Here is a 144,179-nt window from a genome sequence, read left to right on the forward strand (position 1 = left end):
ATTAAGATGACTAGGGTTGCAAAAGTCCGGGAACTTTAAACACATGTCCTGGTTTTTCAGAAATCCTGGTTGGATGCATCCGGATTTCCTGCTTTTCCTTCCTGATCCCGAGGAACCTCCAACCGGGATTTCAGGAAAGCCAGGGAATTGATTGAAAGTTCTAGGAATTCTGCAACCGTTACGATGATCAGAAATACTTATTTGATTTTGATAGATTCACAATTTACTATCCTTACACAAGGATAGTAAAACAAACGTGTGTGTTGTGTGTGTGTGTGTGTGTGTGTGTGTGTGTGTGTGTGTGTGTGTGTGTGTGTGTGTGTGTGTGTGTGTGTGTGTGTGTGTGTGTGTAGGTAATCTGTCACAGCTGTGGAATGGGGTGGGTTGTGATGTTGTGCTAGCACTTCCAAGTTCTCAGGAGGCCTTTTCTCCTTCAACAAGCTGTGATTTTATACCTGCCTGCTCACACTTCAGTCGAGCCACACTGCTCACGTCACTACAGCACCTCTCAACACTCCCATCACACATCCAAGACTGGCCGCTATTTTTAACTGACCTGTATTTTTCCGCTCCTCACAAAATTACATATTTCTTGAGTCATTTGATTGACAGTGATATGAAAGGGATTCATTAAGAAAGGTGTTCCTGGAACATTTGGGACCCTGGGGCTTCGGTGTGTGTGTGTGTGTGTGTGTGTGTGTGTGTGTGTGTGTGTGTGTGTGTGTGTGTGTGTGTGTGCGTGTATCGGCCCACAAAATGATACAGTTCATCAACAGTTGCTGACCAGCGATAAATGATGTTACATTTAGGTAAATAATGTTACATTTAGATGAATAATGTTACATTTAGGTAAATAATGTAACATTTAGGTAAATAATGTTACATTTAGATAAATAATGTTACATTTAGGTAAATAATGTTACATTTAGATTAATAATGTTACATTTAGATTAATAATGTTACATTTAGATTAATAATGTTACATTTAGGTAAATAATGTTACATTTAGATAAATAATGTTACATTTAGATAAATAATGTTACATTTAGGTAAACAATGTTACATTTAGATACATAATGTTACATTTAGATAAATAATGTTACATTTAGATAAATCTTGTCATCACCTTGCTCCAAACTTTGGTAGAGAGAAGACTCTTTGGTAGAGAGAAGACTCTTTGGTAGAGAGAAGACTCTTTGGTAGAGAGAAGACTCTTCGGTAGAGAGAAGACTAGTGGTAGAGAGAAGACTCTTTGGTAGAGAGAAGACTCTTTGGTACAGAGAAGACTCTTTGGTAGAGAGAAGATGCGTGAGTCATGCACCGAAACAGGCCACTTCGCCTCAACGTCAGAGACAGGGCCCTGACGGTCACAGATCATGTGAAAAGTATAGTGATGGGGGAGAAACAGATGTAAAGTGGGCATTTAGCTCATGAAATAGGCTACAGTTCTGCATTATTATTGTAGGCCTAATAAGATACTGTATAAGTGTAGTGATGACTACATTCTGTACCTGAACATCGACGCTGTGAAAGAGGAGCCTCGTGGAGTCCAGCAGGGGGAGGTAGTGAGACTGTGGGTACAGTCTATTCCACCAATGACTCTGGGAAATTCTACAACATAATGTACATTAAGGCTATACACATTTGACAAAGGATACCATTGTTGATTTGCTTAGGTTGGGGTAAGTTTACCTGCAATGCCATAAAACGCCTCTGATGGTTTGGAAAGGCAAGTGGCCAGGGAATACGATGAACACATTCAGCAGTTCCTTTAAAGCAAGGTACACCTTGGGGATAGTGTGACAGATGGTGTTCTTGCTAAGGTTTTCTGCATCTCTGATGGAAGTTTCCACTTGCGAAGAAAAACAAAGCAAGGCAAAACATGAAAATTATCAGAAAACGTCAGGATTATTTATATCTCGAAAAACTCTTACAGAATGCAAAGCTCCTCTAACAATGCAAGTGCCGATATCAACAGGGTTATCCAAAAAAGGACATGCCATGTTTGAGATTGCATCTGATTGGTCACAAAGCAGAGCTTATACAGAGCTTATTATATCTAGTTAGACATCCCCGGAGCAGGTTAGAGCTAAAGAAGTCGTTGCCATAGAAATGTACCTGGCTAAAAGGTGAGCCACTGTTGTGTCAACAGTTAACTCGAGTTAAACTCAGAGTTGACCGAAGTTAGCTCGCTAACTCTTCTATCCCGCTTCATAGTATACCCCTCTGGAATAGCGGTATGATGATAGCGGTCTCTGAATGTCTTACTGTAACAATAGGACAAAGTATGTAAGCACATTGTGGCCAAACATCGTAAATTATATCAGCAACATCATTTACAGTACGGACTAGTTCTTTACTATACTACATGATAAATATCATGGATTTTTCTGCAATTGTAATACTTGGGCGGGCCGCCTAAGCGTTTTTTTCGGTCCACATATGTTCAAACAGGGTAAAAAAATGATATTATATATATTTGACCAAGAAGGAGAGTGATGGCGTGCTGCATCAGATGACCTGGCCTCCACAATCACCCGACCTCAACCCAATTGAGATGGTTTGGGATGAGTTGGACCGTAGAGTGAAGGAAAAGCAGCCAACAAGTGCTCAGCATATGTGGGAACTCCTTCAAGACTGTTGGAAAATCATACCAGGTGAAGCCGGGTGAGAGAATGCCAAGAGTGTGCAAAGCTGTCCTCAAGGCAAAGGGTGGCTACGTTGAAGAATCTCAAATCTCAAATATATTTTGATTTGTTTAACACTTTTTTGGTTAATGTATGATTCCATATGTGTTATTTCATAGATTTGATGTCTTCACTATTATTCTACAATGTAGAAAATAGTAAAAATAAAGAATGTGTTCTCAGTCAACTTACTTGGTAAAATAAGGGTAAAATAAATAAATAACAATCACTAAAATATAAACTAGATTTGGAGATTAGAAAATTCCCAAAACAATGAATTTAGCAGTATTGATTTTGTTATTAAGATTGAGCATAAGAACATAGCATTAGTCATGGCAAAATGTTTAGAATTGCAGGACATTTGCTTTAAAACATTTTATCTCAGCTTTTTATTTATTTTATACATTTTGCCTCAGTTTTAAAGCAAATTTCCTGCAATTCTATACATTTTGCTTTGTAGAATCGCATGAAATTAGCTTTTGTCTCGATCGTCAGGGAGAGACCAATGCGCAGCGTGTTGAACGAACATGTTACTTTATTTAATTAAAGTGCACACACGAAACAACAAAACAATAAACGACTCGTGAAGTCCACGGTAACAATGACCGACACGGAACAAAAACCCACAAACCCAAAGGGAAAAACATACAGTTTAAATATGGCTCCCAATCAGAGACAACCAGCCAACAGATGACACTCGTTGCCTCTGATTGGGAGTCACTCAGGCAAAACATAGAAATCAACACAACAGAATACCAACATAGAAATACACACATAGAATGAACACACCCTGGCTCAACATAATGAGTCCCAGAGCCAGGGTGTGACAGTACCCCCTAAAGGCGCGGACTGCGACCGCGCCTCAACTAAACAAAACAGGGGAGGGCTGGGCGGGCATACCTCCTCGGCGGCGGTTCTGGCTCCGGCCTTGACCACCACCCTCCAATACACCCCCCATAGCGCCCCTGGTCCAGTCTGGCCCCGCCCGGGCTGGAGCCGAACTGGACTTAGCAGGAGCGGTTAGCTTCAACTCCATAGTGGAGCAGTTGACCGGTACCTTACCAGGCACCGGTGACCCAGGCACGGGTTGTGCTGGACTGACGACGCGCACCCCTGGCTTGGTGCGTGGAGGAGGAACGGGCCTTACCAGGCTGACGACGCGCACCCCTGGCTTGGTGCGTGGAGGAGGGACGGGCCTTACCAGGCTGACGACTCGCACCCCTGGCTTGGTGCGAGTGGCAGGAACAGGCCGGGCCGGGCTGGCGACGCGCACCGTAGACTTGGTGCGAGTGGCAGGAACAGGCCGGGCCGGGCTGGCGACGCGCACCGTATACTTGGTGCGAGTGGCAGGAACAGGCCGGGCTGGCGACGCGCACCGTATACTTGGTGCGAGTGGCAGGAACAGGCCGGGCCGGGCTGGCGACGCGCACCGTATACTTGGTGCGAGTGGCAGAACAGGCCGGGCCGGGCTGGCGGCACGCACCGTAGACTTGGTGCGAGTGGCAGGAACAGGCCGGGCCGGGCTGGCGACGCGCACCGTATACTTGGTGCGATGGCAGGAACAGGCCGGACCGGGCTGGCGACGCGCACCATAGACTTGGTGCGTGGGAGCAGGGACAGGCCGAACTGGGCTGGTGACGCACACCGTAGGCTTGGTGCGTGGAGCAGGGACAGGCCAGACCGGGCTGGCGCGCACACCGTAGGCTTGGTGCGTGGAGCAGGGACAGGCCGGACCGGGCTGGCGACGCACACCGTAGGCTTGGTGCGTGGAGCAGGCACAGGCCGGGCTGGGCTGTCGACGCACACCGTAGGCTTGGTGCGTGGAGCAGGACTGGCCGGACTGGGCTGGCGACGCACACCGTAGGCTTGGTGCGTGGCGCAGGGACAGGCCGGACCGGGCTGGCGCGCGCACACCGTAGGCTTGGTGCGTGGAGCAGGGACTGGCCGGACTGGGCTGGCGACGCACCACCGTAGGCTTGGTGCGTGGAGCAGGAACAGGCCGAACCGGGCTGTGGAGACGGATAGGAGCCCTGGAGTGAAGAGCGGCCACAACCCGTCCTGGCTGAATGCCTACCCTCACACACTCTGTGTGAGGCATCTGCACAGGACGTACAGGCGGTGTATCCGTAACCTGGTGGCCTCAGAATCCGCCCCTCTTTTGCCTCCGTCAGCCCCGTCGTCCATGCCGTGTGCCCCCTAAAAATTTTCTGGTTGCCTCTCGACCGCCCGACGGCGACCCTGATCACGCCATTGCTCCTCTCTACGGTGCGCCTCCACCGTCTCTTCTCCCGGCGCTTCCTCCCATGTCCAGCCCAAGAGCTGCCCCTGGACACGCTGCTTGGTCGTTGCATGGTGGGTTTTTCTGTCTCGATCGTCAGGGAGAGACCAATGCGCAGCGTGTTGAACGAACATGTTACTTTATTTAATTAAAGTGCACACACGAAACAACAAAACAATAAACGACTCGTGAAGTCCACGGTAACAATGACCGACACGGAACAAAAACCCACAAACCCAAAGGGAAAAACATACAGTTTAAATATGGCTCCCAATCAGAGACAACCAGCCAACAGCTGACACTCGTTGCCTCTGATTGGGAGTCACTCAGGCAAAACATAGAAATCAACACAACAGAATACCAACATAGAAATAAACACATAGAATGAACACACCCTGGCTCAACATACGAGAGTCCCCAGAGCCAGGGCGTGACAGTACCCCCCCCCCAAAGGCGCGGACTCCGGCCGCGCCAACCAAACAAAACAGGGAGGGACCGGGTGGGCACTCCGCCTCGGCGTGGATCCGGCTCCGGCCTTGACTCCCCACTCCTCTCTACACCCCCCAAAGCGCCCCTGATCCGGTCTGGCCCTGCTGGCCGGACCGAACTGAACACTGCTGGAGCGGAAGCTCCAGCTCGAGTGGAGCAGCTGACCGGTGCCGGACCAGGCACCAGTGGAACAGGCACGGGCTATGCCGGACTGACGACGCGCACCACAGGCTTGGTGCGGGGAGCAGGGACGGGCCGGACCGAGCTGGCGACGCGCACCATTGGCTTGGTGCGGGGAGCAGGGACGGGCCGGAACCGGGCCGATGGCGCGCACCACTTGCTTGGTGCGAGGGGCAGGAACAGGCCGGACCGGGCTGACGACCGCACACCATTGACTTGGTGCGGGGGCAGGAACGGGCGCGAACCGGTTGGCCAGAGCGCACCATTGGCTTGGTGCGGGGAGCAGGACGGGCTGAACCGGGCTGATGAAGCGCACCGACTTGCTTGGTGCGGGGCGCAGGAACAGGCCGGACCGGGCTGACGACGCGCACCATTGGCTTGGTGCGGGGAGCAGGGACGGGCCGAACCGGGCCGATGAAGCACACCGCTTGCTTGGTGCGAAGAGCAGGAACAGGCCGGACCGGGCTGACGAAGCGCACCATAGGCTTGGTGCGGAGAGCAGGAACAGGCCGAACCGGGCTGGCGGCGCGCACCACAGGCTTGGCGCGAGGACAGGAACAGGCCGGACCGGGCTGGCGACGCGCACCACAGGCTCGGTCGAGAGGCAGGAACAGGCCGAACCGTACTGGGAACACACGCCACTGGCCCTAAGCGGGGATCAGGAACGGGCCGGACCGGACTGGCAACACACCCCAGTACCTCTCGCCGTGCCTCTACATACTCCTTCCCCCTGGTGTCCAGTAACTCCCGTAACCTGGCGGCCTCCTCTGCCAACCCTCTGAACCCCTCTATCCCGTACTCCTGCTGCCCCGTCGTCCACGGCGTGAGCCCCCCCCTAAACATTTTCTGGGCTTGTCTCTCCCCCGTGGACCAGGCCTCCATGGTTCTCGTCCAATTCTCTCTCCACTTCTCGTAATTCCAACCTTTCTCCTCATCACGCTGCTTGACCCAGTCGTGGTGGTTTCTTCTGTCACGATCGTCTTGAAAAGAAGCGGGCCAAGGCGCAGCGTGAGTTGCGTACATATTTATTTTATTGTACACCACAGCGAACAAAACAACAAACGAAACGTGAAGTCCTTCGATACAAACACAAATCAAAAGGAACAAGAAACCACACCAAACGAATGCCTTACAGCTACCTAAGTATGGCTCCCAATCAGAGACAACGAGCAACAGCCGTGGCTGAGTCAAATAGGAATCCTGACTTAATGAAGTGGTGATTAAAGAGCTCAGCCATGTGCTCCTTGTCAGTAACAACCACATCATCAACATTAAAGGACATGGGAAGCTGTGAGGAGGAGGGTTTATTCTCCAGGTCTTTCACCGTTTTCCAGAACTTCTTGGGGTTAGACCCACAGAGAGAGAACTGCTCCTTAAAGTAACTAACTTTAGCCTTCCGGATAGCCTGAGTGCACTTCTTTTTAATTTGCCTGAATGAGAGCCAGTCAGCCTGAGTATGCATGTGCCAAGCCTTTCGCCAAATATAATTATTGAGGTGGAGTAACTCTGCCAGATCACGGTCGAACCAGGGGCTGAACCTGTTTTTAATTCTAATTTTCTTTATTTTCTCTGGTGGTTTCTCTTTAGTCTGGTGGTGTCTCTTTAGTCTGGTGGTTTCTCTTTAGTCTGGTGGTTTCTCTTTAGTCTGGTGGTTTCTCTTTAGTCTGGTGGTTTCTCTTTAGTCTGGTGGTTTCTCTTTAGTCTAGTGGTTTAGGGCTGAGGTTTGTCTGTATTATTCTTTGACATCAGCATTGCAAAAGGATGTATTATGATTTATGAACACAGAACATAAATTAATTGCATACATTTTGTAAAGATCCAATCTTCAGAGTTGCTCAATTTATAATCAGGAGCACCCACTCCATTGAGCATAGGATTTCCTCACACTGCTAAATACGCTGATGTAACATGGCCTTGTTTGAATGCATGTGCAGCTCGCCCCAAATACTGAAGACGTAGCTGCTGCAATTACCTGTGGTGTCAGTCAGATGAGATCTGTTGTGAAGTTGTTTGGGGGGGGGAGGACTTTTAAAGAATCCCTTGGGAACATAGAGGTAGCATCCCAAATGGCACCATATTCCCTATATAGTGCACTTCTTTTGACCAAAGACGCAGACAGAGAGTGAAGGTGAATGCTTTACTAGTACAGTGGCTTGCGAAAGTATTCACCCCCATTGGCTTTATTAGTAGTGCTGCTACTGCTGCTATCAGGAAGGAACCAAGTTGGCAGGCATGTAGATGATGTTACCCGACGGCCATGAAATATTCATCAGGCCATAAGAGGTTGTAGTGCTTACAAGAGAGGAAGATTAAATGGAGGGGGCACGAGGAATCTGCTGTCCCAGGGCCTGTATGCACCCGGGAAATACTGTCAGTATAGAAATGAAATGGGTAGATCTGATATCACTAGGGTACAATATGGTTACAGTAATCTGTGATTATAAGAGGATTTGGATAAAGGTGCGGGACTAGAGGTGGTGAGGAAAGACTGAGGGAGAAAAGAGGATGCCGACTTCTAGTCTGTACTGCAGTCAGCAGCATAGAAGTGGAATGAATAGAAACAAACATCCTGCCAAATTGGATGGCTTCTTTTTTTTTTTTTTACAGTTATCTGAAATAATGTTCAGTCCTTTGAAGATTTTTCTTTGCTCTGTGCTAATCACAACCAATTACCTTTATCAGTATTCAGTGCAGCTGCAGCACCAATGCATCTTTAGTGGTAAATATGTTGTTATGGGTCTAACGCATTACACTATGTTGTCCATTCTATATATCTATCTGTCTCGGTGGAGCTGACCTGGGACCAGTCTCAGATGCACTTAACCTGTGAGGCGTGTTCTGCTCCAATGACTTGAATGCCGCTTGCATGGGGACCTTTGCGGTCGTCACCTCTGTCACCATGGTAACGGCCCGTCACCCCAGGCGGCAGGCAACACTCCTGGAACTGGCTCTAGATAAAGCCCACAACACAACGGGGCACAGCTGTATTTAGAAACACAGATATGCAGGCGCACACATAGAAACACATGCACCCAAAATGCGAGCACGCACACCTTGTGCATGTAGGCTATAGAGCAAGCATGACACTACCACATTTAGCAGACGCTGCTATCCAGAGCAATTTACAGATTTTCATACTAGTCTCCCATGGGAATAGAACCCACAACCCTGGCGTCGCAAGCACCATGCTCTACCAACTGAGCTATAGGGGAACGCTCATTTGAAATCCATTGTACTCATGATTAAATAAAGATAGGCTATGTTAAAACTGTGGGAGATTAGGCTACTGGACAGTTATTATGGCAAATACAAAAAGAATAAGCACTATTCCATCACCTACAAAAGCCCAATTAAAACCTTTCACGTTTCACTTTAGCTGTCATGCATAAATCCGTCACCGTTCTTTCCCCTCCTCACGCGCTACTTTCAGCACCCCGCAGCTCGTTCCACCCATATTATCCCACCTCTCAAAGACGATTGGCAGCAATAGCAGCCACACGCGTGTCTACGGCTGCGTTCACACAGGCAGCCCAATTCTGATATTTTTCCACTAATTGGTCTTTTGACCAATCACATCAGATCTTTTCACAGCAGATCTTTTTCAGAGCTGATCTGATTGGTCAAAAGACAATTAGTGGTAAGAAATATCAGAATTGGGCTGCCTGTCTAAACGCAGCCTAAGACACTTGTGGTTCCCTAAACCATATTGGGAGGGATAGGATTTTTAAAGCAATTTGCTCCAGCCTCCCCTCTGTTTTCACTCTAATTCTACAGCCTGCTCTAGGAGGATTGAAATTGGCGGCTTGAGTGTTAACTCGCCCATGTAAAGCGACCACGGGAGCTCACCGCTGCAATAACTAAACCTGTCTTGGCAGTAAGAGGATTGGTTGACTGTAAAAACATCTGCCTGACGCTCGGTTGAAGAGCGTGAACGGCGGTTGAGGAAACAAGTAAAGTCCAGCGTCTCACGATCACCGACGAGCATATGAGCAAGTAGCCTACAGCTTTTGATAGTATCGTTTAATGGCACTTTACGGTATTGAATAGGGATGATACTAATTAATCTCCTAGTAGGTGTCCATTTGCCTATCAATTTAGTCATTGCGCGCAAGTGGTTGGTTTCGGTTATGCTCAATGGAGAGCAAACGGATTCTTCACTTTGTCGGTAAAAGCAGTCACGGTATGGCTTTTTTCCTTATTCACCTGCTTTTGCAAATGGGATTCGTTTTCGGATCTAATTATGGGTATGTGGAATGGTCGGATAACGACAAAGAAGCTGAAATACGATCGAAGGACCCCACTATTTACAGCACTCAAAATACTTATTACCCAGGACCCGCAACGGAGCGCACCGTGGTGGCGCACAAAATCGAAGAGGACCTGCCTAGGGTGGTGACAGCTTTCCTGCACACGGGAGACTCATCGGCTCTTGAACAAGTCAACTGTTCTCGGAGGTATGAGTTGAGTAGCCTCCGCGGTGGAACCAATGTGGCCTCATACTATTTTCTCCATAGCGTGCTGGACACTATGGCGCACGCGACCAACTTTCTGAACATGATTTTACAAGCTAACAGGTCGCGAGAGCACAGCCTTCGGAGGGATATTCACTGGTACCACGCTCTGGTTCGGAGTATTCTCGAGGGGGACCCCAAAATTCACAGGGCAGTGGTTGCATTCCATACTGATGCTCCGACGCCGGATCCTCACGTTTTCCTTCAAGCGACAAGAACTGAAGGGGAAGTGGTCCTCCAGGACCTTTCCAACTCCGCTCACCACCATCTCAAGAGCAGGAGCCCGGATTCTGAGTGGTTTAACGAGTTCAGGGACCGAAAGAAAACGTACATGCAGAGAAGGGCGTCGAGCCGAGACCCTGTAGCCACTCAAAATGGCTACATTCTCGACAAAAGTCAAATCAAGTGGTCTGCGCCTTACCTGGAATGCGAGCATGGGAATTTCGTACCACACTGGCTACTCACCTTGTCTGCAGGGTTCTATGGGTTGAAGATAAATTCCGCGCCCGAGTTCAGGTGAGTAGCCTAGACTATGGGGACCTGGCTGTGACTCATGACTGTTTGTTTGAAAGGAACACTATTGGTTTACATTTGCCACGTTTATCGAATCAAACATTTTATTGTAGGCCTAATCTCAGTTGTTCAGATCCAGAAGGGACAGCGTTGCCGTCCTGGCAGTGCACTCCCCGCGCTTTGAAGCAGGCCAGGTGCATGGAAAAGGCCCCAAATAAATCCTCTCGACACAAACAGTAGGATAAAGCTGCTTCCCCAGAGCAAAGTTGTATAGTTTACCGTACTGTATTTTAATCTACATAAGTGACTTTCGACCCATCCTCTATTCGGATGCGTATGGATAGTTTGCACAGACTTAGCTGGCTAAACTCAACTCCATTCTGAAGGAAGTTTCTGATGAGCAGAGACCAGACTTTGTGGAATTTAGCTCCGACTACATCGATTCGCCCAAGGTCAATACTTTATTATGAAATGCTTACCTTGTAGGCTACCTATGTTAGTCCTCTGTAGTTGCGTGCCTTTCTTTTTTTTTTGCTGAAATCCATACTTTTTCAAAAAACGTTAATCAAATAGGTACAACCACCGGCTATTTGCTCATTGACATTGTAGATGTTCTAAGATGGCAACTCAGTGCAAATGCGCATGGAGCCTACCAATTCTCAACAATGGAGGAAACAGTCGATGGTTGTATTTGATTTAACCTTTTATTTAAAAAAAGACTGTCTATGATTAACCAACAATGATGTCCATCAAAAACAGCTCATGTGTATTGTATTCACACTGTAGGCCTCTACACTTCCTTTTTGAGGAATGTGTTTGCTGTAAAAAATAAAATAAAGTTAGACCCCTTTGACTGCATGGTTGCTGTGTTTTTGTGCAGCTGGTGTTTGTGTAAGTAGGTGGGTGTATTAGAAAATACAAAAAAAGATGTCATATTTCAAGGCTCCAGTTCAAGTGTGTATACAAAAAATCTATTTTGTCATGAATGAATTATAAAAGACCACTTTGAATTTCAAGTGCACTTTACTCCCACTTAAATTTGAGTGCTGTGTCTACACAATAATTCCAGCATGTTAGTTTTGTCACCAAGCTTTATTTGTTTAGGCAGGACTACACACTGTAAGATGATCTCGAAGCGGTTGCCTGAGCTGATCGAAAAACAATTCCCAAGCCCATATCATTAAACCAGGGGGGGCTCTGTTATGGAGTGCTGCAGGCACAGCAACGTTTAGTTCTAACCAAGCACCACAACTGACCACTAATTCACCTCACCAACTCAGTGATTGGCTACATTTCCCAGGTATTCCATGTCCAGGGTTGCCCACACCTGCTCTGTGCCCTTATTGAAACCTCTTAACCGATCTGAAAGGTTTTGCTAGGTCTCTACAATGGGGTAAGATCTTCCATGGTGCTTGATCACACCTACCAAGTCAAGTTTAGATCTGCGATGGAAGGGGATCAACAAAGGCCCATCTGTAGGTCATTTGGCATTGGGCAGCAGCAGCCTGAAAATACAAAGACCCCTGCTGTTGCAGACAGCTACTGTACGGTTCCGGCTTAGCAAATAATCACAGCTATCAACCCTTTTTTTTCTACTTGCATTTGGTATTTGATGTGTGTATTTCTGTAATTGCTGTAATTCAGGGCTCATCTGTAAAACAGACCTTGGTCTCTGTATGACACCCTGATAAAATTAAAGGTTCAATCACAAATAATCAAATCCAGGTCATGCATGGAGATAGGCATTATCGACCTTGGAGCTGCTTTTGAAACATTCGGATTTCAAGTCCGATATACTTTATTTTGTAAAGTTCACTTTGCTCTCTGACAGCCATTGTATGAGGACATTGGTATTAAGCCATCAGTGAGATGACCTTTAATTGGCTGCAAAATTAACTGCTTCTACCTTTTTTTTTTAAAGAGCTGGTTCCTGTTCAGAATTTCAGAATGTCCTGAGGGCGCATTAAAACTCATTTGACATTCCCACAAATGGATGTGACATAGTCGTCTAGTGATTAGCAGCAGCATGGCTTTTAGAATAGGCCTGTGGATTCAGGGTCACAACTACAGTCTAAGAGAATCCCTCTGCACAGTCTCTCTCTCTTCCTTTTTTCTGAGAGTTTGTTGGCCAAATCTCTCGATGTACATCCCAAGCAATATATTCACCCCAAGGTTAAAATAAACAAAGACAGACCTTTTTTTTTGTTTTTGTAAACCTAATCAAAATGTAAGTGATTCCAGTGGGCTTTTGTGGAGGATTTGCAGAATGAGAGCATTGGCTTTGAGCTTGACGTAATGGTCCATGTGTCCTCAGGCATCTCCTTTCCTTCTAGCTGGATACAGGTTAATAGAAAAACAGCCATTTTGTGGGATATTTGGTTTGAGGCCATTATCATGAACTGTCTGTTAAGCCTATAACATATTGGTAGAGAGATCATCTAGTATAATGGCTGTTTGGTAATGGATTTGTTTGGATTAGACTGGTTATATTTACATTTTAGTCATTTAGCAGACGCTCTTATCCAGAGCGACTTACAGGAGCAATTAGGGTTAAGTGCCTTGCTCAAGGGCACATCAACAGATTTTTCACCTAGTCGGCTCGGGGAATAGAACCAGCGACCTTTCGGTTACTGGCACAACGCTCTTAACCACTAAGCTACCTGCCGCCCCAATTACAATGGTTAGGCTATATGTTATGGCCGTATTTTTTTGTTTTGAGCTGAGGATTTAGCTTATCAACACTTTGTCTTTCACAGTTACACATTCTTCCTCTCCCCTCTGTTCTCGATAGAGGATTTAGCTTATCAACACTTTCTGTTGTATTCTTGCGCCTGGGGAAAGATGGCATGAGCCTCAGCCTTTTCTCTTCATTGGTGTTTGTTCCAGTTCCCATCAGACACATGGAGCTAATGGGTGTTAGGGTCCTCTCGAGAACCTGCCCTGGGCCTGATATATATATATATATATGTGTGTGTGAGAGAGAGAGAGAGATATGTGGGACGGTGTGAAAGTGGGAGATAGTGTTTGATCGCGTAAGAAAGACTGAAAGGTGTCCAGACACAGAGATCAGGAGGATTCATGGCAAACTGAAAAAAGGTGCAGAAAGAAAGGTGGAGAAAAGGCAATAGAAAGAAACAGACTGAATAAAGACTGACCTGGGGCCTGTGGATAGAGAACACCTGATGTCAGCCAGGGACCTAGGCCTACATACTGATACAACAGTAGACTAGTGATTTCAGCTTTGTTGGCTCATCTAGCATTCAGTTTTACTATCGTTGCATTCCTGGGTCCGTATGCGTGATCTAGGATCCGCCTGTCCCAACTATCCAGCTGTCTGAATGCGAACTGTGGATATGTGAAGGTTCTTTGGATGCAAGCCATCGCAGTAGCCTAATGCAGGGGTTCACAAACGTTTTCCTGCAATTCTACACATTTTGTCATGGGGTGCAATTTTTTTTTTGCAGTTTTAAAGCTCATTTTCTTGCAATTCTATACATTTTGCCATGTCTAATGTGTATACTTGTGATATTTAAGTGACAAAAATTACAACAATATCTATGGGCAAAAAAAATGAAATAAAAAAACATTAGCTGACATGGGCTAGTTGATCTGGACATTTCTGACAAGTTATAAATATATCTCTAAGGTCTGCAATGACTGACATGATGAGGAAAACTGATGATGCTCTACCCAATTTAGAAATTGCACCTTGTGCATTCTACTATTACAACTTTCAACAGTAAGTTGAAAGCCGGACTGAGTTCCTTTTTTTGGGAACCACTGGCCTAATGAATCAATGCATTAGCCTAATGAATCAATGCAGTAGCCTAATGAATCAATGCATTAGCCTAATGAATCAATGCAGTAGCCTAATGAACCAATGCAGTAGACTAATGAACCAATGCAGTAGCCTAATGAACCAATGCAGTAGCCTAATGAATCAATGCAGTAGCCTAATGAATCAATGCAGTAGCCTAATGAACCAATGCAGTAGCCTAATGAATCAATGCAGTAGCCTAATGAACCAATGCAGTAGACTAATGAACCAATGCAGTAGACTAATGAACCAATGCAGTAGCCTAATGAATCAATGCAGTAGCCTAATGAATCAATGCAGTAGCCTAATGAATCAATGCAGTAGCCTAATGAACCAATGCAGTAGCCTAATGAACCAATGCAGTAGCCTAATGAACCAATGCAGTAGCCTAATGAACCAATGCATTAGCCTAATGAACCAATGCAGTAGCCTAATGAACCAATGCAGTAGCCTAATGAACCAATGCAGTAGCCTAATGAACCAATGCATTAGCCTAATGAACCAATGCAGTAGCCTAACGAACCATGTGCCAGTAGAAATGCAGCATGTGTACACTGCAGTATAGTCCCCCAGAGGTAAACAGAATCAAGCAGGCATTGGTCTATTGATTTACTGTCAGCGATAAGCTATTCATGTTATGGTTACAATAAACATGATGTTCAGAGCTGGATTCCACATGGCTCGGCTGCTTCTCTCATCAGGGCATATAAAAAATAAAATGATCATTCAACATAACATGAACACATTAACGTTATACACAGGACATTGTTTTTTTGTTGCAATTGACATGAAATTGGAATAAATACTCTCATTGAGTGGCATTTGATGCTCATACCAGTTTTTGCCTGGAATAGTTTATTTCCCTCAAGAATAGTTCATCTGTAGGCATTCGACCAAAGTCGAGACCCTGTTATGATGAGGTCACAATGGATTGCAACCTCTACCCTTCTATCTTACACTAAAAGAGACGTCTGAGTTTAAGCTAACTGCTCTCTCTAACCTCTCTCCACACCCCCAACCAACCCTCTCTGTCTCTCTGTCTCTCCTATTACAGGGGTGTGGTTCGAGTGGACGTCAACCTACAGGATGTGGACATTGACCAGTGCTCCAGCAGTGGCTGGTTTGCTGGGACTCACCGCTGTAACCTGACCAGCATGGATGTGAGTCGACTTCTCTGATCCTTTTATTCATCCATTCATCCGTCCAACTTTCCATCCCTCCCTTCGTCCATCCATCCCTTCGTCCATCTATTCCTCCATCCCTTCGTCCATCCATTCCTCCATCCCTTCGTTCATCCATCCGTTCCTCCATACATCCATCCGTTCATCCATTCCTCCATCTTTCCATCCAGCAGCCCTTCCACAAATGTTTTGCTGACAAAACAATCATACAGTACATAAAAATGCAGTGCATAAAGCCTTTAGTAAGAATGCAGGACATAAAGCCTTTAAGAATGCAGGGCGTAAAGCCTTTAGTAAGAATGTAATGCATAAAACCTTTAGTAAGAATGCAGTGCATAAAGCCTTTAGTAAGAATGCAGTGCATAAAGCCTTTAGTAAGAATGCAGTGCATAAAGCCTTTAAAAATGCAGTGCATAAAGCCTTTAGTAAGAATGCAGTGCATAAATCCTTTAGTAAGAATGCAGTGCATAAATCCTTTAGTAAGAATGCAGTGCATAAATCCTTTAGTAAGAATGCAGTGCATAAAGCCTTTAGTAAGAATGCAGGACATAAAGCCTTTAAGAATGAAGTGCGTAAAGCCTTTAGTAAGAATGCAGTGCATAAAACCTTTAGTAAGAATGCAGTGCATAAAGCCTTTAGTAAGAATGCAGTGCATAAAGCCTTTAGTAAGAATGCAGTGCATAAAGCCTTTAGTAAGAATGCAGTGCATAAAGCCTTTAGTAAGAATGCAGGACATAAAGCCTTTAGTAAGAATGCAGGACATAAAGCCTTTAAGAATGCAATGCATAAAGCCTTTAGTAAGAATGCAGTGCATAAAGCCTTTAGTAAGAATGCAGGACATAAAGCCTTTAGTAAGAATGCAGTGCATAAAGCCTTTAGTAAGAATGCAGTGCATAAAGCCTTTAGTAAGAATGCAGGACATAAAGCCTTTAGTAAGAATGCAGTGCATAAAGCCTTTAGTAAGAATGCAGTGCATAAAGCCTTTAGTAAGAATGCAGTGCATAAAGCCTTTAGTAAGAATGCAGTGCATAAATCCTTTAGTAAGAATGCAGTGCATAAAGCCTTTAGTAAGAATGCAGTGCATAAAGCCTTTAGTAAGAATGCAGTGCATAAAGCCTTTAGTAAGAATGCAGTGCATAAAGCCTTTAGTAAGAATGCAGTGCATAAAGCCTTTAGTAAGAATGCAGTGCATAAAGCCTTTAGTAAGAATGCAGGGCATAAAGCCTTTAGTAAGAATGCAGTGCATAAAGCCTTTATTGAGAATGCAGTGCATAAAGCCTTTAAGAATGCAGGACATAAAGCCTTTAGTAAGAATGCAGTGCATAAAGCCTTTAAGAATGCAGGACATAAAGCCTTTAGTAAGAATGCAGGACATAAAGCCTTTAGTAAGAATGCAGTGCATAAAGCCTTTAGTAAGAATGCAGGACATAAAGCCTTTAGTAAAAATGCAGTGCATAAAGCCTTTAGTAAGAATGCAGGGCGTAAAGCCTTTAAGAATGCAGTGCATAAAGCCTTTATTGAGAATGCAGTGCATAAAGCCTTTAGTAAGAATGCAGGACATAAAGCCTTTAACAATGCAGTGCATAAAGCCTTTAGTAAGAATGCAGGGTATAGCTTCTTTGCAAGCAATATGTATGTCCCTCTGAATGTAATTGGTAATGCCTATGAAAATGAAGAGTACTTGGCAAGATAACACACATCCAAGATGTGTACTGCTACTGGGAGAATCAATGAAGGCATGAGAACAACAATAATCCTGTTCTTAGTATTGCTGCTCCCCAAACGGAATCTATTGTCTTGGCGTGAAGTTAACGGTTGACATGTTGTTTGTCTCTATGGAGACAGTAAATCACTCTGGGGAGCAGAGTGCGGGTTCGTCTTTGTTCTTATGTAAAGAATAGCAAGATTAACAGAATTCTGTAGCAATATTTGCATTGAATATGGGATGCTGTATATAATAGACCTTTTTCTTGTAGCTGCGCATTGTTCACGGCTTAATACGGAGTAACTTACTCAGGAAGTGGAACACAGAGGTTTTAACCAGTGTTTCTAGTGACTGGCACCAGGGGGACATAATGTTTGATCACCCTCAGAGTGCAGGCTATCGACTAAACCACCCGTCTTCTGAGTCGTTGATGATGTTAAGTGTGTGTGTACTGCGTTTGAAGTGTGTGTCAAATGTCTGTGATGTGTAATGTGTTGCAGCTCAATTCAGTGGTGGGGTCAGGCTTGTTGTGCAGGCTTGTTGTTCAGACTTGTTGTTCGGGCTTGCTGTTCAGGTTTGCATGGCACTGGCTATATGATGTATTATAAATGCAGTGTAATGGATTGCAGCAAGAACACTGAATTATTGACCATACTCGTTGTCTGGGTGCTCCCCCTCCTAGGCTTTTCCTCTCTTCTGGGAGTTCTACTGAAGGAACATACCAAGGTTCCATGTATCCCAGTTCTACTGAAGGAACATACCAAGGTTCCATGTATCTCAGTTCTACTGAAGGAACATACCAAGGTTCCATGTATCCCAGTTTTACTGAAGGAACATACCAAGGTTCCATGTATCCCAGTTCTACTGAAGGAACATACCAAGGTTCCATGTATCCCAGTTCTACTGAAGGAACATACCAAGGTTCCATGTATCCCAGTTCTACTGAAGGAACATACCAAGGTTCCGTGTATCTCAGTTCTACTGAAGGAACATACCAAGGTTCCGTGTATCCCAGTTCTACTGAAGGAACATACCAAGGTTCCGTGTATCCCAGTTCTACTGAAGGAACATACCAAGGTTCCGTGTATCCCAGTTCTACTGAAGGAACATACCAAGGTTCCGTGTATCCCAGTTCTACTGAAGGAACATACCAAGGTTCCGTGTATCCCAGTTCTACTGAAGGAACATACCAAGGTTCCATGTATTCCAGTTCTACTGAAGGAACATACCAAGGTTCAGCGTATCCCAGTTCTACTGAAGGAACATACCAAGGTTCCATGTATCCCAGTTCTACTGAAGGAACATACCAAGGTTCCATGTATCCCAGTTCTACTGAAGGAACATACCAAGGTTCCATGTATCCCAGTAACCTGCCAGGATGTGTTCTATTGTTAGATTCTCGCATGTTCTGAGAGTTAAGTTGTGTTTGATGTGTGTGTGCGTGTGCGAGCAATTCTAATCTTGTCATTTCAGATGAGTAGGACAAGAACGTTATGACGGGTTGATATTTTCTAAACAACATTTCAGAGCACATTGGACTTTGTCCTCCATTGACTTTGGATGGGCTGTGTTTTGGCTTAACAGCAGCCAGTTAGTGGATGTCATCTCCTATCAGTCTGTTCTCTGTCCCAACAGAGATGTTAACAATGTTAACTGACAGAGGCTGCACATTAGAGGCTGCTGCTGCCTATTGAAATCACTGGCCACTTTAAGAAATGGAACACTAGTCACTGTAATCATGTTTACATATCTTGCACTACTCATCTCATATGTATATACTGCATTCTATTCTATAATATTCTACTGTATCTTAGTCCATGCCGCTCTGTCATTGCTTGTCCGTATATGTATATATTCTTAAATTCCATTCCTTACTAGATTTGTGTGTATTGGGTATATGTTGTGAAATTGTTAGATATTACTTGTTAGATATTACTGCACTGTCGGAGCTAGAAGCACAAGCATTTCGCTACACCCGCAGTAACATCTGCTAAACACGTGTATGTGACAAATAAAATTTGATTTGATTTAGAAGCTTGCATAAGGGTAGGGGACTGGGGGTCCAAGCATTGAGAAGCCTAATGAGTAGCTCCAGTGATTAGCCTCATTGAGAAGCCTAATGAGTAACTCCAGTGATTAGCCTCATTGAGAAGCCTAATGAGTAACTCCAGTGATTAGCCTCATTGAGAAGCCTAATGAGTAACTCCAGTGATTAGCCTCATTGAGAAGCTTAATGAGTAACTCCAGTGATTAGCCTCATTGAGAAGCTTAATGAGTAACTCCAGTGATTAGCCTCATTGAGAAGCTTAATGAGTAACTCCAGTGATTAGCCTCATTGAGAAGCCTAATGAGTAACTCCAGTGATTAGCCTCATTGAGAAGCCTAATGAGTAACTCCAGTGATTAGCCTCATTGAGAAGCTTAATGAGTAACTCCAGTGATTAGCCTCATTGAGAAGCTTAATGAGTAACTCCAGTGATTAGCCTCATTGAGAAGCTTAATGAGTAACTCCAGTGATTAGCCTCATTGAGAAGCTTAATGAGTAACTCCAGTGATTAGCCTCATTGAGAAGCCTAATGAGTAACTCCAGTGATTAGCCTCATTGAGAAGCCTAATGAGTAACTCCAGTGATTAGCCTCATTGAGAAGCCTAATGAGTAACTCCAGTGATTAGCCTCATTGAGAAGCCTAATGAGTAACTCCAGTGATTAGCCTCATTGAGAAGCCTAATGAGTAACTCCAGTGATTAGCCTCATTGAGAAGCCTAATGAGTAACTCCAGTGATTAGCCTCATTGAGTTGCCTAATGAGTAACTCCAGTAATTAGCCTCATTGAGAAGCTTAATGAGTAACTCCAGTGATTAGCCTCATTGAGAAGCTTAATGAGTAACTCCAGTGATTAGCCTCATTGGGAAGCTTAATGAGCAACTCCAGTGATTAGCCTCATTGAGAAGCTTAATGAGTAACTCCAGTGATTAGCCTCATTGAGAAGCCTAATGAGTAGCTCCAGTGATTAGCCTCATTGAGTAGCCTAATGAGTAGCTCCAGTGATTAGCCTCATTGAGTAGCCTAATGAGTAGCTCCAGTGATTAGCCTCATTGAGTAGCCTAATGAGTAGCTCCAGTGATTAGCCTCATTGAGTAGCCTACTACTCACCAATAGAATCCAAACAATAACTTAAAGCCCATCAGGAAAGCAGTTGTATTAACATAACTATTCATCAATCGCTGAATGAACAAATTAATACTTAAGTAAATAAATAATTCATGCATCAGTATTTCTAATTATACTTTTTTGGGTTAATGGCATACATTTTAGTTAAATTAATACGATAGTCAAGTTTGGGGGTTGCTTAATGTTGTTAGTTGGGAGTTGAGTCTTACTGGCTCGTCACACTGTAGTGGAGCGCTGATGGATTTGACAAGTCACGCTCTATCATCATCCAACATGAATTTCCTTGCTCTGTATATTTGGATTGAATCGATCAATAAACCAATCAATTCATCAAATGTAGTTAGTATTTTTAATAGATAGCTACACGTCACAAAGAGAACATACGGGGAACCTATAAGCATAGCTACACATCACAGTAAATGGGCACCTGCAAACCATTTCTCAAGCACATATTTCACTCTGTGGAGCGCTGAAAAAGACCCATAGCTATTCCGAATGCTCGGCCTCCTTCTCTTTTGAAGTACATCGATGAGTCACCACAGCGTTTGTCTTCAGTGGGCTGGAATCCATGGTTACGGAGCTCCAGATGATTGTCATCTCACATCGAGTCAAGTCTTAATCATGCCTGGCGATCTCTTATGAGCTCCTTTTTGAAAGAGGGAAAGAGTCATTACAGTAGCGATCGATATGGAGCCGTATGAATCAGTCAGGTACCTGTAATTATAAGTCACATTAGTGTTCCCCTTGGCATTGTTTAGGCAGGGCACCCTACCACAGGGCCTTGGTGTTGGCACCCTACCACAGGGCCTTGGTGTTGGCACCCTACCACAGGGCCTTGGTGTTGGCACCCTACCACAGGGCCTTGGTGTTGGCACCCTACCACAGGGCCTTGGTGTTGGCACCCTACCACAGGGCCTTGGTGTTGGCACCCTACCACAGGGCCTTGGTGTTGGCACCCTACCACAGGGCCTTGGTGTTGGCACCCTACCACAGGGCCTTGGTGTTGGCACCCTACCACAGGGCCTTGGTGTTGGCACCCTACCACAGGGCCTTGGTGTTGGCACCCTACCACAGGGCCTTGGTGTTGGCACCCTTCCACAGGGCCTTGGTGTTGGCACCCTACCACGGGGCCTTGGTGTTGGCACCCTACCACAGGGCCTTGGTGTTGGCACCCTACCACAGGGCCTTGGTGTTGGCACCCTACCACAGGGCCTTGGTGTTGGCACCCTACCACAGGGCCTTGGTGTTGGCACCCTACCACAGGGCCTTGGTGTTGGCACCCTACCACAGGGCCTTGGTGTTGGCACCCTTCCACAGGGCCTTGGTGTTGGCACCCTACCACAGGGCCTTGGTGTTGGCACCCTACCACAGGGCCTTGGTGTTGGCACCCTACCACAGGGCCTTGGTGTTGGCACCCTACCACAGGGCCTTGGTGTTGGCACCCTTCCACAGGGCCTTGGTGTTGGCACCCTACCACGGGGCCTTGGTGTTGGCACCCTACCACAGGGCCTTGGTGTTGGCACCCTACCACAGGGCCTTGGTGTTGGCACCCTACCACAGGGCCTTGGTGTTGGCACCCTACCACAGGGCCTTGGTGTTGGCACCCTACCACGGGGCCTTGGTGTTGGCACCCTACCACAGGGCCTTGGTGTTGGCACCCTTCCACAGGGCCTTGGTGTTGGCACCCTACCACAGGGCCTTGGTGTTGGCACCCTACCACAGGGCCTTGGTGTTGGCACCCTACCACAGGGCCTTGGTGTTGGCACCCTACCACGGGGCCTTGGTGTTGGCACCCTACCACAGGGCCTTGGTGTTGGCACCCTACCACAGGGCCTTGGTGTTGGCACCCTACCACAGGGCCTTGGTGTTGGCACCCTACCACAGGGCCTTGGTGTTGGCACCCTTCCACAGGGCCTTGGTGTTGGCACCCTACCACAGGGCCTTGGTGTTGGCACCCTACCACAGGGCCTTGGTGTTGGCACCCTACCACAAGGCCTTGGTGTTGATTTTGGGGTGTTTTGTGCTTTAGCTGGAAACACAATCACATAGGTGATATCAATAAGCCTATGTCAAGGCCAAAACATGAACTGGTTTAAATGTATCTGTTTTAGCTTCCTCCTTCCCTGTCCGTTTCACTTACTTGTTCTCTCTTCTTCTCTACTTCCTATTCAGCATCTCAAAGTGCCAATCCCTATTAATCTCTACTAATTGGCCCAATCTCCACTCTCTGTTATCCTAGTGGGCAACATGTGCCACATGGTGTAATTATCTGGTTGCAAACTGGCTGTCTGGTTGAGAAGACATCATGTAACCAGATTATGACCAATTGGTCTCTGTTACAACCAAGTAAAGACATATTTGTCATGACAAGATCAAGAAATCATGGGAAAGAAGTAAAACATTTTTTAACAAAACTTACCTATACAGCCAGTATACAGCCTGGCCTCATGACGTTGTTGCAACCAGTTTTGACCAATGTAATATTATTATCACACCAACGTGTTTGTTGAAAAGCTATGAAAAGCTTATGCAGGGCGCATCAAGTCCCCGAAGACTACAAAGACCTCCCCAAGACACCCCCCTTAGGAGACCCCATCAAGCGCTCCCCAAGACACCCCCCTTAGGAGACCCCATCAAGACCTCCCCAAGACACTTCCCTTAGGAGACCCCATCAAGACCTCCCCAAGACACCTCCCTTAGGAGACTCCATCAAGACCTCCCCAAGACATCTCCCTTAGGATACCCCATCAAGACCTCCCCAAGACACCTCCCTTAGGAGACCCCATCAAGACCTCCCCAAGACACCTCCCTTAGGAGACCCCATCGAGACCTCCCCAAGACACCTCCCTTAGAAAAGCAATATGCTGCTCCATCCCTGTCGCAGGGGGAGCTGTCGCACATCATCGTGGCCCGACAAAAACCAAAATCATCCCTGCACACGAGATACAACTTTGTGGCAACTATTTAATGGATAGGCAAAGCGGGCTCAGTAGTTTCATTCCCCCGTTTGCCCTTTCGCTTTTCTTAAAGTCTTGCTTTTAATTCATCTATACATTACCTAGCAAGCAAAACTGGTTGCAATGATGTGTTTATCGGGTTGTAATCTGGTTGTCTGATCACAATATGAAGTCTTTTTCCCGTGACGTGTAGTTTACAACCAGAAAACGATGTCATGACGACATGTGCCAAATGTTCCCCCTAGGGTCGCTCTCATTTGGACGTCTTTCTGTGTTTACTTGTTGTTCCATCCATGCCTCTACTACTGCATGCAGAGGAGCTGGCCTTTTCTCATTGGCCCAGCCAGATACAGGGAGCCTGCATGGGAAGCAAGGGTTGGAACCGGGTCAGGGAACAGAACCGAAAACCCGGAGAATAACAACATTATTTGAGTAACAGAAATTCGAACCGAAAACTAAAGTGATCTATGCTGTTCCGGAACAGAACCGTTATTTTAAAAGCGTGGGAACCGGTTAATAACGTTATTTTACGTTCCAGGCCCACACAAATCACAACAAAGCGCCTATGCAAAGCCCTCACGTTGTCACTCAGAAACTTATTCTAGCGTCTGCCTGCCAGCGGGAAATCTTTGCCAGTGGGTGTGCTTGTGTGTAGGCTACCTGCCCCTCCCCTCTGAAGCATAGGTTACTGTAGCCTACTGACAACGTTACAAGCTTAATTCAGAAATTAGGGAGGGATGTTTAATTAGAGAAAAATGCATAGACTTTTCAATGCTAGTTAAGGATACTATAGTTATCAAGTTTCACATTGGAATTATTAACAACAGTAAGGTAAGACGTGTTGTTAATTCTAGTGCTGCTCTGCACACCCAAGCTTGTTAGCTAGCTAGCTAGCCAGCTAACGTTTGCTCTGGTCCAAAGTTAAACCAATTTGGAAGTTCAAAGACATTGAATGTGCCTCCATAAAAGCCGCTCCTCCGTAGGTATAATTCTGTGGGCCTAATTCAGATAATGCATGTCATAACAAGATGCCCAGCTCTTCAAGGTAAGCTTCCTCCATCTTCTCTCGCGCTCTCCTCGCCCTTAACATGTCCGTTGCATCTTGCGCCTTACACTGTGACTGGCAGCACGGTGTGTGTGTGTTTGTCTTTCATTATGATGAAACCATGCTGTTACGGCAAAATTAAATGTGCTCTTAACGACTTTCCTATAGATTAAATAGCTTACCCGCTCCACAGCAAGCTGCTCTATCCGCACTGATTGGTCAAGTAATTGAATGTTGAGCTAAATGTACAAAAAATTATATACAGCTGTGGAAATAATTAAGAGACCACTGCACATTTTTCTTAAATCAGCATCTCTACATGTATGAAAGCATTCCATTCCAGTGTCTATTGAATTCCAACACAGGCACACCTCATTCTACTGAATTAGGTACTGATTATGTGATTACATGAACCAAATCTTATTTAACAAGGAAAAATATCAAAACCGCTGCTGTGGTCATCACTATCCTCTTGCAATAGGACCAGCTGGATGGCAAAAACAGTGCTAATAGTACCTCAAAAGTAATATTAATCAAAAAATAACTATTGACCATGCCAAAAGAGTTGAAAAGGAAAGTTTTGAGTGAGGAAAAGAAGGGTTCAATTCTGGCTTTACTGGCAGAGGGATACAGTGAGCGTCAGGTTGCTTCCATCCTTAAAAGTTCAAAGACGGCGGTTCATAAGAACAAGGTCAAGCAGCAGACATTGGAGACAACAAAGCTACAGACCGCCAGAGGGCGAAAACAACTCTCTACTGACCGGGATGACCGCCAACTAATTCGAATGTCACTCAACAACCGTAGGATGACATCAAGTGACCTACAAAAAGAATGGCGAACGGCAGCTGGGGTGAAGTGCACGGCGAGGATGGTTCGAAACAGGCTCCTAGGGGCAGGGCTGAAGTCGTGCAAAGCTAGAAAAAAGGCCTTCATCAATGAGAAGCAAAGAAGAACCAGGCTGAGTTTTGCAAAAGGCCATAAGGATTGGACCGTAGAGGACTGGAGTAAGGTCATCTTCTCTGATGAGTCCAGTTTTCATCTTTGCCCAACACCTGGTCGTCTAATGGTTAGACGGAGACCTGGAGAGGCCTACAAGCCACAGTGTCTCGCACCCACTGTGAAATTTGGTGGAGGATCGGTGATGATCTGGGGGTGCTTCAGCAAGGCTGGAATCGGGCAGATTTGTCTTTGTGAAGGACACATGAATCAAGCTACGTACAAGGTTGTCCTGGAAGAAAACTTGCTTCCTTTTGCTCTGACATTGTTCCCCAAATCTGAGGATCGGTTTTTCCAGCAGGACAATGTGCCATGCCACACAGCCAGGTCAATCAAGGTGTGGATGGAGGACCACCAGATCAAGACCCTGTCATGGCCAGCCCAATCTCCAGACCTGAACCCCATTGAAAACTTCTGGAATGTGATCAAGAGGAATATGGATGGTCACAAGCCATCAAACAAAGCCGAGCTGCTTGAATTTTTGCACCAGGAGTGGCATAAAGTCACCCAACATCAATGTGAAAGACTGGTGGAGAGCATGCCAAGACGCATGAAAGCTGTGATTGAAAATGAGGGCTATTCCACCAAATATTGATTTCTGAACTCTTCCTAAGTTAAAACATTAATATTGTGTTGTTTAAAATTGTTTTATTTTTTGTTATTTTGACCAGTTGTCATTTTCTGCAAATAAATACTCAAAATGACAATATTTTTATTTGGAATTTGGGAGAAAAGTTTTCAGTAGTTTATAGAATAAAACAAAAATGTTATTTTTACCCAAACACATACCTATAAATAGTAAAACCAGAGAAACTGATAATTTTGCAGTGGTCTCTTAATTTTTTTCCGCAGCTGTATATTTCAGAGGTTTAAAAAGGCACAGAAAGGAATGATAAAAACCGGTAATTTTTTTGGTTCGAACCGGTTCACAACTTTATTTTGCTCGTCGGAACAGTGGAACAGAACAAAAAAAAGAATGGTTCTGTTCAGAACTAAACGATTAGAAAATAGTTTAGGTTCCAACCGCTAATAGGAAGTGCCTGTGTTGAAATCACCATGAATCAAACGCAACCCTTCATGCATTATGGATCCTCCGTTGTAGGGTAAGTATGTTACATAAGGACTGTAGCTTATGGAATTAGGGGGAGTTGAGAATGTTGTGAGTCTGTATTAGGTGTGTGTGTGTGTGTGTGCATGTGTGTGTTGTAATTTCCCTGCATATCCTCTGAAACGTGGCAATGGAGAGAAACAGCTTCAAAGGGTGTGCTTTGCTAATGAGTGTTAGCTGCTGTGACAACCAAGGAGGTTTGTCCTCCCTCGACTCTCCTCCGTTCCTTCCTCCCTCCATTCATCTGCGTTTCCCTCTCTCCCTCTCTCCCTCTCTCCATCTTCACGGAGGCACTGTACACTTCAGAGAAGCCCAGCGACGGAATCTTCAAATCATTTCCACATCCGTCAATACCTCTCTCACTTCTTCTCTCAATCTCCCGAGAGTCTCCCTCCATTTAAAAATGCAAGCTGCAGACAAGCGCATAAAGTGGTCACGTTAGTTGCCATGCCCATGATCACGTATAGCACTGTGCATGAACTCAATACATCTCTATTTTCCTCCACTGTTTTCCTCTGAACTCAAGTACATTTTGTTTACTCAATTTACTATGTAACTTTGAGTACTGCATGCCATCTTTTAGATACACGTGGTATACCTATGGTATGCCTCATCTTATGAGCAGCTTTTTAAGTTTATTTGGGCATCACTCAAACACACTCTTATCTCTGTAAGTACATGTATCTGCATACAGTGCTATATAATTAACGATACACGGTGCATATGGCATATCTTTTGCATAAAGCAAAACATACACGACAATATTCGCACAATGTAGAGGCCTGCCTGCATACTGAGCTGTGTTATGTGGTATCAGTTATTTTAGGCTTGAGGCCAATAGTGTGGCAGTGGCACATGCCCAGTAATGAGCAGGCTGGTCCCTCCCATCTGGAAAAATGTATCACTAAGACTCATCCGGATCAGTCCTGCAAAAAAATGCCTTGCATTCTCAACCTCGTCTTAACCTCGTCTCAACCACGGGCTCAACCTCGTCTCAGCACCACGAGAGGAGAAGGCGCAACGTAAATATTTTATGTTTTAAAACCTCGCTTCCTCCTTCACTTCCCTTATCATCCCTCGCTCAGGATGAGAGGACAGTAAAGGCTTTCGGTTGGTTATCAACAGATATTGAAAAAAAAACGACTGTGGCAAAGATATAAACAGACCTTTTTAGTGCTGTGACGTACGTGCCTCTAGTGCAGGGATCATCAACTAGAGTCAGCCGCGGGCCAATTTCTTTATTTTATTTTTTCTTGAGCGGATGGTCAGGGGACCGGATCATAATTACAAATGATTTGTAGACTGCAGATTGATTGCAAGAAGCCTAAACAGATATAATATTTGACTAAAACATAATTATTTCAAATCTTGCTTACATTTTATATATGATCACGTACTGTATATCTCTCTATTATGCGTGGGAATACTTTGGAACAGATTTCTAAAATAAAAATCACTTGGAGCTAAGTTGCTAGTGGGTTTTTTTTCCAGTATTTTATGTCCAAAAAATAAATATAAGTAAAATAAATATGTATATATAAAATCAACCGCAGGCCAAATTCGGCTTGCGGGCCGATAGTGTATCATCACTAACAAACCCATGTTTGTCATTGACATGAGAACTTCTTCATTTCCACCTCAATCAAAAGTAGTAGCTGACGCTGTCTGTTTTATTTTAGCAACTCACCGTCTTCAATTCTGTCAAATTGAAATGCCAGATTCTAGTGATCATCCTATTATACTCTATTATTGACAATAAAATAAGAATCGGCTGCCTTGCTCTTTTCCAAGTGAATATTCACAAAGCGTAGGCTAGATGTTGCATTATTCTGTCAGAGTTGTCATAAGGATTACTTCCGAGTTATCTGAATTCACTATGTTCTCACTCAGAATTCAAAACATATATTCTATAAAGCACAAAGGCTGTACTCTATAGAGTTGGGCCTTTTTGAGTCTGACAACCACAAGGGTTGTGTTTTATTTATCACCACAGCAGAACGGCCCAGTGAAGGCAGTTCTGAAGCTGAAAATCTCTGGAGGTGTGTGCTCCGGCTGGCTCCAACAGTGTAGCACAGTTCCATCCATCCCCAATTTATCTCCCAATAGATTTTAAAAACTGGCAAGCGGAGGAATAAGCAAAGAGAGGAAAAATAGTTCTGTCAGAGCCCCCGGCTAGTATCTCATCTCTCCCGAGTTTCAAACTATAAAGAACGTTATTTGTCCTCCGCTTTGGTACGACAAACCGTCATTTGGGAATGAAGCTATTTGTCCCGCTGAAATGTTAAAGTAAACAAAACAAAAAAAGACCTCCATATATTCTGGTTGATAGCCTCTGGTCTCAAGCTTTCCTGTCCATCAACCGTAGTGAAGATGGTACATTCACAGGCGCTCATTATGAAATGGCAAATTGCATTTTCCAGTCGACTGTGAGTCTGTGACAGAATATAACAGCTCGACGGTGGGAAAGACCCAGCCACAGCCCGTGGCTATAAGAACCCTTATGAAACACGTGGAGCTACCCTAAGAGAGCATTGCATTGACGGGACTCGGAGAGTGAATTGAGGGCATTTTAAATCCATGGGGGGAGGCACAACTAGTATTGCTTTAGAGCCCTAGTAAAACAAGGTAGATTGGTAGTACTGCTGTTCAAATGTACAGAAATGTATCTGAAATGTAGCCGTACAACCACCGTTATTTTATAGAATAACACAAGAAAGATATGCGCCCCACTACGACATACAAGTGTATCTGAAAGGCAGCCGTAGCTACCGTAGGTCTACACATAATTTGCGCCTACCAACACACACAGATCAGCTGGACAGGATGAGCACCAGTAGGCTATCTGTAGACAGCTATCTGTAGACAGTGAGCAGCGTAACCTACAGTACGCCAAGCTGCCACTTCTCCAGGTGCGCAATATTATTTTCTGTGGGAGAGTTTCAGAAAAGCAAACTATATCAAACTAAGTGCTTGTTCTATATTCATAGCTGATGTGAAATATCCTACATGACAGTAGCCATTTTGAATCTGCTGCGAATAAGAGCAAATGCCTATTCAGAGAGCAACAAGCACACACAAGAGCAGGGAGGGGGCGAAAAAAGTAGGCTGTGTGTCACTTTTACAGTAGCCTATCACACAAATCAAATCAAATCACGTTTTATTTGTCATTTTATATGTGTTTAGCAGATGTTACTGCGGGTGTAGCGAAATGCTTGTGCTTCTAGCTCCGACAGTGCAGTAATATCTAACAATTTCACAACATATACCCAATACACACAAAACTACTAAGGAATGGCATTTAAGAATATATACATATATGGACAAGCAATGACAGAGCGGCATGGACTAAGATACAGTAGAATATTATAGAATAGAATGCAGTATATACATATGAGATGAGTAGTGCAAGATATGTAAACATTATTAAAGTGACTAGTGTTCCATTTCTTAAAGTGGCCAGTGATTTCAATAGGCAGCAGCAGCCTCTAATGTGCTAATGATGGCTATTTAACAGTCTGATGGCCTTGAGATAGAAGCTGTTTTTAATTCTCTCGGTCCCAGCTTTGATGCACCTGTACTGACCTCGCTTTCTGGATGATAGCGGGGTGAACAGGCAGTGGCTCGGGTGGTTGATGTCCTTGATGATCTTTTTGGCCTTCCTGTGATATCGGGTGTTGTATGTGTCTTGGAGGGCGGGTAGTTTGCCCCCGGTAATGAGTTCGGCAGACCGCACCACCCTCAGGAGAGCCCTGCGGTTGTGGGCGGTGCAGTTGCCGTACCAGGCGGTGATACAGCCCGACAGGATGCTCTCAATTGTGTATCTGTAAAAGTTTGTGAGGGTTAGGTGCTGAGCCAAATTTCTTCAGCCTCCTGAGGTTGAAGGCTCTGTTGCGCCTTCTTCACCACACTGTCTGCGTGTGTGGATGGACCATTTCAGTTTGTCGGTGATGTGTACGCAAAGGAACTTGAAGCTTTCCACCTTTTCCACTGCGGTCCCATCAATGTGGATAGGGGGGTGCACCCTCTGCTGTTTCCTGAAGTCCACGATCATCTCCTTTGTTTTGTTGATGTTGAGTGAGAGGTTATTTTCCTGGCACCACACTCCCAGAGCCCTCACCTCCTCCCTGTAGGCGGTCTCGTCATTGTTGGTAATCAAGCCAACTACTGTTGTGCCGTCTGTAAACTTGATGATTGAGTTGGAGGCGTGCTTGGCCACGCAGTCATGGGTGAACAGGGAGTACAGGAGGGGGCTGAGCACACACCCTTGTGGGGCCCCAGTGTTGAGGATCAGCGAAGTGGAGATGTTGTTTCCTACCTTCACCACCAGGGGGCGGCCCTTAAGGAAGTGCAGGGTTCAGACCCAGGGCCTCAAGCTTAATGATGAGCTTGGAGGGTAGTATGGTGTTGAACGCTGAGCTATAGTCAATTAACATCATTCTTACATAGGTATTCCTCTTGTCCAGATGGGATAGGGCAGTGTGCAGTGTGATGGCGATTGCATCGTCTGTGGATCTAATGGGGCGGTAAGCAAATTGAAGTGGGTCTAGGGTGTCAGGTAAGGTAGAGGTGATATGACTAGTGGATGACAGAGGTGAGTGCTACAGGGCGATAGTCATTTAGTTCAGTTACCTTTGCTTTCTTGGGTACAGGAACAATGGTGGCCATCTTGAAGCATGTGGGAACAGCAGACTGGGAAAGGGAGAGATTGAATATGTCCATAAACACACCAGCCAGCTGGTCTGCGCATGCTCTGAGGACGCGGCTAGGGATGCCGTCTGGGCCGGCAGCCTTGCGGGGGTTAACATGCTTAAACGTCTTAATCACGTCAGCCATGGAGAAGGAGAGGCCACAGTCCTTGGTAGTGGGTCTCGTCAGTGGCACTGTGTTATCCTCAAAGCGGGCGAAGAAGGTGTTTAGCTTGTCTGGAAGCGAGACGTCGGTGTCGGCGACGTGGCTGGTTTTCCTTTTGTAGTCCGTGATTGTCTGTAGACCCTGCCACATACGTCTCGTGTCTGAGCCGTTGAATTGCGACTCCACTTTGTCTCTTTACTGATGTTTTGCCAGTTTAATTGCCTTGTGGAGTGAGTAGCTACACTGTTTGTATTCTGCCATATTCCCAGTCACCTTGCCGTGGTTGAATGCGGTGGTTCGCGCTTTCAGATTTGCGCGAATGCTGCCGTCTATCCACGGTTTCTGGTTAGGGTAGGTTTTAATAGTCACAGTGGGCACAACATCACCTATACACTTACTGATAAACTCAGTCACCATTTCAGTGTATACATCTAAATTATTTTTGGAACCTACCCGGATCATATTCCAGTCCGTGTGATCAAAACAATCTTGAAGCGTGGATTCCGATTGGTCAGACCAGCGTTGAATAGTCCTTAGCATGGGTACTTCCTGTTTGAGTTTCTGCCTATAGGAAGGGAGAAGCAAAATGGAGTCGTGGTCAGATTTGCCGAAAGGAGGGCGGGGGAGGGCCTTATAACCATCCCGGAAGTTCGAATAGCGATTGGGACAAATCATTCAATAAACCCTAAATCTCAACTAAATGTATCATGTGGAAATTTAGCAAGTTGAGGAGACTAAACTGCTTGGAGAATCCCTGGATTGTGAACTATCATGGTCAAAACACATTGATGCAACAGTAGCTAAGATGGGTAGAGTACTGTCTATAATAAAGCGCTGCTCTACCTTCTTAACAACGCTATCAACAAGGCAGGTCCAACAGGCCCAAGTTTTGTCGCACCTGGACTATTGTCCAGTCGTGTGGTCAGGTGCCACAAAGAGGGACTTAGGAAAATTACAATTGGCCCAGAACAGGAGGGCAGCATGGCTGGCCCTTAAAAGTACACGGAGAGCTAACATTAAAAATATGTAAATCTCTCCTGGCTCAAAGTAGAAGAGAGATTGACTTCATCACTACTTGTATTTGCGAGAGGTATTGACATGTTGAATACCGAGCTGTCTGTTTAAACTACTAGCACACAGCTCGGAAAATTTTTCCCATGCATACCCCACAAGACATGCCACCAGAGGTCTCTTCACAGTCCCCAAGTCCAGAACAGACTATGGGAGGCGCACAGTACTGTCACGCCCTGGCCTATAGAACTCTAGTTAGTTTGGTCAGGGTGTGAATATCATGTGTGTGTTGATTCTATGTTTTGTATTTCTATGTTTGGCCGGGTGTGGTTCCCAATCAGAGGCAGCTGTCGCTCGTTGTCTCTGATTGGGGATCATACTTAGGCAGCCAGTTTTCCTGCCTGTGTTGTGGAATCTTGTTTTGTGCTCGTGTGTGTGTGTGTGTGTGTGTGTGTGTGTGTGTGTGTGTGTGTGTGTGTGTGTGTGTGTGTGTGTGTGTGTGTGTGTGTGTGTGTGTGTGTGTGTGTGTGTGTGTGTGTGTGTGTGTGTGTGTGTGTGTGTGTGTGTGTGTGTGTGTGTGTGTGTGTGTGTGTGTGTGTGTGTGTGTGTGTGTGTATATATAGCCTTCCGACGTCACGTTTCGTTGCCTGTTGTTGTTTTCTATGTTTATTCGGTTTAATAAACATGGATGCATTTCACGCTGCACCTTGGTCTGACCAGTCCTTCAACGTCCGTGACAAGTACTACATAGAGCCATGACTACATGGAACTCTATTCCACATCAAGTAACTCATGCAAGCAGTAAAATTTGATTTAAAAAAACAGATAAAAATAGACTTTATGGATGAGCAGGATTGGATTAAATAGTTTTTTCCCCTCATCAAGCTACACACAATACCCCATAATGAGAAAGCAAAAACAGGTTTTTAGAAATTTGTGCAAATATACAGTGGGGGAAAAAAGTATTTAGTCAGCCACCAAATGTGCAAGTTCTCCCACTTAAAAAGATGAGAGGCCTGTAAATTTCATCATAGGTACACGTCAACTATGACAGACAAAATGAGAATTTTTTTCTCCAGAAAATCACATTGTAGGATTTTTTATGAATTTATTTGCAAATTATGGTGGAAAATAAGTATTTGGTCAATAACAAAAGTTTCTCAATACTTTGTTATATACCCTTTGTTGGCAATGACACAGGTCAAACGTTTTCTGTAAGTCTTCACAAGGTTTTCACACACTGTTGCTGGTATTTTGGCCCATTCCTCCATGCAGATCTCCTCTAGAGCAGTGATGTTTTGGGGCTGTCGCTGGGCAACACGGACTTTCAACTCCCTCCAAAGATTTTCTATGGGGTTGAGATCTGGAGACTGCCTAGGCCACTCCAGGACCTTGAAATGCTTCTTACGAAGCCACTCCTTCGTTGCCCGGGCAGTGTGTTTGGGATCATTGTCATGCTGAAAGACCCAGCCACGTTTCATCTTCAATGCCCTTGCTGATGGAAGGAGGTTTTCACTCAAAATCTCACGATACATGGCCCCATTCATTCTTTCCTTTACACGGATCAGTCGTCCTGGTCCCTTTGCAGAAAAACAGCCCCAAAGCATGATGTCTCCACCCCCATGCTTCACAGTAGGTATGGTGTTCTTTGGATGCAACTCAGCATTCTTTGTCCTCCAAACACGACGAGTTGAGTTTTTACCAAAAAGTTCAATTTTGGTTTCATCTGACCATATGACATTCTCCCAATCCTCTTCTGGATCATCCAAATGCACTCTAGCAAACTTCAGACGGGCCTGGACATGTACGTGCTTAAGCAGGGGGACACGTCTGGCACTGCAGGATTTGAGTCCCTGGCGGCGTAGTGTGTTACTGATGGTAGGCTTTGTTACTTTGGTCCCAGCTCTCTGCAGGTCATTCACTAGGTCCCCCCGTGTGGTTCTGGGATTTTTGCTCACCGTTCTTGTGATCATTTTGACCCCACTGGGTGAGATCTTGCGTGGAGCCCCAGATCGAGGGAGATTATCAGTGGTCTTGTATGTCTTCCATTTCCTAATAATTGCTCCCACAGTTGATTTCTTCAAACCAAGCTGCTTACCTATTGCAGATTCAGTCTTCCCAGCCTGGTGCAGGTCTACAATTTTGTTTCTGGTGTCCTTTGACAGCTCTTTGGTCTTGGCCATAGTGGAGTTTGGAGTGTGACTGTTTGAGGTTGTGGACAGGTGTCTTTTATACTGATAACAAGTTCAAACAGGTGCCATTAATACAGGTAACGAGTGGAGGACAGAGGAGCCTCTTAAAGAAGAAGTTACAGGTCTGTGAGAGCCAGAAATCTTGCTTGTTTGTAGGTGACCAAATACTTATTTTCCACCATAATTTGCAAATAATTTCATTAAAAATCCTACAATGTGATTTTCTGGAATTTTTTTTCTCAATTTGTCTGTCATAGTTGACGTGTACCTATGATGAAAATTACAGGCCTCTCTCATCTTTTTAAGTGGGAGAACTTGCACAATTGGTGGCTGACTAAATACTTTTTTTCCCCACTGTATAAAAATAAATAAACAGAAATATTACATTTACATACAGTACCAGTCAAAGGTTTGGACACACCTACTCATTTAAGGGTTTTTCTTTATTTTTTTACTATTTTCTACATTGTAGAATAATAGTGAAGACATCAAAACTATGAAATAACACATATGGAATCATGTAGTAAGCGAAAAAAGTGTTAAACAAATCAAATATATTTTATATTTGAGATTCTTAAAATAGCCACCCTTTGCCTTGATGACAGCTTTGCACCCTCTTGGCATTCAGACGACACCACAACCAAATGCAGAACCAGGAAATAGGGTGTGGCAATTGAATGTAAGCTTCACCCCCCCCAAAAAAATGTAATTGTTAAAACATTTCTAGCCTGTCTACAGTATCTATGGGTAACAGGGTTGACGTGTTATGCTCGACCCGCTCAGTTTTCCACCACAAAACACCAGAAAATTGCCAAAAAGAGTAGAATCAGCTCACCTGCTTTTACACTATTAGATGTTCAATGTTTATTTTGAAAACAATATTTAAAAAGGAATAGTTTCACAATATTAAAATGAGAGTTCAGTTCACATAACAAGGTTGACCTTAAAATGAGGGTGAATCACTAATCACATGAAATAAATAATAATATTCAGGAAATCAACACAATAATTAGGGCTTTACAATGATGGTGAAAACTTGGAGAAATGTTGGTGTTAAGTGGGTTAAAATCTTCCAGAAGTCATAGAGAGTGCAAGGAGGAACATGTCAAAATGCTGAATGTTTTTACTTTAGCAAGTCTTAATTCAATAAATCAGATTTTTAATATGAATAATCTATTATCTATATTAGAGGGCACATCATTTAATATAACAGGCTTTTCAATTTAAATATTGGTGCACAATTTCTACTTAAAATATCAAAGGGACGCAAAAGTCACACTATTCGTGGAATGACCCAGCTATTGAACCTAGGTTACAGACTTTGTGTTATTGATGTTTCTGGCATTTACACAGAAAGAAACGGGCTGATTCAGAACTGCTTTCTGGCAGCACTGGGATAATGTTTTAATTGGGCCCTTTGGCGTTCAGCCAGTCTCCTCCTCTGACAATGGGCTTTTCAGAGATAATAAAATGGCTCAGAAATGCAGGCAACTCCCAGTTACTTAACCTGAGATGACAAGCCACTATTGATCTGCATTGAAATGAGTGTTACCACTGTGCAGCCTGAATAAAGATCAGTTGTCAGCAGGAAAAACTGAGCAATTGTATAAAAGACTTGATGTTAGCTAGAAAGGTCAAAAGCTTATTGCGGTGTAATTTATGTTTATAAAAAAAAAAGTGTTTTACAACAGCAGTCATCACGCACTATTTCTTTATAACCTATTTTGTCATTTCCGCATTCGGTTCTTCTACAATCCTATTATGCCATATTGTAAAAGCAAATGTGTTCTCAATTACCTACTTGGTTGAATAGTTAGTGAAAATTAATAAAAAAATAACATAATGGCAGAATGGTCGGGAAAGGTCTGTAATCATTAGATACAGATTGCCTCTCTCCACTTTTCCTTTTCCTTTGGCAGTCCTCCCCTGAGCTGGCAGGACGAGACGGATTCAGCCTCACAGAAACGTAATTTACTCCTAATCTAGCGTCTGCAGCTCGGCGGCTGCCACAGCAATATTAAAGAGGCTGTCAACAGAACACCAGATTATCCTTATTGTCTTGGGCCTCCTGGACCTGACTGTGTGGGGCTCAGTGACCCACGGCGGATAACAGAGGTTCGTCTTCCTTATGAAACACTAATGTCAACGTCTCTTTTCCTCTCTGTACTTTATGTCCTCTTCCGTTTATAAGCGATTTGCATGTAATGGTCCCTTTTCCAGATGTACTGTACTCTCAGTGCTTGACGAGTTTATCATGGCATGTATAGCTAAAACACAACCGAGACTCTTAATTAAGCATTTATACTGAACAAAAATATAAACGCAACACGTAACAATTTGCTGAGTTCATATAAGGAAATCTGTCAATTTAAATAAATTCATTAGGTCCTAATCTATGGATTTCACATGACTGGGCAAGAGTGCAGCCATGGGTGGGCCTGGGAGGGCATAGACACACCCACTTGGGAGCCAGGTCCACCCACTGGGGAGCCAAGCCCAGCCAATCAGAATGAGTTTTTCCCCACAAAAGGGCTTTATTACAGACAGAAATACTCCTCATTCTGTTTAATCAGCTTCTTGATATGCCACACCTGTCAGGTGGATGGATTATCTTTAGCCCCCCCGGCTACTACGTCCCTGTGTGTCACATCATTCCCACATGGTTTTTGGTCCAATTAGGGTTCAACACAAAGATAATTTGGAGGTATGGTTCTGGTGCATTCTGGGGACATTCTGAGGCCCATCCAAATTATACATGCGCTCATGACGAGAGATAAGAATATTGTATCCTCTGCCGCAAAATGTTATAAACGTATAGCTGAAGCTGAAACGAGCGCACTGAGAGACTTTCACCCTATTAAAGATGCAGTCCGGGATCTTAACCCAATGAGTCCCACCATATCGCCTGCGCGTCTTGGACTTCTAACCCCTTTTAAACATTGTGTTTGAGCTACAGACTTTTAGGTTGTACCATTTGATTATTTATTCTGTATCCGTAGATACCAACCATGAGTCTGTGTGATTAACGGGGGGCTGAGCTAGAGTGGTGTTTGTGAGGCAAGGGCAGATTGCGAAGGGACCCGGGACCAGGTCTTTCATACAAAAACGTCTGTAGAGTCCGAATGGTTTGAGGTTTCAAATATTAAAAGCTATGACTCTCACAGGCTACACAAGAGTGGTTAGAAGGTAAGGGGTTATTCTACAGAGAAGATCATAGGAAATCCCAGAACATAGTGTCTAGGATACTGAGTCATTAGAAGGTAAGGGGTTCTTCTACAGAGAAGATCAGAGGAAATCCTAGAACATAGTGTCTAGGATACTGAGTCGTTAGAAGGTAAGGGGTTCTTCTACAGAGAAGATCAGAGGAAATCCTAGAACATAGTGTCTAGGATACTGAGTCGTTAGAAGGTAAGGGGTTCTTCTACAGAGAAGATCAGAGGAAATCCTAGAACATAGTGTCTAGGATACTGAGTCGTTAGAAGGTAAGGGGTTCTTCTACAGAGAAAATCAGAGGAAATCCTAGAACATAGTGTCTCAGGATACTGAGTCGTTAGAAGGTAAGGGGTTCTTCTACAGAGAAGATCAGAGGAAATCCTAGAACATAGTGTCTAGGATACTGAGTGGTTAGAAGGTAAGGGGTTCTTCTACAGAGAAGATCAGAGGAAATCCTAGAACATAGTGTCTAGGATACTGAGTGGTTAGAAGGTAAGGGGTTCTTCTACAGAGAAGATCAGAGGAAATCCTAGAACATAGTGTCTAGGATACTGAGTGGTTAGAAGGTAAGGGGGTTCTTCTACAGAGAAAATCAGAGGAAATCCTAGAACATAGTGTCTAGGATACTGAGTGGTTAGAAGGTAAGGGTTCTTCTACAGAGAAGATCAGAGGAAATCCTAGAACATAGTGTCTAGGATACTGAGTCGTTAGAAGGTAAGGGGTTCTTCTACAGAGAAGATCAGAGGAAATCCTAGAACATAGTGTCTAGGATTCTGAGTGGTTAGAAGGTAAGGGGTTCTTCTACAGAGAAGATCAGAGGAAATCCTAGAACATAGTGTCTAGGATACTGAGTGGTTAGAAGGTAAGGGGTTCTTCTACAGAGAAGATCAGAGGAAATCCTAGAACATAGTGTCTAGGATACTGAGTGGTTAGAAGGTAAGGGGTTCTTCTACAGAGAAGATCAGAGGAAATCCTAGAACATAGTGTCTGGGATACTGAGTGGTTAGAAGGTAAGGGGTTCTTCTACAGAGAAGATCAGAGGAAATCCTAGAACATAGTGTCTAGGATACTGAGTGGTTAGAAGGTAAGGGGTTCTTCTACAGAGAAGATCAGAGGAAATCCTAGAACATAGTGTCTGGGATACTGAGTCGTTAGAAGGTAAGGGGTTCTTCTACAGAGAAGATCAGAGGAAATCCTAGAACATAGTGTCTAGGATACTGAGTGGTTAGAAGGTAAGGGGTTCTTCTACAGAGAAGATCAGAGGAAATCCTAGAACATAGTGTCTAGGATACTGAGTCGTTAGAAGGTAAGGGGTTCTTCTACAGAGAAGATCAGAGGAAATCCTAGAACATAGTGTCTAGGATACTGAGTGGTTAGAAGGTAAGGGGTTCTTCTACAGAGAAGATCAGAGGAAATCCTAGAAAATAGTGTCTAGGATACTGAGTGGTTAGAAGGTAAGGGGTTCTTCTACAGAGAAGATCAGAGGAAATCCTAGAACATAGTGTCTAGGATACTGAGTCGTTAGAAGGTAAGGGGTTCTTCTACAGAGAAGATCAGAGGAAATCCTAGAACATAGTGTCTAGGATACTGAGTGGTTAGAAGGTAAGGGGTTCTTCTACAGAGAAGATCAGAGGAAATCCTAGTACATAGTGTCTAGGATACTGAGTGGTTAGAAGGTAAGGGGTTCTTCTACAGAGAAGATCAGAGGAAATCCTAGAACATAGTGTCTAGGATACTGAGTGGTTAGAAGGTAAGGGGTTCTTCTACAGAGAAGATCAGAGGAAATCCCAGAACATAGTGTCTAGGATACTGAGTGGTTAGAAGGTAAGGGGTTCTTCTACAGAGAAGATCAGAGGAAATCCTAGAACATAGTGTCTGGGATACTGAGTGGTTAGAAGGTAAGGGTTCTTCTACAGAGAAGATCAGAGGAAATCCTAGAACATAGTGTCTGGGATACTGAGTGGTTAGAAGGTAAGGGGTTCTTCTACAGAGAAGATCAGAGGAAATCCTAGAACATAGTGTCTAGGATACTGAGTGGTTAGAAGGTAAGGGGTTCTTCTACAGAGAAGATCAGAGGAAATCCTAGAACATAGTGTCTGGGATACTGAGTCGTTAGAAGGTAAGGGGTTCTTCTACAGAGAAGATCAGAGGAAATCCTAGAACATAGTGTCTAGGATACTGAGTGGTTAGAAGGTAAGGGGTTCTTCTACAGAGAAGATCAGAGGAAATCCTAGAACATAGTGTCTAGGATACTGAGTCGTTAGAAGGTAAGGGGTTCTTCTACAGAGAAGATCAGAGGAAATCCTAGAACATAGTGTCTAGGATACTGAGTGGTTAGAAGGTAAAGGGTTCTTCTACAGAGAAGATCAGAGGAAATCCTAGAACATAGTGTCTAGGATACTGAGTGGTTAGAAGGTAAGGGGTTCTTCTACAGAGAAGATCAGAGGAAATCCTAGAACATAGTGTCTAGGATACTGAGTCGTTAGAAGGTAAGGGGTTCTTCTAACATATTCATCATCAGTTTTTTGTAACTCTCCAGGACAGCACGTGACTTCCGTCTCGCTTCCGCATTGTCTCCGTGCTGCTCTGCTGTTTGTTGCTACTTGGCTACCTGCCAAACTATTCACGTTTTACTTTTTAATAAACGTTTAATTAATCTCTGTGTTCAACAAATTTACCAACTTTTTAGTTTTGTCCTCACTCATCTTTTCGTTAAACTTTTTCACCCCGGACGTTTATCCCGAGACAGAAGAGTCACTTTCCTGTGCGTTTTAGCTGCCAACTTTACGTTATTTTCCTTTTTTCCATCGCAACTTTTTTCCCTTATTCAACTTTTTCCTCCGAACGCTTCATCTGGACATGGTTCATCAACATCTTCAACAGCCGAAGCTAAGTAGTAACATTAACATGATGTCTTCTAATTGCAGTCGCTGTACTCATAATATACAGGAGAATTCTCGCCTTACGGCGAATAGCTGTGCTACAAGCCCAGCTTCAGACGCAATCGTTAGGCAAAGAGTAATATCAGTGTAGGAAAGGAAGAAACAGCGTCTGTGCCACCAGCAAGTACAGACAGTAACGTTAGTATAAATCCCCCCGCACAGTCCCCGCGAGCCGGACAACTTTCTCATGGCTTCTGGAGGGAAATACTGTTGGAATGCTCAACCGGTGTCGCTCATTCAGCCGACAGAAACCTTCAACCGGTTTTCCCCATTATGTAGTCGGAGTCTGAGTCTGAGTCTAGTCTCTAGTCTCTACTCCTCCCGTTACGGGGTCTGAGACTCCGAAGGCTCCCACCATTAGCTCTGACAAATTGAAAACCCTAGTCATTGGCGACTCCATTACCCGCAGTATTAGACTTAAAAGCGAATCACCCAGCGATCATACACTGTTTACCAGGGGGCAGGGCTACCGACGTTAAGGCTAATCTAAAGATGGTGCTGGCTAAAGCTAAAACTGGCGAGTGTAGAGAGTATAGAGATATTGTTATCCACGTCGGCACCAACGATGTTAGGATGAAACAGTCAGAGGTCACCAAGTGCAACATAGCTTCAGCGTGTAAATCAGCTAGAAAGATGTGTCGGCATCGAGTAATTGTCTCTGGCCCCCTCCCAGTTAGGGGAAGTGACGAGCTCTACAGCAGAGTCTCAGCACTCAATCGCTGGTTGAAAACTGTTTTCTGCCCCTCCCAAAAGATAACATTTGTGGATAATTGGCCCTCTTTCTGGGACTCACCCCACAAACAGGATCAAGCCTGACCTGCTGAGGAGTGACGGACTCCATCCTAGCTGGAGGGGTGCTCTCCTCTTATCTACCAACATAGATAGGGCTCTAACTCCTCTAGCCCCACAGTGAAATAGGGTGCAGGCCAGGCAGCAGGCTGTTAGCCAACCTGCCAGCTTAGTGGAGTCTGCCAATAGCATAGTCAGTGTAGTCAGCTCAGCCATACCCATTGAGACTGTGTCTGTGCCTCGACCTAGGTTGGGCAAAACTAAACATGGTGGTGTTCACCCTAGCAATCTTATTAGGATAAAGACCTCCTCCATTCCTGCCATTATTGAAAGAGATCGTGATACCTCACATCTCAAAATAGGGTTACTTAATGTTAGATCCCTCACTTCAAAGGCAGTCATAGTCAATGAACTAATCACTGATCATAATCTTGATGTGATTGGCCTGACTGAAACATGGCTTAAGCCTGATGAATTTGCTGTGTTAAATGAGGCCTCACCTCCTGGTTACACTAGTGACCATATTCCCCGTGCATCCCGCAAAGGCGGAGGTGTTGCTAACATTTACGATAGCAAATTTCAATTTACAAAAAAAAAATGAGCGTTTTCATCTTTCGAGCTTCTAGTCATGAAATCTATGCAGCCTACTCAATCACTTTTTATAGCTACTGTTTACAGGCCTCCTGGGCCATATACAGCGTTCCTCTCTGAGTTTCCTGAATTCCTATCAGACCTTGTAGTCATAGCAGATCATATTCTAATTTTTGGTGATTTTAATATTCACATGGAGAAGTCCACAGACCCACTCCAAAAGTCTTTCGGAGCCATTATCGACTCAGTGGGTTTTGTCCAACATGTCTCTGGACCTACTCACTGCCACAGTCATACTCTGGACCTAGTTTTGTCCCATGGAATAAATGTTGTAGATCTTAATGTTTTTCCACAAAATCCTGGACTATCGGACCACCATTTTATTCGTTTGCAACGCAACAAATAATCTGCTCAGACCCCCAACCAAGGAGCATCAAAAGTCGTGCTATAAATTCTCAGACAACACAAAATTCATTGATGCCCTTCCAGACTCCTTCTGCCTACCCAAGGACGTCAGAGGACAAAAATCAGTTAACCACTTAACTGAGGAACTCAATTTAACCTTGCGCAATACCCTAGATGCAGTTGCACCCCTAAAAACGAAAAACATTTGTCATAAGAAACTAGCTCCCTGGTATACAGAAAATACCCGAGCTTTGAAGCAAGCTTCCAGGAAATTGGAACGGAAATGGCGCCACACCAAACTGGAAGTCTTCCGACTAGCTTGGAAAGACAGTACCGTGCAGTACGCGAAGAGCCCTCACTGCTGCTCGATCATCCTACTTTTCCAAATTAATCGAGGAAAATAAGAACAATCCAAAATTTCTTTTTGATACTGTTGCAAAGCTAACTAAAAAGCAGCATTCCCCAAGAGAGGATGGTTTTCACTTCAGCAGTGATAAATTCATGAACTTCTTTGAGGAAAAGATCATGACCATTAGAAAGCAAATTACGGACTCCTCTTTGAATCTGCGTATTCCTCCAGGGGCTTAGCTGTCCTGGATCTGCACAGCTCTGCGAGGGCCTGGGATCGGGAGAGACACTTAAGTGTTTTAGTACTATATCTCTTGACACAATGATGAAAATAATCATGGCCTCCTAAACCTTCAAGCTGCATACTGGATCCTATTCCTACTAAACTGCTGAAGGAGCTGCTTCCTGTGCTTGGCCCTCCTATGTTGAACATAATAAACAGCTCTCTATCCACCGGATGTGTACCAAACTCACTAAAAGTGGCAGTGATAAAGCCTCTCTTGAAAAAGCCAAACCTTGACCCGGAAAATATAAAAAACTATCGGCCTATATCGAATCTTCCATTCCTCTCTCAAAAATTTTAGAAAAAGCTGTTGCGCAGCAACTCACTGCCTTTCTGAAGACAAACAATGTATACGAAATGCTTCAGTCTGGTTTTAGACCCCATCATAGCACTGAGACTGCACTTGTGAAGGTGGTAAATGACCTTTTAATGGCGTCAGACCGAGGCTCTGCATCTGTCCTCGTGCTACTAGACCTTAGTGCTGCCTTTGACACCATCGATCACCACATTCTTTTGGAGAGACTGGAAACCCAAATTGGTCTACACGGACAAGTTCTGGCCTGGTTTAGATCCTACCTGTCGGAAAGATATCAGTTTGTCTCTGTGAATGGTCTGTCCTCCCGACAAATCAACTGTACATTTCGATGTTCCTCAAGGTTCCGTTTTAGGACCACTATTGTTTTCACTATATATTTTACCTCTTGGGGATGTTATTCGAAAACATAATGTTAACTTTCACTGCTATGCGGATGACACACAGCTGTACATTTCAATGAAGCATGGTGAAGCCCCAAAATTGCCCTCGCTAGAAGCCTGTGTTTCAGACATAAGGAAGTGGATGGCTGAAAACTTTTTACTTTTAAACTCGGACAAAACAGAGATGCTTGTTCTAGGTCCCAAGAAACAAAGAGATCTTCTGTTAAATCTGACAATTAATCTTGATGGTTGTAAAGTCGTCTCAAATAAAACTGTGAAGGACCTAGGCGTTACTCTTGACCCTGATCTCTCTTTGACGAACATATCAAGACTGTTTCAAGGACAGCTTTTTTCCATCTACGTAACATTGCAAAAATCAGAAATTTTCTGTCCAAAAATGATGCAGAAAAAATTGATCCATGCATTTGTTACTTCTAGATTGGACTACTGCAATGCTCTATTTTCCGGCTACCCGGATAAAGCACTAAATAAACTTCAGTTAGTGCTAAATACGGCTGCTAGAATCCTGACTAGAACCAAGAAATTTGATCATATTACTCCAGTGCTAGCTTCCCTACACTGGCTTCCTGTTAAGGCAAGGGCTGATTTCAAGGTTTTACTGTTAACCTATAAAGCGTTACATGGGCTTGCTCCTACCTATCTTTCCGAGTTGGTCCTGCCGTACATACCAATACGTACGCTACGGTCACAAGACGCAGGCCTCCTAATTGTCCCTAGAATTTCTAAGCAAACAGCGGGAGGCAGGGCTTTCTCCTATAGATCTCCATTTTTATGGAACAGTCTGCCTACCCATGTGAGAGAGACGCAGACTCGGTCTCAACCTTTAAGTCTTTACTGAAGACTTATCTCTTCAGTAGGTCATATGATTGAGTGTAGTCTGGCCCAGGAGTGTGAAGGTGAACGGAAAGGCTGGAGCAACGAACAGCCCTTGCTGTCTCTGCCAGGCCGGTTCCCCTCTCCACTGGGGTTCTCTGCCTCTAACCCTGTTGCAGGGGCTGAGTCACTGGCTTGCTGGTGCTCTTTCATGCCGTCCCTGGGAGGGGTGCGTCACTTGAGTGGGTTGAGTTACTGACGTGATCTTCCTGTCTGGGTTGGCGCCCCCCTTGGTTTGTGCTGTGGTGGAGACCTCTGTGGGCTATACTCGGCCTTGTCTCAGGATTGTAAGTTGGTGGTTGGGGATATCCCTCTAGTGGTGCGGGGCTGTGCTTTGGCGGAGTGGGTGGGGTTATATCCTTCCTGTTTGGCCCTGTCCGGGGTTTCTTCGGATGGGGCCACAGTGTCTCCGGACCGCTCCTGTCTCAGCCTCCAGTATTTATGCTGCAGTAGTTTATGTGTCGGGGGCTGGGGTTAGTTGGTTATACCTGGAGTACTTCTCCTGTCTTATCCAGTGTCCTGTGTGAATTTAAGTATGCTCTCTCTAATTCTCTCGTTCTCTCTTTCTCTCTGAGAACCTGAGCCCTAGGACCATACGTCAGGACTACCGGGCATGATGACACCTTGCTGTCCCCAGTCCGCCTGGCCTTGCTGCTATTCCAGTTTCAACTGTTCTGCCTGCGGCTACGAAACCCCCTACCTGTCCCAGACCTGCTGTTTTCAACTCTAAATGATCGGCTATGAAAAGCCAACTGAGAGACCTGAGCCCTAGGACCATACGTCGGGACTACCGGCCGTGGTGACTCCTTGCTGTCCCCAGTCCGCCTGGCCTTGCTGCTATTCCAGTTTAAACTGTTCTGCCTGCGGTTATGGAACCCCTACCTGTCCCAGACCTGCTGTTTTAAACTCTAATGATCGGCTATGAAAAGCCAACTGAGATTTATTCCTGATTATTATTTGACCATGCTTGTCACTTATGAACATTTTTGAACATCTTGGCATGGTTCTGTTATAATCTCCACCCGGCACAGCCAGAAGAGGACTGGCCACCCCTCATAGCCTGGTTCCTCTCTAGGTTTCTTCCTAGGTTTTGCCTTTCTAGGGAGTTTTTCCTAGCCACCGTGCTTCTACACCTGCATTACTAGCTGTTTGGGGTTTTAGGCTGGGTTTCTGTACAGCACTTCGAGATATTAGCTGATGTAAGAAGGGCTATATAAAATAAAATTGATTGATTGATGATTCTACAGAGAAGATCAGAGGAAATCCTAGAACATAGTGTCTAGGATACTGAGTGGTTAGAAGGTAAGGGGTTCTTCTACAGAGAAGATCAGAGGAAATCCTAGAACATAGTGTCTAGGATACTGAGTGGTTAGAAGGTAAGGGGTTCTTCTACAGAGAAGATCAGAGGAAATCCTAGAACATAGTGTCTAGGATACTGAGTGGTTAGAAGGTAAGGGGGTTCTTCTACAGAGAAGATCAGAGGAAATCCTAGAACATAGTGTCTAGGATACTGAGTGGTTAGAAGGTAAGGGGTTCTTCTACAGAGAAGATCAGAGGAAATCCTAGAACATAGTGTCTAGGATACTGAGTGGTTAGAAGGTAAGGGGTTCTTCTACAGAGAAGATCAGAGGAAATCCTAGAACATAGTGTCTAGGATACTGAGTGGTTAGAAGGTAAGGGGTTCTTCTACAGAGAAGATCAGAGGAAATCCTAGAACATAGTGTCTAGGATACTGAGTCGTTAGAAGGTAAGGGGTTCTTCTACAGAGAAGATCAGAGGAAATCCTAGAACATAGTGTCTAGGATACTGAGTCGTTAGAAGGTAAGGGGTTCTTCTACAGAGAAGATCAGAGGAAATCCTAGAACATAGTGTCTGGGATACTGAGTGGTTAGAAGGTAAGGGGTTCTTCTACAGAGAAGATCAGAGGAAATCCTAGAACATAGTGTCTAGGATACTGAGTCTTAGAAGGTAAGGGGTTCTTCTACAGAGAAGATCAGAGGAAATCCTAGAACATAGTGTCTAGGATACTGAGTGGTTAGAAGGTAAGGGGTTCTTCTACAGAGAAGATCAGAGGAAATCCTAGAACATAGTGTCTAGGATACTGAGTCGTTAGAAGGTAAGGGTTCTTCTACAGAGAAAATCAGAGAAAATCCTAGAACATAGTGTCTAGGATACTGAGTGGTTAGAAGGTAAGGGGTTCTTCTACAGAGAAGATCAGAGGAAATCCTAGAACATAGTGTCTAGGATACTGAGTCGTTAGAAGGTAAGGGGTTCTTCTACAGAGAAGATCAGAGGAAATCCTAGAACATAGTGTCTAGGATACTGAGTCGTTAGAAGGTAAGGGGTTCTTCTACAGAGAAGATCAGAGGAAATCCTAGAACATAGTGTCTAGGATACTGAGTCGTTAGAAGGTAAGGGGTTCTTCTACAGAGAAGATCAGAGGAAATTCTAGAACATAGTGTCTAGGATACTGAGTCGTTAGAAGGTAAGGGGTTCTTCTACAGAGAAGATCAGAGGAAATCCTAGAACATAGTGTCTAGGATACTGAGTCGTTAGAAGGTAAGGGGTTCTTCTACAGAGAAGATCAGAGGAAATCCCAGAACATAGTGTCTGGGATACTGAGTCGTTAGAAGGTAAGGGGTTCTTCTACAGAGAAGATCAGAGGAAATCCTAGAACATAGTGTCTAGGATACTGAGTCGTTAGAAGGTAAGGGGTTCTTCTACAGAGAAGATCAGAGGAAATCCTAGAACATAGTGTCTAGGATACTGAGTGGTTAGAAGGTAAGGGGTTCTTCTACAGAGAAGATCAGAGGAAATCCTAGAACATAGTGTCTAGGATACTGAGTGGTTAGAAGGTAAGGGGTTCTTCTACAGAGAAGATCAGAGGAAATCCTAGAACATAGTGTCTAGGATACTGAGTGGTTAGAAGGTAAGGGGTTCTTCTACAGAGAAGATCAGAGGAAATCCTAGAACATAGTGTCTAGGATACTGAGTGGTTAGAAGGTAAGGGGTTCTTCTACAGAGAAGATCAGAGGAAATCCTAGAACATAGTGTCTGGGATACTGAGTGGTTAGAAGGTAAGGGGTTCTTCTACAGAGAAGATCAGAGGAAATCCTAGAACATAGTGTCTGGGATACTGAGTGGTTAGAAGGTAAGGGGTTCTTCTACAGAGAAGATCAGAGGAAATCCCAGAACATAGTGTCTAGGATACTGAGTGGTTAGAAGGTAAGGGGTTCTTCTACAGAGAAGATCAGAGGAAATCCTAGAACATAGTGTCTGGGATACTGAGTGGTTAGAAGGTAAGGGGTTCTTCTACAGAGAAAATCAGAGGAAATCCTAGAACATAGTGTCTAGGATACTGAGTGGTTAGAAGGTAAGGGGTTCTTCTACAGAGAAAATCAGAGGAAATCCTAGAACATAGTGTCTGGGATACTGAGTGGTTAGAAGGTAAGGGGTTCTTCTACAGAGAAGATCAGAGGAAATCCTAGAACATAGTGTCTAGGATACTGAGTGGTTAGAAGGTAAGGGGTTCTTCTACAGAGAAGATCAGAGGAAATCCTAGAACATAGTGTCTAGGATACTGAGTGGTTAGAAGGTAAGGGGTTCTTCTACAGAGAAGATCAGAGGAAATCCTAGAACATAGTGTCTGGGATACTGAGTCGTTAGAAGGTAAGGGGTTCTTCTACAGAGAAGATCAGAGGAAATCCTAGAACATAGTGTCTGGGATACTGAGTGGTTAGAAGGTAAGGGGTTCTTCTACAGAGAAGATCAGAGGAAATCCTAGAACATAGTGTCTAGGATACTGAGTGGTTAGAAGGTAAGGGGTTCTTCTACAGAGAAGATCAGAGGAAATCCTAGAACATAGTGTCTAGGATACTGAGTGGTTAGAAGGTAAGGGTTCTTCTACAGAGAAGATCAGAGGAAATCCTAGAACATAGTGTCTGGGATACTGAGTGGTTAGAAGGTAAGGGGTTCTTCTACAGAGAAGATCAGAGGAAATCCTAGAACATAGTGTCTGGGATACTGAGTCGTTAGAAGGTAAGGGGTTCTTCTACAGAGAAGATCAGAGGAAATCCTAGAACATAGTGTCTAGGATACTGAGTGGTTAGAAGGTAAGGGGTTCTTCTACAGAGAAGATCAGAGGAAATCCTAGAACATAGTGTCTGGGATACTGAGTGGTTAGAAGGTAAGGGGTTCTTCTACAGAGAAGATCAGAGGAAATCCTAGAACATAGTGTCTGGGATACTGAGTGGTTAGAAGGTAATGGGTTCTTCTACAGAGAAGATCAGAGGAAATCCTAGAACATAGTGTCTGGGATACTGAGTGGTTAGAAGGTAAGGGGTTCTTCTACAGAGAAGATCAGAGGAAATCCTAGAACATAGTGTCTAGGATACTGAGTTGTTAGAAGGTAAGGGGTTCTTCTACAGAGAAGATCAGAGGAAATCCTGGGAACATAGTGTCTAGGATACTGAGTGGTTAGAAGGTAAGGGGTTCTTCTACAGAGAAGATCAGAGGAAATCCTAGAACATAGTGTCTAGGATACTGAGTGGTTAGAAGGTAAGGGGTTCTTCTACAGAGAAGATCAGAGGAAATCCTAGAACATAGTGTCTGGGATACTGAGTGGTTAGAAGGTAAGGGGTTCTTCTACAGAGAAGATCAGAGGAAATCCTAGAACATAGTGTCTAGGATACTGAGTCGTTAGAAGGTAAGGGGTTCTTCTACAGAGAAGATCAGAGGAAATCCTAGAACATAGTGTCTAGGATACTGAGTGGTTAGAAGGTAAGGGGTTCTTCTACAGAGAAGATCAGAGGAAATCCTAGAACATAGTGTCTAGGATACTGAGTGGTTAGAAGGTAAGGGGTTCTTCTACAGAGAAGATCAGGAGGAAATCCTAGAACATAGTGTCTAGGATACTGAGTCGTTAGAAGGTAAGGGGTTCTTCTACAGAGAAGATCAGAGGAAATCCTAGAACATAGTGTCTAGGATACTGAGTGGTTAGAAGGTAAGGGGTTCTTCTACAGAGAAGATCAGAGGGAAATCCTAGAACATAGTGTCTAGGATACTGAGTGGTTAGAAGGTAAGGGTTCTTCTACAGAGAAGATCAGAGGAAATCCTAGAACATAGTGTCTAGGATACTGAGTGGTTAGAAGGTAAGGGGTTCTTCTACAGAGAAGATCAGAGGAAATCCTAGAACATAGTGTCTAGGATACTGTAATAAAATCACATAGCTGCTGTCACAAATTCCAAACTCCACACAGTTGTCACTGACTAGTTGGATATTCATTTCCCAGTGAGCAAACCATTTCTGTACTCACAGCATTCATATCAATTCATTTTCATCCAGTTTTTGTTTTGACTGAACTTGTTTTTCATTGACATTTGTCAATAATACTCATGAATGCAACAGTTTATGTCAAATTGTTTTTTGTGTTCTACTTGTATCTCTGGTTGTCCTGAAAAGAAAATGGTAAAACACTTAATTGTGAGGCTAAATATAAGGGCTGGACATGAAAGACAGATAAATGAAAAGCCGGTTTTTGCTGTGATCTTGGGAACGATAGGGTTAAGCACTTACAAATTCATAACATATTGTATGAATTGGAATTCGTAACATATCAAACAAATTGCAGGACGTAACATATCATACTAAATTTAATGACGTAGGACACAATTGTGCACCATTTTCAGGGACACGTGGACCTGTTTCAAAACCACTGGCTGAAATTATACAAAACCTCTGGATCATTAATTAAAAGGCTGAGGGATGGGCCTGGAGAAATGTAACCACTCTCAAATTCATAGACAGAGCTATGGATGCAAGTACTGACCATCCATTATATAAAAAATATAGTTTTAACCATGTTTTGAGGCTAAATATGGTTTGTTTATATTTGCTGTCAAACAAGCTTATATTTGAAATAAACTCATGAGGCATTAATAAGTTATATTCTCAAAGAATTAATGGGTAAATTTAATACATTCATTAGTCCAAAAATGTATGTAGCAACTGCAGACTGCCCCTTTAACCAAGAGGACGTTTTTAGGACTTTCATGGGATGTTAGTTCATGGTCCCCTGAATGTTCTCGGGACGTTGTGTCATGGTCCATCATGGTCCCCTGAATGTTCTCGGGACGTTGTGTCATGGTCCATCATGGTCCCCTGAATGTTCTCGGGACGTTGTGTCATGGTCCATCATGGTCCCCTGAATGTTCTCGGGACGTTGTGTCATGGTCCATCATGGTCCCCTGAATGTTCTCGGGACGTTGTGTCATGGTCCATCATGGTCCCCTGAATGTTCTCGGGACGTTGTTTCATGGTCCATCATGGTCCCCTGAATGTTCTCGGGACGTTGTGTCATGGTCCATCATGGTCCCCTGAATGTTCTCGGGACGTTGTGTCATGGTCCATCATGGTCCCCTGAATGTTCTCGGGACGTTGTGTCATGGTCCATCATGGTCCCCTGAATGTTCTCGGACGTTGTGTCATGGTCCATCATGGTCCCCCTGAATGTTCTCGGGACGTTGTGTCATGGTCCATCATGGTCCCCTGAATGTTCTCGGGACGTTGTGTCATGGTCCATCATGGTCCCCTGAATGTTCTCGGGACGTTGTCATGGTCCATCATGGTCCCCTGAATGTTCTCGGGACGTTGTGTCATGGTCCATCAAGGCCCTGATTGGTGAACCAATGTACATGATGATGTGCAATAACATTTTAAGATCCTAGTCTGACTCCAACCATTTTGACCACGTGGCGCTTTCACCGAGATTAATGTTAACTTTTCTGTTCTCCCTTAGAAGTATTATCATGGTTGAATTGAGATTTCACGGGTTGAGCTTTTCTTGTCTGTTTCACAATACGTCTGCAAACATGTTCCAGAAGTAGCTTGGGCACCTAATATTACTCTCTCCCTTTGGGTCTTCAGAAAGATGAAGGGGATGTATCAAACTGTGGCATGTCAAAAGGCTAATTCTCACATTTTCATAATTCCAGAAGGAAAAAAAACGGCAGGCCCTGGCACCATTTAACTCCAGCCTGGAGCCGAGTGTAGTCCCTGGCCCCATTTAACTCCAGCCTGGAGCCGAGTGTAGTCCCTGGCACCATTTAACTCCAGCCTGGAGCCGAGTGTAGTCCCTGGCCCCATTTAACTCCAGCCTGGAGCTGAGTGTAGTCCCTGGCACCATTTAACACCAGCCTGGAGCTGAGTGTAGTCCCTGGTACCATTTAACACCAGCCTGGAGCCGAGTGTAGTCCCTGGCCCCATTTAACTCCAGCCTGGAGCCGAGTGTAGTCCCTGGCCCCATTTAACTCCAGCCTGGAGCAGAGTGTAGTCCCTGGTACCATTTAACTCCAGCCTGGAGCCGAGTGTAGTCCCTGGCACCATTTAACTCCAGCCTGGAGCCGAGTGTAGTCCCTGGTACCATTTAACACCAGCCTGGAGCAGAGTGTAGTCCCTGGCACCATTTAACACCAGCCTGGAGCAGAGTGTAGTCCCTGGCACCATTTAACTCCAGCCTGGAGCCGAGTGTAGTCCCTGGCACCATTTAACACCAGCCTGGAGCCGAGTGTAGTCCCTGGCACCATTTAACTCCAGCCTGGAGCCGAGTGTAGTCCCTGGCACCATTTAACTCCAGCCTGGAGCAGAGTGTAGTCCCTGGTACCATTTAACTCCAGCCTGGAGTCGAGTGTGGACCCTGGCACCATTTAACACCAGCCTGGAGGCGAGTGTATGAAAGACATCCCTGATTAGTGATGCATGGAGAGGCACAAGAAAATGCTCCAAGGCGGTTCGCTGCACCAGATGTGCTAGGTTAAGTTATTCACTGTTAAGAGCCTCGATGCACGCTTTTAAAGTCTCATGTATGACACACACGACACAACCAGGACCCACATCAATCATTTGAACACACTGCAGATGGCAAGAGAGATTAATGTGTTGTCCAGATGCACCCTGAAAAAAAACATACGTCAGGTCACTGTGCACATATCAACACAAACAGTTCTTTCAGGTTGATATAAATACAACAATTCTTCCATAGACCTCGATAATCCCACAATAAGCGTCATTTTTCATCCTCCATGCGCTTCATGTTCCTTGGTGGGCGTTATCTTAATGAGTTTCTCCTTCAGAGCTAAAGTAAGCACAAAATAAGTCCACAATAAAGCTGGTGGGTTTATTTACCCACACTCCCCTGCTGGGCGGTAGAGGATATTATCATGTCGTCCTCGTGCGCTCTCTGCAGATGTTGGAAGTTTGTGGAGTATGACTCTCGGAACCTCATGGGAGACCAGTTCTGCCACCTGCTCCAAAAGGACTAGCAGCTTGGCCCTGAACTAGTTTCCCTTAGCTTTCAATACACCTGGAAGATGATCTATGAATTAAGGCACAGTATCAAATCAACCGTTCCTCATTTTCTGACATCAATATGCAGCAAATACAGGTGTGAACTGTTATCCCAGTAAGAAACAAAGTGATGATCAAGTTGTCGGGATATCTAAGACTGCTTCCTCAAAACATTGGTGATTTTCCCCGAAATACAGTAGAGCTTAACGTTTCATCTGTCTGTTTTCACCAGTAGAATAAGCCTAGTGGTGAATGGGGAGTTATCTAGGCTCAAAAACAATGGATCAAAGTAACACGTATAGGTTTGATTTCCCTTCCTTCAAACCATACCCCAGTTCCTCTACATCACCAATGTCTTTTTTTTTTCTTTTTTTTTTTGTCCATTAGCAGACGCTCTTATCCAGAGCAACTTACAGGAGCAATTAGGGTTAAGTGCCTTGCTCAAGGGCACATCGACAGATTTTTCACCTAGTCGGCTCGGGGATTATAACCAGCGACCTTTCGGTTACTGGCACAATGCTCTTAACCACTAAGCTACCTGCCGCCCCTGTCTCAAAGCCTACATAATGCAATCACACAGTATAATCCACTATTCATGAGCATTCATGTCAAATTCACTGCAAATCTATTTGGGACGGAGCTCCAAACTGCACCGTTAAGGAAGTGTTTTCCCCCAGTCGATCCAGATGGTTCATGTTTAAGGAAGTGTTTTCTCCCAGTCGATCCAGATGGTTCATGTTTAAGGAAGTGTTTTCTCCCAGTCGATCCAGATGGTTCATGTTTAAGCAAGCTGGAGTTATGCAGTGAATTTAAATTCTGCAAACAAGGTCTTAACTCTTAATTTAGATATTGATTAGATTCCTGCAACTTGGCAAAGGCGTGTTATTTCCCCTGACGCTGTTCTCAGGATTATTATAGGGGCGTTTGCTCGGGATTCGCAAGTCAGAAGAAAATACTTATTTAAAGTGGCACTCCAGTCTCCTTTTCACCTCATTTATCAGCTGATGTACTGAACCAAAGGCACATCTCAATAGGTGTTCCAGGTATCATCATGACATGGCACAAGGGGGGGGGGGGGCTTTCCTCTTTTGTTCTCTATTGCTCCTCAAGCAATGAGGAGGCTGATGACATCACATCTGACAATCAGACCAACTCCTTGAATGGCTTACTCCTTAAAAAAACACTATTTTGCTCAAAACATATTTTCTTTGCCTTGAATGTGTGTACTTTACTATATTTATACTTGGGATATCGCTTTTCAACAGCAGAAGTAACAAAAATTGCTGGAGGACGTCTTTAACAGTGTTAAGAGGAGTTCATTTAGACAAATCGCTCCCAGTGTCTGAATAATTATATTATGTGCGATGCAGAAATCAAGGGCTATTATTTGCTTATGTGGTCCTCTGTAGCTCAGCTGGTAGAGCACGGCGCTTGTAATGCCAAGGTAGTGGGTTCGATCCCCAGGACCACCCATACACAAAAAAAATGTATGCACGCATGACTGTAAGTCGCTTTGGATAAAAGCGTCTGTTAAACGGCATATTATTATTATTGCTTGGGATAATGGCATACTGGAATATTGTTTACATCGTTTTTGGTAGTACCTCTTTGATATTAAACAAATCTGGCGTTAACCCAGTTAGCAATGAGAACTCAGGAGGCCGGATTCCCTCCAGAGTGGTCGAGTGCCGTGCAACAGATTTGTCAAGCGGCAGCCGTGCTCCTGCCGTTCATGTGCAGTTTTCCTCAAACAGCCCACCCACCCTTCACCCACCCTTCACCACCCTTCACCCACCCTTCACCCACCCTTCACCTGCCCTTCACCCACCCTTCACCTGCCCTTCACCCACCCTTCACCCACCCTTCACCTGCCCTTCACCCACCCTTCACCTGCCCTTCACCCACCCTTCACCCACCCTTCACCCACCCTTCACCCACCCTTCACCTGCCCTTCACCCACCCTTCACCTGCCCTTCACCCACCCTTCACCTGCCCTTCACCCACCCTTCACCTGCTCTTCACCCACCCTTCACCTGCCCTTCACCCACCCTTCACCTGCCCTTCACCCATCCTTCACCTTCCCTTCACCCACCCTTCACCTGCCCTTCACCCATCCTTCACCTGCCCTTCACCCATCCTTCACCTGCTCTTCACCCACCCTTCACCTGCCCTTCACCCACCCTTCACCTGCCCTTCACCCACCCTTCACCTGCCCTTCACCCATCCTTCACCTGCCCTTCACCCATCCTTCACCTGCCCTTCTCCTGACCGGTGACACTACAGCTGCCAGTCGGAGGCAAGACGCTTTTTCCAGCATCAAGCCAGCGGCATGCCTACTCCCTATCGCCACTTATTTTAATATATTCATATATTTTTATTATTTAAGATATATTGGATGCCTGTTGAAAAAGGTTTGTAGAAAAGGACTGTAAATTATTATGTGTGTAATATATCAGATAATGGGGGCCAGTCCTGGTCACCTCGATCCACTGGCGAACACAAATCAAATCCAGTCAAATCCAATGTTATTGTCATGTACTTGAAGGCTTCAAATCAAATCAAATCGTATTTGTCACATGCGCCGAATACAACAGGTGTAGACCTTACAGTGAAATGCTTACTTACAAGCCCTTAACCAACAATGCAGTTTTAAGAAAAATATGTGTTAAGTAAAACATTAAATTAAAATTAAATTAAATAATTAAAGAGAAGAAGTAAATTAACAGTAGTGAGGCTGTATACAGGGGTTACCGGTACAGAGTCAATGTGCAGGGGCACAGGTTAGTTGGTAATTTAGGTAATATGTACATGTAGGTAGAGTTAAAGTGACTATGCATAGATAATAAACAGAGAGTAGCAGCAGCGTAAAAGAGGGGGGCAATGCAAATAGTCCCGGTAGCCATTTTATTAGCTGTTCAGGAGTCTTATGGCTTGGGGGTAGAAGCTGTTAAGAAGTCTTTTGGACCTAGACTTGGCACTCCGGTAACGCTTACCATGCTGTAGCAGAGGGAACAGTCTATGACTAGGGTGGCTGGAGTCTTTGACAATTTTTAGGGCCTTCCTCTGACACCGCCTGGTATAGATGTCCTGGATGGCAGGACGCTTGGCCTCAGTGATGTACTGGGCCATACGCACTACCTTCTGTAGTGCCTTGCGGTCGGAGGCCGAGCAGTGCCATACCAGGCAGTGATGCAACCAGTCAGGATGCTCTCGATGGTGCAGCTGTAGAACTTTTTGAGGATCTGAGGACCCACGCCAAATCTTTTCAGTCTCCTGAGGAGGAATAGGCTTTGTCGTTCCCTCTTCACAACTGTCTTGGTGTGTTTGGACCATGATAGTTTGTTGGTGATGTGGATGGACACCAAGGAACTTGAAGCTCTCAACCTGCTCCACTACAGCCCCGTTGATGAGAATGGGGGCGTGCTCGCTCCTCCTTTTCCTGCAGTCCACAATCATCTCCTTTGTCTTGATCACGTTGAGGGAGAGTTTGTTATCCTGGCACCACACGGCCAGGTCTCTGACCTCCTCCCTATAGGCTGTCTCATCGTTGTTGGTGATCAGGCCTACCACTGTTGTGTCGTCGGCAAACTTAATGATGGTGTTGGAGTCGTGCCTGACCATGCAGTCATGGGTGAACAGGGAGTACGGGACACCCCTGAGGGGCTCCCGTGTTGAGGATCAGCGTGGCAGATGTGTTGTTACCTACCCTTACCACCTGGGGGCGTCCCGTCAGGACGTCCAGGATCCAGTTGCAGAGGGAGGTGTTTAGTCCCAGGGTCCTTAGCTTAGTAATGAGCTTTGAGGGCACTATGGTGTTGAACACTGAGCTGTAGTCAATGAATAGCATTCTCATGTAGGAGAATAGCATTCTCACACAGTGCAATGGCGACAAAAGTGACATAGTAATCAAATAAGTAACATTGGAAAGCAATCAAATAAGTAACTTTGGAAATATATAAAATACTAATAACAAGACTAAATAAACTAAATAGGCATGCAGATAAAATAAAATAAGCCTATTAAATTTTTTTATGGACATTGTTGTCCCATAGTGAGTGGAATAAGGTGCAGTTTGGCTTTAACCGTTTTCTCATAAAAACATTATGCCAGTTCTCTTTAGGGAAAGTGGATTAAACTGTATGCAATTCTACGTCAGATGCAGTGTGTCTTTTGACAGTGTTGTAGAGACATTTTGTCAGGATGCTTTAGAGGCAGACTCAGCAAAATGACGTTGCCACGGGCAGCACCGGAGATATTGAGATGAGAGAGATGCAACACTTCACTCTCACACCGTCACACACAGTATCTGCACATGTGCATGGGTTCGGTTCACGCTGTGTACAGCGTGGTAATAGCGGGATCAAAACAGAGGAGAAGTTGAGCCTCGCGCTTCACCGCTCTTAGTTGTTGTGGAAATAGACCCACTATGCTGTTTACTTTCTGCATCTAGGTCATATCACTGAGTCTACCTTTAAGGTTAACCTGATACTCTGTGTTGTCTTGATTAATGTCTGCATCAGCTATAGTGTTTGTCTTTCATTATGACAAAACAATGTAAACGTTAACGTAAAAATGAAAAAGGTAAATAGGCAAAAAAGGTTGTGTGTTTGAATAACTGAATTCCAGGGCTGTTAGTTACGGCCTGCCAGTTGAGTTGAGATTTGAATAGGATATGAGAGTGCCTTTTCAAAGAGCACAGACCTGAATAGGAGAAAAAAAAAGACTGTTCTGTCGTTACATAACCAACCCAAATATTTCAGTTTTTGACAGAATTTCACATTACAGCGCCACAGGGTATTTCATTTCGTTTTAGAAAAACACATAGCAAATAGAAGGCTGAGTCACCTTCCCTCCATTCTTCCCTCTCTCCTGTTTACATGCCTTTTAGATAAACACTCTCTCTCTCTCTCTCTCTCTCTCTCTCTCTCTCTCTCTCTCTCTCTCTCTCTCTCTCTCTCTCTCTCTCTCTCTCTCTCTCTCTCTCTTTCTCTCTCTCTCTCGTCTCTCCCTAGTGCAAGCCCATTGCCGGCCATGGATTCGTGCTGGACAAGTACAAGTGCCAATGCCGGAGAGGCTTCTACCACCCGAGCAGAGTGGCACTCAACGGCTTTACAAGTAGGTTTGCTGTTTCCCTGCCCAGCAACAGGTGGCATCTTTCACCTCCACTCTGATTTATAATCACTTTTTTAAAATAAATAAAATAAAATAAAAAATAAGAGGTAGATCAGCTTTAATATTGCAGATATATTGTGGCTTCCCATCAATGTAATTGTCTACATCATTTCCAATCCCCCATATATATTTTCTGTAAATATATATACAACATATATATTTTTACACATATCTTCCTTTATTTTTTTCCCCTAACCCTACCACCCCTCCCCTAATTGGAATAAACTAATGGACAACAACACTTCCAGCTTATTCATACTATATACTTTTTTCGGACACTATATTTGACATATAGGCCATATTGGCCATGCCTGTCCTGTGTTTGAGCTGAGCATCAAGGGGCATCTGTTTTCATTGATATTGGTTTGGCATCATGAGCAATGTTTTCATATAGTTTTGATAAGTGCGTATAACATGAAAGGAGTATTTATTTTCAATACCTCTATACAATTACCTTGGATGAATGCACAGCACAGGCTTAGGTCAGAACCAGGGCATGAGGAGGAAGTTATTAGTATGTATACGGTATACTGCACCCCTGGCGATGCCCCACTCTTATTGGAATGCAATAGGAGACTTGAAGGTAGCGTCGGAGAGAGAGAAAGTCATCTTCAAAAGCCCACAACCACATCATTCAAAAAGATTCGAATGCATCTCCTCGGCTTAGATTGGATTGCAGGAGCGATACTCATTTCCACTTTTTGAATTGACCCGCCACTGTCATTCCTCACAACCCAATATCATTTATTGTTGTTTCCTAGCAACAACCAAAGCAAATAAAGATATAAAGCATTAAGTAAAAACAGGTGCCGAGAGGGTCTCATCTTCAGAGTCATGGCAAACTCCATGAAATGAGATGCTGATAAAAAAGTCATCGGATTTCTTTGATTAGTCAGTGATTATTTTCCTCGTGAGATGGTGTCCATCCGTTAATTGGTTCATCGACTCTGACAGAACTCTGTGTGTACATGTGGACGGTCAAATGTCTAGTTTCCCGGACATCACAAAAGGAGTTCCACAAGTCCTCCATTTTAGGGCCTGTTTTGTTCACCATTTTATATAATGACATTGGCAAAGCTATGGAAAACCATATACAGTTCATCATCTATATGTTGTTGATACTGTATTGTAGTTGTAAGTGAGCCTGAACAATGTTTTGGGTTGTGCTTTAGTTGTGTACCTATTCAACGTGACCTACCACCAACACCATGCCGGATATGCTGCGATACAATGTAACCTACCACCAACACCATGCCGGATATGCTGCGATACAATGTAACCTACCACCAACACCATGCCGGATATGCTGCGATACAATGTAACCTACCACCAACACCATGCCGGATATGCTGCGATACAATGTAACCTACCACCAACACCATGCCGGATATGCTGCGACACAATGTAACCTACCACCAACACCATGCCGGATATGCTGCGATACAATGTAGCTTTACCACCAACACCATGCCGGATATGCTGCGATACAATGTAACCTACCACCAACACCATGCCGGATATGCTGCGATACAATGTAACCTACCACCAACACCATGCCGGATATGCTGCGATACAACGTAACCTACCACCAACACCATGCCGGATATGCTGTGATACAATGTAAGACTCAGCTGAAATGAACACTTGTTAAAGCAGTGTTCAACAAGAGGCTGACGGAGAATCAGGTAGTGGCCTATGCATCGTTTTATCCACACACAGAGGTCGGCAGGGTTAACGAGATGTTGCCGTCTCTGTCAGTAATTAGGCTCTTGTTAGCAGGGGGAATTATTTCAGCTGAATGCTCCTTTGTCTCGTTTTATTTTATCTTTAACTGGGGACTGCATTCAGTGGAGGCTGGTGAGGGGAGGACGGCTCATAACAATGGCTGGAACGGAGCAAATGGAATGGCATCAAACACATGGAAACCATGGAAACCATGTTTGATGTATTTGATCTGGAGGTGGAAGAAACACACACCTGTAGAACACCTGTTTAGGAGAGGTGCTGGCTAGCGGAGTAGAACACCTGTTTAGGAGAGGTGCTGGCTAGCAGAGTAGAACACCTGTTTAGGGGAGGTGCTGGCTAGCAGAGTAGAACACCTGTTTAGGAGAGTGCTGGCTAGCAGAGTAGAACACCTGTTTAGGAGAGGGTGCTGGCTAGCGGAGTAGAACACCTGTTTAGGGGAGGTGCTGGCTAGAAGAGTAGAACACCTGTTTAGGAGAGGTGCTGGCTAGCAGAGTAGAACACCTGTTTAGGAGAGGTGCTGGCTAGCGGAGTAGAACACCTGTTTAGGAGAGGTGCTGGCTAGCAGAGTAGAACACCTGTTTAGGAGAGGTGCTGGCTAGCGGAGTAGAACACCTGTTTAGGAGAGGTGCTGGCTAGCAGAGTAGAACACCTGTTTAGGGGAGGTGCTGGCTAGCGGAGTAGAACACCTGTTTAGGAGAGGTGCTGGCTAGCGGAGTAGAACACATTAAAAAGAAAAGGAGAGCCTCACACTCTAGGAGCTCAGATGCAATAATTTAATAACCAACGTTTGGACAGACAAGCTGTCTTCATCAGGGTATAATGATGTATTTGATACCATTCCACTGATTCCGCTCCAGCCATAACCATGAGCCCGTCCTCCCCAATTAAGGTGCCACATTTACATATTTACATTTTAGTCATTTAGCAGACGCTCTTATCCAGAGCGACTTACAGTTAGTGATTACATATTTTTTTTATACTGGCCCCCCGTGGGAATCGAACCCACAACCCTGGCGTTGCAAACGCCATGCTCTATCAACTGAGCTACACTCCCTGCCGGCCATTCCCTCCCTACCCCAGACGACGCTGGGCCACTTGTGCGCCGCCATGAGTCTCCCGGTCGCGGCCGGCTGCGACAGAGCCTGGATTACGAACCAGGATCTCTAGTGGCACAGTTAGCACTGCGATGCAGTGCCTTAGACCACTGCGCCACTCAGGAGAGCGCTCAGGAGAGAGCTCAGGACCACTGCGCCACTCAGGAGCTCAGGAGAGAGCTCAGGACCACTGCGCCACTCAGGAGCTGGAGCTCAGGAGCTGGAGCTCAGGACCACTGCGCCACTCAGGAGCTCAGGAGAGAGCTCAGGACCACTGCGCCACTCAGGAGCTCAGGAGAGAGCTCAGGACCACTGCGCCACTCAGGAGCTCAGGAGAGAGCTCAGGACCACTGGGCCACTCAGGAGCTCAGGAGAGAGCTCAGGACCACTGCGCCACTCAGGAGCTCAGGAGAGAGCTCAGGACCACTGCGCCACTCAGGAGCTCAGGAGCTGGCACCAACCTCCTGTGACTGTTTAGCATCTCAGTCTGCGCTTGTTCACTGTGTTCTTAACAGACGCTATGCCTTGGGAGATTTATGTGTTTGTTTGTTTGCAAGTACTCTGAGGCACTTTACTTCACGAAATCCAAACCAGTGTTTTGTGGTTTGTGCGCTCATTGTGCTGTGTACATTCTGAATTATGCTTTGACCTGTAGCGTTTATTCCTGGGGGAGTGGAGAACACTGAGTCCACGTCATTCACCTGTAGGGTTTATTCCTGGGGGAGTGGAGAACACTAAGTCCACATCATTCACCTGTAGGGTTTATTCCTGGGGGAGTGGAGAACACTAAGTCCACGTCATTCACCTGTAGGGTTTATTCCTGGGGGAGTGGAGAACACTGAGTCCACGTCATTCACCTGTAGGGTTTATTCCTGGGGGAGTGGAGAACACTGAGTCCACGTCATTCACCTGTAGGGTTTATTCCTGGGGGAGTGGAGAACACTGAGTCCACGTCATTCACCTGTAGGGTTTATTCCTGGGGAGTGGAGAACACTGAGTCCACGTCATTCACCTGTAGGGTTTATTCCTGGGGGAGTGGAGAACACTAAGTCCACGTCATTCACCTGTAGGGTTTATTCCTGGGGGAGTGGAGAACACTGAGTCCACGTCATTCACCTGTAGGGTTTATTCCTGGGGGAGTGGAGAACACTAAGTCCACGTCATTCACCTGTAGGGTTTATTCCTGGGGGAGTGGAGAACACTAAGTCCACGTCATTTGGTGTTGTTTAAGACAGGGAACAAACTGTTTAAGCCTGCAGGTATAATGCATTATGATGTAGGTATTGTGCATTATGATGCAGGTATAATGCGTTGTAAGACTTGTCATGTGCGACCCCCTTATATGTCTTGTTATCATCTCATACTGATCATTACAAAATTACTAACTTTTCTGCACCATAATGTCAAAATAAAACATGTTTATTTTTGCATTTAAGCCTCAGTTTTGGATTTATTCCTCATTTTTGACAGTGTGCGGGTCTCCATCTCTTTCAGTATTCTCATTTTGACACCTACGCATCTGGAACCGACACCTTTATTTAAGCCTTTATAATACATTATAAAGGCTTAAATCATACATGCTTATAAGAAGTTATAAAGAATAGTACTTGCAGGACAGGCTTTAAGGAAAGTGTTACCCAACAATTCTGGGGGAGTGGAGAACACTGAGTCCACGTCATTCACCTGTAGGGTTTATTCCTGGGGGAGTGGAGAACACTGAGTCCACGTCATTCACCTGTAGGGTTTATTCCTGGGGGAGTGGAGAACACTGAGTCCACGTCATTCACCTGTAGGGTTTATTCCTGGGGGAGTGGAGAACACTAAGTCCACATCATTCACCTGTAGGGTTTATTCCTGGGGGAGTGGAGAACACTAAGTCCACGTCATTCACCTGTAGGGTTTATTCCTGGGGGAGTGGAGAACACTAAGTCCACATCATTCACCTGTAGGGTTTATTCCTGGGGGAGTGGAGAACACTAAGTCCACATCATTCACCTGTAGGGTTTATTCCTGGGGGAGTGGAGAACACTGAGTCCACATCATTCACCTGTAGGGTTTATTCCTGGGGGAGTGGAGAACACTAAGTCCACGTCATTCACCTGTAGGGTTTATTCCTGGGGGAGTGGAGAACACTGAGTCCACATCATTCACCTGTAGGGTTTATTCCTGGAGGAGTGGAGAACACTAAGTCCACGTCATTCACCTGTAGGGTTTATTCCTGGGGGAGTGGAGAACACTGAGTCCACGTCATTCACCTGTAGGGTTTATTCCTGGGGGAGTGGAGAACACTAAGTCCACGTCATTCACCTGTAGGGTTTATTCCTGGGGGAGTGGAGAACACTAAGTCCACGTCATTTGGTGTTGTTTAAGACAGGGAACAAACTGTTTAAGCCTGCAGGTATAATGCATTATGATGTAGGTATTGTGCATTATGATGCAGGTATAATGCGTTGTAAGACTTGTCATGTGCGACCCCCTTATATGTCTTGTTATCATCTCATACTGATCATTACTAAATTACTAACTTTTCTGCACCATAATGTCAAAATAAAACATGTTTATGTTTGCATTTAAGCCTCAGTTTTGGATTTATTCCTCATTTTTGACAGTGTGCGGGTCTCCATCTCTTTCAGTATTCTCATTTTGACACCTACGCATCTGGAACCGACACCTTTATTTAAGCCTTTATAAGACATTATAAAGGCTTAAATCATACATGCTTATAAGAAGTTAGTACCTGCAGAATAGTACCTGCAGGACAGGCTTTAAGGAAAGTGTTACCCAACAGGTTTTGCTTCAGAGTGCCCCACTCAACACGACTCTGGTCTTTCTTCACACATGACTCAGAACAACTAATTATGAGAAGACACATAACCCACTGAGAAGACACATCACCCACTGAGAAGACACATAACCCACAGAGAAGATGCATTACCCACTAGAGAAGACGCATAACCCACTGAGAAGACGCATAACCCACTGAGAAGACGCATAACCCACTGAGAAGACGCATAACCCACTGAGAAGACGCATAACCCACTGAGAAGACGCATAACCCACTGAGAAGACACATAACCCACTGAGAAGACGCATAACCCACTGAGAAGACGCATAACCCACTGAGAAGACACATAACCCACTGAGAAGACACATAACCCACTGAGAAGACGCATAACCCACTGAGAAGACAGCATAACCCACTGAGAAGACACACAACCCACTGAGAAGACGCATAACCCACTGAGAAGACACATAACCCACTGAGAAGACACATAACCCACTCGATGATGCCAACAGAAGGGTGCAAATGGTCTTGAAGAGAGAGAGCACGATTACAACCTACTCTTTGATTAGTCTTCCACCAATGTTGACTCCTTGCTGCTAAGGTGATCTTTTCAGCCCAATACACACACACCAAACACACACAAAATCGACTGGATTTACATAAAAGGCCAGGGCTCTATCACTTCATGAGGCTGTCTGCCAGAGCTCTACCATTTCATGAGGCTGTCTGCCAGAGCTCTACCACTTCATGATACAGTCTGCCAGAGCTCTACCACTTCATGATACAGTTTGCCAGAGCTTTACCACGTCATGAGGCTGTCTGCCAGAGCTCTACCATTTCATGAGGCTGTCTGCCAGAGCTCTACCACTTCATGATACAGTCTGCCAGAGCTCTACCACTTCATGGGGCTGTCTGCCAGAGCTCTATCACTTCATGAGGCTGTCTGCCAGAGCTCTACCACTTCATGAGGCTGTCTGCCAGAGCTCTACCACGTCATGATACAGTCTGCCAGAGCTCTACCACTTCATGGGGCTGTCTGCCAGAGCTCTACCACTTCATAATATAGTCTGCCAGATCTCTACCACTTCATGAGGCTGTCTGCCAGAGCTCTACCACGTCATGAGGCTGTCTGCCAGAGCTCTACCACGTCATGAGGCTGTCTGCCAGAGCTCTACCATTTCATGAGGCTGTCTGCCAGAGCTCTACCACTTCATGAGGCTGTCTGCCAGAGCTCTACCACGTCATGAGGCTGTCTGCCAGAGCTCTACCACGTCATGAGGCTGTCTGCCAGAGCTCTACCATTTCATGAGGCTGTCTGCCAGGGCTCTACCTCTTCATGAGGCTGTCTGCCAGAGCTCTACCACGTCATGAGGCTGTCTGCCAGAGCTCTACCACGTCATGAGGCTGTCTGCCAGAGCTCTACCACGTCATGAGGCTGTCTGCCAGAGCTCTACCATTTCATCAGGCTGTCTGCCAGAGCTCTACCACGTCATGAGGCTGTGCTTTAGGGCTCTGGTCAACAGTAGTGCACTATGTAGTATGTACTATGTAGGGAATATGGTGCCATTTGGGACGTATAGATTATGTGCATATTGGGACCAGTGGAGTAATTACAGGCTTATTAGACACTTTTTACTGAGAGGATGGATAACATCTGTGTGACTGTGATACTAAGTATTACATACCTCTCAATAACTCAACACATCTAGTAGCTACAGCGCTAGTGGACCACAATAACTCAACACATCTAGTAGCTACAGCGCTAGTGGACCTACCCTGTACTGTAGCTTTTGCTACCGCACATAGGAGTTATTTGAAGTTTTATGACAACGTTTTGTGAAACGGTTGCACCCTGACACCCTGCTAATTGCTAATCCATCTGCCGCCACATGGCCAATTTCCGAAATGCTGTTCTAAATGTCTTGACTGGAATGTTTCACTGTAGATTAAATGGAAGGCTAGTTGTCACCAGCTGTTTACATTGACATGTTGTTTATTTCCATCTCTATTAGCATTTACTTCAGCAACAGCTACTCTTACTGGGAACAGGACATATTATACACAGAAACAACAACATTGAGACAAATATCCTCTAACTTCTCTGTGTTCCTTCCATCTGTCCTTTCCCGGGGAAAGAGAGCGGTGGTCACACTCTCGGCGAGGACCCCTCGGAGGTGTCCAGTAAGTGTCTGCCGTGCCGTGAGGGCTGCCCCTACTGCCGGGACGACACGCCCTGCCTGGCTCAGGAGGACGGGGCCCTCCGGCTTTCCGTAGCCTCCTTCCAGGGCCTCTGCATGCTGTTGGACTTAGTGGCCATGATGCTGGTCTACCACTTCCGCAGGAACAAGGTAAGGGCTCATTGGGGGGAAGCAGGGGTCAGGGGTCAGGGGTCAAGCAGGTCATTATAGGGGAACTCCCATCCAGATTTTGGAATGTAATGTCCATTTAAAGCTAAACATACCTGTAAATTGTGTTCCAAAATATGAGCTAACAGTCTGTACTTGTGGTGTGAAACTGACTAGTCATGTTATTCTCTATAAGAATCTTCCAGAAATACAGTTCAGAGGAGATGTCCCTCGAGGAGTGTGAATTTACATATTTAAATAGAAGACATTGCCTTCTAGGCAATAATGAGTAATTAAATTTAGCCCAGAAATGTCCCGCCGTCCTCTCTTGTTTTCACTAATGTGATTGGTAGCAGAGCAGCTCAACTAAGGGACCCTCTTGGTAAATCATAGTCATTATGTTCGCCTTTCAGTCAAATTCTTTTACATGAATTTTCAGCCGAGTAGACATGAGTGAATGAATGACAATTTCTCTCAGTAGATAATATGATTGTGTAGGTATCATCCTAATAACTGTGGTTGTTGGATGGTATGTTCTCTGTTATTGATTCTCTCTCTCTCTCTCTCTCTCTCTCGCTCTCGCTCGCTCTCGCTCGCTCTCTCTCTTTCTCTCTCTTTCTTGTAGAGGATCCGAGCGTCTGGTCTCGTCCTCCTGGAGGCCATCTTGTTTGGAGCCTTGCTTCTCTACTTTCCCGTAAGTCTCCAGACGTCTGTCTCTGTCTGTCTGTCTGTCTGTCTGTCTGTCTGTCTGTCTGTCTGTCTGTCTGTATGCCTCTGTCCGTCATCCATCTGTCCCTCAATTGCTTGCGTCAACCCCTCCAAATTGATATATCACAGCTATTTATTAAAAACGGCCCCCAAAAACAAGCCACAGAAATCCTGGACGACAACACAGCTGGTATGTGTGAGTAATGCTTCCAAGTGTGTGGTACAGTCCAAACTGGAGCGCCACAACGTTGGAACAGACGGGGGGAGCTCATAGCCAACGTTGCATGGCATTCTTATGGAGCTACAGGGATTTCAAAATTCACTCACTTCAAGTACCTCCAATGGCGCCCCAACAGCAATACACAGCTGTCTAGAGAAACACAGGAAGAAAGAGGGAAAACAAAGCCATAGAAATCAACCACTCAGGAGGGACTATTAGAAGGCTGTTGACAAGGACGAGGTTCGGGGATCTAAAGTTTTCCTCTCAGGCTAGAGTTGGAACAATGTCACTGTAACAACTTAAAAATAATTTAACTTAGTATTTTATATTTTATTAGGATCCCCATTAGCTGTTGCAAAAGCAGCAGCTAGTCTTCCTGGGGTCCACACAAAACATGAAACATGACATAATACAGAACATTAATAGACAAGAACAGCTCAAGGACAGGTAATAATGCAACCTAATAATAAGGTCACACTGTTAAACCCCAGGGCATTTTTACTGAAAGTCAATGAAAAGTCATTATTACTTATAATCTTTATGTGGTACTGACTCAAACTAAATGAGAAGTCACACCAACTAAATGTTTTAAAGATATGTTAACAAATGAACTTTTTTCCCAGCATGCTCTACTGCAGGTAGAATTTTTGGAATTGCTTTTAATATCTGTGTTTTTGCATGTACATTGAGTGATTGATTGATTCAATGTTATGCTACACAAACTGATCCAATCATTTCATTTTTGCACCCGTTACTGAAATGGTTGTTCCAGTTTCAACGGCTTAGGTAGTCTCCTCCCACTGTTCTTAACCCTGGCAGTTATTATGAATACAGGTTGCAGGTGAATACAAATGTCAACTGTTGGATATCCTAACACTGGCTTGATTCCAATAGGAATTACACATCATTTTGCAAGCCAGCATAATGTGATTTATAGTTAGGGTTTTTCAGGTTTTCCAGAAATCCTGGTTGGAAATCCTGGTTGTAGTCCCGTGTAGCTCAGTTGGTAGAGCATGGCATTTGCAATGCCAGGGTTGTGGGTTCAATTCCCACGGGGGGCCAGTATGAAAAATTGTATGCACTAACTAACTGTAAGTCACTCTGGATAAGAGTGTCTGCTAAAAGACTAAAATGTAAAATGTAAGATTACTGGAAGAAATGTTGGGAAAGGTTGTGGAATTTTGCAACCCTACTTGCAGGCCTGATGTGGCCTGTAAACTATGAGTTTCAGGCCACTGTATAAAGTCTTATGACATATGTAATGGATCATGATAATATTCGCCTAGGAACTCGCTAAGTGACAACATGACATGGTAACAACATTACATGGTAACAACGTTACATGGTAACAACATTACATGGTAACAACGTTACTTAGTAACAACATTACATGGTAACAACGTTACATAGTAACAACGTTACATGGTAACAACGTTACTTAGTAACAACATTACATGGTAACAACGTTACATGGTAACAACGTTACATGGTAACAACATTACATGGTAACAACGTTACATAGTAACAACGTTACTTAGTAACAACATTACATGGTAACAACGTTACATGGTAACAACGTTACATAGTAACAACATTATGCACTGGGAGACCTCACCATGTTTTTTACTGGATGTCATTTCGGTGCATTCCATCGAAATGGTTCAATAAACCTAAGCCTATCAACAACACTACTATGGTTTGGTTGCCATCATACTGTTGAGATATATACCTTTAAACCAGGGGTGCACAGCTCTTTTAGACCAGGGGTGGCCAGCTCTTTTAGACCAGGGGTGGCCAGCTCTTTTAGACCAGGGGTGGCCAGCTCTTTTAGACCAGGGGTGGCCAGCTCTTTTAGACCAGGGGTGGCCAGCTCTTTTAGACCAGGGGTGGCCAGCTCTTTTAGACCAGGGGTGGCCAGCTCTTTTAGACCAGGGGTGGCCAGCTCTTTTAGACCAGGGGTGCACAGCTCTTTTAGACCAGGGGTGGCCAGCTCTTTTAGACCAGGGGTGGCCAGCTCTTTTAGACCAGGGGTGGCCAGCTCTTTTAGACCAGGGGTGGCCAGCTCTTTTAGACCAGGGGTGCACAGCTCTTTTAGACCAGGGGTGGCCAGCTCCAGTCCTCAATGTTTCTGCACCCCTGAAAAACATCTCAAAGATGATAGCTCTCTCCTGGCTATTCCTGGACTGAAGTGTAGTGACTATCCCCCCGAAATATCCCATTCCCCTTTTCACCTCTTCTGCAACAAGACCCAGGAATTTCTCACTCCGATGTGCTAATTGCACCCTTGGTCCCGTGTAGCTCAGTTGGTAGAGCATGGCATTTGCAACGCCAGGGTTGTGGGTTCGTTTCCCACGGGGGACCAGTATAAAAAATTTTTTAAAAAAATTATGCACTCACTAACTGTAAGTCGCTCTGGATAAAAGCGTCTGCTAAATGACAAAAATGTAAAAAAAAAATACCTCTGTCTCTCCTGCTCTCTCTCTCCATCTCTCTCTCTTTCTCTCTTCATCCCCCTCCCCCTCCCTCTCTCTCTCTCTCTCCCATTCTCTCTCCCATTCTCTCTCTCTCTCTCTCTCTCTCTCTCTCTCTCTCTCTCTCTCTCTCTCTCTCTCTCTCTCCCATTCTCTCTCTCTCTCTCTCTCTCTCTCTCTCTCTCTCTCTCTCTCTCTCTCTCTCTCTCTCTCTCTCTCTCTCTCTCTCTCTCTCTCTCTCTCTCTCTCTCTCTCTCTCTCTCTCTCTCTCTCTCTGTGTGTGTGTGTGTCTCACACAGTGATGTGCTCTTCTCCTGCTGCTGCTGTTACCCCAGCCTCAGCTTTGTGCAGCTGCTCCACTGTGGCGCTCAATGCATTTTTAAAGAGTCCATCAAGTTCTAGCGCAACTTGTTTTAAAAATAAATCTGCTGATTAATTTATTGGGGGTGGGGGGGGGGGGGTAAAGAATAAGGAGACACATTAGCTAGGTGACGCTGGAAACAAACATGTAGCCCCCTTCCGTTCGCTCCATTCAGGGTCCCATGTGAGTTAGACTCCACTGGGTATTAGGTGTGTGTGTTCGTCCTAGTTTTACCTCTTGTTTGGAACGTGGTGTATTTTGGCCTGTCAATGGAGGACTGTGGGGCATGCTGTTCTACGTGGACAGGGCTTGGATACAACCCATACAACTAAGGCTGGCCAGAGGTCATCAGTACAGTGAGAGGGCCAGTCTATGGAGAAGAGGTCATCAGGACAGTGAGAGGGCCAATCTATGGAGTAGAGGTCATCAGTACAGTGAGAGGACCAGTCTATGGAGAAGAGGTCATCAGTACAGTGAGAGGGTCAGTCTATGGAGAAGAGGTCATCAGTACAGTGAGAGGGCCAGTCTATGGAGAAGAGGTCATCAGTACAGTGAGAGGGCCAGTCTATGGAGAAGAGGTCATCAGTACAGTGAGAGGGCCAGTCTATGGAGTAGAGGTCATCAGTACAGTGAGAGGGCCAGTCTATGGAGAAGAGGTCATCAGTACAGTGAGAGGGCCAGTCTATGGAGAAGAGGTCATCAGTACAGTGAGAGGGCCAGTCTATGGAGTAGAGGTCATCAGTACAGTGAGAGGGCCAGTCTATGGAGAAGAGGTCATCAGTATAGTGAGAGGGCCAGTCTATGGAGTAGAGGTCATCAGTACAGTGAGAGGGCCAGTCTATGGAGAAGAGGTCATCAGTACAGTGAGAGGGCCAGTCTATGGAGAAGAGGTCATCAGTACAGTGAGAGGGCCAGTCTATGGAGAAGAGGTCATCAGTACAGTGAGAGGGCCAGTCTATGGAGAAGAGGTCATCAGTACAGTGAGAGGGCCAGTCTATGGAGAAGAAGTCATCAGTACAGTGAGAGGGCCAGTCTATGGAGAAGAGGTCATCAGTACAGTGAGAGGGCCAGTCTATGGAGAAGAGGTCATCAGTACAGTGAGAGGGCCAGTCTATGGAGAAGAGGTCATCAGTACAGTGAGAGGGCCAGTCTATGGAGTAGAGGTCATCAGTACAGTGAGAGGGCCAGTCTATGGAGAAGAGGTCATCAGTACAGTGAGAGGGCCAGTCTATGGAGAAGAGGTCATCAGTACAGTGAGAGGGCCAGTCTATGGAGAAGAGGTCATCAGTACAGTGAGAGGGCCAGTCTATGGAGAAGAGGTCATCAGTACAGTGAGAGGGCCAGTCTATGGAGAAGAGGTCATCAGTACAGTGAGAGGGCCAGTCTATGGAGAAGAGGTCATCAGTACAGTGAGAGGGCCAGTCTATGGAGAAGAGGTCATCAGTACAGTGAGAGGGCCAGTCTATGGAGAAGAGGTCATCAGTACAGTGAGAGGGCCAGTCTATGGAGAAGAGGTCATCAGTACAGTGAGAGGACCAGTCTATGGAGTAGAGGTCATCAGTACAGTGAGAGGGCCAGTCTATGGAGAAGAGGTCATCAGTACAGTGAGAGGACCAGTCTATGGAGAAGAGGTCATCAGTACAGTGAGAGGGCCAGTCTATGGAGAAGAGGTCATCAGTACAGTGAGAGGGCCAGTCTATGGAGAAGAGGTTATCAGTACAGTGAGAGGGCCAGTCTATGGAGAAGAGGTCATCAGTACAGTGAGAGGGCCAGTCTATGGAGAAGAGGTCATCAGTACAGTGAGAGGGCCAGTCTATGGAGAAGAGGTCATCAGTACAGTGAGAGGGCCAGTCTATGGAGAAGAGGTCATCAGTACAGTGAGAGGGCCAGTCTATGGAGAAGAGGTCATCAGTACAGTGAGAGGGCCAGTCTATGGAGAAGAGGTCATCAGTACAGTGAGAGGGCCAGTCTATGGAGAAGAGGTCATCAGTACAGTGAGAGGGCCAGTCTATGGAGAAGAGGTCATCAGTACAGTGACAGGGCCAGTCTATGGAGAAGAGGTCATCAGTACAGTGACAGGGCCAGTCTAATGATCATGCAGTGCTCTGGCTATGTTGGGGGGGTATACAATATAAAGGCCATTGTTGTCATTAGAGGGTTGTCGTGATGTTGCGTGAGTGTGTGTGTGTGTGTGTGTGTGTGTGTGTGTGTGTGTGTGTGGGTGTGTGTGTGTGTGTGTGTGTGTGCATGCATATGGTACACTTAGAACACTTCCCTAATTTTTAGCTCCTCAATCAAAATCCAAACTTTCCCCTCTCTAGCCCCAGATACTACATGAAGGAAAATACATGTAAGTTACTTTGAAGGACACCAACATGGCAGTATGACATACAGGAGTTTTAAGGCCAGCTGACAGCCAGGGGTTCATGTCATCTGACCTCCCCTGATTCCGTCCATCACATCTACAGTCATGATGAACGGGAGCCTTGTTTTTCATGGGAGGAAAACTGAGAGTCCATGCTGAAAATATATACTTAGTATTACATACAAATGCATCTTGGACAGTTAGGGTATACTCACTTACTTACTTCTTGGTTCCTGGAGGAACATCAAGTTACTAAAGGTCTCCAAAGCTGCCGGTCTTGGGCTGCTTTCTTTGCTTCTGGCCATGAGCCATGACAAGTGGCTGCAGTTAGGTTATACTAGTAGTAACTGTGGATCTTTCCTACACTGCGTATTTAAATCCCTAGACTGTGGGTGTACCTATTCGGCTATCACATCTGTCTCTGCAAGATGAGAGATGCGTGATCTGTCTCTTCGAGATGAGAGACGCGTGACTCAAAGCTTTGCACACATTTCCTATTAACAGTGTTTGATATAACAAACTTTGGGTAGAGGATTAAGAATGCGGTCAACTTCTGTTGTTGCATCTATGAAAAGCCTGTGCTTCTTATGAATGGCCTATGGTTGGCTTATGAATGGCTTATGTATGGCTTATGAATGGCCTATGTATGGCTTATTAATGTGTAATGAAGTCCTTATGCAGGTACCCTTCAAGTTAAGTTTTACCAAGATGTTTCCAACCTCCCACCATTAAAAAACAGTCTCTCTCATATCGTCATGAAAGTGTGCTCATGTACTGCTTATGAATGTGGTATGTATGGGGTACTAATGTGTTATGAAGTCCTTACGCAGGTACCCGTCAGCGAAAGTATCACCAACATTTTCTACCAGTGAATTCTGCAGCTAAATGAGTCCTCCTCTCATATCATGGAAGTGTGATATGTGCTTCATGCATTGTGTGGCGCTGAGCCGTTGTTTCATCCCATCCAGGGAGAGACATTTTCCCTGTTTGCAAGTTAAGCGGGCTGGTTGCCGATCGGCGACAGATGTTCTGCCGTCTCGCCTCATGGGATAGGTGTGGGTGCGTCTGTCACTCTGCTTAATTGTAGAGGATACCTGCCATCTCTCAAACTGCCACACTGCACCATGGGACTTGGAAGTAGATAAATTGCACGGTATACCATAGAGCAGGGTTCCTCAACTGGCGGCCAGCGGGACGAATTTGGCCCACGGGTGGTTTTATTTGGCCCCCGAAAGTTTTGGAAAGGCCATCCCAATTATTTGCAGGGATATAGGTTGTGAGTATCGTGGAATAGTCCAAATCCTGGTTCTTTTTGTTATTTTGCTGAAAGCCAGCAAAGCAGTTTAGTCTGGGACAACAGCTTAACTTGAGCATTCTCAAATATGTAAACTAGCCCTTGCATGGTTGACATACTAGTTACATGGTTGACATACTAGTTACATGGTTGACATACTAGTTACATGGTTGACATACTAGTTACATGGTTGACATACTAGTTACATGGTTGACATACTAGTTACATGGTTGACATACTAGTTACATGGTTGACATACTAGTTACATGGTTGATATACTAGTTACATGGTTGACATACTAGTTACATGGTTGACATACTAGTTACATGGTTGACATACTAGTTACATGGTTTACATAATAGTTAGATGGTTCATATTTCATAGCGGTTGAATTCACAATACAAGGTTCTCCATCTTGACGTTTAAACTCAAACAGTGCAAATTGTCACAATATATTGCATATTCAGTATGGGGTTTATAACACAAATCTATTTTAGTCGCGTGAGATGTGACATTTGCGATTCTGCAGCTGCTGGAATATTATCATGAAATAAGTATGTAAACATACAGAATCCGAAAGCAAACACCCCTTGGTTCAGTTCACCATGCATGCCTCCATCCTGGCTAGAATGAACTTCACACAGAAAGAACGGCAGGGCGATATTTTCCAAGCCGCTGCCTGTGGATCACCGTTTAGACGACATGCAGAAAATGAGAGGCAGCCAGCCTGGCCCTGTGTCAGATATTTACCCAATGTTCTCCTGCAACTGGGTTTGACAATTAACAAAAGCTGAAGTTTTGTCAGCAAGACAGAAAGAGAAATGGGATGCCTCAGAGATGTTTATTGCTCTCTGCCTAGGGAGGGACTACAGTTCAAAATTAGCTGTCTGGCACAAAATCTGGCACTTTTACAAAAAACTTGATAAATGTGCATTGTCAAATAAACCTACGGTTATAAAGTGAAGTTGTGGCCTAGGGTGGTCCACCCTCTGGATCACATTTACTATCTACCGCTGTGAGCATGGGTTTGAACCCACTGCTCTAGCGTTTTACAGACTTACAGTTAGACTTACAGTTAGTGAGTGCATACATTTTAATACTTTCTTTCTACTGGTCCCACGTGGGAATCGAACCCACAACCCTGGCTATGCTCTACCAACTGAGCTACACGGGACTACACCCCCTCCTGTTTCACTACCCTGTCTAATAAACAGGAACAATACTAAACAAGTAGGACTACTTCTGTTAAAAAAAAAGGTAAGTGGAGTATAATGACGGTAATGTGGATCTCCCCTTCTCTTTAGGTGATGATAGTCTACTTCAACCCCAGCGTGTTGCGCTGTATCCTACTGAGATGGGTGCGTCTCCTGGGCTTTGCCACAGCCTACGGAACAGTGATCCTGAAGCTTTACAGGTTTGGTACAGGTCTACTTTCTAGTAGAGGTCTTTCACGTGGGGTATATTCATTACTACACACCGTAGCAAAAACGTTTTGCTCCGTGACAAAGGTTTTGCAACTGCATATTCGGGTAGGTCCCTCTCTGTTTTTCGGCCCGTTTGGTTCCTAGTGAATACACCCCAGCTGTATCATGCAGGAATCAATCCCATAATATGGTACTGGTACTCCCTGTATATAGCTCCACATTGATCTGGTACTCCCTGTATTTAGCTCCACATTGATCTGGTACTGGTACTCCCTGTATATAGCTCCACATTGATCTGGTACTGGTACTCCCTGTATTTAGCTCCACATTGATCTGGTACTGGTACTCCCTGTATATAGCTCCACATTGATCTGGTACTGGTACTCCCTGTATATAGCTCCACATTGATCTGGTACTGGTACTCCCTGTATATAGCTCCACATTGATCTGGTACTGGTACTCCCTGTATATAGCTCCACATTGATCTGGTACTGGTACTCCCTGTATATAGCTCCACATTGATCTGGTACTGGTACTCCCTGTATTTAGCTCCACATTGATCTGGTACTGGTACTCCCTGTATTTAGCTCCACATTGATCTGGTACTGGTACTCCCTGTATATAGCTCCACATTGATCTGGTACTGGTACTCCCTGTATATAGCTCCACATTGATCTGGTACTGGTACTCCCTGTATATAGCTCCACATTGATCTGGTACTGGTACTCCCTGTATATAGCTCCACATTGATCTGGTACTGGTACTCCCTGTATATAGCTCCACATTGATCTGGTACTGGTACTCCCTGTATATAGCTCCACATTGATCTGGTACTGGTACTCCCTGTATATAGCTCCACATTGATCTGGTACTGGTACTCCCTGTATATAGCTCCACATTGATCTGGTACTGGTACTCCCTGTATATAGCTCCACATTGATCTGGTACTGGTACTCCCTGTATATAGCTCCACATTGATCTGGTACTGGTACTCCCTGTATATAGCTCCACATATACTGTAGTTCCATTCTTCTGTATTTAATTGTATTACTCTTGTGTTACTGTTTTATTTTAAAATTGTTAACTCCATTGTTGGGAAGGGCTCGTAAACAAGAATTTCACGGTAAAGTCTACACCAGTTTTATTGAATGCTAGCAGTGGTAGACGGAATAATGCAGTGTAATGAATGTTAGCAGTGGTAGAAGGAATAATGCAGCAAAAATCTCTGAAGCTGGAGACTCTTATCTCCCTCACTAACTTTAAGCATCAGTTGTCAGAGCAGTTTACCGATCACTGCACCTGTACACAGCCATTCTGAAATTATCCCACCCAACTACCTCATCCCCATATTGTTATTTATTTTGCTAATTTGCACCCCGGTATCTCTATTTGCACATCATCTTTTGCACATCTATCATTCCAGTGTTAATTACGAAATTGTAACTATTTTTGCACTATGGCCTATTTATTTATTGCCTTACCTCCATAACTTACTACATTCGCACACACTGTATATATATTTTCTGTTGTATTTTTGACTTTATGTTTTGTTTACCCCATATGTAACACTGTGTTGTTGTTTTTATCGCACTGCTTTGATTTATCTTGGCCAGGTCGCAGTTGTAAATGAGAACTTGTTCTCAACTGGCTTACCTGGTTAAATAAAGGTGAAATAAATCAATAAATAAAATAAAAAGTGTAATGAATCCTAGCAGTAGTAGAAGGAATAACGCAGTGTAATGAATGCTAGCAGTAGTAGAATAAATAATGCAGTGTAATGAATGCTAGCAATGGTAGATGGAATAATGCAGTGTGATGAATGCTAGTAGTAGTAGAATGAATAATGCAGTGTAATGAATGCTACAGTAGTAGAATGAATAATGCAGTGTAATGAATGCTAGCAGTGGTAGAAGGGACAATGCAGTGTAATGAATGCTAGTAGTAGTAGAGGGAATAATGCAGTGGAATGAATGCTAGCAGTAGTAGAAGGAATAATGCATTGTAATGAATGCTAGCAGTAGTGGAATGGATAATGCAGTGTAATGAATGCTAGCAGTTGTAGAATGGATAATGCAGTGTAATGAATGCTAGCCGTAATAGAAGGAATAATGCAGTTTAATGAATGCTAGCAGTGGTAGATGGAATAATACAGTGTAATGAATGCTACAGTAGCAGTGGTAGAAGGAATAATGCAGTGCAATGAATTCTGGCAGTGGTAGAAGGAATAATGCATTTTAATGAATGCTAGCAGTGGTAGATGGAATATTGCAGTGTAATGAATGCTACCAATGGTAGACGGAATAATGCAGTGTAATGAATGCTAGCAGTAGTAGAAGGAATAATGCAGTGTAATGAATGCTACAGTAGCAATAGTAGAAGGAATAATGCAGTGTAATGAATTCTGGCAGTGGTAGAAGGAATAATGCATTGTAATGAATGCTATCAGTGGTAGACAGAATAATGCAGTGTTATGAATGCTGGCAGTGGTAGAAGGAATAATGCATATTAATGAATGCTAGCAGTGGTAGATGGAATAATGCAGTGTAATGAATGCTACCAATGGTAGACGGAATAATGCAGTGTAATGAATGCTAGCAGTAGTAGAAGGAATAATGCAGTGTAATGAATGCTACAGTAGCAGTAGTAGCTGGAATAATGCAATGTAATGAATGCTAGCAGTAGTAGAATAAATAATGCTGTGTAATGAATGCTAGCAGTAGTAGAAGGAATAATGCAGTGTAATGAATGCTAGCAGTGGTAAAAGGAATAATGCAGTGTAATGAATGCTAGCAGTGGTAGACGGAATAATGCAGTGTAATGAATGTTAGCAGTAGTAGAAGGAATAATGCGGTGTAATGAATGCTGGCAGTGGTAGAAGGAATAATGCATGGTAATGAATGCTAGCAGTGGTAGACGGAATAATGCAGTGTAATGAATGTTAGCAGTGGTAGAAGGAAAAATGCAGTGTAATGAATGCTACAGTTGTAGAAGGAATAATGCAGTGTAATGACTGCTATTAGTGGTAGAAGGAATAATGCAGTGTAATGAATGCTAGCAGTAGTAGAAGGAATAAAGCAGTGGAATGAATGCTAGCAATGGTATGAGGAATAATGCAGTGGAATGAATGTTAGCAGTAGTAGAAGGAATAATGCAGTGTAATGAATGTTAGCAGTAGTTGAAGGAATAATGCAGTGTAATGAATGCTAGCAGTGGTAAAAGGAATAATGCAGTGTAATGAATGCTAGCAGCAGTAGTAGAAGGAATAATGCAGTGGAATGAATGCTAGCAGTGGTAGAAGGAATAATGCAGTGTAATGAATGTTAGCAGTGGTCCTCTGTAGCTCAATTGGTAGAGCATGGCGCTTGTAACGCCATGGTAGTGGGTTCGATCCCCGGGACCGCCCATACGTAAAAATGTATGCACACATGACTGTAAGTCTGCTAAATGGCATATTATTATTATTATATTATTATTATAGTAGGGCCCCGTGTAGCTCAGTTGGTAGAGCATGGCGTTTGCAACGCCAGGGTTGTGGGTTCGATTACCACGGGGGGCCAGTATGAAAATGTATGCACTCACTAACTGTAAGTCGCTCTGGATAAGAGCGTCTGCTAAATGACTAAAATGTAAATGTAGACGCAATAATGCAGTGCAATGAATGTTAGCAGTAGTAGAAGGAATAATGCGGTGTAATGAATGCTGGCAGTGGTAGAAGGAATAATGCACGGTAATGAATGCTAGCAGTGGTAGACGGAATAATGCAGTATAATGAATGCTAGCAGTAGTAGAAGGAATAATGCAGTGTAATGAATGCTAGCAGTAGTAGAAGGAATAATGCAGTGTAATGAATGCTAGCAGTAGTAGAATGAATAATGCAGTGTAATGAATGCTAGCAGTGGTAGAAGGAATAATGCAGTGTAATGAATGCTAGCAGTGGTAGAAGGAATAATGCAGTGTAATGAATGTTAGCAGTAGTAGAAGGAATAATGCAGTGTAATGAATGCTAGCGGTGGTAGACGGAATAATGCAGTATAATGAATGCTAGCAGTAGTAGAAGGAATAATGCAGTGTAATGGATGCTAGCAGTAGTAGAAGGAATAATGCAGTGTAATGAATGTTAGCAGTAGTAGAAGGAATAATGCAGTGTAATGAATGCTAGCAGTGGTAGACGGAATAATGCAGTATAATGAATGCTAGCAGTAGTAGAAGGAATAATGCAGTGTAATGGATGCTAGCAGTAGTAGAAGGAATAATGCAGTGTAATGAATGCTAGCAGTAGTAGAAGGAATAATGCAGTGTAATGAATGCTAGCAGTGGTAGAAGGAATAATGCAGTGTAATGAATGCTAGCAGTGGTAGAAGGAATAATGCAGTGTAATGAATGCTGGCAGTGGTAGAAGGAATAATGCATGGTAATGAATGCTAGCAGTGGTAGACGGAATAATGCAGTATAATGAATGCTAGCAGTGGTAGAAGGAATAATGCAGTGTAATGAATGTTAGCAGTAGTAGAAGGAATAATGCAGTGTAATGAATGCTAGCAGTGGTAGAATGAATAATGCAGTGTAATGGATGCTAGCAGTAGTATAAGGAATAATGCAGTGTAAGAATGCTACAGTAGCAATAATAGAAGGAATAATGCAGTGTAATGAATTCTGGCCGTGGTAGAAGGAATAATGCATTGTAATGAATGCTATCAGTGGTAGACAGAATAATGCAGTGTTATGAATGCTGGCAGTGGTAGAAGGAATAATGCATATTGATGAATGCTAGCAGTGGTAGATGGAATAATGCAGTGTAATGAATGCTACCAATGGTAGACGGAATAATGCAGTGTAATGAATGCTAGCAGTAGTAGAAGGAATAATGCAGTGTAATGAATGCTACAGTAGCAGTAGTAGCTGGAATAATGCAGTGTAATGAATGCTAGCAGTAGTAGAATAAATAATGCTGTGTAATGAATGCTAGCAGTAGTAGAAGGAATAATGCAGTGTAATGAATGCTAGCAGTGGTAAAATGAATAATGCAGTGTAATGAATGCTAGCAGTAGTAGAAGGAATAATGCAGTGGAATGAATGCTAGCAGTGGTAGAAGGAATAATGCAGTGTAATGAATGTTAGCAGTGGTCCTCTGTAGCTCAATTGGTAGAGCATGGCGCTTGTAACGCCATGGTAGTGGGTTCGATCCCCGGGACCACCCATACGTAAAAATTTATGCACACGACTGTAAGTCTGCTAAATGGCATATTATTATTATTATAGTAGGGCCCCGTGTAGCTCAGTTGGTAGAGCATGGCGTTTGCAACGCCAGGGTTGTGGGTTCGATTACCACGGGGGGCCAGTATGAAAATGTATGCACTCACTAACTGTAAGTCGCTCTGGATAAGAGCGTCTGCTAAATGACTAAAATGTAAATGTAGACGCAATAATGCAGTGCAATGAATGTTAGCAGTAGTAGAAGGAATAATGCGGTGTAATGAATGCTGGCAGTGGTAGAAGGAATAATGCATGGTAATGAATGCTAGCAGTGGTAGACGGAATAATGCAGTATAATGAATGCTAGCAGTAGTAGAAGGAATAATGCAGTGTAATGAATGCTATTAGTGGTAGAAGGAATAATGCAGTGTAATGAATGCTAGCAGTAGTAGAAGGAATAAATCAGTGGAATGAATGCTAGCAATGGTATGAGGAATAATGCAGTGGAATGAATGTTAGCAGTAGTAGAAGGAATAATGCAGTGTGATGAATGTTAGCAGTAGTCGAAGGAATAATGCAGTGTAATGAATGCTACAGTAGCAGTAGTAGAAGGAATAATGCAGTGGAATGAATGCTAGCAGTAGTAGAATGAATAATGCAGTGCAATGAATGTTAGCAGTAGTAGAAGGAATAATGCGGTGTAATGAATGCTGGCAGTGGTAGAATGAATAATGCATGCTATCAGTGGTAGACGGAATAATGCAGTGTAATGAATGCTAGCAGTGGTAGACGGAATAATGCAGTGTAATGAATGCCACAGTAGCAGTACATTTTAGTCATTTAGCAGACGCTCTTATCCAGAGCGACTTACAGTTAGTGAGTGCACTCATTACACTGCATTATTCCTTCGACTACTGCTAACATTCATTACACTGCATTATTCCTTCTACTACCATTCATTCCACTGCATTAATTTTTTATACTGGCCCCCCGTGGGAATCGAACCCACAACCCTGGCATTGCAAACGCCATGCTCTACCAACTGAGCTACATTCCTGCCGGCCATTCCCTCCCCTACTCTGGACGACTTGCACACCGCCCCATGGGTCTCCCGGTCGCGGCCGGCTACGACAGAGCCTGGATTCGAACCAGGATCTATAGTGGCGCAGCTAGCACTGTGATGCAGTGCCTTAGACCACTGCGCCACTCGGGAGGTTGCATTGTAATAGCAGTAGTTGAAGGAATAATGCAGTGTAATGAATGCTAGCAGTGGTAGAAGGAATAATGCAGTGTAATGAATGCTAGCAGTGGTAGAAGGAATAATGCAGTGTAATGAATGCTACATTGATCTGGTACTGGTACTCCCTGTATATAGCTCCACATATACTGTAGTTCCATTCTTCTGTATTTAATTGTATTACTCTTGTGTTACTGTTTTATTTTAAAATTGTTAACTGCATTGTTGGGAATGGCTCGTAAACAAGAATTTCACGGTAAAGTCTACACCAGTTTTATTCGGCGCATGTGACAAATAAAATGTGAATTGGCCAAATGAGAGAACCTCTGCAGTGTACTGCCTAGAACTTTTGAGTCTTTTCTCCCAACGATTTTTCCCAATGATGCTCCTTGATGAGTTTGCCCTGTACAGCACCCTCCAATATCCAGGTTCCTCTCAGGATTGGTCCTGGTTTGCCGTCGTTCTATTTCGCTCCTTAGTAGTCAAAGCGAGAGGACAGTGGCATAGGTAGCACTTCTACATTCTCAATCACACAGATCTACCTACCGTAGCATAGAGTTTTCTCCACTCTCCTCTGGGAATGACTTGGCCTTCATGTTGGCCTTTTTTACATTTCACAGAGACAACTCAATCTGATCAAGTGTGTATATGAAATTGTGTGCCTGTGTGTATTGTCCATCCCACTTCAGTCAATATAGTTTTGAGTGCAGTGCAGAAAAGAAGGGGCCAAAGGGCAGCCTGCTACTTCCCCTGACAAAATTACAATTTAAAGTTCCTCATGGTGTGGTGGGCTTGAAACCTAACATCAGTGTCAGTTCAATATAGGAGAATCCCACACAGATATCAAAGATGAGGCGGGATCAATCATGGTCGATCCCTCAGAGACCCCAGAGGTTGAAATAGCGCCTTATATATAGCTATGCTAATCTAGCCCACACTTCAGAGGGAACACACTGTTGCTAGTTCTTGCAAGGGTGTTGCAGCAGTAGTATAGGGGAAGTAGCAACTGAAGCCGTAACACTGATGGAAGTTGCAGTGGTAGAAGGAATAATGCAGTGAAATGAATGCTATCAATGGTAGAAGGAATAATGCAGTGTAATGAATGCTACAGTAGCAGTGGTAGAAGGAATAATGCATTATAATGAATGCTGGCAGTGGTAGAAGGAATAATGCATTATAATGAACGTTAGCACTGGTAGAAGGAATAATGCAGTGTAATGAATGCTGGCAGTAGTAGAAGGAATAATGCAGTATAATGAATGTTAGCAGTAGTAGAAGGAATAATGCAGTGTAATGAATGCTAGCAGTGGTAGACGGAATAATGCAGTGTAATGAATGTTAGCAGTGGTAGAAGGAATAATGCAGTGTAATGAATGCTAGCAGTAATAGAAGGAATAATGCAGTGTAATGAATGCTGGCAGTAGTAGAAGGAATAATGCAGTATAATGAATGTTAGCAGTAGTAGAAGGAATAACGCAGTGTAATGAATGTTAGCAGTGGTAGAAGGAATAATGCAGTGTAATGAATGCTAGCAGTAATAGAAGGAATAATGCAGTGTAATGAATGCTACAGTAGCAGTGATATAAGGAATAATGCAGTGTAATGAATGCTACAGTAGCAGTGATAGAAGGAATAATGCAGTGTAATGAATGCTAGCAGTGGTAGAAGGAATAATGCAGTGTAATGAATGCTAGCAGTGGTAGAAGGAATAATGCAGTGTAATGAATGCTAGCAGTGGTAGAATTAATAATGCACTGTAATGAATGCTAACAGTAGTAGAAGGAATAATGCAGTGCAATGAATGCTAGCAGTAGTAGAATGAATAATGCAGTGTAATGAATGCTAGCAGTAGTAGAAGGAATTATGCAGTGTAATGAATGCTAGCATTAGTAGAAGGAATAATGCAGTGTAATGAATGCTAGCAGTAGTAGAAGGAATAATGCAGTGCAAGGAATGCTACAGTAGCAGTAGTAGAAGGAATAATGCGGTGTAATGAATGCTAGCAGTGGTAGAAGTAATAATGCGGTGTAATGAATGCTAGCAGTGGTAGAAGGAATAATGCAGTGTAATGAATGCTGGCAGTAGTAGAAGGAATAATGCAGTATAATGAATGCTAGCAGTAGTAGAAGGAATAATGCAGTGTAATGAATGCTAGCAGTAGTAGAAGGAATAATGCAGTGTAATGAATGTTAGCAGTGGTAGAAGGAATAATGCAGTGTAATGAATGCTAGCAGTGGTAGAAGGAATAATGCAGTGTAATGAATGCTGGCAGTAGTAGAAGGAATAATGCAGTGTAATGAATGTTAGCAGTGGTAGAAGGAATAATGCAGTGTAATGAATGCTAGCAGTAGTAGATGGAATAATGCAGTATAATGAATGCTAGCAGTATTAGAAGGAATAATGCAGTGTAATGAATGCTAGCAGTAGTAGAAGGAATAATGCAGTGTAATGAATGCTAGCAGTGGTAGAAGGAATAATGCAGTGTAATGAATGCTAGCAGTAGTAGAAGGAATAATGCAGTGTAATGAATGCTAGCAGTAGTAGAAGGAATAATGCAGTTTAATGAATGCTAGCAGTGGTAGAAGGAATAATGCAGTGTAATGAATGCTAGCAGTGGTAGAAGGAATAATGCAGTGTAATGAATGCTAGCAGTGGTAGAAGGAATAATGCAGTGTAATGAATGCTAGCAGTGGTAGAAGGAATAATGCAGTATAATGAATGCTAGCAGTGGTAGAAGGAATAATGCAGTGTAATGAATGCTAGCAGTGGTAGAAGGAATAATGCAGCATAATGAATGCTAGCAGTGGTAGAAGGAATAATGCAGTGTAATGAATGCTAGCAGTGGTAGAAGGAATAATGCAGTATAATGAATGCTAGCAGTGGTAGAAGGAATAATGCAGTATAATGAATGCTAGCAGTGGTAGAAGGAATAATGCAGTGTAATGAATGCTAGCAGTGGTAGAAGGAATAATGCAGTATAATGAATGCTAGCAGTGGTAGAAGGAATAATGCAGTATAATGAATGCTAGCAGTGGTAGAAGGAATAATGCAGTGTAATGAATGCTAGCAGTGGTAGAAGGAATAATGCAGTATAATGAATACTAGCAGTGGTAGAAGGAATAATGCAGTGTAATGAATGCTAGCAGTGGTAGAAGGAATAATGCAGTGTAATGAATGCTAGCAATGGTAGAAGGAATAATGCAGTGTAATGAATGCTAGCAGTAGTAGAAGGAATAATGCAGTATAATGAATGCTAGCAGTGGTAGAAGGAATAATGCAGTGTAATGAATGCTAGCAGTGGTAGAAGGAATAATGCAGTGTAATGAATGCTAGCAGTAGTAGAAGGAATAATGCAGTATAATGAATGCTAGCAGTGGTAGAAGGAATAATGCAGTGTAATGAATGCTAGCAGTAGTAGAAGGAATAATGCAGTGTATTGAATGTTAGCAGTGGTAGAAGGAATAATGCAGTGTAATGAATGCTAGCAGTAGTAGAAGGAATAATGCAGTGTAATGAATGCTAGCAGTAGTAGAAGGAATAATGCAGTGTAATGAATGCTAGCAGTAGTAGAAGAAATAATGCAGTGGAATGAATGTTAGCAGTGGTAGAAGGAATAATGCAGTGTAATGAATGTTAGCAGTGGTAGAAGGAATAATGCAGTGTAATGAATGCTAGCAGTGGTAGAAGGAATAATGCAGTATAATGAATGCTAGCAGTAGTAGAAGGAATAATGCAGTGTAATGAATGCTAGCAGTGGTAGAAGGAATAATGCAGTATAATGAATGCTAGCAGTAGTAGAAGGAATTATGCAGTGTGTAATGAATGTTAGCAGTGGTAGAAGGAATAATGCAGTGTAATGAATGCTAGCAGTGGTAGAAGGAATAATGCAGTGTAATGAATGCTAGCAGTGGTAGAAGGAATAATGCAGTGTAATGAATGCTAGCAGTGGTAGAAGGAATAATGCAGTGTAATGAATGTTAGCAGTAGTAGAAGGAATAATGCAGTATAATGAATGTTAGCAGTAGTAGTAGATAGAAAGTGGTTGCAGTAAAGGTGTGTTAGTTGTGTCAGTTACATAATAAATAATATTGATAGTGATGATTAGCAGTAGATGTCTTGATAATTTAATGAAACAGATTTCTTTACCTGGTTGTAACAGAGAACAGTTGGTTGTAATCTGGTTGTAACAGATACCAGTTGGTTGTAATCTGGTTGTAACAGAGACCAGTTGGTTGTAAGCTTTATCTTGGCCAGGTTGCAGTTGTAAATGAGAACTTGTTCTCAACTGGTTTACCTGGTTAAATAAAGGTGAAATAAATAACAAAAAATAACAGAGACCAGTTGGTTGTAATCTGGTTATAACAAAGTCCAGTTGGTTGTAATCTGGTTATAATTGAGACCAATTAGTTGTAATCTGGTTGTAAAAGACACCAGTTGGTTGTAATCATGTTGTAACAGACACCAATTGGTTGTAATCATGTTATAACAGACACCAGTTGGTTGTAATCTGGTTGTAACAGACACCAGTTGGTTGTAATCTGGTTGTAAAAGACACCAGTTGGTTGTAATCTGGTTGTAACAGACACCAGTTGGTTGTAATCATGTTGTAACAGACACCAATTGGTTGTAATCATGTTATAACAGACACCAGTTGGTTATAATCCTGTTATAACAGACACCAGTTGGTTGTAATCTGGTTGTAACAGACACCAGTTGGTTGTAATCTGGTTGTAAAAGACACCAGTTGGTTGTAATCTGGTTGTAACAGACACCAGTTGGTTGTAATCTGGTTATAACAGACACCAGTTGGTGGTAATCTGGTTATATGGCGTCTTCTCAACGAGAACCATAAAACCCTAAAATGACACTATTAGACGTCACGTGCCAAATTTTGCCAGCTGGGATTTTGTTAACAGCAACAACCCTTCTGTCTCTTCCCTCCTCCAGGGTGCTGAAGGTGTTCCTGTCCCGTACGGCCCAGCGGACCTCCTACATCACCAGCTGGCGGGTGCTGCGTCTGCTGGGGGTCATCCTGCTGGTGGTGCTGTGGTTCCTGGTGGCCTGGACCTCGGCCGTGTGTCAGACACCTGACCGGACGTCGGCCCTCATCGATGTGGGCCTCGCCCCCGACGGGCTGCAGTTCAGCATGTGCCTACTGGACCGCTGGGACTACATGATGGCAGTCGGTGAGTTGTGACGCAAGTGTGGGCCCTTAGTCAATACCCAGTGGGCAAAACTGGTTGAAATTACATCGTTAAAGCCAGAAACTGATTGAAATGATCAAATCAAGCTTTATTTATACAGCAGATTTCAGACATGGAATGCAACGCAGTGAAAATGACAATGAAAAGTGAAATATTTACTAGACAACAAACACAAGACAATTAAAAACGAAGGAATAAAAACTGAACAACTAATAAGCACCCTAAGGAAAAGAAAGCAATGCTAAAAAGGTGTGTTTTTAAGATCTCTTTTAAATATGTCCACAGTATCGGCCCCCCTCAGGTTCTCTGGCGGGCTATTCCATAGTAACTAAAGGCTGCATCTCCATGCCTCTTGGTCCCAGGCTTTGTGAGAGTTAAAAGGCCAGTGGACCTGAGGTTGTAGTGGACAGTCATTTTTATCATATATGATATTATAAATACCTCACGTGTCACTCGTAAAAAGACTAAGCAATTAGCCTATTTAAAATGTTTATCTGACTCCGTAAAGATAATTCAAATATACAAGCAAGCATTAGGCAATGAGATGACGTTGACTAGCAAGAATTGGTCTGGGAAATGTCTATATCAGAGGCAAATATTTCGTTAACATTGTACAATGAATGGATTCACATACAAGGCATAAAGCTTAAGTTACGAGCATTAACAAGCATTACAAGACATTATTCCAAGCATATAGATCCTAAGGTTAAATTACAGGAAAAAGCATGAACAAAGAGTTGCTTACTAGGCCAGAGTTCTAGAAGCCTAGGATATGAGATTGATCATATAACCTTCCTCCATGGACTGGATACAGGAGAAGAGAGAGATCATACAACCTTCCTCCATGGACTGGATACAGGAGAAGAGAGAGATCATACAACCTTCCTCCATGGACTGGATACAGGAGAAGAGAGAGATCATACAACCTTCCTCCATGGACTGGATACAGGAGAAGAGAGAGATCATACAATCTTCCTCCGTGGACTGGATACAGGAGAAGAGAGAGATCATACAACCTTCCTCCATGGACTGGATACAGGAGAAGAGAGAGATCATACAACCTTCCTCCATGGACTGGATACAGGAGAAGAGAGAGATCATACAACCTTCCTCCATGGACTGGATACAGGAGAAGAGAGAGAATCATACAACCTTCCTCCATGGACTGGATACAGGAGAAGAGAGAGATCATACAACCTTCCTCCATGGACTGGATACAGGAGAAGAGAGAGATCATACAACCTTCCTCCATGGACTGGATACAGGATAAGAGAGAGGTCATACAACCTTCCTCCATGGACTGGATACAGGATAAGAGAGAGGTCATACAACCTTCCTCCGTGGACTGGATACAGGATAAGAGAGAGAGATCATACAACCTTCCTCCATGGACTGGATACAGGATAAGAGGGAGATCATACAACCTTCCTCCATGGACTGGATACAGGAGAAGAGGGAGATCATACAACCTTCCTCCATGGACTGGATACAGGAGAAGAGAGAGATCATACAACCTTCCTCCATGGACTGGATACAGGAGAAGAGAGAGATCATACAACCTTCCTCCATGGACTGGATACAGGAGAAGAGAGAGATCATACAACTTTTCTCCATGGACTGGATACAGGAGAAGAGAGAGATCATACAACCTTCCTCCATGGACTGGATACAGGAGAAGAGAGAGATCATACAACCTTCCTCCATGGACTGGATACAGGAGAAGAGAGAGATCATACAACCTTCCTCCATGGACTGGATACAGGAGAAGAGAGAACAAAGGCTTTTCATTCCATTTCTAACAACTGAAGGTGTAACCTTTCAACCCAAAACCAACCACCATTGACCAATCAAACGATACCAAGTTTACAGTAACCTAGACACTCCCAGGCCCAATCTCCACAGGGTGAACACAGCATCTAAAGGCTTGTGTGGGGGATGAGACCAATGTAAGTAAGACAGAATTCCTGACAGGACCATAAAACCTTTTTGCATAGAGATCGTACATCCATATAGATAGCATCAGAGTTATCCTCAGTAAACAAGTTTCAGATAGATACCAGACATGGATACTATAGCATTATTCTATCACTCATTCTATAGTCAATCCTCTGGATACTGTAGCAGAGATACATTTTAGCCCCTCAGAGAGGGAAGGGCTGACTGGTCCTTTGGCATTGTCCTTTGCCATGCAACTCCAGCTCAACTTCAGGGAGCACATAAATTAGTTCAGAATCAAAAATGACACATAGGTTTTTAACCTGGTGTTTTATCTTTATTGCCTGTGAATTATAATGTGCGGCTAGATTCTCTCTCTGTGCTTTGGCTCCAACAAGAAGTACCTCGGTCTTGTCTTGATTTAGCTGGAGGAAGTTGTGAGCCATCCAAGTATTTAAATCACTACAGTCTAATAATTTATCCATGGAGCTAAAATCCTCTGGTGACACAGAAATGTAAAGTTTTTCTTCTATTCTTTTCTATTTTTTATTTTCTTAAAAACTGCATTGTTGGTTAAGTGCTTGTAAGTAAGCATTTCACTGTAAGATCTACACCTGTTGTATTCGGCGCATGTGACAAATAACATTTTATTTGATTTGATTTGATAAGAACAGTGTGCATCTTCGCAGGGAAGGCAGAGACAGCTAGTGTGCCTGTAAATATAAATGGTGGAGAGGTCGGTCTGCGGTGCGGGGTATCGGAGGGAGTGGGTTGAAGGGCGATATCCACCCATCTAAGGTGCTATCAGGTTTCAGGTGCTGTACAGCAAAACAATTTAAAAAGAGAACATACAATAATAATTATATGAATTATTTATGAGTTAATAAAAAAAAAGTGTTCAAATTAATAGGAAATGAATTATCCCTCCCATCAGCATTTACAAACAGCTCACCATGCATACTGGTTAAATACTAAGTCGCTTATAATAAGTCATCATGATTTATGAATTTTCATGAATAATAATACACTCTAATCACTATTTACAAATGATCATCTGTAATCCGACATGATTCCCAGGTTGTCTTTGGTGTTAATTATTGAAGGAATGTAAATTAGGCTAACTGTTATGGGCTCCCAACTAACAGTGAGTCAGACAATGGAGAACAGTTCTGAGAACTTAGAATAAAGGAAACATGAGAGACTGCCTTACAGTTTAGAGAAATGTTATTGGAAAAGGAATGTAAATTAGGGTCAACGTTATGGGTTCCCGAATAACAGTGAGTCAGACAGTCGACAGTTCTGAAAACTGGGTCGTATTCATTAGGGCGTGCAGTTTTGCAACAGAAAATCATATCAGACAAGTCCAAGTAGTCCCTCCCTGTTTCAGTACGTTTTCTTCCATTTGGTGTCGAATGAACATGACCCATTTCTGAGAACGTAGAATAAAGGAGAGATGAGAGACACGGACTACTGAGAACAGTTTTTAGAAAAGGAATGTAAATTAGTGTCACAGTTTTGCGCTCCCAAACAAACACTAAGTCAGGCAACAGAGAGCAGTTCTGAGAACAGTTCTGAATAAAGGAGAGATGAGAGACTTGGACTGCCTTACAGTCTGCTAATCGCCAGCGACCTTGGAACACTAGAGAGGATCCCTCTCCAGCAGGAGATCTGTCAACAAGGCAGTGGGCTGGCAGTCAGCAGGAGATCTGTCAAGAAGGCAGTGGACTGGCAGTCAGGAGATCTGTCAACAAGGCAGTGGGCTGGCAGTCAAGCTGTGGGAAATCAATGTTGGCAGAAAAGGATTAGCAAATGTCAGTGGCTAGTAACTACATGATGTGCAGCCATCAACACTTTGTGCATCAAAAGACAGGCTGAGGGCTGTACATTTGGCCACTTCTTCCCCAGTGAATTGTGTGTGAGTGGAGATTAGTGATGTGAGGCCTGTATATTTCCCTTTGGTGAGCAAGGTCTCATTTTGGCAGAATGAATTTTCTTTTGTAACATTATTTGAAATTTTCAAAAAAATAAACTTGAGGAAAGGATTTTTGGAGTGTCTGGTTTTTAGTACTTTGATATAGCACAATTGACACTTCTGATTGATCAATTATACAATTAAAATGAAGGAATAACAGGTTTTAAGAACATCACAAATTCAAGGCTGCCTTGTTAAAATGGAATCTTCTTTCATATTCTTTGAAGGGTCTAGAAAAAAGCATGAGCTGACACACACCCAAAAATGTTTGCGGAGGTGCTGACCAACGGAGAGAAAACTGCATCCATGCTCCCAACAATCCAATGGGCAAACCCAACAACCAACGTTTCCGCAAAGCAGTGCCCTCTCCCGGAGTGCGCACTGCATATTCTTTGAAGGCGACATGAGGACACCCTTGAATTGTACATACCAAAGCAACAATGGTTATCGTAAATAATGCAGAACTTCCAGAATATAATTTGAGTGAGCAATCATTGTGCGTTGTGGACAGTATGTACTGCAACTCTGCTATTTGTTTGTGAGAGTTAAGGACATTTAGAGTTAAGGACATTGGTCTAACCCACCTGTATTGTGGACCTCTCCTTATCTAGCCGAGTTCCTGTTTCTTCTGTGGGGAGTGTACCTCTGCTATGCTGTCCGGACCGTACCGTCAGCCTTCCATGAACCACGCTACATGACTGTTGCCATATACAATGAACTCCTCATATCGGCAGTATTCCACATCATTAGGTAAGTAATACGGTCGCTAGTGAAAGTCTACACACCCCTTGCACAGTCTTCACATTTAGCTGCCTTAAAATGTAATCTAACAATCTTACATTCAATTATTTTCCCCCTACCGATCTACACTACTACATTTTAAAAGTTAAAGAAAATTTATAGAAAAATGTCCTAATTAATACAAATGTAAAATGATGATGTCTTGATTTGCGTATGTCTACACATCCCAGAGTTAATTCTTGATGGAAGCACCTTTGGCAGTCGTTACAGCTGTGATTCATTTGGAGTAAGATTCTACCAACCTTGCACAACACTTAGGGCACATTTTCAGACCCCTTCACTTTTTCCACATTTTGTTACGTTACAGCCTTATTCTAAAATGGATTAAATCGTTTTTCCCCTCATCAATCTACACACAAGACCCCATAATGACAAAAGCAAAATCAGGTTTTTAGAAATGTTTGCAAATTTATAAAAAATAAAAAAACAGAAATATGACATAAGTATTCAGATCCTTTACTCAGTACTTTATTGAAGCACCTTTGGCAGCGATTACAGCCTTGAGTCTTCTTGGGTAAGACGCTACAAGCTTGGCACACCTGTATTTGGTTCTCCCATTCTTCTCTGCAGATCCTCTCAAGCTCTGTTAGGTTGGATGGGGAGCGTTGCTGCACAGCTATTTTCAGGTCTCTCCAGAGATGTTCGATCGGGTTCAAGTCTGGGCTCTGGCTGGGCCTCTCAAGGACATTCAGAGACTTGTCCCGAATCCAGTCCTGCGTTGTCTTAGCTGTGTGCATAAGGTCATTGTCCTGTTGGAAGGTGAACCTTCGCCCCAGTCTGAGGTCCTGAGCGCTCTGGAGCAGGTTTTCATCAAGGACCTCTCTGTACTTTGCTCCGTTCATCTTTCCATCGATCCTGACTAGTCTCCCAGTCCCTTCAGCTGAAAACATCCCCACAGCGTGATGCTGCCACCTCCATGCTTCACCGTAGGGATGGTATTGGCCAGGTAATTAGCGGTGCCTGGTTTCCTCCAGACGTGACGCTTGGCATTCAGGCCAAAAAAGTTCAATCTTGGTTTTATCAGACCAGAGAATCTTGTTTCTCATGGTCTGAGAGTCCTTTAGGTGCCTTTTGGCAAGCTCCAAGCAGGCTGTCATGTGCCTTTTACTGAGAAGTGGCTTCCGTCTGGCCACTCTACCATAAAGACCTGATTGGTGGAGTGCTGCAGAGATGGTTGTCCTTCTGGAAGGTTCTCCCATCTCCACAGAGGAACTCTGAAGCTCTGTCAGAGTGACCATCGGGTTCTTGGTCACCTCCCTGACCAAGGCCCTTCTCACCCCAATTGCTCAGTTTGGCTGGGCGGCCAGCTCTAGGAATAGTCTTGGTGGTTCCAAACTTCTTCCATTTATTAATGATGGAGGCCACTGTGTTCTTGGGGGCCTTCAATGCTGCAGAAATTTTTTGGTACCCTTCCCCATATCTGTGCCTCAACACAATCCTGTCTCGGAGCTCTATGGACAATTCCTTTGACCTCATGGCTTGTTTTTTGCTCTGACATGCACTGTCAACTGTGGGACCTAATATAGACAGGTATGTACCTTTCCAAATCATGTCCAATCAATTGAATTTACCACAGGTGGACTCCAATCAAGTAGTAGAAACATCTCAAGGATGATCAATGGATACAGGATGCACCTGAGCTCAATTTCGAGTCTCATAGCAAAGGGTCGGAATACTTATGTATTTCTGGTTTTTATTTTTAATAAATTAGCAAACATTTCTAAAAACCTGTTTTCACTTTGTCATTATGGGGTATTGTGTGTAGATTGATGAGGAAAAACATTTATTTAATCAATTTTAGAATAAGGCTGTAACGTAACAAGATGTGGAAAAAGTCCAGGGGTCTGAATACTTTCCGAATGCACTGTATTGTTTTGATCAAAATTGCTTGAAGTTCAGTACATTTGGTTGGGAGTCATTGATGGTAAAAAGTTAGAGGGAAACTTGCCATAGTCTTCTGAAAACCCTGGGATAGGGTTGTATTTTTCAGCGAGACAATTAAACACATTTTAATGCCAAAGACACACCAGCGTGGCTTTCAAATCAAATCAAATCAAATGTATTTGTCACATACACGTGTTTAGCAGATGATATTGCGGGTGTAGCGAAATGCTTGTGCTTCTAGCTCCGACAGTGCAGTAATATCTAACAAGTAATATCTAACAATCATAACATATACCCAATACACACAAATCTAAGTAAGGAATGGAATTAAGAATATATAAAAATATGGACAAGCAATGACAGAGCGGCATGGACTAAGATACAGTAGAATAGTATAGAATACAGTATATACATATGAGATGAGTAGTGCAAGATATGTAAACATTATTAAAGTGACTAGTGTTCCATTTCTTAAAGTGGCCAGTGAGTTCAATAGGCAGCAGCAGCCTCTAATGTGCTAGTGATGGCTATTTAACAGTCTGATGGCCTTGAGATAGAAGCTATTTTTCATTTCATCCACCAAGAAGTGGTGACTGTTCCTGAAAAGTCCAGTCTCAGTCCTGACTTAAATCTGCTTGAACATTTAGAGACAAGGTTTGAATATTCCCAATGGGAAAAAACTGGTTGAATCAACGTTGTTTCCAGGTCATTTCAACGACAAAAATTATATGTGATGACGTTGAGTCAATGTGGAAAACTGATAGGATTTGCAAAAAGTAATCAATGTAAGGGAATTTCATATTTTTTTCACCCAACTTTTAACCTAAATCCAATGACATGGTGAAATGTTTTGTTGATTTCACGTTGAATTCACATTAGTTGACAACTCAACCAAATGTAAATCAAAACTATACGTTGAACTGACGTCTGTGCCCAGTGGGTAGCTGCCCATCAATGACTACCACCCAAATTTACTGAGCTTGAACAATTTTGACAAAAACAATGAATATATGTTGCCTTAAGACTTGTGCAAAGTTAGAATCTTATTAAACATTTCCACAGCTCTAATGGCTGCCAACAGTGCTTCCAACAAGTATTATCTCTGGGGTGTGAAGACATCTTTGTTTTTATTTTATTTTTTATTAATTTGGAACATTTTCTACAATTTTCTTTAACTTTTAAAAGGTTGAGTAGGTTGTGTAGATCTGTAGGGGAAAAATGTAATTGAATGTGAAAACTGTGCCAGGAGAGTAGACTTTTACTAAGTACTCTGAGAGAGAGAGAGAGAGAGAGAGAGAGAGAGAGAGAGAGAGAGAGAGAGAGAGAGAGAGAGAGAGAGAGAGAGAGAGAGAGAGAGAGAGAGAGAGAGAGAGAGAGAGAGAGAGAGAGAGAGAGAGAGAGAGAGAGAGAGAGAGAGAGAGAGAGAGAGAGAGAGAGAGAGAGAGAGAGAGAGAGAGAGAGAGAGAGAGAGAGAGAGAGAGAGAGAGAGAGAGAGAGAGAGAGAGAGAGAGAGAGAGAGAGAGAGAGAGAGAGAGAGAGAGAGAGAGAGAGAGAGAGAGAGAGAGAGAGAGAGAGAGAGAGAGAGAGAGAGAGAGAGAGAGAGAGAGAGAGAGAGAGAGAGAGAGAGAGAGAGAGAGAGAGAGAGAGAGAGAGAGAGAGAGAGAGAGAGAGAGAGAGAGAGAGAGAGAGAGAGAGAGAGCTGTATATGCCTTTTATAGTTTATAATCAAGAACAGATACAGCCAGGAGAATAACAGGAGCAGAACATCCCCAGTTAAAAGGCAGAGTAGAGCGCTCCCACCCATCAAGCAAATGAATAGTGTCAGCAGGACAACTCCAACAGCCACTTGAAAGGAGGTGAATAAAATATGCCTGCATCAGGCAGACGGTGCATAACTCTGCCAAGGCTTAAAATAAACTCCTTATGCCCTGTATGTAACTGTTATCTGCTGGAGGAGCTGACACTGGCTTGATGAGCCTCCTCCTCATTTGACCACCAGGAAAACTACAAGTGTGTGTGCTGTTTTTGTTTGTAGTAGTCATTCCCTCAATGTACAAGTTATCACTCAGCATGTGTCCAGAATGTAAAATGGCACCTAGAACATTCATCACAAAGCTGCATGTAGAACCTGTCTGTAGTGCTTAAGCTCATCACCACCAGGTGGCGCCAGTGAATACCTTTTACATTGAAAGAAAATGAGGTTGGCGTACGTCCATTATGACCATAAACACGTCCAGAGAGTCTATTGCCATTCTTATGTCTGCCGGAACAAACCAGCAAGATGGGATCGCCATCAATCTAACCCCCGGGTTGTACTTGAAAAGGTTTCATATCAACATGTTGGCATGCCTCACCCAATAACGGACCAGCCGTGATTGAAAATGTCTACATTGAAAAAGCCGACAGCGACTGGAGAAAATGAAATGTCGGATACTTTTCATCTGTCCCTCAAATAGAAAATTCCGAACAACACCCTCATGAATGTCTTGGATGAATCACAGACCAAACTTTTTATAAATCAGGTGATTCTCCCCGGCTGGAATTACATCCAACACCCAAAAGAACTGTGTCAGAGGCATCAGAGAACAGCCAGACTGCTGGAGCCCAGAGATAAGGGCTGGCTGAGTTTGTCTGAGGGAGGGAGGGAGAGAGTCGTGATGTTTCTTTTCAAACCCGTGCCAAAAACACCCTTTGGGATGACTAATGTGATTAATGAGGTTGAATCTCATTATCTGGGGAGCAGTTGACAGAGGGGTGCTGGGACAGCGACCTCCCTGGGACCTTGACTGCCATCCCTCAGCATCGGGATCCCAATTGAATTAGTCGAGGATATGAAAGAGCCCAACCCTTCCTTGTAAATTCACCTGCCTCGTTTGAAGGTTTGAAGTTTGACGCTAATTAATTTTTCATAGACCACACTTTAGTCATTCTCTCCACACAGCAACTTTAATGGGACTTTGTCGTGATCAATAGTTTTTGTTGCGGTGTTTTGCAGTGTTCCTAATGTTTGATATACTCAGAGTATTCGATATGATCACATTCTTCCATTCTCATTTTGATTCTAGATCTTTTTTTAAATGATTTTATTGAAATTATTCAGGGGAAACAAAGTGGATACAATATAAGCTAAGCATCACATCTTATAGTTAAGAAGTTTTAAAGGTCCTGAACTGTCATTCTGAAAAGTATTTATTTTCTCACATGACTAACTACCAGGAAGTTTGAAAAGACAGGCTGAGTGAGCAGGGAGCTTATATTCATGAGTTCACCTTGACTGACAGCTCTTTGAAACGCCTATGTCAAGCAACTTGGGTGCAGTGAACAGTGTTGCAGTAAAATCATCTCAAGCAAATCTGGTGATACACAAAGCAACTGAAACATTGAAATTGCATCAGTGATATATATATATATATATTTTTAAATCTATCTCCCGTTTGGCATTTCTCTTGTGACGCGGTTCACAGCAGCACTGACGGATATGTTGACTTGACAACTGCGTTGGAGTTTTGAACGACATTTAAATAAGTTAACAATCTAGGAAGTTTTTTATTTATTTTTATTACACAGCAACTTGACAAATGTATACAGTATATATATATATATATATATATTTTTTTGCCACATTGGCGGTGAATCAATAATAGTAAAACAATCCCTTAAACAAAAAATAAATAGTTCAAAACAGCATCAAAATATGACATTTAAACCACCATCCAACATCACATACTCACACAGCATTACTACTGACACTAAAAGAACAACATCAACAACGATCATCCATTTTATGAGTGATTTATATGTGATTAAAAGACGAATAAAACGTTTGGACCAAATATGTGAAAAGGATGTAAATAACCAAACTCAAAGATAAAACAAAGATGTTTTCCTTAAACATAATCTATCAAATCTAATCATTATTAAGTCACACACAATACAATATAATGTCAAACAAAAAGTGGTAAAGTTACGATCTTGACAATTGATTGTTAAAACGAGAGGCTGCCCGGATCTTTCATTTGAAGACCCTTGCTCCCTTCGATCTCAACGTAGACTTTGATTTGAAGCCATTCTTGTGTTTTTGCTATCCATTGTAAATGTTTGTAGGCCTGTGTAACCAATCGTATCTATGATCGTATGTTCTATTTATATCTGTAAAGCAACCAATGCTATCAGGCCACACCCGGCCATGATTACAGACACCTGCGTGTGTCCTTTGACACTATATAAACTAGTGACCCGCAGTGTTTGTCATTATACCCTGATGAAGACAGCTTGTCTGATCAAACTTTGGTTATTAAATTATTGCGTCTGAGCTCCTAGAGTGGGAGGCTTTTCTTTTTCAAAAGCTACGACAGCAACATGCTTCTAGAAAGTTCTATGAATGAAAAGATCTGCATCTGAAGACTGAGGGCCGGTTTCCCAGACACAGATTTGGCCTAGACCTGGACTAAGAAGCATTCTCAATAGAGATTCTTCTCTGCTTTTACGTCCAGGTCCAGGCCAAGTCTGTGTCTGGGAAAGCCACCGTGCTAGAGCTGGGTCCAGGTTCTACTACCTGTTAGTTAGAGGTGCTGCAGATGAAGTTGAGCTTCTCGGTGTCAGGCAGACTGACCCACTGGTGACATCCATCTTTCTCTACCGCCCCGGTTCTCCCCGCTCCGGTTCTCCCACAGTCCTCCATGACGGTCCCGTTTCCCGGAGCCCAGTTGTGGTAGCAGGTGGACTCTCCACTGACCCAGAACCAGATGTTCAAGGTGCAGGTGTAGCGCAGGCCCAGCCACACATGAGGAGTGGAGGACCTCTTGGCCCTGGCCTCCACCCATCTCTGGATCTCCTCAGAGTGCGCAGAGACCAGGTCGTTGTGGTGCTCTCTGCAGTAGGCCTGGGCATCTTTCCACGTCTTATTCTGATGAATCAGGATCGCCTTATCTGAGAAAAAAAAAACGAGCCTTTTTTCAAACCTTCACTCTGGGATCCCAGCCATACCATGCATTTGATTTATTCTAGATCTAGCGCACCTGATTCAACTGGTCAACTAATCATCAAGCCCTTGAATAGGTGAATCAGGTGAGCTAGTTAAGGGCTATAACAACATAGTTGAACTGTCTAGGTGTCCCTGAGGAGAGGTGTGAGAAAGGCTGTTATAACACGTTCAGAGGTGTAGCTGTAGTTTTCTCCATAACTCAGCAACATTAGAGATGCCATGAACAGAGGAGAGGGCCACTCACTGTAGTAACAGAAGAAAGGTCGTTCTTCATCACACTTCTGATAACCCCAACGCCCTGAATAGTTCATCAATGTCACAGCACAAGTCTGATTCCCTCCGACGTTATTGGGTTGTCCCTCATGCCAGTTTCTGAATGAGGAGTTACTCTGGTCCGACCACTTCCAGGAGCTTCTGAACAAGCCGATCCACACACATTGACCATTAGCCAGTCTATATATCTCCTTATTCTCATTCTGGTTCCTCACACTGGCCAGGTCTGTGTGATGCTCCCTACAGTACATCTGAGCATCTCTCCAAGTCAGAGTATTATTAATCAAGTGGAATGTCTTACCAGAACAGTTCAGTCTGTCATAGCAGATAAACACATGTGAATTGTTGCAATTGGATTTCTTCCATTGACCACCGTTGCTCATCATCACACAGTCCTCGTTCCCTCCCCCGTTATTTGGTTCGTCTTGGTGCCAGTTGAAATATCCCTCACTGCAATTATTGTCTGACCACCACCACTCTCCCTGCCACTCTCGCTTCTTTAACCCTATCCAGGCTGCTTCAGTATAACCACTGTGTACAGTCATCATCTGTCTGGCCAAGTCCTCCACGTTGTCTATGGTGGCCAGGTCAGTGTAGTTATTTCTGCAGTAAATCTGTGCTTCAGTCCAAGTCTTATTTTGGTTTACAAAGTGATACTCGTCATGATGGAGGCATGTTGCAGATGAACAGCGTCCTGCTAGACTGCCATATACCTCCACCTCACACAGAGTGAGAATTTTGTCAGTGCCATGGATGATCACACTGACATAGTGTCCCTCCATCTCGTTACACTGGAAGGTCTCGGTATTTCCTGCTGTGATGTTGGAGATGACTGTACATATGCTGTTGTTGTTGCCATTGTTCTTCAGTGAATTACCAATACGGATCTCTGCACCATTGAGCCTCTCAGGATAGCTGTTTCTGTTGGTGATGACAACAGCAGTCACTTTGTACACATCCAGCAGGTTCACTCTCCACCAGGGGTCGGTCTCCGAATTCGTGTGGGTGCAGGATCCTTGGCTGGCATTTGGGTTTTTGCTCCCATCAATGGCATTAGAAGCTATCACATAATTAATATCCGCATCATACAGTGATGACTGAGTGGCCACTCCTTGTAACGCAACATTTACTGTTGAGGTACTGCTCATCTGGGCTAATAACACAACTCCTGTTAAAGAGCAGAGAGATAGACTCCACTGCATGGTTAGTGGTGGAGGCTTCATTCAATCATCTGTCTTCTGTCCGCTGTTGGATTTGAAGTTCTCTCTGAGTCTCTCTCACCCCCTCTGTGCATCCGTCACGTTACTTGCCAGTATATCATCCTTTTGTACACAATTAAACTCTTTCATGATTCATATCCTGGTGTGTGCAGCCTGCTGTACCTAGCCAGACCTTTATCTATGCTATGCAAAGCACTGTTTTTAATTTGAGTACATCCTGGTGCTTTTGGTTTTCCACACCATTTTTGGCTTCATGCAAATCATGGATATTTGCATCCCTCTCCTATTCAAGTAGGCTTATACTCTTTCCGAGAATTGAACCAATGACCGATACTCAGTGACCAAAACCCATTGAGTCAGGGAGATCAACGGAATAGAAAGACGTATTGTAAAAGAAAGATAAATCCATAAGCTCCAAAGAAAAAGGATCAAGTCCAGTCTTACGTCTTCGTAGGGAGGGTAGAAGCCAGTGCTCTTTGTCCCTGAGCCCCCTGGCTACTCATGTCAGACAGTGAAGATCTTAATGTAGTGGATGTGAAACTCATCTGTAGAATGTTGACTGGAGTACATCGGTCGCATCACCTAACCTGAGATCTAAAAGCCAACTGTTGCTCACAGAGTCTCTTTCTCTGTTGGCTAAGACAGTTGGCTTTTGAGTGGCGTGTTGTTGTGCAGAAGGTTGTGAGTTCCAGCCCTGCTTGGGGCAGAATATAATGCACTCTGTTACACATACAGTGAGGGGGAAAAAGTATTTGATCCCCTGCTGATTTTGTACGTTTGCCCACTGACAAAGTCATGATCAGTCTATAATTTTAATGGTAGGTTTATTTGAACAGTGAGAGACAGAATAACAATAAAAAAAATGCAGAAAAACGCATCTCAAAAATGTTATGAATTGATTTGCATTTTAATGAGGGAAATAAGTATTTGACCCCTCTGCAAAACATGACTTAGTACTTGGTGGCAAAAACCTTGTTGGCAATCACAGAGGTCAGACGTTTCTTGTAGTTGGCCACCAGGTTTTAACACATCTCAGGAGGGATTTTGTCCCACTCCTCTTTGCAGATCTTCTCCAAGTCATTAAGGTTTCAAGGCTGACGTTTGGCAACTCGAAACTTCAGCTCCCTCCACAGATTTTCTATGGGATTGAGGTCTGGAGACTGGCTAGGCCACTCCAGGACCTTAATGTGCTTCTTCTTGAGCCACTCCTTTGTTGCCTTGGCCGTGTGTTTTGGGTCATTATCATGCCGGAATACCCATCCACAACCCATTTTTAATGCCCTGGCTGTGGGAAGGAGGTTCTCACCCAAGATTTGACAGTACATGGCCCCGTCCATCATCCCTTTGATGCGGTGAAGTTGTCCTGTCCCCTTAGCAGAAAAACACCCCCAAAGCATAATGTTCCACCTCCATGTTTGACGGTGGGGATGGTGTTCTTGGGGTCATAGGCAGCATTCCTCCTCCTCCAAACACGGCGAGTTGAGTTGATGCCAAAGAGCTCGATTTTGGTCTCATCTGACCACAACAGTTTCACCCAGTTCTCCTCTGAATCATTCAGATGTTCATTGGCAAACTTCAGACGGGCCTGTATATGTGCTTTCTTGAACAGGGGGACCTTGCGGGCGCTGCAGGATTTCAGTCCTTCACGGCGTAGTGTGTTACCAATTGTTTTCTTGGTGACTATGGTCCCAGCTGCCTTGAGATCATTGACAAGATCCTCCCGTGTAGTTCTGGGCTGATTCCTCACCGTTCTCATGAACATTGCAAATCCACGAAGTGAGATCTTGCATGGAGCCCCAGGCCGAGGGAGATTGACAGTTATTTTGTGTTTCTTCCATTTGCAAATAATCGCACCAACTGTTGTCACCTTCTCACCAAGCTGCTTGGCGATGGTCTTGTAGCCCATTCCAGCCTTGTGTAGGTCTACAATCTTGTCCCTGACATCCTTGGAGAGCTCTTTGGTATTGGCCATGGTGGAGAGTTTGGAATCTGATTGATTGATTGCTTCTGTGGACAGGTGTCTTTTATACAGGTAACAAGTTGAGATTAGGAGCACTCCCTTTAAGAGTGTGCTCCTAATCTCAGCTCGTTACCTGTATAAAAGACACCTGGGAGCCAGAAATCTTTCTGATTGAGAGGGGGTCAAATATTTATTTCCCTCATTAAATGCTAATCAATTTATAACATTTTTGACATGCGTTTTTCTGGATTTTTGTTGTTGTTATTCTGTCTCTCACTGTTCAAATAAACCTCCCATTAAAATGATAGACTGATCATTTCTTTGTCAGTATGCAAACGTACAAAATCAGCAGGGGATCAAATACTTTTTCCCCCTCACTGTAGATAATAGTGTCCTGAAGAAAACCTGTTGGTCTTTATCTGCAGGTTCACTCTCGCCCCTCAGTGGCACCCTGACTGGATGCTCATGTTGGTCTTTATCTGAGTGGCGCAGTGGTCTAAGGCACTGCATCGCAGTGCTAACTGTGCCACTAGAGATCCTGGTTTGAATCCAGGCTCTGTCGCAGCCGGCCGCGACCGGGAGACTCATGGGCGGCGCACAATTGGCCCAGCGTCGTCCAGGGTAGGGGAGGGAATGGCCGGCAGGGATGTAGCTCAGTTGATAGAGCATGGCGTTTGCAACGCCAGGGTTGTGGGTTTGATTCCCACGGGGGGCCAGTATGAAAAAAAAAATGTAAATATAAATGTTGGTCTTTATCTGCAGGTTCACTCTCGCTCCTCATTGGCACCCTGACTGGATGCTCATGTTGGTCTTCGCTCACACACACCTCACCGTGACTGTGACTTTGGGGCTGCTGCTTGTACCAAAGGTAAACCTGCTCTCCCTCCTTTCACTGAATACATAACCAGTACATTAAACAGCTTCGTACTGTAATTGAACCTCTGGGTATTTCATCTCTTCAGTCCTGTGGAGAACATTTTAAACACTCCCGCTGAGTGGGGAATAAACAGTTCATTTCTCAAGTCTTAGTTAGAAACCTCAGAAGTAGAAAACGTCAATCTTGTCTGTGGGCGACATTTTCATCTCACAAAAGACACGCACTGTGGAAAAGTGCACCAGAACATTTTAAATAAATATAAATCTGTCTGTTGTTTCCCCCTCTCGTTAGTTTCTGTCCACAGGGATCCAGGCGAGTGATGACATTGCCACTGAAGCCTATGAAGAGGAGCTGGACATGGGCCGCTCCGGGTCCTACCTCAACAGCAGCATCACCTCAGCCTGGAGCGAACACAGCCTGGACCCCGAGGACATACGGGTGAGCAGGGTCCCTCCCTTTCTTTCTCTGTTCTGTAAATTTAATTAGGTTTTTTGGGGGTTTGTAAAAGTTTTAAAAGTTTTAAATGGGTGAAAGACTTCCACAGCCTCCTGATCCACCTTCTCCCTCACATTATCCCTCACCTTCTCCCTCACAAGCCCAGCGCTAAGTCAGCCCTGTTCCAAGTATCACAAGCACCACAAAGTTGGAGGGCAACTCAAGTTTCAAGTTTTCATGTCACGTGCACAAGTACAGTGAAATGCCTTTCTTGCAACCTCTAACCCCAACAATGCAGTAATCAATAACAATGTAATGCTAAAAATAACAAGGTAGAACAAAAACACACAAGATATAAAAATAAGAAGAACACGATAAAGTAAGTAAGCATACTATATACAGAGTAAGTTCAAATACCATATTTACAATGTGCAGGGATACTGGAGTGATAGAGGTAGATATGTATAGGGGTAAGGTGACTAGGCATCAGGATATATGATAAACAGAGTAGCAGCAGCGTATATGACGATTGTATGTGAGTGGGTGTGTGTAGAGTCAGTGTACAGTGGGGAAAAAAAGTATTTAGTCAGCCACCAATTGTGCATGTTCTCCCACTTAAAAAGATGAGAGAGGCCTGTAATTTTAATCATAGGTACACGTCAACTATGACAGACAAAATGAGAAAAAAAATCCAGAAAATATAGACAATTTGTGGGCAGAACTGAAAAGGCGTGTGCGAGCAAGGAGGCCTACAAACCTGACTCAGTTACACCAGCTCTGTCAGGAGGAATGGGCCAAAATTCACCCAACGTATTGTGGGAAGCTTGTGGAAGGCTACCCGACACGTTTGACCCAAGTTAAACAATTTAAAGGCAATGCTACCAAATACTAATTGAGTGTATGTAAACTTCTGACCCACTGGGAATGTGATGAAATAAATCAAAGCTGAAATAAATAATTCTCTCTACTATTATTCTGAAATTTCACATTCTTAAAATTGAGTGGTGATCCTAACTGACCTAAAACAAGGAATTTTTACTAGGATTAAATGTCAGGAATTGTGAAAAACTGAGTTTAAATGTATTTGGCTAAAGTGTATGTAAACTTCCGATCCAGACTTCCAACTGTAGCTATTTAGCAGTCTCATGGCATGGAGATAGAAACTGTTCAGGAGCCTGTTTGTGTCAGATTTGATGCACTGGTACCGCTTGCCGTGCAGAAGCAGAGAGAACAGCCTATGGCTTGTGTGGTTGGAGTCTAACGATTTTCCGGGCCTACCTTTATAGAGGTCCTGGATGGCAGGGAGCGCAGGGAGCTCAGCCCCAGTGATGTACTGGGCTGTCCGTGCCACCCTCTGTAGCGCCATGCGTTCGAGGGCGGTGCTATTGCCGTACCAAGCGGTGATGCAGCCAGTCAAGATGCTCTCAATGGTACAGCTGTAGACATTTGAGGGCCCATGCCAAACCTTTTCAACCTCCTGTGGGGGAATAGGCGCTGTCGTGCCTTCTTCATGACTGTGCACATGTGTGTGGGCCATTTTAATTCTTAGTGATTTGGACACAGGAACTTGAAGTTCTCAACCTGCTCCATTGCAGATCACGGCTGTGTCTTCATTTGTAATCCGTAATGGACTGTAGCCCCTGCCACATGCCACATCCAGGGCTTTTGATTGGGGAAGTAGCGAACATTAACTGTGGAGACAATATCGCTGATGCATTTCCTAATGAAGCCGGTGATGGAGGTGGTTAGCTCGTCGACGTTATCGGTGGAGTCCCGAAACATATTCTAGATGGCACTAGCAAAGCAGTCCTGTAGCATCATCTGTGATTCTGGAGACCATTTCTCAACGGAGCGAGTCACTGGTAATTGCTGTTTTGAGCTTCTGCTTGTAAACAGGAAGCAGGAGTACGGAGTCATGATCTGATTTGCCGAATGGCGGACGAAGGAGGGCCTTGTATGTTTGCTTGTGGGTAGAATAACAGTGGTCTAGGACTTTATCGCCCCTAGTGGAGAGGGAGATGTGTTGATGGAAGTTGGGCATCACGTCTTAATGACGCAGAATTTAAGTCGACGGCAACAAGGAAAGCCAGCCTCTGGATGTAGGTTTTCTTGCTTGTTTATAGCCTCGTACAGTTCGTTAAGTGCCAGCTTGTTATTTTTCTTGTCCTGAGGTGGAATGTATACAACAGTCACGATAACAGCTGAAAACTCCCTCGGGAGTTAGAAGGGTTGGCATTTGACCATCAGGTATTCCAAGACGGGTGAACAATGGGTTGACACTTCCACCGCGCTCATGTCAGCACACCAGTGGTTGTTGATGAAGAGCTGTCTGCCCGGTGAATGGAGAATCCATCTAGTTGGATAGCCATGGGGGTTACTTGTCCGAGAGCCATGCTTCAGAAAAGATGAGAATATTGCCGTTTCGAGAGTCCCGTTGGTAGCAAATCCGCGATCGGAGGTCATCCATCTTATTATCAAGTGATTGGCCAGTAGAATGGAGGGAAGAGGTGGCCGGTCCTCCCTTCTCCTTAATCCCACCAGGATCCCCCCTCTCTTGCCTTTGTAACGTCGGCGTTTCCTCTTGGGTAGCCTGAAAATTGGGTCGGAATTACAGAAAGAGTCCAGGGCAGATGAGTCAAAGTTGAAGCATGAATTGTGGTAAGTAACTACTGATCTGATGTTTAAAAAGTTATTGTCGGTTGTAAGAAATTATATCGGATACATTTAGAGAAAATAAAGTTAAAATAAATGACAAAAGAATCACAAAATAGCTAAGTTGGGTCGGCTTGCAAAACAGCTGCCATCCAGTACGGCGGCAAGATTTTCACCTTACAGTGTAGAGACTGGTTAGATGAAGCACCCATTTGCTGTTTTGTTTGGGAACATTTGGAATTGTAAATAATTTGTGATACAAATGTAATTTGTATAGCGCTTTTCATTACAAATAAATATGCAGCTGTCTAGATTTGATAAAATGGCGATGGTGTCCGGTTTGGTTTTGATGTATACTTGAGTATCAGCAAAGCAGTGAAAGTTGATGTTGTAATGTCTGAGGAGTTGGGTGAGTGAGAGCATGTAGATTAAAAACAGGATTGGCCCCAACACTGAACCCTGTGGGAAGTCGCTACCTTGTGGCAACGTTGTAGTCTGTCAAGGAAATGGACCATGGTTAGTTTAGTGTCTATGATGTCAGAATATGTCTCTAGAGCAACAACAACAAAAAACTCGCAATGAACAAGCAATATGTTTTCTCATCCACTTCCTTCTCTCTATCTCTCCCAACCCATCCCTCTGTCACCATTGTAGGACGAGCTCAAGAAGCTTTACGCCCAACTGGAGGTCTACAAGCGCAAGAAGATGCTGGCCAACAACCCACACATGCAGAAGAAGCGCAGCTCCAAGAAAGGCCTGGGCCGCTCTCTCATGAGGCGCATCACTGAGATGCCAGAGACCTTGCACCGGCATGGCAGCTATGGCAGCCGCGAGGAACGTGTCGGTAGCGAGCACGGGAGCAACCGCAGCACCCTTCGACGGAACCCCTTCGACTCGTCCCACTCAGGTCACAAGTCCAGGGAAGACTCTCTGAAGAACAAAGTTCTGGGCCTGAAGAAGTCACACAGCTACGACCACGTTTGTGACCAAGCTGAGGAAACTGCCGGCGGAGTGGGCTCTGGTGGGGACAAAATGGCCACCGGCGAGGGTTCCTTGCTGGGATCTCTCATTAGGAGGCAGGTTAAGAAGTCACCAGAGCCTGCCCCAAAGGTGGAACTGGCCGAGACAGTACCCTTGGTCTGCAAGTCGGCCAGCGCGCACAACTTCACAGTGGACAAAAAGCCCATTCAGCTGAGGACGTCCATCATGCAGAAGTCGCTGAGTGTCATCACCAGTGCCAAAGAGAAGATGCCTGGTCTCACCAACAAGACCAATAGCGCGGAGGATGCCAGCAAGAAGGGACTCAAGGGGCGCGATGGGAGGATGCTGTCTGAGGTGGACGAGATGGAGTGTTATCCTAAGATGATCATCAGCCAGTCGGTAGAGTACTCCAGGACGCCCATGGCCAAGATGGGCATCATGAAGCAGCAGGTGAGTGGCAGCCAGCCGTCCATCAATACAGAGCCGGGGAGAAACCTGTATGACCTCTCTGAGGTGTGCTCTTGGGATGTGGAGGACCCCCCAACCCCCTCAGAAGGAAGGTCCCAGAAGCATGTGTCCATTGCTCCAGGAGAGACCACCACGGTCCACAGGGTTGATGGTGGTGGCACGGTTAGCACCAAGGGCAGTCGCTCCCAACAGAAGCAGCAGAGGGCCGCGGGGCAATCGCCTGCAGGCCGACAGCGCTCCAAAGACAAGGGGGGTGAACGAGATGAGGCCAGAGAAACAAGGAAGCCCAGGTCTCCCAGATCTCCGCTCCCACTCAAACCGGAGGTGTGCCCCTGGGCCTTTGAGGAGCAGCCAGTGTTGGGAGGCGATTCAGATTCCATCTCCCCAGAGAGGATCAGACATAAGAAGAGCGTCACACCCACTGATGGGAAGCCCAAGATCCTCCACTCAGACTACTCCAAATCCACGGGGAGTCTGCTACTGCCGCCCACCCTGATGGTGGACATCTGTCCCTGGGACTACAATGAAGCCCCAGCCCCGCCCCCCCCCAGCCAGGAGAAGACCTGCTCCAGCCCCACCCCTCACTCCAAGCGGAAACGAAAAGGCTCGTGCTCCTCCAAAGAAAGGGGAGAGAGGGGTGAGAGAGAGAAAGGAGGAAGGGACAGGGAGGAAGAGAAGCAGCACAGGTCAAAGAGCAAGGAGAGCTCCTCCAGCAGGCCCTCGGAAAGACGACGTGTCAGCCAGTCATCAGAGGGTGGTCCGGTCACCGTGCCAACATCCGGGAGACGGAGGAGCTCGATGAGAGACCCGGAGGCGTCGGAGATCAAGAGGGCGGAGGCGTGCCCGTGGGAGGTAGAGGACGCACATGCCAGCGTAGCACAGACTTCTCCAGCGAAAGAAAACAACTCTCTGAGTTCTAATTACAAACAACCCGTAAGCACTGCTAAAAGGGTTGACGTTTGCCCCTGGGATTTTGAAGACAATGGGTCAGAGAAAAGTGCATGATAATCAAAATGATAGACTATATGTTTTGTATTCACGGCTCAAAAGCAAACTGGGTTTTAAAGATAAGGGTGGAGAAAACCTTTTTTGCACAAGTTGCCCTGTGGTTATGTCAAAAGAAAAACATGACACTACGGTCTGTTAAAGCATTCCAAACAAAGTATTTGTTGAATTACAAAGTTGTGTTGTTAGTTGTGCAATTATGCAGCTTAAAGTCACTTTATCCGCAATGTAGAGAAATGTTTAGTCGGCACTATTTGCTTGTACATTTGCTCAGTTTGCATTTGTGCGCGTTTTGTCACACTCTTCAATACATTAAATACATCCTTACTGCCGTGAGGGAATTTACACTGAATTAATTAGACAACAATCGGATTTAGACTGGTTTGTACGAGAACGTGGGACTGATTTTAACCAGCCCATTTTTGTAAACAACTAATTGATGATATTGTCACCTGTTCCATTATGCTAGACTGGAGTTCTCTTTCGTCTGAATCCTGCACCTGGGTCATTCTTGTCAAGTAGTGGGCCGAGTATTTCAGAGTGTTGGTCATCTGGAAGTGTATAATGTAACTTCCATATGAAGCACAGTGCACAGATAATTATACCATTAATTCTGGGGCCTTATAGATTATACAAAGGATGTGAATTTGAAGTGTTGAGCAGGAGAAATAGCTACATAGGTGCACCTTACATACATTCGCTACCACTTGTGTAGCATCATGAGGATACACCCCCTGAAGAAACAGTGTCTCACCTGTATTTGGTCTCCTTTCAGTCAAACATGCTTTATGTCTGTACAAAAACAAACTGAAGTTTATCTTTGATGTATACGTTTTGTAAAACTGCTATAGCATGTGGCAAAGCACTTCCAAAAATTGCTTTGTGCCAATTAATCAACTTACATCCAAAATGCTACAGCGTTTGGTAATGAAGGTGTAATACTTGATCTTGCCTATTATAACGAAATGTAAATTCAAAGTTCTCCCAAACGTAAATGCGTCACATAATTTTATTAGTGCACACCGCGTTTTGTAATGGAAAACTTTTGCAACGGAAATAAACATTTCTTATTGGACAAGTTCAGCTTGGTCCCGCCCTGTTTCAGTCTGTTTTCCTCCAGTTGGTTTCCTGGTGAATAAAACCCAGCTAATTCGTAACACAATTCTGCTGGATCCAGTTACACTACAGGAATGCTACAGTGACTTCTGCATGACAGCAAACCTATTGGCCCAACGTCTCACTGCTCTTAGCGAACGCTGCTCAGTTAAAACCTGTTTGTTAAGTGAACTTGTACCACTGTCGTCTTCGTGCTATAACGCTTGGTTACAAGCTGTTGGATCCACACGGGAATATTTATTTAGTACATTTATATTGTATTCTGTTGTAATCGCATGTACATACATAGCTCCCCCCTAGACCTGCAATAAATATTTATATAAAACTCTATATCATTTTCTGTTGTTATTTGATGGGTACTGTCGAACAGTGCTGAACAACCCTGGTCTGGAGAGAAAACCTACTATTTCATAACACAGAACAATACTACACCCTGGTGGAGATGAGCGTACATAACCAAACTGTAGACATAATCAAAACATTAGGAACACCTGATCTTTCCGTGACATAGACTGACCAGGTGAATCCAGGTGAAAGCTATGATCCCTTATTGATGTCACCTGTTAAATCCACTTCAATCAGTGTAGATGAAGGTGAGGAGACAGGTTAAAGAAGGAATGTTTAAGCCTTGAGACAATTGAGACATGGATTGTGTGTGCCATTCAGAGGGTGAATGGGCAAGACAAAAGGTTTAAGTGCCTTTGAATGGGGTATGGTAGTAGGTGCCAGGCACACCGGTTTGTGTCAAGAACTGCAAAGCTGCTAGGTTTTTCCACACTCAACAGTTTTCCATCTGTATCAAGAACGGTCCACCACTCACAGGACACCCAGCCAACTTGACACAACTGTGGGACGCATTGGAGTCAACATGGACCAGCATCCCTGTGGAACGCTTTCGACACCTTGTAGAGTCCATGCCCCAATGAATTGAGGCTGTTCTGAGGGCAAAAGGGGGTGCAACTCAATAATTAGAAATGTGTTTCTAATGTTTTGTACACTCAGTGTATATTTTCTGCAGGGCCTGTATTTCATGCCCAAATAATTTCATCAAGTCTCTGAAAGGGTTGCTCAAGTACTTGGTTTGAAGTTCGCTTGAGATGATTTGGAACATGGAATCTTAAGGATGGTACTTTGGGGAACATTGACTTTTGGTTAGAAAATACTAATATTACTGGCAGTGACAAAGTTTTTAAAAAACACAGTCCCGTGTAGCTCAGTTGGTAGAGCATGGCGCTTGCAACGCTAAGGTTGTGGGTTCGTTTCCCACGGGGGGCCAGTATGAAAAATGTATGTACTCACTAACTGTAAGTCGCTCTGGATAAGAGCGTCTGCTAAATGACTAAAATGTAAATGTAAAAATGGATAGCAATCTCTCCTTGTCCCATAGACTGCTGTCAATAAGGAAACAAATATGTTTAATTTGTCATTTGGCTGGACTACTCCTTTAAGGGTCTCATACATGCTTATGACAAGTCTTACAATGTTACTTCCTCACATTCCAATTCATTAGGAGTCTAATATCAGAATAATGAAGTCCCAACAATATAATGTATACTTGAGCCAAACAGATGGCTAACTTATAACAACCCTTATGTTTTTAGACACTTTAACCAACGCATTAAATGATTGAATATTGAATATACTATTGAATAAACTGAACATATGTTGAATATGTGTTATTATAATATAATAAAAAATACTGTATATCAGAGAATGACAAGCATCTGGTCAGTACTGGGTCAAAGCTGAATACAGAGAGGGATTGTGGGTTGTAGTTATTTTGGGTTCTGACAATGAACAACAGAGACTTTGTCTTTTCTACTTGTGTGCAAAGGATGGTGGTTATGCTCGTTTGTTTATTAGGAGTTAGTCCATTTTATTACATAATCTACACCGTAACGGAACATTTTAATTTATACAGTAATTTGGGGTATTATCAACAGTAAAATACTTTGAAATGTTTTACTGCAGCATACTGTAAATGACGGTGCATTGTGGGAAAATGTTGTGGGTGGGAAAATAATTGCTGTATTTCGAATGGTACTGTAATTCAACCACACCTAATACAGTACCGTACCGTATCTCTGGAAAGCCTTTTGACCACTAGTGGGTGCAAGGTATTTTGAAGCGTGAGTTGTAAGAAGCTATATTTGTTGCACCCATGAGTGAGAATGCTGTACCAATTTAACTTTTATGCGGTTATAGCCAGTCTTTAACCTTAAATGGTTGAGCATTTTGCCATGTCCTTTTGGTCTAGTTTTGCCCTGTAGTCGCTGCCAGTTTCGAAGCCATTGTTAATGCCTCTAAAAGTGCCACCAAATATTCATTCATATGCTGTAAACACTCTACTTAGCAACCAACCTGCTTGCACCAATCCATTCATTCATTCTGATTACGGTAGCATTTACTTTTCTACGGTATAATACAGTCAATTGTAAGGTATTGTCTTGTGTGTCATTATACAGTACTTGCTTTGATACAGTAGGTGTACTGTAATATGAAATACCGAATTTTACTTGCCACTGAGCTGCCTGTAAACTACTGTCAAATTCATACACTGTAACCTCTTACAGTGTAGGATTTGTTTTGTAATAAATATAATTTTGTCTCCAGAACATAAATGTATTGTATACTGATAAGGTTTTGTCTCACCTTGACAGATGTTAGTTCTTTTGTTATATTTTTTGCATGATTTCAATGTATACTGAACAACTGAGAAATAAGCTTTTTTGTGCATATGGAACATTTCTGGGATTGTTTATTTCAGCTCATGAAACATGGGATCAACACTTTACATGTTGCATTTATATTTTTTTCAGTGTATTTGTGTAGTCAACGCCGGTGTAAAATGTGTATTCCAAATGAAGCTGTAGTCTGAAACTTGGATTATTTAGATTGTAGTCTGGAGTAACCTGAGAGCACATTAAGAAATGTAATTTAAATCCAATTCGGCTGTGATTATTTTTTTATTTGACGCGTTTAAGGACCAGACATTGAAATTAGTTTAGAATATTTATTGACGAAATGTAATCATTGTGAGAAGTATTCAGGAAGGGAATGAGAATGGACCGGATGAAGCCAAAGGCTGCAAATGAAGGATCCGGGAGGGGTGGACTCTAGAATTCAGTTTAGCGTCCCAGGTAGACATCGTCAGGCCGTGGTGATGGCAACCCCCAGGAGATCCTTGGAGGAACCGAAGAGATACTAGACAGAAGGTGTCGTGCAAAACTTGATAAGGCTAGTAACACACAATGTCGTGTCATGCAACGCAACAAACACTGCAGAACACAGAGGAGGAATGTTCTTCTTCGTTGAGGTTTAATGGCGGTTGGCATCCAATTTGTTGCAATACCGCCACCTACTAGACTGGAGTACAACTCCCTTATATTTTGCCTGAAAAATAAAAGAAAATAAAGAAAAACCCTACCATCTAACACTACACTCACAAATACAAATTATTAATAATAATTAACACCACCCTTCTCCACTATTTAAATATACTCACTTCTACCTCATGCCCTCAACCTGAAATGATGGGACATCACCACTTAACACTCCCGGTAACTCTTCTGATGTCAAGTCTCGCACACCCAAATATCTCTCTGCAGCTGCCACCACAACCTCAATTTTCTTCAACACGTTCCAGCCCTACAGTACAATTAATAACCATTGCTATAAACGCTAAAAATCCAAATCTTACTGAAACATATATCACTTGTTGGCCTATCCCTCTGTACTGGTACAAATCTACTACTCTCACCACTCCCCCCTACTTTCTTCACTGCCTCAGCTCCGCATATGACAACTTCTTCACTACTCTTACCCTGGGAACCTCAACCTGCTTCTCTTGCACTGGACATGTCTGATCCCCAGCCCCATGGCCACCCCTACAATTAGCACATACCACTACATTACACTCCTTAGTCTCATGCCCTTCTGCACACTTTTCACACCTTGGAATCTCTCTCCTACATACTGCTGCCACGTGCCCATAAGTTTGACACCTGTAACATCATAATGTGTTCGGCACATAAGCTCGTACAGGATAATTTATATATCCTAACTTCACTTTGTCAGGCAAAGACTCAACTTCAAAATGTAAAAGAACAGACAATGACTTCTGTTTCCCCACCCTGTTTGCATCGCACCAAACGATGAGTATCACAAACACCGGGAATCTTCCCCTTCAGTTGGTCCACTTTTACATTAACTGCTACCCCAGTTCTCACTCCTTTCAATAGTGCCCTTTTCTTGAGAGCGAAACAATTCACAATTCTTTACCCCATTTGTTTAACTCTGAACGCCTTCTCCCTCTGCTCAACAGAAACACAAACGATTATCACTAGACCACTTCTGGTTACCCTCACCGATTCCACTATACCCAACGCTTTTTTCACCCATCTTGAAACCACAAATGGATCAGCCAAAAGGCAAGGATCCACTTTTTCCACAAACTTCACTCCTGCTGTCACAGACTCATCTTTATCCTGACCCTCTGACTCAGAGTACTTCACCATACCTACCACCTCCGATACATCAGCCCCCCAAAAAACAACAACCTTTATTTAACTAGGCAAGTCAGTTAAGAACAAATTCTTATTTACAATGACGGCCTACACCGGACGACGCTGGGCCAATTGTGCGCCGCCCTATGGGACTCACAATCACGGCCGGTTGTGATACAGACTGGAATCAAACCAGGGGGTCTGTAGTGACGCCCCAAGCACTGAGATGCAGTGCCTTAAACCGCTGCGCCGCTCTCCTCCTGTCTTCAGCTCACTTTGCTTACATTTCCTACCATTCTTCTTTACCAAACCTTCTCCCCGCCATTTTCCCCCCAACTCAAGCTCACAATCTTCCGCCCTCTCTCTCTTAGACCTCCTCTGCCTCTCTTTTTCCTTCCATTCCTCCTCCGCCATCCAAGTCTCCTTATCCCACAGCTGTCTGTTAGACGCTGTCTGTCCTCCACCTTCAGCCACCCGGGTCAGTGACTAGTCGGCCAGAGGAGGAATGTTAGTTTGGCCAGGTTTAAGTAGGGTGGCAGTTGTGATTAAGGAGAGTGAGGACAGGTGTGGAGGCTGATTAGCAATGAGTTGCAGCTGGTGCTTGTTGAGTTAGTAGGGAACTGCATTCAAGGCAACTACTGTAGTTAAGTGTAGCGTTCAAGTCTGGTCCTCTCTCCCGAATTTTTGTTCATTCTTAACACCGTTTATGGTTTAGTTGCTATCAATTCCATATAAAAGTAGTATCATATTCTTCTTATGTTATCTACAGTGGTAATACAGTAAATTAATGCTTTTAATTTATTAAATCATAGTACACAAACCGAAATTGTTGAAGTTAAGCGGCTACTAGATAGGATGATCACTAAACGCTTTCAGGAGTGTTGTTATTAGCCTACTAAATTGATAAACACTGGTGACGTCAGCTACGCAGTAGCGGTCAGGGCTGGTCCTGCGTGTGCAGAATCAACTTCTTCGAGGGTGAATATCAAGGACGACACTGACCGGACCGACACTGTACATCGTCTTCGCTGGGTTGAAAACAGAGTTGCAACATGGGCAACGTCCAAGTGAGTCAAGTTTTTGACAGTTTTCTTATAAATGCGTTATCAGCTTTTTGTTAACGCTCTAGGCCTAGTAGCGTATTGGATGCTGCAGTGTAGTCGGGAACTAAACCAAGGCTGCAACGCATCTTTTAAGTAGGTCTATGAACCACTCGACTAAATCAATAATCTACATGTCGAAGATAATGTCGTTATGGGGCGCTGTTGGAAGCCAAGGATGTAGCACGCGTCTCCCTATCGCTCCTGAGTTAGTGACCAAATTTATATATTTAACTTTGCAAAACTGCATACATTTCTGTTTGCCCAGGCGTCTGAAGAGACCCATAAACAACTCAGTTCAAGTTTAATAAATTTAAATTCGTAATGACATCAACCCGACCAAAAACAGAGTCTGCAAGAGCAGGCCGCAACAAGCCTGCAACTTCTCCCGACTCACCCCCGCCATCGAACGCTACCAATGCCGGCCCCACGGAAACACTGACTGTGGAGATGCTACAATCCGTGATAGGCACCCTCAAAGCCGACATTTTCGGAAAAATTGACTGTCTCTCTACCAACCTCAGGTCAGAGATATCAACGATCAAAGACGAGCTTAAAAAATCTATCGAGAGTATACAGAATAAGCTCGACGCACATGGGGTGACTTTATCGGATTTGGAGCGAGGGGCTACAGACCACGGCACTCGCATTAGCGAGCTAGAGGCTAGCGTCGGCTCATTGACAACTAGGGTGGCATTCCTCGATAATAGATGCGAAGATATGGAAAGTAGAATGCGGAGGAACAACATTCGTCTACTGGGAATACCGGAGGGAGTGGAGGGCCCAAGACCCACGGAGTACATGGCCCAGCTACTTCAGGAGCTGCTCGGGCTAGAGGAGAAGCCATTGCTAGACCGGGCTCACCGCACTCTGCGTAGCCGACCCAGGGATGGAGAACCCCACGACCATTTGTCATCAGGGTGCATTTCTTTCACGTCCATAACGACATACTGAGAAGATCGGGAGAAGCATCCCCTCTTCTACATAAGGGTAAAAGAGTCTCGATATTTGCGGACTACACAACAGCTGTGGCTAAGAGGCGGGCTAGCTTTGGAGCTGTGAAACGCCAACTACACACCTGCCCGGGCGTGAAGTTCGGCCTCATCTACCCTGCGGTTTTGAGACTGACTTTACCGGACGGTTCCATGCACAGATTCGAGGACCCGGCTATAGCGGCAGATTTCATCAACAAGAACGTGAAAGCGGCTGTTGTACCGCATGGTTTGTAACAAATGGTTGGCTAGCTGGTCTTCCTAGCAGGCTAGTTAGCAGGCCGAATGGGTGACTAACGAAGCCATCTCTGCTGGGTTCATCGACATATGAATGTCATTCTCTTCTTTATCTTTTTATTTCCAGCCCAGGTTTGCCGCCTCTAATGCCAATATCTGGGGGTCTGCATGGCTGTTTCAGTCTGATCATTTACCATCTGCGTCGAGGTTAAACCTCTCTTAATTGAGGATAGTTTTCCTTAGACTCTATTGGGGACCATTCTATTCATGTTTGGCTTACTCTAGTTAAATGGTCACTAATCTTAGGTAGCACAGAGTAAGAGTTATCATGCTTAGCTCTAAACTTTCTTCGTATTTAGGGTTTTGCTTGCATCTCATTTGGGGAGATGCTTCGGCAAGGCGGGTGTGAGGGAAGGGTTTGTTCATGTATATAGTTTGTATATGTTTTTTGTGCCTCTTCGTTTGTCTTTGTTTTTTACATTTGCGCTTTTAGGTTCAACTAAGATCTTCAGTTTACATTGTACCTTGTCCTTTACACATCCTCTCTCTCTCTTAAGATATGACTCAGCCTAGTGTAGCCCATACTGCTGGAGGGAATGGCTTTAATTTTCTTACTTGGAACTGCAGGGGCATAAATAACCCAGTTAAACGTAGTAAGGTGCTACACCATCTTCATCATTTGAAAGCTCACATCATCTTTCTCCAAGAAACTCATCTGAAGGTATCACAACACTCAAGTCTTAGGTGCAGATGGGTGGGTCAGGTGTTCCATTCCTCATTTCAGAGTAAGGCGAGAGGGGTGGCTATTTTACTTCACAGATCGGTACCTTTTACATGTTCTAAGGTGATCGCAGATCCCCATGGTAGATATATAATTGTCAGTGGTAGGCTGCTCAATACAAAGGTTCTTCTTGTTAATATCTATGCTCCTAATTGGGACAACGGTGATTTTTTCAAATCGGTTTTCTCTACACTCCCAGATATGTCCACCCATATGTTGATTTTAGGAGGTGACTTTAACTGTTGGTTAGACCCACAATTGGATCGATCCTCCACTAAACCTACCACCCTATCAACCTCAGCTAGAGTTGTTCGAACCTTTATGTCTGAATTCGCAGTCTCAGATCCTTGGAGAATGGTTAATCCAGCTGGGAAAGCATACTCTTTTTTTCTCATCGGTTCACCACACTTTTACGCGCATAGACTACTTCCTTGTTGATGACCGGCTCCTCCACTCCATAACTTCATGTTCATATAACCCAATTGTTGTATCTGACCACGCCCCTGTTACTATGGAAGTAGCATTTCAAAATGTTGACAATCAGCGACCGCCTTGGCGACTAAAAACCCAACTGCTCAGTAATGAACACTTTGTCAACTTTGTTTTGAGTCAAATCGACTTTTTCATGATTACAAATAGAACCCCAAACATCTCTGCGTCTACTCTCTGGGAAACTTTGAAAGCTTATATCAGAGGTGAAATTATCTCCTACACCGCACATGAGAACAAATTGAAAAGGAATAGGTTATCTATGCTAACACGCTGTATTGCCCAATTAGATGACATTTATGCTGTTTCACCATCCCCAGATATTTATAAGGAACGTTTAACTCTGCAAGCAGAATTTGACACACTATTAACAGACCAGGTTACTGAAATGCTTGTCAAGTCTAGGAGCACTTACTATGAACAAGGAGAGAAAGCCAGTAAATTATTAGCTCACAAGTTACGTCAACAATCATCATCATCTCAGATTACAAAAATTCGTACATCATCTGGGATATCATTAGATCCTGGGGGGATCAATGAGGAGTTCAAGAGATTTTACCAGTCTCTATATACCTCTGAAAGTAAAGCGGATACACTGGAATTGGATAATTTCTTCCACTCACTATCTGTGCCTTCGGTCGGCCGGGATTTGGTAAAAAAATTAGAGCAGCCGATCACTGTTGAAGAACTGTCTAACGCTGTCAAATCCCTTCAATCTGGGAGAAGCCCAGGGCCTGATGGCTACCCGACAGAGTTTTATAAAAAGTTTATCACCAAAATAGCCCCTATTCTAATTGAAATGTACAATGATGCATTTGTAAATGGTGCTCTCCCACATACTCTCACTCAAGCAACCATTTGTGTTATTCTTAAAAAAACAAAGACCCTCTTGACTGTGCATCATACCGTCCAATTAGCCTGCTAAATGTGGACTATAAAATTCTAGCCAAAATTCTGGCAACGCGGCTAGAAACAGTCCTCCCCATCAATTATCTCTCCGGATCAAACAGGATTTATAAAAAATAGACACTCATTCTTCAATCTCCGAAGATTATTTAATATTATATACAATCCTTCTGTCAACAATACCTCTGAAGCCATTATATCCCTGGACGCGGAGAAAGCGTTTGATCGGGTGGAATGGAAATACCTTTTACACTCTAAATAAATTTGGCTTTGGCTCCAAATTCATGACCTGGATAAAACTTCTGTACTCATCCCCCCAAGCCTCTGTCAGGACTAATAACACTCAATCAGATCGCTTCCCTCTGCAAAGATCGACACGTCAGGGTTGCCCTTTAAGTCCCTTACTGTTTGCCCTCGCCATAGAGCCACTTGCAATAGCACTTCGCTCCAACCCCTAATCAAAGGCATAGTCAGATACGGGCACGAACACAAACTGTCTTTATATGCAGATGATTTATTAATATACACATCCAATCTTTCTGTCTCTGTCCCTGCTGCCCTTGCCACTTTCGCATCCTTCGGTCACATATCAGGGTATAAACTAAATCTCAGTAAAAGTGAATTGATGCCACTTAACATGGCTGCAAAAAAATCCCCTTTACATAACTTGCCATTTAAAATAGCACACAGCAGTTTTATTTATCTCGGGGTACATGTCACAATTAGGTTTGAAAACCTTTTTCAAGCCAACTTTGCTCCTCTCTTAACCCGTACTAAGGACGATTTGGAACGGTGGTCTTTGCTACACCTCTCCTTAGTTGCTAGAATTAACTCTATTAAAATGAATACTCTCCCTAAATTCTTATACCTCTATCAGTGCCTTCCAATATTTCTACCCAATACATTTTTCAAAAAGATCGACGGCCTAATTCTACCCTTTATATGGGACAAAAAGCCTCCTAGGATGCGAAAACAGCTCTTGCAGAGGCCCAAACCAGACGGCGGTCTAGCTCTACCAGATTTCAGATTCTATTATTGGGCCGCTAACCTTAGGATCATTCAGTACTGGTTGCAGAGCAGAGTAATATTCCCACCCCCAACTTGGCTGGAGATGGAGGCTGCCTCGTCTACACCGGCATCACTGTCTTCCCTCGCTCACTCCTCTATTACAGGCCCTTACTCCTCCTTCACCAACAATACATGTGTCAAAACAACATTGAAGATCTGGAATCAATTTAGGCGCCACTTTGGGTTTCAAACAACCTCTTCCTTGGCTCCGGTAGCCTCAAACCCAGCTTTTCCCCATCTATGATTGATGGTGCTTTCTCAACATGGTCTAATCTCGGTATTAAAAGATTCAGAGATCTGTATACTAACAATACATTTAGTACGTTTCAACAACTATCAGCTAAATTTGGTCTCCCCAGACATCATTTTTTAGATTCTTACAAGTCCGGAGTTACATCCGCAGCATAGATCCAGGATTCCCCAACCTTTCTAGTGGAACACAGTTCGACACATTTCTCACCCCTCTTCCTAATCAGAAAGGCACAATGTCAATAATCTATAGTCAAATTTGCTCACTACAAGCCATCTCATTAAACAATATCAAATCCTCTTGGGAGGAGGAACTGGGTGAGGAAATATCTGATGAACTATGGGAAGAGGCACTCAAAAGGGTACATAGCTCTTCTATTTGCGCCGACACGGCCTCATCCAATGCAAACTCATTCATAGGGCTCACTGGACCAAAGCAAGACTATCAAAAATTTACAAGGATGTGAACCCTAATTGTGTTCGATGTAACCAGCCCCCTGCTAATCATGTGCACATGTTTTGGTGCTGCCCATCTCTTGTTGGTTTCTGGAAAGACATCTTTAACACACTCTCAGAATTAAGCGGCACACAGATCGAGCCAGACCCTCTCATTGCATTATTTGGAGTTTCCTTACCCACAATACAATTGACCAAAATGAATAAGGATGTAATTGCCTTTGTCACGTTGTTAGCGAGACGATTAATTTTACTTAGATGGAAATCCTCTGCAGCCCCTTCTCATGCTCTTTGGATTAAATCTATTTTGAATTGCATAAAGTTGGAGAAAATAAAACAGACACTCAATGGGTCTGTAGACAAATTTTATGCAAAGTGGGCTCCCCTTCTTTTCTTATGTCAAAAGAATACATTTCCCTGCAGTTCCAGAGTGATGTATATTTATATATTGGTGATGTAAGAAGCCTGGTATGTGCATATACGACATCTCGGATGTTAAGGACGGTAATAACTGTGCTAGCTGACCTATAACAACTGGATCAAAACAGATATTCTTCCTTTTTTTTTTTTTTTTTTTTTTTTGTGTTTTATCTTATTTATGTACTTAATGTCTATTTTTTCTTTCATATCTGTCTCTCCATGTTTTGCTGTATCGTTGTCTTCAAATTGTTGTTCCATATTCATACCAAATAACTTTCAAGTGTAATTACTTACTAAATGCTGGTACTGAAAATTCAATAAACAAAGTATATAAAAAAAAATAAAAAAAAAAGAAGATAATGTCGTTATTTATATTATGTTAGAATGTAGGCCATTTACCTTCATTCTTCCTATCACATTGTTATTGGTTATCAACTCATTTTAATGTTTTAAAATGTTCGTTTTAGAAAATTTATGTAAATGTAGCCTATTTATGTAAATGGTAGCCTTCATATATGATTTGTGAATGAGTGGAACATAACTTATCCATAAATGGCCTACTGTTTATCATAGCCTGTTTTATATATGTAGGCTATGCAGCAGGCCTATTCATAGGCCTACCATCTGGATAACAAATGAGTGTTAGGAGCGTGGCAGCTTGAGTAGGCTGCTTCTCTCTGGAATTTCCAGAAAGTTCTACTCTCAATGATCAATAAGGCTGCATTGTCTTTGTGGAGGGTGGGCGAGGAAGGGATGCTGAGGCCCTGTATCAATATGCAACTGCCCCATGACTCAGCTCACAGAGACTGCACCCTTTACTAGACTAGGAACAGAGAGGGGAATCTAGCCTACTGTACTCAACCATGAAGGAAAATTCTTTCTCACATTACATTTACGTCATTTAGCAGACGCTCTTATCCAGAGCGATTTACAGGAGCAATTAGGGTTAAGTGCCTTGCTCAAGGGCACACCCCAGTCGGCTCGGGGATTAGAACCAGCGACCTTTCGGTTACTGGCACAACGCTCTTAACCACTAAGCTACCTGCCGCCCCACAGATGATCTATACAGAAAAGACTGCTTAATTTTAGGATTAATTATGTGGCATAGACCTATGATTATTTGAGACAGATGTATCATGGGAAAGCACATATTTTTGTATATCATGTTATATTAGAGTGTCATTGGTGTCCTGGTTCTGAACGTTTCCCCATATAGCCAACCATTACCCCCTATGAGGATTTCAATGTCATGGCTGATGACCTCTGTAGCTCAGCTGGTAGAGCACGGCGCTTGTAACGCCAAGGTAGTGGGTTCGATCCCCGGGACCACCCATACACAAAAATGTATGCACGCATGACTGTAAGTCGCTTTGGATAAAAGCGTCTGCTAAATGGCTTATTATTATTATTATTATTATGTCAAGGCCATCCGCAAATCCTGCAAAGGTTTGGGTAAGTGTATAGACTCGTATATTCCTATTCAAGCATTAATCTAGGTCAAAGGCTATAGGGTTCTCAAATCCGAGCCTGGAGGTCGACAGTACCGACGTTTTTCTCGTCTCCCTAATGAATTGATTAATCAATGTCACTGATTGGCCAGATAGATGTCCCAGCCCAGGTCTGAATCAGTTCCTGATTTAGAAGAGGGGCGGGATGAAAAGCAGCAGTACTGAGGATTGGTTCAGGAAACTGTCATTATCTTCCATACAGTCCCTTACATTGGGCCATGTTAGCTTGCACATCACTGATGGATGCCTCTATGACATGACATCACCCATCTGATCAGAAATAAAGTGACCTAATCATGATCTATCCACCAATATGAGTCAATTATGCAGCAATGTAAGGATCGTCGGATTCATTCTGTGCCTCAACACAATCCTGTCTCGGAGCTCTATGGACAATTCCTTTGACCTCATGGCTTGTTTTTTGCTCTGACATGCACTGTCAACTGTGGGACCTTATATAGACAGGTGTGTACCTTTCCAAATCATGTCCAATCAATTGAATTTACCACAGGTGGACTCCAATCAAGTAGTAGAAACATCAATGGATACAGGATGCACCTGAGCTCAATTTCGAGTCTCATAGCAAAGGGTCGGAATACTTATGTATTTCTGGTTTTTATTTTTAATAAATTAGCAAACATTTCTAAAAACCTGTTTTCACTTTGTCATTATGGGGTATTGTGTGTAGATTGATGAGGAAAAACATTTATTTAATCAATTTTAGAATAAGGCTGTAACGTAACAAGATGTGGAAAAAGTCCAGGGGTCTGAATTCTTTCCGAATGCACTGTATTGTTTTGATCAAAATTGCTTAAAGTTCAGTAAATTTGGTTGGGAGTCATTGATGGTAAAAAGTTAGAGGGAAACTTACCGTAGTCTTCTGAAAACCTAACCCTGGGATAGGGTTGTATTTTTCAGCGAGACAATTAAACACATTTTAATGCCAAAGACACACCAGCGTGGCTTTCAAATCAAATCAAATGTATTTGTCACATACACGTGTTTAGCAGATGTTATTGCGGGTGTAGTGAAACGCTTGTGCTTCTAGCTCCGACAGTGCAGTAATATCTAACAAGTAATATCTAACAATTTCACAACATATACCCAATACACACAAATCTAAGTAAGGAATGGAATTAAGAATATATAAAAATATGGACAAGCAATGACAGAGCGGCATGGACTAAGATACAGTAGAATAGTATAGAATACAGTATATACATATGAGATGAGTAGTGCAAGATATGTAAACATTATTAAAGTGACTAGTGTTCCATTTCTTAAAGTGGCCAGTGATTTCAATAGGCAGCAGCAGCCTCTAATGTGCTAGTGATGGCTATTTAACAGTCTGATGGCCTTGAGATAGAAGCTGTTTTTCATTTCATCCACCAAGAAGTGGTGAGTGTTCCTGAAAAGTCCAGTCTCAGTCCTGACTTAAATCTGCTTGAACATTTAGAGACAAGGTTTGAATATTCCCAATGGGAAAAAACTGGTTGAATCAACGTTGTTTCCAGGTCATTTCAACGACAAAAAGTATATGTGATGACTCTCTCTCCTCTGCTCTTGTCCTTCTAGACCTGTCTGCTGCCTTTGATACTGTGAACCATCAGATCCTCCTCTCCACCCTCTCCGAGCTGGGCATCTCCGGCGCGGCTCACTCCTGGATTGCGTCCTACCTGACCGGTCGCTCCTACCAAGTGGCGTGGCGGGAAGCTGTCTCCGCACCACGTGCTCTCACCAGTGGTGTCCCCCAGGGCTCGGTTCTAGGCCCTCTCCTTTTCTCCCTATACACCAAGTCACTTGGCTCTGTCATATCCTCACATGGCCTTTCCTATCATTGCTACGCTGACGATACACAACTAATCTTCTCCTTTCCCCCTTCTGATAACCAGGTGGCGAATCGCATCTCTGCATGTCTGGCAGACATATCAGTATGGATGACGGATCACCACCTCAAGCTGAACCCCTGGCAAGACGGAGCTGCTCTTCCTCCCGGGGAAGGACTGCCCGTTCCATGATCTCGCCATCACGGTTGACAACTCCGCTGTGTCCTCCTCCCAGAGTGCGAAGAGCCTAGGCGTGACCCTGGACAACACCCTGTCGTTCTCCGCCAACATCAAGGCGGTGACCCGCTCCTGCAGGTTCATGCTCTACAACATTCGGAGAGTGCGACCCTGCCTTACACAGGAAGCGGCGCAGGTCCTGGTCCAGGCACTTGTCATCTCCCCGTCTGGACTACTGCAACTCGCTGTTGGCTGGCCTCCCTGCCTGTGCCATTAAACCCCCTACAACTCATCCAGAATGCCGCAGCCCGTCTGGTGTTCAACCTTCCCAAGTTCTCTCCACGTCACCCCCTCCTCCGCACACTCCACTGGCTTCCAGTTGAAGCTCGCATCCGCTACAAGACCATGGTGCTTGCCTATGGAGCAGTGAGGGGAACGGCACCTCTGTACCTTCAGGCTCTGATCAGTCCCTACACCCAAACGAGGGCATTGCGTTCATCCACCTCTGGCCTGCTGGCTCCCTTCCTCTGCGGAAGCATAGCTCCCGCTCAGCCCAGTCAAAACTGTTCGCTGCTCTGGCACCCCAATGGTGGAACAAGCTCCCTCACGACGCCAGGACAGCGGAGTCACTCACCACCTTCCGGAGACATTTGAAACCCCACCTCTTTAAGGAATACCTGGGATAGGATAAAGTATTCCTTCTAACCCCCCCAAATTGTAAAGTGGTTATCCCACTGGCTATAGGGTGAACGCACCAATTTGTGAGTCGCTCTGGCTAAGAGCGTCTGCTAAATGACGTTAATGTGCCCTTGAGCAAGGCACTTAACCCTAATTGCTCCTGTAAGTCGCTCTGGATAAGAGCGTCTGCTAAATGACTAAAATGTAAATGTAATGTAAATGTTGAGTCAATGTGGAAAACTGATTGGATTTGCAAAAAGTAATCAATGTAAGGGAATTTCATATTTTTTTCAACCCAACTTTTAACCTAAATCCAATGACATGGTGAAATGTTTTGTAGATTTCACGTTGAATTCACATTAGTTGACAACTCAACCAAATGTAAATCAAAACTATACGTTGAACTGACGTCTGTGCCCAGTGGGTAGCTGTCCATCAATGACTACCAACCAAATTTACTGAGCTTGAACAATTTTGACAAAAACTATGAATATATGTTGCCTTAAGACTTGTGCAAAGTTAGAATCTTATTAAAATTTTCCACAGCTCTAATGGCTGTCAACAGTGCTTCCAACAAGTATTATCTCTGGGGTGTGAAGACATCTTTGTTTTTATTTTATTTTTTATTAATTTGGAACATTTTCTACAATTTTCTTTAACTTTTAAAAGGTTGAGTAGGTTGTGTAGATCTGTAGTGGAAAAATCTAATTGAATGTGAAAACTGTGCCAGGAGAGTAGACTTTTACTAAGTACTCTGAGAGAGAGAGAGAGAGAGAGAGAGAGAGAGAGAGAGAGAGAGAGAGAGAGAGAGAGAGAGAGAGAGAGAGAGAGAGAGAGAGAGAGAGAGAGAGAGAGAGAGAGAGAGAGAGAGAGAGAGAGAGAGAGAGAGAGAGAGAGAGAGAGAGAGAGAGAGAGAGAGAGAGAGAGAGAGAGAGAGAGAGAGAGAGAGAGAGAGAGAGAGAGAGAGAGAGAGAGAGAGAGAGAGAGAGAGAGAGAGAGAGAGAGAGAGAGAGAGAGAGAGAGAAGATACAGCCAGGAGAATAACAGGAGCAGAACATCCCCAGTTAAAAGGCAGAGTAGAGCGCTCCCACCCATCAAGCAAATGAATAGTGTCAGCAGGACAACTCCAACAGCCACTTGAAAGGAGGTGAATAAAATATGCCTGCATCAGGCAGACGGTGCATAACTCTGCCAAGGCTTAAAATAAACTCCTTATGCCCTGTATGTAACTGTTATCTGCTGGAGGAGCTGACACTGGCTTGATGAGCCTCCTCCTCATTTGACCACCAGGAAAACTACAAGTGTGTGTGCTGTTTTTGTTTGTAGTAGTCATTCCCTCAATGTACAAGTTATCACTCAGCATGTGTCCAGAATGTAAAATGGCACCTAGAACATTCATCACAAAGCTGCATGTAGAACTTGTCTGTAGTGCTAAGCTCATCACCACCAGGTGGCGCCAGTGAATACCTTTTACATTGAAAGAAAATGAGGTTGGCGTACGTCCATTATGACCATAAACACGTCCAGAGAGTCTATTGCCATTCTTATGTCTGCCGGAACAAACCAGCAAGATGGGATCGCCATCAATCTAACCCCCGGGTTGTACTTGAAAAGGTTTCATATCAACATGTTGGCATGCCTCACCCAATAACGGACCAGCCGTGATTGAAAATGTCTACATTGAAAAAGCCGACAGCGACTGGAGAAAATGAAATGTCGGATACTTTTCATCTGTCCCTCAAATAGAAAATTCTGAACAACACCCTCATGAATGTCTTGGATGAATCACAGACCAAACTTTTTATAAATCAGGTGATTCTCCCCGGCTGGAATTACATCCAACACCCAAAAGAACTGTGTCAGAGGCATCAGAGAACAGCCAGACTGCTGGAGCCCAGAGATAAGGGCTGGCTGAGTTTGTCTGAGGGAGGGAGGGAGAGAGTCGTGATGTTTCTTTTCAAACCCGTGCCAAAAACACCCTTTGGGATGACTAATGTGATTTAATGAGGTTGAATCTCATTATCTGGGGAGCAGTTGACAGAGGGGTGCTGGGACAGCGACCTCCCTGGGACCTTGACTGCCATCCCTCAGCATCGGGATCCCAATTGAATTAGTCGAGGATATGAAAGAGCCCAACCCTTCCTTGTAAATTCACCTGCCTCGTTTGAAGGTTTGAAGTTTGACGCTAATTAATTTTTCATAGACCACACTTTAGTCATTCACTCCACACAGCAACTTTAATGGGACTTTGTCGTGATAAATAGTTTTTGTTGCGGTGTTTTGCAGTGTTCCTAATGTTTGATATACTCAGAGTATTCGATATGATCACATTCTTCCATTCTCATTTTGATTCTAGATCTTTTTTTAAATGATTTTATTGAAATTATTCAGGGGAAACGAAGTGGATACAATATAAGCTAAGCATCACATCTTATAGTTAAGAAGTTTTAAAGGTCCTGAACTGTCATTCTGAAAAGTATTTATTTTCTCACACGACTAACTACCAGGAAGTTTGAAAAGACAGGCTGAGTGAGCAGGGAGCTTATATTCATGCTCGTTGAAACGCCTATGTCAAGCAACTTGGGTGCAGTGAACAGTTTTGCAATAAAATCATCTCAAGCAAATCTGGTGATACACAAAGCAACTGAAACATTGAAATTGCATCAGTGATATATATATATATTTTTAATCTATCTCCCGTTTGGCATTTCTCTTGTGACGCGGTTCACAGCAGCACTGACGGATATGTTGACTTGACAACTGCGTTGGAGTTTTGAACGACCCCCCCCCCTTGTTGCATACTGGCTGGCTGAAGACCCAGCTAGCCAGTAACTAGTTAACACCAGATGAAAGGGGAAACATATCTTTGCCATAGATGAATAGGGTAAACTTTTAATTATATTTGCTGACACCCTACAGTCACATTTTGGCACCAGTAGAGTAGCTATCTAGCTATATAAACCTCGCCCCTCTGCAAACACGCCTTCTCCAATGTCGGTTACAAAGCAGTACTTATTTAAATGAAGTGAAATAATATCATGTTACCATTGGTGTTTTAAAATGAGAGTTAAGGTGATATCACCTTGTTCCCTTTAATAATGAATCCAGAAACTTTATGATCAAACTTTATCAATGTAGAAGCAACAGTCATTTTTCATACTTTGGTCATCATACTTTGATCTGGTTTCCTTCAAATATCATCAAATGTAATGAAAAACATTACCTTTAAATAAGTTAACAATCTAGGAAGTTTTTTATTTATTTTTATTACACAGCAACTTGACAAATATATACAGTATATATATATTTTTTTTTTTGTTGCCACATTGGCGATGAATCAATAATAGTAAAACAATCCCTTAAACAAAAAATTAATAGTTCAAAACAGCATCCAAATATGACATTTAAACCACCATCCAACATCACATACTCACACAGCATTACTACTGACACTAAAAGAACAACATCAACAACGATCATCCATTTTATGAGTGAGGCCTATATGTGATTAAAAGACGAATAAAACGTTTGGACCAAATATGTGAAAAGGATGTAAATAACCAAACTCAAAGATAAAACAAAGATTTTTTCCTTAAACATAATCTATCAAATCTAATCATTATTAAGTCACACACAATACAATATAATGTCAAACAAAAAGTGGTAAAGTTACGATCTTGACAATTGATTGTTAAAACGAGAGGCTACCTGGATCTTTCATTTGAAGACCCTTGCTCCCTTCGATCTCAACGTAGACTTTGATTTGAAGCCATTCTTGTGTTTTTGCTATCCATTGTAAATGTTTGTAGGCCTGTGTAACCAATCGTATCTATGATCGTATGTTCTATTTATATCTGTAAAGCAACCAATGCTATGAGGCCACACCCGGCCATGATTACAGACACCTGCGTGTGTCCTTTGACACTATATAAACTAGTGACCCGCAGTGTTTGTCATTATACCCTGATGAAGACAGCTGGTCTGATCAAACTTTGGTTATTAAATTATTGCGTCTGAGCTCCTAGAGTGGGAGGCTTTTCTTTTTCAAAAAGCTACGACAGCAACATGCTTCTAGAAAGTTCTATGAATGAAATATTTGGATCTGAAGACTGAGGGCCGGTTTCCCAGACACAGATTTGGCCTAGACCTGGACTAAGAAGCATTCTCAATAGAGATTCTTCTCTGCTTTTACGTCCAGGTCCAGGCCAAGTCTGTGTCTGGGAAAGCCACCGTGCTAGAGCTGGGTCCAGGTTCTACTACCTGTTATTTAGAGGTGCTGCAGATGAAGTTGAGCTCCTCGGTGTCAGGCAGACTGACCCACTGGTGACGTCCATCTTTCTCTACCGCCCCGGTTCTCCCCGCTCCGGTTTTCCCACAGTCCTCCATGACGGTCCCGTTTCCCGGAGCCCAGTTGTGGTAGCAGGTGGACTGTCCCCTGACCCAGAACCAGAAGTTCGAGGTGCAGGTGTAGCGCAGGCCCAGCCACACATGAGGAGTGGAGGACCTCTTGGCCCTGGCCTCCACCCATCTCTGGATCTCCTCAGAGTGGGCAGAGACCAGGTCGTTGTGGTGTTCTCTGCAGTAGGCCTGGGCATCTTTCCATGTCTTATTCTGATGAATCAGGATCGCCTTATCTGAGAAGAAAAAAAACGAGCCTTTTTTCAAACCTTCACTCTGGGATCCCAGCCATACCATGCATTTGATTTATTCTAGATCTAGCACCCCTGATTCAACTTGTCAACTAATCATCAAGCCCTTGAATAGGTGAATCAGGTGAGCTAGTTAAGGGCTATAACAACATAGTTTAACTGTCTAGGTGTCCCTGAGGAGAGGTGTGAGAAAGGCTGTTATAACACGTTCAGAGGTGTAGCTGTAGTTTTCTCCATAACTCAGCAACATTAGAGATGCCATGAACAGAGGAGAGGGCCACTCACTGTAGTAACAGAAGAAAGGTCGTTTTTCATCACACTTCTGATAACCCCAACGCCCTGAATTGTTTATCAATGTCACAGCACAAGTCTGATTCCCTCCGATGTTATTGGGTTGTCCCTCATGCCAGTTTCTGAATGAGGAGTTACTCTGGTCCGACCACTTCCAGGAGCTTCTGAACAAGCCGATCCACACACGGTGACCATTAGCCAGTCTATATATCTCCTCATTCTCAGTCTGGTTCCTCACACTGGCCAGGTCTGTGTGATGATCCCTACAGTACATCTGAGCATCTCTCCAAGTCAGAGTATTATTAATCAAGTGGAATGTCTTACCAGAACTGTTCAGTCTGTCATAGCAGATAAACACATGTGAATTGTTGCAATTGGATTTATTCCATTGACCACCGTTGCTCATCATCACACAGTCCTCGTTCCCTCTCCCGTTATTTGGTTCGTCTTGGTGCCAGTTGAAATATCCCTCACTGCAATTATTGTCTGACCACTGCCACTCTTCCTGCCACTCTCGCTTCTTTAACCCTATCCAGGCTGCTTCAGTATAACCACTGTGTACAGTCCTCATCTGTCTCTCCAAGTCCTCCACGTTGTCTATGGTGGCCAGGTCAGTGTACTCCTTTCTGCAGTAACTCTGTGCTTCAGTCCAAGTCTTATTTTGGTTCACAAAGTGATACTCGTCATGATGGAGGCATGTTGCAGATGAACAGTGTCCTGCTAGACAGCCAAATACCTCCACCTCACACAGAGTGAGAATTTTTCCAGTGCCATGGATGATCACACTGACATATTGTCCCTCCATCTCGTTACACTGGAAGGTCTCGGTATTTCCTGCTGTGATGTTGGAGATGACTGCACATATGCTGTTGTTGTTGCCATTGTTCTCCAGTGAATTACCAATACGGATCTCTGCACCATTGAGCCTCTCAGAATTGCTGTCTCTGTTGGTGACGACAACAGCAGTCACTTTGTACACATCCAGCAGGTTCACTCTCCACCAGGGGTCGGTCTCCAACTTCGTGTGGGTGCAGGATCCTCGGTTGAAATCTGGGTTTTTGCTCCCATCAATGGCATTAGAAGCTTTCACATATGTAATATTTGCATCATACAGTGATGACTGAGTGGCCACTCCTTGTAACGCAACATTTACTGTTGAGGTACTGCTCATCTGGGCTAATAACACAACTCCTATTAAAGAGCAGAGAGATAGACTCCACTGCATGGTTAGTGGTGGAGGCTTCATTCAATCATCTGTCTTCTGTCCGCTGTTGGATTTGAAGTTCTCTCTGCGTCTCTCTCACCCCCTCTGTGCATCCGTCACGTTACTTGCCAGTATATCATCCTTTTGTACACAATTAAACTCTTTCATGATTCATATCCTGGTGTGTACAGCCTGCTGTACCTAGCCAGACCTTTATCTATGCTATGCAAAGCACTGTTTTTAATTTGAGTACATCCTGGTGCTTTTGGTTTTCCACACCATTTTTGGCTTCATGCAAATCATGGATATTTGCATCCCTCTCCTATTCAAGTAGGCTTCTACTCTTTCCGAGAATTGAACCAATGACCGATACTCAGTGACCAAAACCCATTGAGTCAGGGAGATCAACGGAATAGAAAGACGTATTGTAAAAGAAAGATAAATCCATAAGCTCCAAAGAAAAAGGATCAAGTCCAGTCTTACGTCTTCGTAGGGAGGGTAGAAGCCAGTGCTCTTTGTCCCTGAGCCCCCTGGCTACTCATGTCAGATAGTGAAGATCTTTATGTAGTGGATGTGAAACTCATCTGTAGAATGTTGACTGGAGTACATCCGGTCGCATCACCTAACCTGAGATCTAAAAGCCAACTGTTGCTCACAGAGTCTCTTTCTCTGTTGGCTAAGACAGTTGGCTTTTGAGTGGCGTGTTGTTGTGCAGAAGGTTGTGAGTTCCAGCCCTGCTTGGGCCAGAATATAATGCACTCTGTTACACATACAGTGAGAGGGAAAAAGTATGTGATCCCCTGCTGATTTTGTACGTTTGCCCACTGACAAAGTCATGATCAGTCTATAATTTTAATGGTAGGTTTATTTAAACAGTGAGAGACAGAATAACAATAAAAAAAATCCAGAAAAACGCATCTCAAAAATGTTATGAATTGATTTGCATTTTAATGAGGGAAATAAGTATTTGACCCCTCTGCAAAACATGACTTAGTACTTGGTGGCAAAAACCTTGTTGGCAATCACAGAGGTCAGATGTTTCTTGTAATTGGCCACCAGGTTTTAACACATCTCAGGAGGGATTTTGTCCCACTCCTCTTTGCAGATCTTCTCCAAGTCATTAAGGTTTCAAGGCTGACGTTTGGCAACTCGGAACTTCAGCTCCCTCCACAGATTTTCTATGGGATTAAGGTCTGGAGACTGGCTAGGCCACTCCAGGACCTTAATGTGCTTCTTCTTGAGCCACTCCTTTGTTGCCTTGGCCGTGTGTTTTGGGTCATTGTCATGCCGGAATACCCATCCACAACCAATTTTCAATGCCCTGGCTGTGCGAAGGAGGTTCTCACCCAAGATTTGACAGTACATGGCCCCGTCCATCATCCCTTTGATGCGGTGAAGTTGTCCTGTCCCCTTAGCAGAAAAACACCCCCAAAGCATAATGTTTCCACCTCCATGTTTGACAGTGGGGATGGTGTTCTTGGGGTCATAGGCAGCATTCCTCCTCCTCCAAACACGGCGAGTTGAGTTGATGCCAAAGAGCTCGATTTTGGTCTCATCTGACCACAACACTTTCACCCAGTTCTCCTCTGAATCATTCAGATGTTCATTGGCAAACTTCAGACGGGCCTGTATATGTGCTTTCTTGAACAGGGGGATCTTGCGGGCACTGCAGGATTTCAGTCCTTCACGGCGTAGTGTGTTACCAATTGTTTTCTTGGTGACTATGGTCCCAGCTGCCTTGAGATCATTGACAAGATCCTCCCGTGTAGTTCTGGGCTGATTCCTCACCGTTCTCATGAACATTGCAAATCCACGAGGTGAGATCTTGCATGGAGCCCCAGTCCGAGGGAGATTGACAGTTATTTTGTGTTTCTTCCATTTGCAAATAATCGCACCAACTGTTGTCACCTTCTCACCAAGCTGCTTGGCGATGGTCTTGTAGCCCATTCCAGCCTTGTGTAGGTCTACAATCTTGTCCCTGACATCCTTGGAGAGCTCTTTGGTATTGGCCATGGTGGAGAGTTTGGAATCTGATTGATTGATTGCTTCTGTGGACAGGTGTCTTTTATACAGGTAACAAGCTGAGATTAGGAGCACTCCCTTTAAGAGTGTGCTCCTAATCTCAGCTCGTTACCTGTATAAAAGACACCTGGGAGCCAGAAATCTTTCTGATTGAGAGGGGGTCAAATATTTATTTCCCTCATTAAAATGCTAATCAATTTATAACATTTTTGACATGCGTTTTTCTGGATTTTTTTGTTGTTATTCTGTCTCTCACTGTTCAAATAAACCTACCATTAAAATGATAGACTGATAATTTCTTTGTCAGTGGGCAAACGTACAAAATCAGCAGGGGATCAAATACTTTTTCCCCCTCACTGTAGATAATAGTGTCCTGAAGAAAACCTGTTGGTCTTTATCTGCAGGTTCACTCTCGCCCCTCAGTGGCACCCTGACTGGATGCTCATGTTGGTCTTTATCTGAGTGGCGCAGTGGTCTAAGGCACTGCATCGCAGTGCTAACTGTGCCACTAGAGATCCTGGTTTGAATCCAGGCTCTGTCGCAGCCGGCCGCGACCGGGAGACTCATGGGCGGCGCACAATTGGCCCAGCGTCGTCCAGGGTAGGGGAGGGAATGGCCGGCAGGGATGTAGCTCAGTTGATAGAGCATGGCGTTTGCAACGCCAGGGTTGTGGGTTTGATTCCCACGGGGGGCCAGTATAAAAAAAAATGTAAATGTAAATGTTGGTCTTTATCTGCAGGTTCACTCTCACCCCTCAGTGGCACCCTGACTGGATGCTCATGTTGGTCTTCGCTCACACACACCTCACCGTGACTGTGACTTTGGGGCTGCTGCTTGTACCAAAGGTAAACCTGCTCTCCCTCCTTTCACTGAATACATAACCAGTACATTAAACAGCTTCGTACTGTAATTGAACCTCTGGGTATTTCATCTCTTCAGTCCTGTGGAGAACATTTAAACACTCCCGCTGAGTGGGGAATAAACAGTTCATTTCTCAAGTCTTAGTTAGAAACCTCAGAAGTAGAAAACATCAATCTTGTCTGTGGGCGACATTTTCATCTCACAAAAGACACGCGCTGTGGAAAAGTGCACCAGAACATTTTAAATAAATATCAATCTGTCTGTTGTTTCCCCCTCTCGTTAGTGTCTGTCCACAGGGATCCAGGCGAGTGATGACATTGCCACTGAAGCCTATGAAGAGGAGCTGGACATGGGCCGCTCCGGGTCCTACCTCAACAGCAGCATCACCTCAGCCTGGAGCGAACACAGCCTGGACCCCGAGGACATACGGGTGAGCAGGGTCCCTCCCTTTCTTTCTCTGTTCTGTAAACTTAATTCGTTTTTTGGGGGGTTTGTAAAAGTTTTAAATGGGTGAAAGACTTCCACAGCCTCCTGATCCACCTTCTCCCTCACATTATCCCTCACCTTTCTCCCTCACCTTCTCCCTCACAAGCCCAGCGCTAAGTTGGCCCTATTCCAAGTATCACAAGCACCACAAAGTTGGAGGGCAACTCAAGTTTCAAGTTTTAATGTCACGTGCACAAGCACACTGAAATGCCTTTCTTGCAACCTCTAACCCCAACAATGCAGTAATCAATAACAATGTAATACTAAAAATAACAAGGTAGAACAAAAACACACAAGATATAAAAATAAGAAGAACACGATAAAGTAAGTAAGCATACTATATACAGGGTAAGTTCAAATACCATATTTACAATGTGCAGGGATACTGGAGTGATGGAGGTAGATATGTATAGGGGTAAGGTGACTATATACAGGGTAAGTTCAAATACCATATTTACAATGTGCAGGGATACTGGAGTGATGGAGGTAGATATGTATAGGGGTAAGGTGACTAGGCATCAGGATATATGATAAACAGAGTAGCAGCAGTGTATATGATGATTGTATGTGAGTGGGTGTGTGTAGAGTCAGTGTACAGTGGGGAAAAAAAGTATTTAGTCAGCCACCAATTGTGCAAGTTCTCCCACTTAAAAAGATGAGAGAGGCCTGTAATTTCCATCATAGGTACACGTCAACTATGACAGACAAAATGAGAAAAAAAAATCCAGAAAATATAGACAATTTGTGGGCAGAACTGAAAAGGCGTGTGCGAGCAAGGAGGCCTACAAACCTGACTCAGTTACACCAGCTCTGTCAGGAGGAATGGGCCAAAATTCACCCAACTTATTGTGGGAAGCTTGTGGAAGGCTACCCGAAACGTTTGACCCAAGTTAAACAATTTAAAGGCAATGCTACCAAATACTAATTGAGTGTGTGTAAACTTCTGACCTACTGGGAATGTGATTAAATAAATAAAAGCTGAAATAAATCATTCTCTCTACTATTATTCTGACATTTCACATTCTTAAAATTGAGTGGTGATCCGAACTGACCTAAAACAAGGAATTTTTACTAGGATTAAATGTCAGGAATTGTGAAAAACTGAGTTTAAATGTATTTGGCTAAGGTGTATGTAAACTTCCGATCCAGACTTCCAACTGTAACTATTTAGCAGTCTCATGGCATGGAGATAAAAACAGTTCAGGAGCCTGTTTGTGTCAGATTTGATGCACTGGTACCACTTACCGTGCAGAAGCAGAGAGAACAGCCTATGGCTTGTGTGGGTTAGTCTAACGATTTTCCGGGCCTTTATAGAGGTCCTGGATGGCAGGGAGCGCAGGGAGCTCAGCCCCAGTGATGTACTGGGCTGTCCGTGCCACCCTCTGTAGCGCCATGCGTTCGAGGGCGGTGCTATTGCCGTACCAAGTAGTGATGCAGCCAGTCAAGATGCTCTCAATGGTACAGCTGTAGACATTTGAGGGCCCATGCCAAACCTTTTCAACCTCCTGAGGGGGAATAGGCGCTGTCGTGCCTTCTTCATGACTGTGCACATGTGTGTGGGCCATTTTTTTAATTCTTAGTGATTTGGACACAGAGGAACTTGAAGTTCTCAACCTGCTCCATTGCAGATCACGGCTGTGTCTTCATTTGTAATCCGTAATGGACTGTAGCCCCTGCCACATGCCACATCCAGGGCTTTTGATTGGGGAAGTAGCGAACATTAACTGTGGGGACAATATCGCTGATGCATTTCCTAATGAAGCCGGTGATGGAGGTGGTTAGCTCGTCGACGTTATCGGTGGAGTCCCGAAACATATTCTAGATGGCACTAGCAAAGCAGTCCTGTAGCATCATCTGTGATTCTGGAGACCATTTCTCAACGGAGCGAGTCACTGGTAATTGCTGTTTGAGCTTCTGCTTGTAAACAGGAAGCAGGAGTACGGAGTCATGATCTGATTTGCCGAATGGCGGACGAAGGAGGGCCTTGTATGTTTGCTTGTGAGTAGAATAACAGTGGTCTAGGACTTTATCGCCCCTAGTGGAGAGGGAGATGTGTTGATGGAAGTTGGGCATCACGTCTTAATGACGCAGAATTTAAGTCGACGGCAACAAGGAAAGCAGCCTCTGGATGTAGGTTTTCTTGCTTGTTTATAGCCTCGTACAGTTCGTTAAGTGCCAGCTTGTTATTTTTCTTGTCCTGAGGTGGAATGTATACAACAGTCATGATAACAGCTGAAAACTCCCTCGGGAGTTAGAAGGGTTGGCATTTGACCATCAGGTATTCCAAGACGGGTGAACAATGGGTTGACACTTCCACCGCGCTCATGTCAGCACACCAGTGGTTGTTGATGAAGAGGCAAACCCATCCCCCCCCCTCAATTTCCCCGACTTCACTGTCCTGTCTGCCCGGTGAATGGAGAATCCATCTAGTTGGATAGCCATGGGGGTTACTTGTCCGAGAGCCATGCTTCAGAAAAGCTGAGAATATTGCCGTTTCGAGAGTCCCGTTGGTAGCAAATCCGCGATCGGAGGTCATCCATCTTATTATCAAGTGATTGGCCAGTAGAATGGAGGGAAGAGGTGGCCGGTCCTCCCTTCTCCTTAATCCCACCAGGATCCCCCCTCTCTTGCCTTTGTAACGTCAGCGTTACCTCTTGGTTAGCCTGAAAATTGGGTCGGAATTACAGAAAGAGTCCAGGGCAGATGAGTCAAAGTTGATGCATGAATTGTGGTAAGTAACTGCTGATCTGATGTTTAAAAAGTTATTGTCGGTTGTAAGAAATTATATCGGATACATTTAGAGAAAATAAAGTTAAATAAATGACAAAAGAATCAAACAAAATAGCTAAGTTGGGTCGGCTTGCAAAACGGCTGCCATCCAGTACGGCGGCAAGATTTTCACCTTACAGTGTAGAGACTGGTTAGATGAAGCACCCATTTGCTGTTTTGTTTGGGAACATTTGGAATTGTAAATAATTTGTGATACAAATGTAATTTGTATAGCGCTTTTCATTACAAATAAATATGCAGCTGTCTAGATTTGATAAAATGGCGATGGTGTCCGGTTTGGTTTTGATGTATACTTGAGTATCAGCAAAGCAGTGAAAGTTGATGTTGTAATGTCTGAGGAGTTGGGTGAGTGAGAGCATGTAGATTAAAAACAGGATTGGCCCCAACACTGAACCCTGTGGGAAGTCGCTACCTTGTGGCAACGTTCTAGTCTGTCAAGGAAATGGACCATGGTTAGTTTAGTGTCTATGATGTCAGAATATGTCTCTAGAGCAACAACAACAAAAAACTCGCATTGAACAAGCAATATGTTTTCTCATCCACTTCCTTCTCTCTATCTCTCCCAACCCATCCCTCTGTCACCATTGTAGGACGAGCTCAAGAAGCTTTACGCCCAACTGGAGGTCTACAAGCGCAAGAAGATGCTGGCCAACAACCCACACCTGCAGAAGAAGCGCAGCTCCAAGAAAGGCCTGGGCCGCTCTCTCATGAGGCGCATCACTGAGATCCCAGAGACCTTGCACCGGCATGGCAGCTATGGCAGCCGCGAGGAACGTGTCGGTAGCGAGCACGGGAGCAACCGCAGCACCCTTCGACGGAACCCCTTCGACTCGTCCCACTCAGGTCACAAGTCCAGGGAAGACTCTCTGAAGAACAAAGTTCTGGGCCTGAAGAAGTCACACAGCTACGACCACGTTTGTGACCAAGCTGAGGAAACTGCCGGCGGAGTGGGCTCTGGTGGGGACAAAATGGCCACCGGCGAGGGTTCCTTGCTGGGATCTCTCATTAGGAGGCAGGTTAAGAAGTCACCAGAGCCTGCCCCAAAGGTGGAACTGGCCGAGTCAGTACCCTTGGTCTGCAAGTCGGCCAGCGCGCACAACTTCACAGTGGACAAAAAGCCCATTCAGCTGAGGACGTCCATCATGCAGAAGTCGCTGAGTGTCATCACCAGTGCCAAAGAGAAGATGCCTGGGCTCACCAACAAGACCAATAGTGTGGAGGATGCCAGCAAGAAGGGACTCAAGGGGCGCGATGGGAGGATGCTGTCTGAGGTGGACGAGATGGAGTGTTATCCTAAGATGATCATCAGCCAGTCGGTAGAGTACTCCAGGACGCCCATGGCCAAGATGGGCATCATGAAGCAGCAGGTGAGTGGCAGCCAGCCGTCCATCAATACAGAGCCGGGGAGAAACCTGTATGACCTCTCTGAGGTGTGCTCTTGGGATGTGGAGGACCCCCCAACCCCCTCAGAAGGAAGGTCCCAGAAGCATGTGTCCATTGCTCCAGGAGAGACCACCACGGTCCACAGGGTTGATGGTGGTGGTGGTGGTGGTGGCACGGTTAGCACCAAGGGCAGTCGCTCCCAACAGAAGCAGCAGAGGGCCGCGGGGCAATCGCCTGCAGGCCGACAGCGCTCCAAAGACAAGGGGGGTGAACGAGATGAGGCCAGAGAAACAAGGAAGCCCAGGTCTCCCAGATCTCCGCTCCCACTCAAACCGGAGGTGTGCCCCTGGGCCTTTGAGGAGCAGCCAGTGTTGGGAGGCGATTCAGATTCCATCTCCCCAGAGAGGATCAGACATAAGAAGAGCGTCACACCCACTGATGGGAAGCCCAAGATCCTCCACTCAGACTACTCCAAATCCACGGGGAGTCTGCTACAGCCGCCCACCCTGATGGTGGACATCTGTCCCTGGGACTACAATGAAGCCCCAGCCCCGCCCTCCCCCAGCCAGGAGAAGACCTGCTCCAGCCCCACCCCTCACTCCAAGCGGAAACGAAAAGGCTCGTGCTCCTCCAAAGAAAGGGGAGAGAGGGGTGAGAGAGAGAAAGGAGGAAGGGACAGGGAGGAAGAGAAGCAGCACAGGTCAAAGAGCAAGGAGAGCTCCTCCAGCAGGCCCTCGGAAAGACGACGTGTCAGCCAGTCATCAGAGGGTGGTCGGTCACCGTGCCAACATCCGGGAGACGGAGGAGCTCGATGAGAGACCCGGAGGCGTCGGAGATCAAGAGGGCGGAGGCGTGCCCGTGGGAGGTAGAGGACGCACATGCCAGCGTAGCACAGACTTCTCCAGCGAAAGAAAACAACTCTCTGAGTTCTAATTACAAACAACCCGTAAGCACTGCTAAAAGGGTTGACGTTTGCCCCTGGGATTTTGAAGACAATGGGTCAGAGAAAAGTGCATGATAATCAAACATGATAGACTATATGTTTTGTATTCACGGCTCAAAAGCAAACTGGGTTTTAAAGATAAGGGTGGAGAAAACCTTTTTTTGCACAAGTTGCCCTGTGGTTATGTCAAAAGAAAAACATGACACTACGGTCTGTTAAAGCGTTCCAAACAAAGTATTTGTTGAATTACAAAGTTGTGTTGTTAGTTGTGCAATTCTGCAGCTTAAAGTCACTTTATCCGCAATGTAGAGAAATGTTTAGTCGGCACTATTTGCTTGTACATTTGCTCAGTTTGCATTTGTGCGCGTTTTGTCACACTCTTCAATACATTAAATACATCCTTACTGCCGTGAGGGAATTTACACTGAATTAATTAGGCAACAATCGGATTTAGACTGGTTTGTACGAGAACGTGGGACTGATTTTTAACCAGCCCATTTTTGTAAACAACTAATTGATGATATTGTCACCTGTTCCATTATGCTAGACTGGAGTTCTCTTTCGTCTGAATCCTGCACCTGGGTCATTCTTGTCAAGTAGTGGGCCGAGTATTTCAGAGTGCTGGTCATCTGGAAGTGTATAATGTAACTTCCATATGAAGCACAGTGCACAGATAATTATACCGTTAATTCTGGGGCCTTATAGATTATACAAAGGATGTGAATTTGAAGTGTTGAGCAGGAGAAATAGCTACATAGGTGCACCTTACATACATTCGCTACCACTTGTGTAGCATCATGAGGATACACCCCCTGAAGAAACAGTGTCTCACCTGTATTTGGTCTCCTTTCAGTCAAACATGCTTTATGTCTGTACAAAAACAAACTGAAGTTTATCTTTGATGTATACGTTTTGTAAAACTGCTATAGCATGTGGCAAAGCACTTCCAAAAATTGCTTTGTGCCAATTAATCAACTTCCATCCAAAATGCTACAGCGTTTGGTAATGAAGGTGTAATACTTGATCTTTCCTATTATAACGAAATGTAAATTCAAAGTTCTCCCAAACGTAAATGCGTCACATAATTTTAATAGTGCACACCGCGTTTTGTAATGGAAAACTTTTGCAACGGAAATAAACATTTCTTATCGGACAAGTTCAGCTTGGTCCCGCCCTGTTTCAGTCTGTTTTTCCTCCAGTTGGTTTCCTGGTGAATAAAACCCAGCTAATTCGTAACACAATTCTGCTGGATCCAGTTACACTACAGCAGTCCTTCTCAAATAGTGGGGCGCGCCCCCCTGGGGGGGCTCGGAGCGATGCCGGGGGGGGGCGCGTGTGACCCCGGGGAACATGCTTTTTTTTGCCGCAGGGAGTAGGTTTTTTTTGCACCGAACAAGAGCACACAGCACAGAGCAGGAGATATGAAGTGCAGATAACAAACCCTTAGGAGACACCATGGAAAAATATTCAACAGGGATGAAAAGAAAGGCGGGAGAGACGGAGATACTGAGACAAACGTAAGTCTCCCGAAAGCTAAGACGAGGAAATATGATGAAGCGTATGTAGCGCTTGGCTTCACTGTGACTACGGTGGGAGACGAGGAAAGACCGGTATGTTTACTGTGTCTAAAAATGTTGGCAGCGGACAGCATGAAGCCAAATAAATTAAGGCGTCACTTAAAGACATTACACCCCAATCACGCTGATAAGCCACTTGAGTTTTCAGCGAAAACGTGCCGGAAATTGCAAACAATCGTCCCGCTTTGTGAATGCTACTTCAGTAAACCAGCGAGCACTGTTAGCATCATATCCCTCTGTCCAATGACACTGTCGCCAGACGTATAAATGACATTGCTAACGATCTTAAAGAACAGCTGGTAGATAAACTCAAAGACAAACGTTTTGCCTTACAGTTCGATGAAGCAACTGACAGCAACAAAGACTGTTTGTTTATCGCTTATGTACGTTTTGACATGACAAACTCCCTGTGTGAGGATCTACTTTTTCGTAAATATGTCAGAGACCGAGCCACAGCTGAAGAGCTATTCAAAATGCTGGACTGCTTCCTGACTGAGAATGGGCTAAAGTGGGAGAACTGCATTGGTGTTTGCAGTGATGGTGCACAGACCACGGCAGGGATGAGAAAAGGACTTCGGGCACTCATCAAGAAGGCCTCACCTAATGCTGAGTGGACACACTGTGTTATACACAGAGAAGCACTGGCATCAAGGCACCTTTTCTCTGAATTAAGTGAGGTTATGACTGACATTGTAGGTGTAGTCAATTTTATAAAGACCAGACCACTAAAAACAAGAGTCTTCTCTGCTATCTGTGAGGAGATGAGAGCTGAACATCAAGCTGTGCTGTTTCACAGAGAAGCAAGGTGGCTGTCACGAGGAAAAGTCTTGTCCCGAGTTTTTGAGCTCAGAGAGCAGATAAGAATGTTTTCGGAGCAGGAGCACAAGTATGACCTCGCAGAAAAATTTAGTGATGAGAACTTCCTGGCAAAACTGGCCCACCTGAGTGACACATTTGGAAAGCTAAATGAACTAAATCTACAGCTTCAAGGGAAAGATAAACACCTCCCTCAGGTCACAGACAAGATCAGCTCTTTCACTCGAAAGCTTGCAATGTGGGGCAGGCGACTTGATGAAGGAAATACTGATTCATTCGAGAACCTGCATGAATTTGTTGACACTACTGACTATGATGCCACCTCAGTGATTCCATATATTAAGGAACATATTTCATCACTGATGGGATTCTTTAAAAAGTACTTCCCTGAAAACAGTTCCCAATATGACTGGTGAGAGATCCTTTCAATGCACCAGCTCCAACTGGTTTCAGCTCTGCAGAGGAGGACCAGTTCATTGATATGACGTCTGACTCCACATTGAGACTGAGGTTCACATCACAGACACTGAGTGAATTCTGGCTGAGTGTAGAGAGGCAGTATCCACTCATAGGGCAGAGGGCCATGGGCATTCTTCTTCCTTTTGCAACATCTTATCTTTGTGAGACTGGCTTCTCTGCTGTTGCTGCACTGAAGACCAAGTACAGGTCCCAGCTAAACATTGAGCAGGAGCTGAGAATTGCAGTATCATGCTTCAAACCCCGCTTCGAAAAGCTGTGCACTGCAAAACGTGCTCATTGTAGCCATTAATCCTGACTTCCTCATTTTGATTTAAAAAATAATAATAAATCAGCACAAATTGTTTTATTCATTTTTGTTTTATAGGTCAAAGTGTTTCATATATTGTGCTCCTGAGTTAATGTTGCTGATCAATTTGAATGTATTATTATTTATTGATTATATTACATTTTATTTTTCAGTATCAAATGGTCAAAAAATGTTTACAGTTTAAATAAGGTTTGAATTTTTTTTTAAAATTTCAGGCAAATTTATGCACTTTTAGTATTTTCTGTTACAGACTAAAAAACAATGTTAATAAAGTTATTCTTTGTTGTAAGTTGATCTATATTTTTTCTTTTTTCTTTTTTCTTTAATGTTAATAAGGATACAATGTTATGCAGAGGTGTACTTATAACAATTTTATAGACAAATTATACTATTTACAGTTGCGGCGGAGAGTTGGGGGGCGCGAAATGTTTACTTCTTCCTAGGGGGGGCGTAACAGAAAATAATTGAGAAGCACTACACTACAGGAATGCTACAGTGACTTCTGCATGACAGCAAACCTATTGGCCCAACGTCTCACTGCTCTTAGCGAACGCTGCTCAGTTAAAACCTGTTTGTTAAGTGAACTTGTACCACTGTCGTCTTCGTGCTATAACGCTTGGTTACAAGCTGTTGGATCCACACGGGAATATTTATTTAGTAGGCTACATTTATATTGTATTCTGTTGTAATCGCATGTACATACATAGCTCCCCCCTAGACCTGCAATAAATATTTATATAAAACTCTATATAATTTTCTGTTGTTATTTGATGGGTACTGTCGAACAGTGCTGAACAACCCTGGTCTGGAGAGAAAACCTACTATTTCATAACACAGAACAATACTACACCCTGGTGGAGATGAGCGTACATAACCAAACTGTAGACAACAATCAAAACATTAGGAACACCTGATCTTTCCGTGACATAGACTGACCAGGTGAATCCAGGTGAAAGCTATGATCCCTTATTGATGTCACCTGTTAAATCCACTTCAATCAGTGTAGATGAAGGTGAGGAGACAGGTTAAAGAAGGAATGTTTAAGCCTTGAGACAATTGAGACATGGATTGTGTGTGCCATTCAGAGGGTGAATGGGCAAGACAAAAGGTTTAAGAGCCTTTGAATGGGGTATGGTAGTAGGTGCCAGGCACACCGGTTTGTGTCAAGAACTGCAAAGCTGCTGGGTTTTTCCACACTCAACAGTTTTCCATCTGTATCAAGAACGGTCCACCACTCACAGGACACCCAGCCAACTTGACACAACTGTGGGACGCATTGGAGTCAACATGGACCAGCATCCCTTTGGAACGCTTTCGACACCTTGTAGAGTCCATGCCCCAATGAATTCAATCAATCAATCAATTTTATTTTATATAGCCCTTCTTACATCAGCTAATATCTCGAAGTGCTGTACAGAAACCCAGCCTAAAACCCCAAACAGCTAGTAATGCAGGTGTAGAAGCACGGTGGCTAGGAAAAACTCCCTAGAAAGGCAAAACCTAGGAAGAAACCTAGAGAGGAACCAGGCTATGAGGGTGGCCAGTCCTCTTCTGGCTGTGCCGGGTGGAGATTATAACAGAACCATGCCAAGATGTTCA

The 144,179-nt window shown here is 44.0% G+C and overlaps 4 protein-coding genes across 5 annotated transcripts; 2 read left to right on the forward strand and 2 right to left on the reverse strand.

Moving 5' to 3' along the window:
- Window positions 1-9,305: 9,305 nt before the first annotated feature.
- On the forward strand, window positions 9,306-109,709 carry LOC121581639 (probable G-protein coupled receptor 158). The gene is made up of 11 exons (XM_045224630.1): window positions 9,306-10,661; window positions 15,530-15,635; window positions 58,210-58,312; window positions 66,131-66,342; window positions 66,965-67,033; window positions 75,063-75,172; window positions 86,560-86,798; window positions 91,335-91,473; window positions 102,608-102,713; window positions 103,014-103,160; window positions 106,464-109,709. The coding sequence occupies exons 1-11, from the start codon at window positions 9,769-9,771 to the stop codon at window positions 108,261-108,263; spliced, it is 3,924 nt and encodes a 1,307-aa protein (XP_045080565.1). The 5' UTR covers window positions 9,306-9,768; the 3' UTR covers window positions 108,264-109,709.
- On the reverse strand, window positions 97,656-109,106 carry LOC121580609 (C-type mannose receptor 2-like). 2 transcript variants are annotated; one of them, XM_041895578.2, is made up of 2 exons: window positions 98,637-99,924; window positions 97,656-98,337 (listed from the first exon to the last, which is right to left on the reverse strand). In XM_041895578.2, the coding sequence occupies exons 1-2, from the start codon at window positions 99,886-99,888 to the stop codon at window positions 97,967-97,969; spliced, it is 1,623 nt and encodes a 540-aa protein (XP_041751512.1). In that variant the 5' UTR covers window positions 99,889-99,924; the 3' UTR covers window positions 97,656-97,966. The 2 variants fall into 2 exon arrangements, 1 of the variants encoding a protein (XP_041751512.1); XR_006661706.1 differs by lacking the exon at window positions 98,637-99,924 and adding an exon at window positions 109,018-109,106 and having other exon boundaries at window positions 98,265-98,337.
- Window positions 109,710-128,723: 19,014 nt separating the features above from the next.
- Window positions 128,724-131,732, reverse strand: LOC121580610 (C-type mannose receptor 2). Its single transcript, XM_041895580.2, has 2 exons — window positions 129,706-131,732; window positions 128,724-129,405 (listed from the first exon to the last, which is right to left on the reverse strand). Exons 1-2 carry the CDS (start codon window positions 130,955-130,957, stop codon window positions 129,035-129,037), a joined length of 1,623 nt encoding a protein of 540 aa, XP_041751514.2. The 5' UTR covers window positions 130,958-131,732; the 3' UTR covers window positions 128,724-129,034.
- Window positions 131,733-133,603: 1,871 nt separating this feature from the next.
- LOC123492385 (probable G-protein coupled receptor 158) lies at window positions 133,604-139,272 on the forward strand. Its single transcript, XM_045224910.1, has 3 exons — window positions 133,604-133,782; window positions 134,082-134,228; window positions 137,665-139,272. Exons 1-3 carry the CDS (start codon window positions 133,657-133,659, stop codon window positions 139,270-139,272), a joined length of 1,881 nt encoding a protein of 626 aa, XP_045080845.1. The 5' UTR covers window positions 133,604-133,656.
- Window positions 139,273-144,179: the final 4,907 nt, after the last annotated feature.

Source organism: Coregonus clupeaformis, chromosome 14 (genome assembly GCF_020615455.1).
Source record: "Coregonus clupeaformis isolate EN_2021a chromosome 14, ASM2061545v1, whole genome shotgun sequence".
NCBI lineage: Eukaryota > Metazoa > Chordata > Actinopteri > Salmoniformes > Salmonidae > Coregonus > Coregonus clupeaformis.

What these genes read in the sequence shown, in the direction of transcription:
- LOC121580610 (XM_041895580.2), bottom strand. Translation starts at nt 130,957, where the DNA reads ATGAAGCCTCCACCACTAACCATGCAGTGGAGTCTATCTCTCTGCTCT. An exon ending in ACCTTTCTTCTGTTACTACA is followed by an intron (nt 129,406 to 129,705) that starts GTGAGTGGCCCT and finishes TTTTCTTCTCAG; the next exon opens with ATAAGGCGATCCTGATTCAT.
- LOC121581639 (XM_045224630.1), top strand. Translation starts at nt 9,769, where the DNA reads ATGGAGAGCAAACGGATTCTTCACTTTGTCGGTAAAAGCAGTCACGGT. An exon ending in ACCACTTCCGCAGGAACAAG is followed by an intron (nt 66,343 to 66,964) that starts GTAAGGGCTCAT and finishes TCTTTCTTGTAG; the next exon opens with AGGATCCGAGCGTCTGGTCT. An exon ending in GTGATCCTGAAGCTTTACAG is followed by an intron (nt 75,173 to 86,559) that starts GTTTGGTACAGG and finishes TCCCTCCTCCAG; the next exon opens with GGTGCTGAAGGTGTTCCTGT.
- LOC121580609 (XM_041895578.2), bottom strand. Translation starts at nt 99,888, where the DNA reads ATGAAGCCTCCACCACTAACCATGCAGTGGAGTCTATCTCTCTGCTCT. An exon ending in ACCTTTCTTCTGTTACTACA is followed by an intron (nt 98,338 to 98,636) that starts GTGAGTGGCCCT and finishes TTTTTTTCTCAG; the next exon opens with ATAAGGCGATCCTGATTCAT.
- LOC123492385 (XM_045224910.1), top strand. Translation starts at nt 133,657, where the DNA reads ATGTTGGTCTTTATCTGCAGGTTCACTCTCACCCCTCAGTGGCACCCT. An exon ending in GGCTGCTGCTTGTACCAAAG is followed by an intron (nt 133,783 to 134,081) that starts GTAAACCTGCTC and finishes CCCTCTCGTTAG; the next exon opens with TGTCTGTCCACAGGGATCCA. An exon ending in TGGACCCCGAGGACATACGG is followed by an intron (nt 134,229 to 137,664) that starts GTGAGCAGGGTC and finishes TCACCATTGTAG; the next exon opens with GACGAGCTCAAGAAGCTTTA.